Consider the following 141507-nt stretch of genomic DNA (forward strand, 5'->3'; position numbering starts at 1 on the left):
AGGTCTGTGGAGAAGATTGCAGCACACTGTGAAATATGAACTATGAATAATATCTACATCTGTAATGATGTAATCAAAATAGGCTCCATGTAGTTCAAGTTCTGTTACTGTACTTATGAAGCAAACTGCACACACAGAGTTGGCAAACATTGAGTTTACTTGCATTTAGGCAAAATGATATAAACACTTATCATGAGCCAATATAGCACATTTAACTGCTTTTATTTAGCAGGGATTACACAATACACAAAATTAGTCACAAAAAATTTAATCAAATCTTGCAACATGTTGCTAAGAAGAACCAGGACAACCAGGTCAAAGCCATACTGAAGTATAACCTTCATTAACATAAATCACAAAGAAAACATATTTAAATAAAAATTGTATACTTGTCTTGAACTTTTTTAAATCTTTAGTCCTGTGTATCAAAACTTATTTATTGGCTGATAAAAAGGAATCACATCATGGTTGTTACAAGGAACAAGTGATGAAAAACTCATTTTCATGTTTGTTTTCTTCTATACTGAAGAAGAAATACAAGTTTCTGTGGTAAATATTAAAAGAGCATCCATGTTCAATAAATATTTGTGTCACCTTTAAAGACCAATAAAAAAAATATCAAACTTAGAGAAACATAAAGTCAGGGCTGGAACAAACAACATAGAGTGCCCTTCACTGCTGTGGACAGGAAATGTACCGTGACTTGGAGCATGAGGTCATTTTCTACCTCGGGTGCTGCAGTGATTTGGTTTGTCACTCAGGTGGATCCTTAGATGAAAATTCAGTCCTGATTTCCAACTGAATCTTTCCCCACAGGAGCTACAAATATATGGTTTCTCACCTGTGTGGATCCTTCTGTGACTTTTCATAGTCGACAAGTCTCTAAACTCTTTCCTACAGACGTTGCAAGAATACGCTTTCTCACCGGTGTGGATTCTCAAATGAGTTTCTAGTCCTGATTTCTTACCAAATCTTTTCCCACATGTGCTACAGAAATACGGCTTCTCGCCTGTGTGGATTCTCACGTGACTTTCAAATCCGGATTTCTTATTAAATCTTTTCCCACAGGTGATGCAAAAATATGGCTTCTCGCCTGTGTGGATCCTTACGTGAGTTTCCAATCCTGATTTCCAAATGAATCTTTTCCCACAGGTGCTACAAGAATGTGGCTTCTCACTTGTGTGAACTCTCATGTGTCTCGTCAGGTTGGATTTACACTGAAAAGTTTTTCCACAAGTGTCACAGCTTACAGATTTTTTACTTGTATCAGTTTCACTCCGAGACTTATCTGTTCGGTTTTTGTGACGTCTCCTTTTCTTCAGCTCCGCATTTCTAGTTGATCCCGAGTCCACATGCTGGTTTTCTTCCTGTTCCTCAAGCTCTGGTTCAGGAAAGTTAAGAGCAAGGAGCTGGTCATCGTTTGGTTCTGATTCACTGAGGTCACTTTCCTCAAAACTAGAAGTCACCATAAAACTATTGATCTCCTGCTTCAGTACAATCTCCTCCAGCTCCTGACTGGTGCAGAGTTCCTCCTGTTCCTCTTTAATCTGTGGAGGATCTGGGTCCTCCTGGTCCAGACTTGAGTTCCTCTCCTGCTGATTGGCGACAAACTCCTCCTCCTTACAGGCAGTTTGCTGGTGGAGGTCTAAACGAACAATAAAAAAAATGTAATTATAGAAAAACACTTCTGAGAAGATAAAGTTTTAGTTAAAGTCTGTAATGAGGGCATGTTGCTCACATTTGCAGGTGAAATTAAAAGTGTGTAAAAATGAAGTTATTTGTGCACTCTGATGCAAATGAGAACTTGAGTTCTGACATTTTTCAGCAACATTAAGAGTAAAAAAAACCTTTCAAACAAAAAAGAACTCACTTATTACTGACTGACTGATGATCTATTTTGGAGTTGATCTCGAAACTGATCTACATCTTGATATTTTTCAAAATAATCTTCACTATTGGGGGTGGCTGTAGCTCAGGCGGTAGAGCAGATCATCTACTGATCGGTTCGATTCCCGGCTTCACCTAGTCTGCATTTCAAATATCCTTGGGCAAGATACTAACTCCAAGTTGCCTCAAGTTGCTCTTTGATCTGTGGAATGTGTGTCTGAATGTTGGTAGAAAGCACTAAGAAAAATGTGCTTGTGCGAATGGGAGTGAGTGGGTGAATGCACAAGTTTTGTAAAGCGCTTTGAGTGCTCAAGATTGAGTAGAAAAGCGCTATATAAGAACCAGTCCATTTAAAACTCCCTGTCATGTTTTCACGAATACACATTAAATAGATCTGACTGATACAAACTGTAGGTTTAATATTAATGTTAACACTTCAGAAAAGCGATTACAGTTTTACCGCTGGTCTGTAAATCTTTCTCAGGTTTCCAGATGTTATGCAGCTGTCTGAGCCGCTCTTCCCCGCTCCAGACGACGATGCCTTCATCCTCGTGTTTCACTACGAGCTGTTCTCCCTCTTGACTGATGCAGAGTTCCTCCTGTTCCTCTTTGATCTGTGGGGGATCTGTGTCCTCCTGGTCCAGATTGAAGTTCCTCTCCTGCTTCCAGACCTGCTGGCCAGCCAGATCTTCCTCCTCCTTACACTTCATGTTGATGTGGGACTTGAGGAACAAAGTAAAAAGAAAAAGATTAGACAGGTAAAGGTGCAGCCTCAGTCAGCAGGGCTGTACACTGTGAGCATGTTGCTCACATATGTGAGAGAGGTTTGTACAAATGTTTCAGAAGCACCATGTGACTCCCTCTCTTTGTTGGAAAGTCTTATTAATTCACTTTATAACTATTACTTTGAAGATAAATTTCTACCATCACAAAAATATTATGACCTCTTTAAAAACAAACAACGGCAACTACATGACTTAAATTCCATGTTTAGATGAAGGTAATGGTCAATGCCTTTTGACAGGGGAAAAACCTCCACACAGAAGAATCTTACTTGGCTGAATCATAAATTATTCACCATGATTAAAACTGCAGATGAGCAATAATCTGCATTTTATTTTAGCCAAAGAGGAATGTTTCTGTTTGTCTGTGATCTGACTTTTTCTGCTGGGTCCAAATTTCATTTTATCCTGTGTAAGTTTGTTTCTCTTCCTGTTAACTAGCAAAGTCAAAATCACCTTGATTAATTTAACTTTAATTCAATTATAAATGTAATCATTTTATTGAACAATTAATTTCATTTCAATGAAAAACAATTACTTAAAAGAAAGAGATTAAGTTGGAGAGAGACATGTGGCCATCTTTTAGTGAGTTAGACCCTGATTAAGGGGTATTTTTAAAAGTAAAGCCCATCTCTCAAAGTCCCTGCCGGCCTGCCTCCACCTCGGGAAGTCTGTGGGTGCAGACGGAGGTGAGGAGCACCACAGGCGGCAGAGAACTGTCTGTAGCCCCGGAGTGAGGCGTCGTGAACCGAAGCAGACAGCGAACTGTGGCACAGTGCAGAAAACCGAAGCTTTCCCTCCCTGTTTGGTTTTGATGTGTCTCATGAAAGTCTATTGTTAAAAGTTGACCTTTAAAAAAAACGGACGCACTTGTTTGATTAGCTGCTCTCTGATTTTAGCCTGTTAGCTTACAGACTGAGCTCAGATCGTTCCTGTGTTAGTTCATTGAGAACATCACAGTTTTACATACCTGCTGCGTGACTTCATCTCGGGTCTCCGGCTGATATACAGCAGTCTGAGCCAGTGGCGGATCTCATCATCCTGGACGACTGTTTTTAATGTTTTTAACCACGGAGATTTCTTCTGCATCATCAGTCTCTCATTGTTAAACTCTCCCAGAAACTGAAGACAGTTGTGCCATTTCCGCGCTTCTTCTTCTTCTATTGAGTAGACGGCAGACTACACATGTCCAAGGGTAATACTGTCCTCCTCAGGCCATTGGCATCAAGTCAAAGCCTTAAAGTCTGGTACTTTGCGCATGGTCATTTTTTACGAACAGCAGAATCACAAGACAAAGCGTGCCAATGTTTATACTTTTCACTGTGACTGCCAAATAGATGAAAAAGTAGATGTTAAAAAACAACTTATAGTTTTGTCATTGGGCTGGTAGAAAGCTATGAGTTTCTGTCCCTTTGTCTGACCTTAGAGACTTATTTTAAAAGGAAACATTACAATCCTTTAAAGCAAGTATTTTCACCTCTGTTCCCCCCTCTGTACTTAGCTTTTTTGTTGTCATGTCAGTAATTGTCCAGTTGATGGCTCCCTTGGATCACAAGCCTGTCTCATGAGTCCAAGTGAATATATTCTTAATAAACAGCTTTGAAGAATTTGTGACCAACTTTGTTTAATTCGGAACATCATCATCATGAGTCAAACTCACTCTTGGATCTACAAAATATTTAACAAAAACAAACATCACTGAATCATAAGGTATTTGCTCCAACTCTTAGTCCAGAAACACATGAGTGAACTAGATCAGCTGCTCCTCCAGTTCAGCTGTGGATTTATATCATTATTTATATTTGTAAAGTGGATATGCAGTTTTTCAGTACTAATATAAGCATTTTATATCATTGCTTTATTGACAGATGTTTGGTGTTCAAGGTCAGGCATCAGTTTGAAAAAAACAAACAAACACACTGAGTTGAACTTGAACTTCCTACTGACAAAAACTAAAATTGGTGCAAAAATAACCAGAAACATATAAGAAGCATCCTGGAGGTGCTGCAGACAAGATAGGACCAATAACATGTCAACAGGAAATCCTTTTTACTAATTTGTTTATTTCTTTTTAGATTTTTACTCTCCATTTTAAGCCATGATGTTTGCTGATACTGTGTTCCTACTGTTTGTTCTCATTAATAGTTCTGTTTTTAACATTCTGTGCTGAAGCTGGAGGAAATGTTTCTACAGTGTCAGATGATACAGCTCCAAACTAAATAAGTGACTAACTAACGATGCTTTAATACACTTTACTATAAATTATGATATAGTGCACTTTCTTAAAATTTCTTATTGCTCTGTAATTAATTGTTTTCTTTATAAATGTACAAATGAGAATAAAATCTGTGTGATAAAGGAAGGTCTGTAGACTTCTCTGTTAAGATCAGTGAAGAGAAACAACAACATACAAATACCTAAGAAAAATATTCAGTAAACATTTAGAAGATAGAGAAGTTTATGTTGTCATGTGGAGAAATTTTTCAAATAAAAATATCCATAAGCATTGATAGTCTCCATGGCTGAACAGACACAGGAAAGAGCTCCACCTATAAAACGTAAAAACATCAAGACAACATGTTGAAGATGTCGAGGTACTGCCCATAATGTTTGACTGACATCTGATTTATGTGCAGCACATAAATACCACAATAATGATGGAGAGAAACTAAAAGGGAACTAAAATACAGATTTAAACTTACAACAATATGAAAGACTTCAGTCTATTTCACTTTAATCAACTCAGCAGTGGCTCCATAATCACAGTAAACCAACAGTCCAGCATAGAGCGGCTGAGTGAATGTGGTCTGGACTCTGTGGAGGAGAGTCATGGTTTCAGAGACGCTGTAGAAGGACAAAATACCTGCTCTGTGATCCAGGTACACTCCTACTCTGGAGGAACGAGGACCTGAGACACGAGTTTCAATGTTGTTGTACCGAAATGTAAAACTGTTGTTGTTACAATCTAATGACCAAGATTTGTCATTCCATCCAAATCTACATTCATTACCATATCCTTCTCTGCTGATATTCTTGTATGCGACTGCTACATAAACTCCTCCCCCTCTCCACTCCACCTCCCAGTAACAGCGTCCAGTCAGACTCTCTCTACTCAGGACCTGAGACAACCAAGTGAATCTGTCTGGATGATCAGAATAAGACTGTTGTTGTTCCATAAATGTTGCTTTTCTGTTCCCCTCTGATAATAACAGATGTTTGTACGCTGTGTTTGGATCCAGTGTGATTTCACATGAATATTTTAAGAATCCAGCTCTGGTCTTTGGCTCTGGTTGTGACAGTAAAACATCCACTTCAGTGACTGTCAGTGAGATGTTTGTCCATTCCTCTCTCAGAATGTCCTGTAGTTTATCTCTGACCTCTGACACAGCTGCTGTCACATCCTCAAAGTAGCTCAGAGGACGGATATTGATGCTGGATGAGTCTGTAGACTCACTGAGTGCTGACAGTGAGGGGTAGTTGTGTAGAAACTGGATGTGATCCTCTGTGTGTGAGAGCTGCTTCAGCTCAGCATCTTTCCTCTTCAGCTCAGTGATCTCCTGCTCCAGCTTCTCCTGAAGCTCTTTGACTCGACTCACTTCAGTTTCCCGCTGGGATCTGATCTGCTGCTTCACATCAGAGCTTCTTTTCTGGATGAGATGGATCAGCTCAGTGAAGATCTTCTCACTGTGCTCCACTGTTTGATCAGCAGACTGATTGATGGCCTCCACCTCCTGTTGAAGCAGCTTCACATCTTTCTCTCTGTCCTGGATTCTCTGCTGGATGTTTTGTCGACTCACCTCCAGCTCTCTCTGCCTCTCAGTCCTTTCTGCTGCAGCTGAGACTGTGTCGTGGCCTTTATGTTCATCCACAGAGCAGAGATAACAGATACTCTGCTGATCAGTACGGCAGAACATCTTCATCACCTCATCATGACGAGAGCAGATGTTCTCCTGGAGCTTCTTGGAGGGCTCCACCAGCTTGTGTTTCTTGAATGTAGGTGAATCATAATGAGTCTGAAGGTGTTTCTCACAGTAAGATGCCAGACAGAATAAACAGGACTTGAAGGCTTTCATTTTTCTTCCAGTGCAGACATCACAGGCCACATCTTCAGGTCCAGCATAGCAGTGATCAGCAGGAGCAGCTTGGAGTCCAGTCTTCTTCAGCTGCTCCACTAAAACTGCTAACATGGTGCTTTTCACCAGGACAGGCCTCGCTGTGAAAGTCTGTCTGCACTGAGGGCAGCTGTAGATTTTCTTCTTTTCCTCTTCATCCCAGAAGCTTTCAATACACTTCATGCAGTAGCTGTGTCCACAGGGAAGAGTCACCGGATTCTTCAGTAGATCCAAACAGATCGAACAAGAGAAGGTTTCTCGGTCCAGCTGAACACTTTTCTGCGCCATTTCACCCAACAGTGTCAGTGACTGTGTGAGTTTCACTTCCTCAGAACTGAAACTGCTCTGATCTAAACAACATAGGTTTCTGTAGCGAATGGGATCTGTCAGCTCTTATACGTCACCACATGTTGGTTGCACCCATCTTCAAACTGCAGATCAGAAGGGGAGGGAACAAGGGAACATGTGGACAGAGAGGAGGTGCTGAGTTAGAGAGCAGGAAGAGGGAGGGTTATCAGACACTAATTCAATCCTGGAACATGTGAGCCTGTGAGTTTTTCATTTAAAAATAGCACTGCTCAGCCTTTAAAGTTGTTAAATAACCTTAACATTTAAAAGACAATCTTTTTATGTAAATTAGTTTAAATTATCATTTTAGTCATTACAGGATATCAAATACTGCAGCTGAACTAAGAAATTGTTGTAGAAAAAAGCAATAAAAGGTCGTTCCCCCTCTGTCCCCTCCTGGTCACCTGTGCCTCAATTTTATGAGATGAGATGGATCAGCTCAGTGAAGATCTTCTCACTGTGCTCACTGTTTTATCAGCAGACTGATTTTATTCCACAACCTAGACATCCACATTACTCACACTCTCATAACACATACATATAGGGCCTTGGGATCGGGCATGTTATACGGTGTCCAGAGGACAGTCTTTGTATTCAACCTCACCTCTGGCGCCGGTGCCCACCTCTCAGTTTTAAATGCATGTAGACATTGAGGGTTCTCAGGAGGGGCCGTGCTGTACAGTACATGTACAGTGTCCATTTGTGTCTGTATCCAGGTTGGATGAGCGCCGAGTATTTGTATATGTGTGCATGAGGGTGGGAATGCATGTTTAGGTCTGTGTGCGCCTATTCGTCTGTGTCTATATGTCAGCTCGGGTCTTACACTCCACCCCCTTGGAACATCTCAGGCCCTCCAAGGTATGGAGGCCTATTTCCCCTCACCACACTCCCTGCTGTTGGCTGATGCCCTCAGACATCGGTGCATACTTGGTGTCCAGGGCTGGGCGCTCAGGTTTGTACCAGCTCACTCCCCGGTACGGCTGCTTGGTGGGGCCTGGTGCCTGTGGCTCGGTCGGGCCCCTTGCGGGGGCGATTCACTCTGGCACAGCTGGCTGCCTGCAGAGCCCGCGTGTACGTCACTGCAGCCCCCTCTGTCTTCTGCTCTGTGGCTGTTGGGTGACCCCTCATCTGGGGCTCTCCTCAGCTCTTCCCAGGAAGGTGGCACGGTTGCCCCTCCGGTGGTCCTCTTTGGGCGCTCGCACTCTGGGGGCCTCTGGATGTCTGGGGCCTGGATCTCCTCCATGCCTGCTTCATGCCCTGGGGGACGAGGCTGTGGCTCCCCACACCAGCAGATCGTTACATGGAGAAGCCTTTTGAATAGACGAGCACTCATCCACACAGGTGTTCACACACACAAGCTACACCTTTCTTGGCTGCTACCTCAAACCACATTATGCGATGTCAATCTTGCGTGCTGCACAATCACATTCAGTATTTAATATTTACTGTTATTTACACTTAGCTAGATTATTGCAATGGTGTTGTGTTTAGAGATGGACCGATCCGATATCACGTATCGGTATCGGTCCGATACTGACCTAAATTACTGGATCGGATATCGGAGAAATATAAAAAATGTAATCTGATCCATTAAATATCACGAAAGCACCTCGCAAAACTTGCAACACGCCGTAACTCACCTCAGAACGTTAGCACGTCGGAGCAGTATGCATCACGTGATAGAGCGGCTGTGGCATGCGGGACCTGTTGGTGGTCTGGATAGCATGTGGAGCTTCGCTAGCAACCTGGCATTTCATCTCCCATAAAGTTATCCCCGAGAGAAGTAAAGCAAGTGTGTAAGTCCATCTCTGAATGTTTGTAAAGCATTCCTGCGTTAAGCTTAACAAGCGACTGCCTCTTCTTGCTGCTACTTCAATCATGAAACTGCTTAATGATCAGCTGATCGGCTTTTCTGTCGCGAGTCCGTCTGTCTTGTTTGTTTTTGGCCCACTTTGCACCAGAAAGAGGAAACCAGCGGCTGAACAACAGCAGCACGTTTAAGCTTGATAAGCTATTGTTAGAATGTATTTAATATTACTTTCTACACCAGAATCTTTTTCTACGTAGCTGACGCTGGTAACTGTGCAGGGGCGGATCTTGTAAAGTTTAGCCAGTGGGGCCGATAGGGCATTAACAGGGAAAAGGGGGCACAAAGACATAGTTTTCTTTCTTATTCTCATTTAAAATGTCTAGCTTTTAATAAATAATTATCTGACACCCAAAGTTTTAATTTGATGTAAAAGGAATAGAAGTCCATTACTGTATATAGTGACTATTAAGTCTAATATATATACCCTAGTAAGCTATAGTACTTTTTCCTTTGGGAAGGTACCATCTGTGCAGTCTGCAATTTTGTTGAAGAAAGATGTTGAATCTATTTAATATTTCTTGAAAAATAATTGATTTCTGTGCATTTTTTTTCACACTGCATCAAATTAAGGTTGATTACGTCGATTAAGCATCATGAGGTGGAGCGTGAGGGGTGGTTCCCTATTTTTTATTTATTTATTTTTGTTGCTGGGAGTTGGAACCCTATTAGTTAGGTTGCTTAATATTTACGCTAAGTACTCTTTAAAATACCAGAATAGGGAGGATGGTGTAGGTTTAAGTTTATTAGATTGATCAGTATTGCTGAACTATGAAATATTTTTTTTTTGCATACAGGTATAACAGAATAGCTTTAGTGTAGTTGTTGTTTTAAACTTGAGTATGAACTTATACAAAATGCAGCAAGATATTTAAAAAAACAGTTTTGTTGATTAAAAAACACTATATCGGATTCATATCGGTATCGGCAGATATCCAAATTTATGATATCGGTATCGGTATCGGACATAAAAAAGTGGTATCGTGCCATCTCTAGTTGTGTTATTATGTTGCTCTCTTTTTTTGCTTGTTTTCTCTTATTTTCTTCTCTCAGCAGGTGACCTGGGAGATATTTTTTAAGTGCCCTTTCTCACTGTCCCTCTTCCCCTTTTCTTCCTTCCTTCCTTCCTTCCTTCCTATCCCCCAGTCATGTCTGTCCTATCTGTAACAACTGAAAATAAATTAAAATAAATAAATAATAACAAAGGTTGATCAAATGGACCAATATGGCAAGGCCGTGATGGTCCATTTGGTAAATTAAGTTAGTTGGGCATCTTGTTTGGCCTTCAGACAATAATTCTGATGGCTAAAAAACGAAACGGGACAACAACAAGAAAAGAAAGAAAGAAAGAAAAAAGTAATAAAAATGTATCTAAAACATATTTTAAGATGAATCTTTTTATGACTGAGTAAAAAAAAATGCTAAAATTCGAGTGCAGTGTTGAGTAAAATGGTTTTATTAAAATTTAATTGACCCTTTGAAATTATTTGTTGGAAGTCTTAAATCCCACTGAACAGGGGAAGAGAAAGAGACAGAGACACAAAGATAGCAACACAGAGGTAAATAAACATGGAGACAAGACACTGAGAATAAGACAGAAGGGGAAATGCCCAAAGTCTCATATCTCTGACAAGTTAAGTCACTTTTATTCATAAAAAAACCCAGAACTTAAATATAATTATAAACCACACATAAACATAATCATAGAACAATTAAAAGTATAACATACCAAAAACACATCAAATGGAGAGTGAAGCAAATATTATTAATAACAACAAATGCACATATTAATAATATAAACCAAAATCCTTCAATAAAAAGGCTACAAACAGAAACAACAATTTGAAACAGCAATAAGAAAACAGTGAAAGTGACTACAGATATAGACCTTCCTAGGGAGGCCTGAAGTGCAAACATACCCTCTACACTCCCTTCATAAAACAGGGGACCATGATTACCACCATAGTTGGCCGGTCTGAAGGCACTGACCTCAACTTCCATACAATGTTTGAGCAGGACAACCAGGACAGACCCACAACATACAGAGCCTTAAGTGACCGCAGGCAAATCTCATCCACCCCACCACCACAGTGATGGGCAAGTCTCCCTGCCCACTGTACAAAATGTGCTTCACAGACGTTGTTTCATGTTGTAAAGATTGTGCCTTAAAAAAATAGCCACAAGAAGTTTTAAAGAAATCTTTATTTCACTTTTAAGACACATAACCAACACCAACATACGAATCAACAGGATGAGCACATGCTGAAATTCAGTCTTCATGAAAATCAAGATTAAATCACAAAATGTTTGGTCTCATGTGTGTTTCTTTCCAGCTTTGACTCTGTGGAGTAAAACCTCTCCACTAAACAAAAAAATAAAACATCTCAGCAACTTTTTTGTCACCTCCACAGCTCAACACGATACAAATATCACATCAAATGAATGTAAATACGTGTTTCATCTTCATTACAGGTTTTAATGGAATATGCAACAAACAGAATTAGGGCTGTGACATATCATATGATCTGCAATAATACTGGTATAAATGTTTACAAAAAAGTGTGTTTAGAGGAACATCATGTGTTTGCATTCACCCCAATGAGTCAACCCCAGTCATGTCTCACAGCCAGAGCCATATGTCGGGCTCCAGTCACAGTTTGGTAGCTGAATGTTCGCAAAATATGCAAGAAAACTTTTCCCACTGAAAGTGAAAAAAGCAAACCTGTTACAACACTTTAAGCAAAAACACACTTGAGTACAACCGGGCTGTGAAGGCACGTGAGCAGGAGATACTAGCAGCAGTGATGTGCGACCCAAAGGTAAACAAATGATTCAACCATGCATCACTGGAGCACTCGCGAGTTACATTTCATATAACAGCAAGAGCAGTCAGTGGATGGAAATTACTGATGTGCTACACGGTGGAAAAGCAGGAGGTTAAAAAGCTCGACCCAAGATGAAACAAACCAGGTAGAATTTCTTTTCCTTATATGACAGAATTGTGCAGGCTCCGCATTACAAGGTTATTTTGGATATTAAGCTAGAGTGTAAGCACTTGTAATACACTTTTCTTAAAACTTCCAGGAAAAACACCCCTGAGGATACTTATGTGCTCATATTTCATGTATGCCGTGTCACTAACATTGCACTATAATGTTGTTCATAGAGTATTTAAAGGTAGAATGGGAGGCAGAGCCTTCAGCTTTTAAGATTAGACTTAAAACTTTCCTTGTTGCAGATGGGGGTCCCTCCCTGAGCCTGGTTCTGCTGGAGGTTTCTTCCTGTTAAAAAGGAGTTTTTCCTTCCCACTGTCGCCAAAACGCTTGCTAATAGGGGGTCATATGACTGTTTGGGTTTTCTCTGTTTTCATTGTATTATTGTTGGGTCTTTACCTTACAATATCAAGCACCTTGAGGTGGCCACATTTTCACACTTTGAATTAGCTAAGCTGTCATCAGTGACAGCAGCTCACTGGAAGAGAAAGATGGAAAATCCTTCATTTACTTACACATATAAATGCTGCTGCCTGCCGAGCTGATAAAATATACATTATTTTTTTTAAATGTAAGTTTCTCGAAATATTATTTTGAGGCTATATCTCCCACCCCTACATACAATAAACAATACAGAGTTTTTTAAGGAAGGAGGTCATCTGATCTGCTCTGATCTGGCTTCTCAGTGGACTGCTTCATCTGACAGTTCTCCCACTTTTAACTAGTGTGAATCCTCATGTGTCTTTGTAACTGTATCCTCTGACTGAAGCTTTTCCCACAGGTGCTACATGAATGAGGCTTCTCACCTGTGTGAATTCTCATGTGAGTTTTCAAGTTTATCATCTGACTGAATCCCCTCCCACAGGTGCCGCAGGAGTGCAGCTTCTCGCCTGTGTAACTTCTCTGGTGTCTCTCCAGTGTTGGTTTCTGACTGAAGCTTTTCCCGCAGGTGCTACAAGAATAAGGCTTCTCACCTGTGTGAACTGTCATGTGCTTTTTGAACGTTGATTGGTCTCTAAATTCTTTTCCGCAGATGCCACAAGAATACGGCTTCTCACCTGTGTGGATTCTCATGTGAGTTTTCAAGTTTATCATCAGGCTGAATCTTTTTCCGCAGGTGCTGCAAGAATGTGGCTTCTCACCTGTGTGAACCCTCATATGTCTCGTTAGTTTGGATCTGTACTCAAAGGTTTTTCCACAAATCTCACATTTCACAAACTTTTTACTTGTGTCAGTTTTACGCTGACTCTCTGACACAGGAAAGTTGTCTTGCTGATCTCTGCTCTCTGGTTCAGGAGAGCTGGAAGAAAGGAGATGTTCACTGTCCAGCTCTGGCTCACTTTCCTCATAAGTAGGAGCCACCATGAAGATAATAATGCCTTCAGTCTCCTGCTTCACTACAAGCTGATCTACGTCCTGACTGGTGCAAGGTTCCTCCTCTTCCTCTTTTATCTGTGGAAGCTCCGGATCCTCCTGGTCGAGGCTGAAGTTTCTCTCCTGGTCCCCAAAAACCAGTTCCTCCTCACATTCATGCTGTTGTGGGAAAGCTGAGGTGACAAATGGACAAAATTACTTGTCTTAGATAAATATAGAAGTATAACAAGAATGACTACTCGGCAGTGGTGTCTACAGCTGTCCATTTCCAACTCTACAACAGAGTTTAATCAAAATATCATCCGAAATATCATCATATCATTTACCCAGACCTGGAAACTGTTAAAATAAGATTTCATGCACTCACTTCTAACACGTTAGTAAATTTCTATGCACCAATCACAGTTTGTCCACCAATTACTGTTGGAAAGATGTTTATGTAAATGATAAGACAAACATCAGACAGAAGGGGAAATTTAAAAGTAGGATTAAAATATGGGGATAAAAAGCAGCGAAGCTCTCAGAAAACCTCGACTAACAATCAGCTGAGTTTATTTAAACACTGGCCTTGAAGAACTCTGATGTGTTTCCAAAATATCTTTATTGAATGAATTAAAGTCATATTAATTTTTAGGTAAGACCATTACGGTTTTACATACCCCTGCTGTGTAAGTTCATTTCAGGTTTCCAGATGTTATCCAGCTGTCTGAGCTGCTCTTCTTCAGTCCAGATGAGGCCTTCATCCTCCTGTTTGAGTACAATCTTTTCTACGTCATCACTGATGCAGAGTTCCTCCTCTTCCTCTTTGATCTGTGGAGGATCTGGGCCCTCCTGGTCCAGACTGGAGTTCCTCTCCTGGTTGGAGACCTGCTGGTCATACAGGCCCTCCTCTTCCTCACACTTCATGTTAGGGGGAGATCTTGAGGAACAAAGGGTCACTGAGGAAAAAGGTTAATAATGTGATGACAGGAAAACACATCTGAGCAAATATAGTCCACTCTGAGCATGTCCTCATATGGGAGTGAAATTTAAACTGTACAAACGTGAACAATGAAAGTGTAAGTTACTCTCGAGCTCTGATACTCTTATTAGGAAAGTTCAGAGTACAAATCATTCAGGTAGCTGCTGCCAGCTTCACGCTGCAAGTAAATGTTTGTCATTGTTGTAGATTAAACTGAAAATCTCACAGTGCCATAGCAGATAAGTACCAGTCAGGTTTCACAGCCAGTCATTGCACAGAATCAACCCAACTAAAGTCATCAGTGATCTGAAGATTATTAGGGACTCAGAGTTTCAGTCTTAGTTCTATTTGATCTCATTGCTGCCTTTGAAACTGTTGATCATGACATTTTAAATCAAAGGTTTCATCATTTAGTTGGTTTAACTGGACAGTTCTCAATTGGCTCTCGACCTTTGACCCAGTTAAACCTCTCAGGTCATCAGGTTCAGATCTGTTAACTGTTCCCAAAATCAGATGTAAGTGTGCTAAGAGTGTGTTCAGTTACTGTGCTCCTGTTCTTTGGAGCATGCAGCCATAGTTTGCCTGCTGTGGCTGCATTCAAAACTAACAACTATGTTTCCATGCTTTGTGAATAACACTGACATCTGTGAGATTTGAGCTGATTTAGTTCGAGTTAAGACTGTTTATTAGAACATTACAAAGTTATTTTAAAAACTTCATCATTTTCTTGAACCCAAATATAATTCAGTTGAAAAATATACATTTTAACATGAGGTGAGGATGGTGGGGGAGGCACGATGGTCTTGTAGGGTTAGACCCTGATTAAGGGGTATTTTTGAAAGTAAAGCCCATCTCTCAAAGTCCCTGCCGGCCTGCCTCCACCTCGGGAAGCCTGTGGGTGCAGACGGAGGTGAGGAGCACCACAGGCGGCAGAGGACTGTCTGTAGCCCCGGAGTGAGGGTCAGAGAGCCGAAGCAGACAGCGAACTGTGGCACAGTGCAGAAAACAGAAGCTTTCCCTCCCTGCCTCCTTTATCTTAATCTTCTAAATAAATCTTCTATAAAGGCACTTTCTCTCGGTCTCAAGGTTTGTTTAATGCTAAAAGTTTACCGTAAAAAAGAGACGCACTTGTGTGATTAGCCGCTCCCTGATTTCAGTATGTTAGCCTACAAGCTGAGCTCTGATCAGGTCCTACATGAGTTGTATTCTTGTGTTAGTCCACTGAGACCATCGCAGTTTTACCTGTTATGCGTAACTTTATCTCGGGTTTCCGGCTGATATCCAGCAGTCTCTGCTGAAGGTTGATCTCATACTGGACGATCAGACGTTCTGTTAACCTCAGAGCAGATTTCTTCTGCAGCAGTCAGCCGGTCTCTCCACTATTGCTTCTAAACGAACAATAAAAAAAATGTAATTATAGAAAAACACTTCTGAGAAGATAAAGTTTTAGTTAAAGTCTGTAATGAGGGCATGTTGCTCACATTTGCAGGTGAAATTAAAAGTGTGTAAAAATGAAGTTATTTGTGCACTCTGATGCAAATGAGAACTTGAGTTCTGACATTTTTCAGCAACATTAAGAGTAAAAAAAACCTTTCAAACAAAAAAGAACTCACTTATTACTGACTGACTGATGATCTATTTTGGAGTTGATCTCGAAACTGATCTACATCTTGATATTTTTCAAAATAATCTTCACTATTGGGGGTGGCTGTAGCTCAGGCGGTAGAGCAGATCATCTACTGATCGGTTCGATTCCCGGCTTCACCTAGTCTGCATTTCAAATATCCTTGGGCAAGATACTAACTCCAAGTTGCCTCAAGTTGCTCTTTGATCTGTGGAATGTGTGTCTGAATGTTGGTAGAAAGCACTAAGAAAAATGTGCTTGTGCGAATGGGAGTGAGTGGGTGAATGCACAAGTTTTGTAAAGCGCTTTGAGTGCTCAAGATTGAGTAGAAAAGCGCTATATAAGAACCAGTCCATTTAAACTCCCTGTCATGTTTTCACGAATACACATTAAATAGATCTGACTGATACAAACTGTAGGTTTAATATTAATGTTAACACTTCAGAAAAGCCATTACAGTTTTACCGCTGGTCTGTAAATCTTTCTCAGGTTTCCAGATGTTATGCAGCTGTCTGAGCCGCTCTTCCCCGCTCCAGACGACGATGCCTTCATCCTCGTGTTTCACTACAAGCTGTTCTCCCTCTTGACTGATGCAGAGTTCCTCCTGTTCCTCTTTGATCTGTGGGGGATCTGTGTCCTCCTGGTCCAGATTGAAGTTCCTCTCCTGCTTCCAGACCTGCTGGCCAGCCAGATCTTTCTCCTCCTTACACTTCATGTTGATGTGGGACTTGAGGAACAAAGTAAAAAGAAAAAGATTAGACAGGTAAAGGTGCAGCCTCAGTCAGCAGGGCTGTACACTGTGAGCATGTTGCTCACATATGTGAGAGAGGTTTGTACAAATGTTTCAGAAGCACCATGTGACTCCCTCTCTTTGTTGGAAAGTCTTATTAATTCACTTTATAACTATTACTTTGAAGATCAATTTCTACCATCACAAAAATATTATGACCTCTTTAAAAACAAACAACGGCAACTACATGACTTAAATTCCATGTTTAGATGAAGGTAATGGTCAATGCCTTTTGACAGGGGAAAAACCTCCACACAGAAGAATCTTACTTGGCTGAATCATAAATTATTCACCATGATTAAAACTGCAGATGAGCAATAATCTGCATTTTATTTTAGCCAAAGAGGAATGTTTCTGTTTGTCTGTGATCTGACTTTTTCTGCTGGGTCCAAATTTCATTTTATCCTGTGTAAGTTTGTTTCTCTTCCTGTTAACTAGCAAAGTCAAAATCACCTTGATTAATTTAACTTTAATTCAATTATAAATGTAATCATTTTATTGAACAATTAATTTCATTTCAATGAAAAACAATTACTTAAAAGAAAGAGATTAAGTTGGAGAGAGACATGTGGCCATCTTTTAGTGAGTTAGACCCTGATTAAGGGCTATTTTTAAAAGTAAAGCCCATCTCTCAAAGTCCCTGCCGGCCTGCCTCCACCTCGGGAAGTCTGTGGGTGCAGACGGAGGTGAGGAGCACCACAGGCGGCAGAGAACTGTCTGTAGCCCCGGAGTGAGGCGTCGTGAACCGAAGCAGACAGCGAACTGTGGCACAGTGCAGAAAACCGAAGCTTTCCCTCCCTGTTTGGTTTTGATGTGTCTCATGAAAGTCTATTGTTAAAAGTTTACCTTTAAAAAAAACGGACGCACTTGTTTGATTAGCTGCTCTCTGATTTTAGCCTGTTAGCTTACAGACTGAGCTCAGATCGTTCCTGTGTTAGTTCATTGAGAACATCACAGTTTTACATACCTGCTGCGTGACTTCATCTCGGGTCTCCGGCTGATATACAGCAGTCTGAGCCAGTGGCGGATCTCATCATCCTGGACGACTGTTTTTAATGTTTTTAACCACGGAGATTTCTTCTGCATCATCAGTCTCTCATTGTTAAACTCTCCCAGAAACTGAAGACAGTTGTGCCATTTCCGCGCTTCTTCTTCTTCTATTGAGTAGACGGCAGACTACACATGTCCAAGGGTAATACTGTCCTCCTCAGGCCATTGGCATCAAGTCAAAGCCTTAAAGTCTGGTACTTTGCGCATGGTCATTTTTTACGAACAGCAGAATCACAAGACAAAGCGTGCCAATGTTTATACTTTTCACTGTGACTGCCAAATAGATGAAAAAGTAGATGTTAAAAAACAACTTATAGTTTTGTCATTGGGCTGGTAGAAAGCTATGAGTTTCTGTCCCTTTGTCTGACCTTAGAGACTTATTTTAAAAGGAAACATTACAATCCTTTAAAGCAAGTATTTTCACCTCTGTTCCCCCCTCTGTACTTAGCTTTTTTGTTGTCATGTCAGTAATTGTCCAGTTGATGGCTCCCTTGGATCACAAGCCTGTCTCATGAGTCCAAGTGAATATATTCTTAATAAACAGCTTTGAAGAATTTGTGACCAACTTTGTTTAATTCGGAACATCATCATCATGAGTCAAACTCACTCTTGGATCTACAAAATATTTAACAAAAACAAACATCACTGAATCATAAGGTATTTGCTCCAACTCTTAGTCCAGAAACACATGAGTGAACTAGATCAGCTGCTCCTCCAGTTCAGCTGTGGATTTATATCATTATTTATATTTGTAAAGTGGATATGCAGTTTTTCAGTACTAATATAAGCATTTTATATCATTGCTTTATTGACAGATGTTTGGTGTTCAAGGTCAGGCATCAGTTTGAAAAAACAAACAAACAAACACACTGAGTTGAACTTGAACTTCCTACTGACAAAAACTAAAATTGGTGCAAAAATAACCAGAAACATATAAGAAGCATCCTGGAGGTGCTGCAGACAAGATAGGACCAATAACATGTCAACAGGAAATCCTTTTTACTAATTTGTTTATTTCTTTTTAGATTTTTACTCTCCATTTTAAGCCATGATGTTTGCTGATACTGTGTTCCTACTGTTTGTTCTCATTAATAGTTCTGTTTTTAACATTCTGTGCTGAAGCTGGAGGAAATGTTTCTACAGTGTCAGATGATACAGCTCCAAACTAAATAAGTGACTAACTAACGATGCTTTAATACACTTTACTATAAATTATGATATAGTGCACTTTCTTAAAATTTCTTATTGCTCTGTAATTAATTGTTTTCTTTATAAATGTACAAATGAGAATAAAATCTGTGTGATAAAGGAAGGTCTGTAGACTTCTCTGTTAAGATCAGTGAAGAGAAACAACAACATACAAATACCTAAGAAAAATATTCAGTAAACATTTAGAAGATAGAGAAGTTTATGTTGTCATGTGGAGAAATTTTTCAAATAAAAATATCCATAAGCATTGATAGTCTCCATGGCTGAACAGACACAGGAAAGAGCTCCACCTATAAAACGTAAAAACATCAAGACAACATGTTGAAGATGTCGAGGTACTGCCCATAATGTTTGACTGACATCTGATTTATGTGCAGCACATAAATACCACAATAATGATGGAGAGAAACTAAAAGGGAACTAAAATACAGATTTAAACTTACAACAATATGAAAGACTTCAGTCTATTTCACTTTAATCAACTCAGCAGTGGCTCCATAATAAAGCCTCAGTCCAGCATAGAGCGGCTGAGTGAATGTGGTCTGGACTCTGTGGAGGAGAGTCATGGTTTCAGAGACGCTGTAGAAGGACAAAATACCTGCTCTGTGATCCAGGTACACTCCTACTCTGGAGGAACGAGGACCTGAGACAGGAGTTTCAATGTTGTTGTACCAAAATGTAAAACTGTTGTTGTAACAATCTAATGACCAAGATTTGTCATTACATCCAAATTGGGATTCATATCCTTCTCTGCTGATATTCTTGTATGCGACTGCTACATAAACTCCTCCCCCTCTCCACTCCACCTCCCAGTAACAACGTCCAGTCAGACTCTCTCTACTCAGGACCTGTTTATACGAAGTGAATCTGTCTGGATGATCAGAATAAGACTGTTGTTGTTCCATAAATGTTGCTTTTCTGTTCCCCTCTGATAATAACAGCAGTTTGTACGCTGTGTTTGGATCCAGTGTGATTTCACATGAATATTTTAAGAATCCAGCTCTGGTCTTTGGCTCTGGTTGTGACAGTAAAACATCCACTTCAGTGACTGTCAGTGAGATGTTTGTCCGTTCCTCTCTCAGAATGTCCTGTAGTTTATCTCTGACCTCTGACACAGCTGCTGTCACATCCTCAAAGTAGCTCAGAGGACGGATATTGATGCTGGATGAGTCTGTAGACTCACTGAGTGCTGACAGTGAGGGGTAGTTGTGTAGAAACTGGATGTGATCCTCTGTGTGTGAGAGCTGCTTCAGCTCAGCATCTTTCCTCTTCAGCTCAGTGATCTCCTGCTCCAGCTTCTCCTGAAGCTCTTTGACTCGACTCACTTCAGTTTCCTGCTGGGATCTGATCTGCTGCTTCACATCAGAGCTTCTTTTCTGGATGAGATGGATCAGCTCAGTGAAGATCTTCTCACTGTGCTCCACTGTTTGATCAGCAGACTGATTGATGGCCTCCACCTCCTGTTGAAGCAGCTTCACATCTTTCTCTCTGTCCTGGATTCTCTGCTGGATGTTTTGTCGACTCACCTCCAGCTCTCTCTGCCTCTCAGTCCTTTCTGCTGCAGCTGAGACTGTGTCGTGGCCTTTATGTTCATCCACAGAGCAGAGATAACAGATACTCTGCTGATCAGTACGGCAGAACATCTTCATCACCTCATCATGACGAGAGCAGATGTTCTCCTGGAGCTTCTTGGAGGGCTCCACCAGCTTGTGTTTCTTTAACTGAGCTGCTACATAATGAGGCTGAAGGTGTTTCTCACAGTAAGAGACCAAACACACAAAACAGGACTTGAAGGCTTTCATTTTTCTTCCAGTGCAGACATCACAGGCCACATCTTCAGGTCCAGCATAGCAGTGATCAGCAGGAGCAGCTTGGAGTCCAGTCTTCTTCAGCTCCTCCACTAAAACTGCTAACATGGTGTTTTTCACCAGGACAGGCCTCGCTGTGAAAGTCTGTCTGCACTGAGGGCAGCTGTAGATTTTCTTCTTTTCCTCTTCATCCCAGAAGCTTTCAATACAGTTCATGCAGTAGCTGTGTCCACAGGGAAGAGCCACCGGATTCTTCAGTAGATCCAAACAGATCGAACAAGAGAAGGTTTCTCGGTCCAGCTGAACACTTTTCTGCGCCATTTCACCCAACAGTGTCAGTGACTGTGTGAGTTTCACTTCCTCAGAACTGAAACTGCTCTGATCTAAACAACATAGGTTTCTGTAGCGAATGGGATCTGTCAGCTCTTATACGTCACCACATGTTGGTTGCACCCATCTTCAAACTGCAGATCAGAAGGGGAGGGAACAAGAGAACATGTGGACAGAGAGGAGGTGCTGAGTTAGAGAGCAGGAAGAGGGAGGGTTATCAGACACTAATTCAATCCTGGAACATGTGAGCCTGTGAGTTTTTCATTTAAAAATAGCACTGCTCAGCCTTTAAAGTTGTTAAATAACCTTAACATTTAAAAGACAATCTTTTTATGTAAATTAGTTTAAATTATCATTTTAGTCATTACAGGATATCAAATACTGCAGCTGAACTAAGAAATTGTTGTAGAAAAAAGCAATAAAAGGTCGTTCCCCCTCTGTCCCCTCCTGGTCACCTGTGCCTCAATTTTATGAGATGAGATGGATCAGCTCAGTGAAGATCTTCTCACTGTGCTCACTGTTTTATCAGCAGACTGATTTTATTCCACAACCTAGACATCCACATTACTCACACTCTCATAACACATACATATAGGGCCTTGGGATCGGGCATGTTATACGGTGTCCAGAGGACAGTCTTTGTATTCAACCTCACCTCTGGCGCCGGTGCCCACCTCTCAGTTTTAAATGCATGTAGACATTGAGGGTTCTCAGGAGGGGCCGTGCTGTACAGTACATGTACAGTGTCCATTTGTGTCTGTATCCAGGTTGGATGAGCGCCGAGTATTTGTATATGTGTGCATGAGGGTGGGAATGCATGTTTAGGTCTGTGTGCGCCTATTCGTCTGTGTCTATATGTCAGCTCGGGTCTTAGACTCCACCCCCTTGGAACATCTCAGGCCCTCCAAGGTATGGAGGCTTATTTCCCCTCACCACACTCCCTGCTGGTGGCTGATGCCCTCAGACATCGGTGCATACTTGGTGTCCAGGGCTGGGCGCTCAGGTTTGTACCAGCTCACTCCCCGGTACGGCTGCTTGGTGGGGCCTGGTGCCTGTGGCTCGGTCGGGCCCCTTGCGGGGGCGATTCACTCTGGCACAGCTGGCTGCCTGCAGAGCCCGCGTGTACGTCACTGCAGCCCCCTCTGTCTTCTGCTCTGTGGCTGTTGGGTGACCCCTCATCTGGGGCTCTCCTCAGCTCTTCCCAGGAAGGTGGCACGGTTGCCCCTCCGGTGGTCCTCTTTGGGCGCTCGCACTCTGGGGGCCTCTGGATGTCTGGGGCCTGGATCTCCTCCATGCCTGCTTCATGCCCTGGGGGACGAGGCTGTGGCTCCCCACACCAGCAGATCGTTACATGGAGAAGCCTTTTGAATAGACGAGCACTCATCCACACAGGTGTTCACACACACAAGCTACACCTTTCTTGGCTGCTACCTCAAACCACATTATGCGATGTCAATCTTGCGTGCTGCACAATCACATTCAGTATTTAATATTTACTGTTATTTACACTTAGCTAGATTATTGCAATGGTGTTGTGTTATTATGTTGCTCTCTTTTTTGCTTGTTTTCTCTTATTTTCTTCTCTCAACAGGTGACCTGGGAGATATTTTTTAAGTGCCCTTTCTCACTGTCCCTCTTCCCCTTTTCTTCCTTCCTATCCCCCAGTCATGTCTGTCCTATCTGTAACAACTGAAAATAAATTAAAATAAATAAATAATAACAAAGGTTGATCAAATGGACCAATATGGCAAGGCCGTGATGGTCCATTTGGTAAATTAAGTTAGTTGGGCATCTTTTTTGGCCTTCAGACAATAATTCTGATGGCTAAAAAACGAAACGGGACAACAACAAGAAAAGAAAGAAAGAAAGAAAAAAGTAATAAAAATGTATCTAAAACATATTTTAAGATGAATCTTTTTATGACTGAGTAAAAAAAAATGCTAAAATTCGAGTGCAGTGTGGAGTAAAATGGTTTTATTAAAATTTAATTGACCCTTTGAAATTATTTGTTGGAAGTCTTAAATCCCACTGAACAGGGGAAGAGAAAGAGACAGAGACACAAAGATAGCAACACAGAGGTAAATAAACATGGAGACAAGACACTGAGAATAAGACAGAAGGGGAAATGCCCAAAGTCTCATATCTCTGACAAGTTAAGTCACTTTTATTCATAAAAAAACCCAGAACTTAAATATAATTATAAACCACACATAAACATAATCATAGAACAATTAAAAGTAAAACATACCAAAAACACATCAAATGGAGAGTGAAGCAAATATTATTAATAACAACAAATGCACATATTAATAATATAAACCAAAATCCTTCAATAAAAAGGCTACAAACAGAAACAACAATTTGAAACAGCAATAAGAAAACAGTGAAAGTGACTACAGATATAGACCTTCCTAGGGAGGCCTGAAGTGCAAACATACCCTCTACACTCCCTTCATAAAACAGGGGACCATGATTACCACCATAGTTGGCCGGTCTGAAGGCACTGACCTCAACTTCCATACAATGTTTGAGCAGGACAACCAGGACAGACCCACAACATACAGAGCCTTAAGTGACCGCAGGCAAATCTCATCCACCCCACCACCACAGTGATGGGCAAGTCTCCCTGCCCACTGTACAAAATGTGCTTCACAGACGTTGTTTCATGTTGTAAAGATTGTGCCTTAAAAAAATAGCCACAAGAAGTTTTAAAGAAATCTTTATTTCACTTTTAAGACACATAACCAACACCAACATACGAATCAACAGGATGAGCACATGCTGAAATTCAGTCTTCATGAAAATCAAGATTAAATCACAAAATGTTTGGTCTCATGTGTGTTTCTTTCCAGCTTTGACTCTGTGGAGTAAAACCTCTCCACTAAACAACAAAATAAAACATCTCAGCAACTTTTTTGTCACCTCCACAGCTCAACACGATACAAATATCACATCAAATGAATGTAAATACGTGTTTCATCTTCATTACAGGTTTTAATGGAATATGCAACAAACAGAATTAGGGCTGTGACATATCATATGATCTGCAATAATACTGGTATAAATGTTTACAAAAAAGTGTGTTTAGAGGAACATCATGTGTTTGCATTCACCCCAATGAGTCAACCCCAGTCATGTCTCACAGCCAGAGCCATATGTCTGGCTCCAGTCACAGTTTGGTAGCTGAATGTTCGCAAAATATGCAAGAAAACTTTTCCCACTGAAAGTGAAAAAAGCAAACCTGTTACAACACTTTAAGCAAAAACACACTTGAGTACAACCGGGCTGTGAAGGCACGTGAGCAGGAGATACTAGCAGCAGTGATGTGCGACCCAAAGGTAAACAAATGATTCAACCATGCATCACTGGAGCACTCGCGAGTTACATTTCATATAACAGCAAGAGCAGTCAGTGGATGGAAATTACTGATGTGCTACACGGTGGAAAAGCAGGAGGTTAAAAAGCTCGACCCAAGATGAAACAAACCAGGTAGAATTTCTTTTCCTTATATGACAGAATTGTGCAGGCTCCGCATTACAAGGTTATTTTGGATATTAAGCTAGAGTGTAAGCACTTGTAATACACTTTTCTTAAAACTTCCAGGAAAAACACCCCTGAGGATACTTATGTGCTCATATTTCATGTATGCCGTGTCACTAACATTGCACTATAATGTTGTTCATAGAGTATTTAAAGGTAGAATGGGAGGCAGAGCCTTCAGCTTTTAAGATTAGACTTAAAACTTTCCTTGTTGCAGATGGGGGTCCCTCCCTGAGCCTGGTTCTGCTGGAGGTTTCTTCCTGTTAAAAAGGAGTTTTTCCTTCCCACTGTCGCCAAAACGCTTGCTAATAGGGGGTCATATGACTGTTTGGGTTTTCTCTGTTTTCATTGTATTATTGTTGGGTCTTTACCTTACAATATCAAGCACCTTGAGGTGGCCACATTTTCACACTTTGAATTAGCTAAGCTGTCATCAGTGACAGCAGCTCACTGGAAGAGAAAGATGGAAAATCCATCATTTACTTACACATATAAATGCTGCTGCCTGCCGAGCTGATAAAATGTACATTATTTTTTTTTAAATGTAAGTTTCTCGAAATATTATTTTGAGGCTATATCTCCCACCCCTACATACAATAAACAATACAGAGTTTTTTAAGGAAGGAGGTCATCTGATCTGCTCTGATCTGGCTTCTCAGTGGACTGCTTCATCTGACAGTTCTCCCACTTTTAACTAGTGTGAATCCTCATGTGTCTTTGTAACTGTATCCTCTGAATGAAGCTTTTCCCACAGGTGCTACATGAATGAGGCTTCTCACCTGTGTGAATTCTCATGTGAGTTTTCAAGTTTATCATCTGACTGAATCCCCTCCCACAGGTGCCGCAGGAGTGCAGCTTCTCGCCTGTGTGGCTTCTCTGGTGTCTCTCCAGTGTTGGTTTCTGACTGAAGCTTTTCCCGCAGGTGCTACAAGAATAAGGCTTCTCACCTGTGTGAACTGTCATGTGCTTTTTGAACGTTGATTGGTCTCTAAATTCTTTTCCGCAGATGCCACAAGAATACGGCTTCTCACCTGTGTGGATTCTCATGTGAGTTTTCAAGTTTATCATCAGGCTGAATCTTTTTCCGCAGGTGCTGCAAGAATGTGGCTTCTCACCTGTGTGAACCCTCATATGTCTCGTTAGTTTGGATCTGTACTCAAAGGTTTTTCCACAAATCTCACATTTCACAAACTTTTTACTTGTGTCAGTTTTACGCTGACTCTCTGACACAGGAAAGTTGTCTTGCTGATCTCTGCTCTCTGGTTCAGGAGAGCTGGAAGAAAGGAGATGTTCACTGTCCAGCTCTGGCTCACTTTCCTCATAAGTAGGAGCCACCATGAAGATAATAATGCCTTCAGTCTCCTGCTTCACTACAAGCTGATCTACGTCCTGACTGGTGCAAGGTTCCTCCTCTTCCTCTTTTATGTGTGGAAGCTCCGGATCCTCCTGGTCGAGGCTGAAGTTTCTCTCCTGGTCCCCAAAAACCAGTTCCTCCTCACATTCATGCTGTTGTGGGAAAGCTGAGGTGACAAATGGACAAAATTACTTGTCTTAGATAAATATAGAAGTATAACAAGAATGACTACTCGGCAGTGGTGTCTACAGCTGTCCATTTCCAACTCTACAACAGAGTTTAATCAAAATATCATCCGAAATATCATCATATCATTTACCCAGACCTGGAAACTGTTAAAATAAGATTTCATGCACTCACTTCTAACACGTTAGTAAATTTCTATGCACCAATCACAGTTTGTCCACCAATTACTGTTGGAAACATGTTTATGTAAATGATAAGACAAACATCAGACAGAAGGGGAAATTTAAAAGTAGGATTAAAATATGGGGATAAAAAGCAGCGAAGCTCTCAGAAAACCTCGACTAACAATCAGCTGAGTTTATTTAAACACTGGCCTTGAAGAACTCTGATGTGTTTCCAAAATATCTTTATTGAATGAATTAAAGTCATATTAATTTTTAGGTAAGACCATTACGGTTTTACATACCCCTGCTGTGTAAGTTCATTTCAGGTTTCCAGATGTTATCCAGCTGTCTGAGCTGCTCTTCTTCAGTCCAGATGAGGCCTTCATCCTCCTGTTTGAGTACAATCTTTTCTACGTCATCGCTGATGCAGAGTTCCTCCTCTTCCTCTTTGATCTGTGGAGGATCTGGGCCCTCCTGGTCCAGACTGGAGTTCCTCTCCTGGTTGGAGACCTGCTGGTCATACAGGCCCTCCTCTTCCTCACACTTCATGTTAGGGGGAGATCTTGAGGAACAAAGGGTCACTGAGGAAAAAGGTTAATAATGTGATGACAGGAAAACACATCTGAGCAAATATAGTCCACTCTGAGCATGTCCTCATATGTGAGTGAAATTTACAACTAACTGTACAAATGTGAAAAATGAAAGTGTAAGTTACTCTCGAGCTCTGATACTCTTATTAGGAAAGTTCAGAGTACAAATCATTCAGGTAGCTGCTGCCAGCTTCACGCTGCAAGTAAATGTTTGTCATTGTTGTAGATTAAACTGAAAATCTCACAGTGCCATAGCAGATAAGTACCAGTCAGGTTTCACAGCCAGTCATTGCACAGAATCAACCCAACTAAAGTCATCAGTGATCTGAAGATTATTAGGGACTCAGAGTTTCAGTCTTAGTTCTATTTGATCTCATTGCTGCCTTTGATACTGTTGATCATGACATTTTAAATCAAAGGTTTCATCATTTAGTTGGTTTAACTGGACAGTTCTCAATTGGCTCTCGACCTTTGACCCAGTTAAACCTCTCAGGTCATCAGGTTCAGATCTGTTAACTGTTCCCAAAATCAGATGTAAGTGTGCTAAGAGTGTGTTCAGTTACTGTGCTCCTGTTCTTTGGAGCATGCAGCCATAGTTTGCCTGCTGTGGCTGCATTCAAAACTAACAACTATGTTTCCATGCTTTGTGAATAACACTGACATCTGTGAGATTTGAGCTGATTTAGTTCGAGTTAAGACTGTTTATTAGAACATTACAAAGTTATTTTAAAAACTTCATCATTTTCTTGAACCCAAATATAATTCAGTTGAAAAATATACATTTTAACATGAGGTGAGGATGGTGGGGGAGGCACGATGGTCTTGTAGGGTTAGACCCTGATTAAGGGGTATTTTTGAAAGTAAAGCCCATCTCTCAAAGTCCCTGCCGGCCTGCCTCCACCTCGGGAAGTCTGTGGGTGCAGACGGAGGTGAGGAGCACCACAGGCGGCAGAGGACTGTCTGTAGCCCCGGAGTGAGGGTCAGAGAGCCGAAGCAGACAGCGAACTGTGGCACAGTGCAGAAAACAGAAGCTTTCCCTCCCTGCCTCTTTTATCTTAATCTCCTAAATAAATCTTCTATAAAGGCACTTTCTCTCGGTCTCAAGGTTTGTTTAATGCTAAAAGTTCACCGTAAAAAAGAGACGCACTTGTGTGATTAGCCGCTCCCTGATTTCAGTATGTTAGCCTACAAGCTGAGCTCTGATCAGGTCCTACATGAGTTGTATTCTTGTGTTAGTCCACTGAGACCATCGCAGTTTTACCTGTTATGCGTAACTTTATCTCGGGTTTCCGGCTGATATCCAGCAGTCTCTGCTGAAGGTTGATCTCATACTGGACGATCAGACGTTCTGTTAACCTCAGAGCAGATTTCTTCTGCAGCAGTCAGCCGGTCTCTCCACTATTGCTTCTAAACGAACAATAAAAAAAATGTAATTATAGAAAAACACTTCTGAGAAGATAAAGTTTTAGTTAAAGTCTGTAATGAGGGCATGTTGCTCACATTTGCAGGTGAAATTAAAAGTGTGTAAAAATGAAGTTATTTGTGCACTCTGATGCAAATGAGAACTTGAGTTCTGACATTTTTCAGCAACATTAAGAGTAAAAAAAACCTTTCAAACAAAAAAGAACTCACTTATTACTGACTGACTGATGATCTATTTTGGAGTTGATCTCGAAACTGATCTACATCTTGATATTTTTCAAAATAATCTTCACTATTGGGGGTGGCTGTAGCTCAGGCGGTAGAGCAGATCATCTACTGATCGGTTCGATTCCCGGCTTCACCTAGTCTGCATTTCAAATATCCTTGGGCAAGATACTAACTCCAAGTTGCCTCAAGTTGCTCTTTGATCTGTGGAATGTGTGTCTGAATGTTGGTAGAAAGCACTAAGAAAAATGTGCTTGTGCGAATGGGAGTGAGTGGGTGAATGCACAAGTTTTGTAAAGCGCTTTGAGTGCTCAAGATTGAGTAGAAAAGCGCTATATAAGAACCAGTCCATTTAAAACTCCCTGTCATGTTTTCACGAATACACATTAAATAGATCTGACTGATACAAACTGTAGGTTTAATATTAATGTTAACACTTCAGAAAAGCGATTACAGTTTTACCGCTGGTCTGTAAATCTTTCTCAGGTTTCCAGATGTTATGCAGCTGTCTGAGCCGCTCTTCCCCGCTCCAGACGACGATGCCTTCATCCTCGTGTTTCACTACAAGCTGTTCTCCCTCTTGACTGATGCAGAGTTCCTCCTGTTCCTCTTTGATCTGTGGGGGATCTGTGTCCTCCTGGTCCAGATTGAAGTTCCTCTCCTGCTTCCAGACCTGCTGGCCAGCCAGATCTTCCTCCTCCTTACACTTCATGTTGATGTGGGACTTGAGGAACAAAGTAAAAAGAAAAAGATTAGACAGGTAAAGGTGCAGCCTCAGTCAGCAGGGCTGTACACTGTGAGCATGTTGCTCACATATGTGAGAGAGGTTTGTACAAATGTTTCAGAAGCACCATGTGACTCCCTCTCTTTGTTGGAAAGTCTTATTAATTCACTTTATAACTATTACTTTGAAGATAAATTTCTACCATCACAAAAATATTATGACCTCTTTAAAAACAAACAACGGCAACTACATGACTTAAATTCCATGTTTAGATGAAGGTAATGGTCAATGCCTTTTGACAGGGGAAAAACCTCCACACAGAAGAATCTTACTTGGCTGAATCATAAATTATTCACCATGATTAAAACTGCAGATGAGCAATAATCTGCATTTTATTTTAGCCAAAGAGGAATGTTTCTGTTTGTCTGTGATCTGACTTTTTCTGCTGGGTCCAAATTTCATTTTATCCTGTGTAAGTTTGTTTCTCTTCCTGTTAACTAGCAAAGTCAAAATCACCTTGATTCATTTAACTTTAATTCAATTATAAATGTAATCATTTTATTGAACAATTAATTTCATTTCAATGAAAAACAATTACTTAAAAGAAAGAGATTCAGTTGGAGAGAGACATGTGGCCATCTTTTAGTGAGTTAGACCCTGATTAAGGGGTATTTTTAAAAGTAAAGCCCATCTCTCAAAGTCCCTGCCGGCCTGCCTCCACCTCGGGAAGTCTGTGGGTGCAGACGGAGGTGAGGAGCACCACAGGCGGCAGAGAACTGTCTGTAGCCCCGGAGTGAGGCGTCGTGAACCGAAGCAGACAGCGAACTGTGGCACAGTGCAGAAAACCGAAGCTTTCCCTCCCTGTTTGGTTTTGATGTGTCTCATGAAAGTCTATTGTTAAAAGTTTACCTTTAAAAAAAACGGACGCACTTGTTTGATTAGCTGCTCTCTGATTTTAGCCTGTTAGCTTACAGACTGAGCTCAGATCGTTCCTGTGTTAGTTCATTGAGAACATCACAGTTTTACATACCTGCTGCGTGACTTCATCTCGGGTCTCCGGCTGATATACAGCAGTCTGAGCCAGTGGCGGATCTCATCATCCTGGACGACTGTTTTTAATGTTTTTAACCACGGAGATTTCTTCTGCATCATCAGTCTCTCATTGTTAAACTCTCCCAGAAACTGAAGACAGTTGTGCCATTTCCGCGCTTCTTCTTCTTCTATTGAGTAGACGGCAGACTACACATGTCCAAGGGTAATACTGTCCTCCTCAGGCCATTGGCATCAAGTCAAAGCCTTAAAGTCTGGTACTTTGCGCATGGTCATTTTTTACGAACAGCAGAATCACAAGACAAAGCGTGCCAATGTTTATACTTTTCACTGTGACTGCCAAATAGATGAAAAAGTAGATGTTAAAAAACAACTTATAGTTTTGTCATTGGGCTGGTAGAAAGCTATGAGTTTCTGTCCCTTTGTCTGACCTTAGAGACTTATTTTAAAAGGAAACATTACAATCCTTTAAAGCAAGTATTTTCACCTCTGTTCCCCCCTCTGTACTTAGCTTTTTTGTTGTCATGTCAGTAATTGTCCAGTTGATGGCTCCCTTGGATCACAAGCCTGTCTCATGAGTCCAAGTGAATATATTCTTAATAAACAGCTTTGAAGAATTTGTGACCAACTTTGTTTAATTCGGAACATCATCATCATGAGTCAAACTCACTCTTGGATCTACAAAATATTTAACAAAAACAAACATCACTGAATCATAAGGTATTTGCTCCAACTCTTAGTCCAGAAACACATGAGTGAACTAGATCAGCTGCTCCTCCAGTTCAGCTGTGGATTTATATCATTATTTATATTTGTAAAGTGGATATGCAGTTTTTCAGTACTAATATAAGCATTTTATATCATTGCTTTATTGACAGATGTTTGGTGTTCAAGGTCAGGCATCAGTTTGAAAAAAACAAACAAACACACTGAGTTGAACTTGAACTTCCTACTGACAAAAACTAAAATTGGTGCAAAAATAACCAGAAACATATAAGAAGCATCCTGGAGGTGCTGCAGACAAGATAGGACCAATAACATGTCAACAGGAAATCCTTTTTACTAATTTGTTTATTTCTTTTTAGATTTTTACTCTCCATTTTAAGCCATGATGTTTGCTGATACTGTGTTCCTACTGTTTGTTCTCATTAATAGTTCTGTTTTTAACATTCTGTGCTGAAGCTGGAGGAAATGTTTCTACAGTGTCAGATGATACAGCTCCAAACTAAATAAGTGACTAACTAACGATGCTTTAATACACTTTACTATAAATTATGATATAGTGCACTTTCTTAAAATTTCTTATTGCTCTGTAATTAATTGTTTTCTTTATAAATGTACAAATGAGAATAAAATCTGTGTGATAAAGGAAGGTCTGTAGACTTCTCTGTTAAGATCAGTGAAGAGAAACAACAACATACAAATACCTAAGAAAAATATTCAGTAAACATTTAGAAGATAGAGAAGTTTATGTTGTCATGTGGAGAAATTTTTCAAATAAAAATATCCATAAGCATTGATAGTCTCCATGGCTGAACAGACACAGGAAAGAGCTCCACCTATAAAACGTAAAAACATCAAGACAACATGTTGAAGATGTCGAGGTACTGCCCATAATGTTTGACTGACATCTGATTTATGTGCAGCACATAAATACCACAATAATGATGGAGAGAAACTAAAAGGGAACTAAAATACAGATTTAAACTTACAACAATATGAAAGACTTCAGTCTATTTCACTTTAATCAACTCAGCAGTGTCTCCATAATCATAACAAAGCCAAAGTCCAGCATAGAGCGGCTGAGTGAATGTGGTCTGGACTCTGTGGAGGAGAGTCATGGTTTCAGAGACGCTGTAGAAGGACAAAATACCTGCTCTGTGATCCAGGTACACTCCTACTCTGGAGGAACGAGGACCTGAGACAGGAGTTTGGATGTTGTTGTACCAAAATGTAAAACTGTTGTTGCAACAATCTAATGACCAAGATTTGTCATTACATCCAAATCTACATTCATTACCTCCTTTTCTGCTGATATTCTTGTATGCGACTGCTACATCAACTCCTCCCCCTCTCCACTCCACCTCCCAGTAACAACGTCCAGTCAGACTCTCTCTACTCAGGACCTGACGCCATCTAGTGAATCTGTCTGGATGATCAGAATAAGACTGTTGTTGTTTCATAAATGTTGCTTTTCTGTTCCCCTCTGATAATAACAGCTGTTTGTTTGCTGTGTTTGGATCCAGTGTGATTTCACATGAATATTTTAAGAATCCAGCTCTGGTCTTTGGCTCTGGTTGTGACAGTGAAACATCCACTTCAGTGACTGTCAGTGAGATGTTTGTCCGTTCCTCTCTCAGAATGTCCTGTAGTTTATCTCTGACCTCTGACACAGCTGCTGTCACATCCTCAAAGTAGCTCAGAGGACGGATATTGATGCTGGATGAGTCTGTAGACTCACTGAGCGCTGACAGTGAGGGGTAGTTGTGTAGAAACTGGATGTGATCCTCTGTGTGTGAGAGCTGCTTCAGCTCAGCATCTTTCCTCTTCAGCTCAGTGATCTCCTGCTCCAGCTTCTCCTGAAGCTCTTTGACTCGACTCACTTCAGTTTCCTGCTGGGATCTGATCTGCTGCTTCACATCAGAGCTTCTTTTCTGGATGAGATGGATCAGCTCAGTGAAGATCTTCTCACTGTGCTCCACTGTTTGATCAGCAGACTGATTGATGGCCTCCACCTCCTGTTGAAGCAGCTTCACATCTTTCTCTCTGTCCTGGATTCTCTGCTGGATGTTTTGTCGACTCACCTCCAGCTCTCTCTGCCTCTCAGTCCTTTCTGCTGCAGCTGAGACTGTGTCGTGGCCTTTATGTTCATCCACAGAGCAGAGATAACAGATACTCTGCTGATCAGTACGGCAGAACATCTTCATCACCTCATCATGACGAGAGCAGATCTTCTCCTGGAGCTTCTTGGAGGGCTCCACCAGCTTGTGTTTCTTTAATGGAGCAACATCATAATGAGGCTGAAGGTGTTTCTCACAGTAAGATGCCAGACAGACTAAACAGGACTTGAAGGCTTTCATTTTTCTTCCAGTGCAGACATCACAGGCCACATCTTCAGGTCCAGCATAGCAGTGATCAGCAGGAGCAGCTTGGACTCCAGTCTTCTTCAGCTCCTCCACTAAAACTGCTAACATGGTGCTTTTCACCAGGACAGGCCTCGCTGTGAAAGTCTGTCTGCACTGAGGGCAGCTGTAGATTTTCTTCTTTTCCTCTTCATCCCAGAAGCTTTCAATACACTTCATGCAGTAGCTGTGTCCACAGGGAAGAGCCACCGGATTCTTCAGTAGATCCAAACAGATCGAACAAGAGAAGGTTTCTCGGTCCAGCTGAACACTTTTCTGCGCCATTTCACCCAACAGTGTCAGTGACTGTGTGAGTTTCACTTCCTCAGAACTGAAACTGCTCTGATCTAAACAACATAGGTTTCTGTAGCGAATGGGATCTGTCAGCTCTTATACGTCACCACATGTTGGTTGCACCCATCTTCAAACTGCAGATCAGAAGGGGAGGGAACAAGGGAACATGTGGACAGAGAGGAGGTGCTGAGTTAGAGAGCAGGAAGAGGGAGGGTTATCAGACACTAATTCAATCCTGGAACATGTGAGCCTGTGAGTTTTTCATTTAAAAATAGCACTGCTCAGCCTTTAAAGTTGTTAAATAAACGTAACATTTAAAAGACAATCTTTTTATGTAAATTAGTTTAAATTATCATTTTAGTCATTACAGGATATCAAATACTGCAGCTGAACTAAGAAATTGTTGTAGAAAAAAGCAATAAAAGGTCGTTCCCCCTCTGTCCCCTCCTGGTCACCTGTGCCTCAATTTTATGAGATGAGATGGATCAGCTCAGTGAAGATCTTCTCACTGTGCTCACTGTTTTATCAGCAGACTGATTTTATTCCACAACCTAGACATCCACATTACTCACACTCTCATAACACATACATATAGGGCCTTGGGATCGGGCATGTTATACGGTGTCCAGAGGACAGTCTTTGTATTCAACCTCACCTCTGGCGCTGGTGCCTATGGAGCGCCAGGACTGCCATAATGAATTAATTAAATACACCATTAAATAATGAATTAAATGTGGCAATAATTAATTAAAATTGGAATTAATTAATTAAATAAATAGTTATGACACATGTAATTAATTAATTATTGACACATTTAATTAATTATTTAATGATATATTTATTTATTTCATTTTGGCAGTCCTGGCGCCTGGCTCTTATCTTGAAATAATTTTATCTGTCAGCCTCACCCATCAAACTCAGGGGGCGGGGTTAACGCTGATCAAGTCAAAACCATTGCTTAGGCCTGGTGGCCATTGTTTCTAGCACACAACAACCGGCATGTGGAAGCTAACAGAACTGAACTTTGAAAAACCCTGTTTGTGTGTCACCAAATACCGTTTTAATATTTTTTTAGCCGAGAATGTAGTGGTTTAATCTTCATGTGTCTGGTCGGTTTGTCAAGATACAGCCTCTTTGCAAAAGTGCTTCGATGATTTCGGAGACGTCTGCCCAGTCTCACGGCAAAGCGTGGGATAGACCCGCTCGCCTCGCAAGCAATCCCACCGACAAAGCGCAGGCCCCGGTACACAGCTGTAGTAACCCCCGCTGACTTCTTTTACTGAGGTTATATTTATCGGTGTTTTATTTCCTGATGTTCTTATGTGTCCTACGTGTTTCAGTCGCCAATTCTGAATTATAACTAACATTAAAAACATGTTTAAGGAGGAGAGAGAGCAAATAAATCTGTTTAACATCTGATCTTTGGGTTTTTGTTCAGTAATCAGCGTGACCTGTGTATAAACGCATAAAAGAGATAACGTTGGTGTTTCTGTCATGTAGTAACTGCTGGCTTTAACTGTACAAAGGTTGTTCGACACTATGAAACACATACAGACTTCATGATGTTCGGCTAATATTTTTATTGTGAATATTAATCATGAGGGTAAACGGCCCTGTACACCACGGAGCGAGGTCAGCATATCCACGATATGCAGAGTTTCCCAGCTGACTAACTGCCAACTATTCCAGAGACGTGAAAATATACAGCATAAAGAAAAGTGTAAGAGACCCAGCAGCAGATTAGAATAACAGTTATACATTTAATAAATCACCAAATGAATCCAAGAAACGAGCAAACCTGTTCCGACAATTTGAGTTTGTGTTCCCTCAGCTGCAGACTCGCTGCTGTTTAAATGTTTGAAAAGGAAGATTAGATATAAACAAACGTCAAACGTAGACTCATTCTGCCTTCACATTTGATATGAGGCCACACAGTAAAAAACTGTCAATTTTACACTTAGAGAGTTGATTTTAACTCTGTTTCAGATAACATTTGGTCCCACTCAAAATTAGGGTAAAATTTACTCTATGGCCAGTGTTAACTTTTTAGTGTTAATTCTACTCAGTTTAGTGTCAAAATTAACAACAAAATGTGTAAAAATATTTAACACTGAGGGTTATTCACACTGTTTAGAGTAATATGATTTCACTTTATAGAGTTATTTTTAGTCCAAGTTCACTCTAATGTGTAATAATATTTCATTTTCATTATTTTTTCATATTTATCATATGATGCTATATTTCTAAATGGCTGTGATCTATCCTATATTATGAAAATAACTACAAACATACAGGTTACAGTAACAGCATTTATTAGCATAACAAACTCTTACAAATGACAGTAAGTAATGACAGTTGTCATTCACTCCATACGACAATTGTATGTCAAAAGGCCTGGGATAATGCAGGCTGTCAACATGAAAGACAACTAAATCTTGCTTTGTCCTGGTCAACTCATAAGCATGGAAATGTTCTTGAAAGGCTACTGTACATAATGGCAAAATGAGAAGTACCAGTTTCTCATGTATTATCAGAACTGACTCAATCTGGTAAAACACAGGCATTTCAGACACTACTTTGCCACAAATAACCAAATGCGGGCGGTAAACAATACCATTCTGTTTAGCCCAGTTCACTTTCATAACTTGAACTCTATTGGGCAGTTGCATTGCTATTGCAATTCCAGAACCTCCTTTTACCATATCTAAAGACACCATTTTTCCTGGACCAATGTCTAACCGACTAAAGGTTGTTGAAGATTGCCAAATGTATGCCATATAATTCTGGTGTTTTTTTGGCCAGCGTTTTGGTGATATTTTTGAATGATTTGAGCAGTTTCTTGAAAAAATTGTGCTTACCTTCATAGCGCATGCACCAACTATGAAGTACAGGCCCTATTTTTTGGATGCAGCGAGGATAATGGATAAGAAAATGGTGCTTTGGTAAAAGTTTTTTCTGGGGATACAACATCTTGAACAGTTTGTGGTGTTCCACAATCAAATGTTTTAAATATACACACATACCTTGAGATAACATAGGAGAAAATACAATGTTAACTATCTGTAGTAATAAAAGTAGTAGGCCCCGATGTTGGTCAGTAGAGGTTACCAAATCTCCAAACATGAGGGGAACATTCCTCAGTAAGCACCATGTCTGAATAGCATTCAGTCCCAGATCATTAGACTCTCCACCTAAATTCACAGCTACTGGCCTATTGTTTTTCTCCATGAATCCATAATCAAAACTTTGTATTCTCAAATTCACTTCTCCCAATGTAAGATGTTGTTCTTTTAAATACAAAAACAATAACTTCAGTTTGTACTGGGCCACTCCTTCCAAAACATCATGCATCACATCAACTGAGAAGTTCTCAGTTGATGTGAAAATATGTCAGTGAATTCAATAAGCATGAACTCTTTACACCAAAAACATAAGGAAGCAATGGATTATTAGACATTTCCTGACAGTGAGCAGTGTGGTTGTCTTTGGTGCGCAACACTATTTTGGGGGAATCTTCAGAGAATTCTGTTTGAAAGTCATCTTTATCAGCTAAACAAAACCTGCAACAGTACCTTGCACTGAAAGACTCCACCAGACCAAACAAGCTATGTAAGCCTAAATTATCACCAGTGACCTGTACCACACTACCACGAACATAACCACCGAATAGTGGAATCTCAATACCATCGCTCTCTAACACTTTAATGTCTCGAACAATAGGAACAAGAATTTCACTAAAACCATAACGTTTCAGATCTTGTGCATGAAATAAGGCACAAAGGTGTATGTTGGCCAAAAAAGAATTCCATTTGGGAGAGAAGTTTCTTAAGGTAAAATATACTGCACCCAACTTGTGAATACCTCGCTTGGAACCAAGAGGATTTGCAACCTCAAAGTCATCATAGAACATTTGGATCTGAACTGTGTGCTTTTCTGTTGAAAAAAAGAGGGCGTGTCTTCAATAGAGATCCATCACAAATATCTCTGCGTCTTGAATCACAAGTGTCTGATTTTTTCAACATTTCTCCAACATGCTGACTCTTAAATATTGATTCCAATGTTGATAAAACTGGAACATACATGAATTTATCTTGAACAACTGCCTGATCATATGTTCCAGTCTTTTTATTTCGCCTTGTGTCAAATCTTGAGCCAATTACACATTCAACTGGTTCTACAGTTTCCCACTTGTCTGATAAATATTTTGACCTCTTGTACTCAGAATTAAGAACTGAGAAAGGATTCTCTAACTCATCAAAACATGCTTCAACTTTCTTGCACATTTCTGTTTCTCTTTCATTACTAAATACATGCTTAATGACTGTTTCTTTAGCATGTTGTTGGATATCTTGAACAATCTCTTCCATGGAATTCACTACAGAATTCACTACACTTTGGCCTACACCTGCTGCCTTTAGATCAGAAATAACAGCTGCACAACTATTTACAAGGTCTGCTGAAGATAATTCCGACTCAGCCTCTAAATCAGGGGTGTCAAACTCAAATACACAGTGGGCCAATATTCAAAACTGGAACAAAGTCGCGGGCTAACATTAATATTTATTGAAAAAAAAAAAATCTTCCTCTAGATATATAAATGAATCTTTTTTTATGGACAAACAAGTTTTGCTGAAAACCTGAATATGGAACAAGCAAAGCTTAATACTAAACAATATATATATTAACTGTATAATACCAGTAGGCCAGCTCTAATAGTAATTTGGTATGGCTTCGCGGGCCAAATGTAATCAGGCTGCGGGCCAAATCTGGCCCGCGGGCCAGAGTTTGACACCTATGCTCTAAATGTTCAGGCACCACATCAACATTAGCAGTAGTACTTGTGTCCGTAACACTTTGAACTGCAAATTAGACTAACAATGTTCACTACCCACAGCTTTTGCCTCATAGTTTATATGGCATGGCCTTTTAGGTTGTCTTCCTTCAGTGGTTGCTGCTTCTTCAGGAGGTTCACACATTGTGAAGTTTAGAATGATTGTATCATCCGATGGAGAAGATGATGATGACAGAGATACACCTGTGCATTAAGGAACATGACCAAAGCAGAAGCATTAAATTTAACTGTTAATGCTTCAATCTCAACCTTTAAATTTCATATAAACATATACGTATGTGAGTGATTACCAAGTTCTTCATTGCTCAGCATGACTCGGAAGGTTACAGGTGACCCCTTCACTATTTCTTCAAACACCTCTGCGTCTACTTCTGTGTCAGACTGGTCAAACACCTTCATATCTAGCTGTCTGCCTTCTGGTATGTTAAATTTTAGGCACGCTGAAGTAAGGTAAGAGAAAAGAAATGTTACAGAAATTGTTAAAAAAAAAAAAAAGGCCATGCATTTTCTTATCAAATGGTAGAGTAAGGCTATGTCTTCACAAAATATTGATGAGATGAAGCTTAAGAATATAGGTAATTCTCATTCATTGTTGAAGTAGAAACAATTATCAACTTAGGTAGTTGACTTAGAATATAATTAAGCTTGTTTATTGACCAGGTAAACGTTGTTATCTTGTTTTATCCTGATATTCTAACCTTCTTTCATGAAAGCATCAAATGTCAGGGCCCTATTTCAGGAAGCCGGTTTAGAAAACTCAGAGTGAAAAATGATACTCAGGGTTGAGTAACCCCGAACTGTCCAACTCGGAATATTCGGTTTCAGAAAGGCTGATAACAATTAGTTCAATCAACGCGGAGTTGCTTTAACCCCAAGTCAAGCGCGCGCACGAGGATACATAAAGCCCTGATTAGTGGAGCACAGATTAAGCGAGTCACCATGGAGACGGAGGGAAAGAAGGCGCGGTCAATGTATTTTACAGCGCTTGAGGCCGAAATTCTGATGGCAGCATATGCCGATAACATGCAAATTTTGCGGAAAAAAAGTAACACAGCCTCAGCTGCAAAACAAAGGGAGCATGCATGGCAAAACATAGCCGACAGAGTCAATGCGTGAGTGTTACTTTAAACATTGATCTAGGGATTTCCACCCATTTAACACGTTATTTTATTTTATTTTTTATTTTATACATTTTATTTTGTGACGTGATGTGAGCGCAGGTGCAACCCAACAGGCCCCAAACGTTCCTGGCAGCAAGTAAAAATGAAATATAAAAATATAGTCCAAACAGGTAAGGTGTAATTGTATTATGAGCCATAGTGCTTGGTCTGTAAATCAATTGCAGTTAGAGGCTACATTAATTTTCTTTCTGTAAGCACTTATTGAAATTATCTGAGCACATTACAAGTACATATTTGCTTACTCTGTATGCTCAAATGTGGCCCGTTATAGCCAACAGAAAAAAAGCAGAGGCCTGAAAAACAGGTGGGGGTCCTCCACCACCACCACTCACAGAGGCTGAGCAGTTGGCCCTCAGCCAAAACAGTGGGCGCCCTGTGGCTGAAGGCATCTCTGCGGGGACATCCTCTGAGTCAATAACCCCGCAAGACACAAGTGCCTACATAAGAGGTAAATTCAAAATAATACATGATGTGCATACATCCTTTCTTCACAGTCACCTTTGCAGTGCTACTCATTCATTTGATAAACTCTTTACCATAATGGATTATTTTGTAGTGAAGTTATTTTCCTACTGATTTTGCCTTCCCTCAGTCTTGGTTGTCTTTGAGAGCATAATGACAATGAAGTGTAAGGTGATTGGTATATGTTTGTTAATTGCCATTTGGTCCCTTGTAAGTTATAAGTGACCTGTATAAACCTCATATTCTATCAGTTGATGGTGATGGTGTACTGCATCTGGTGCAGCCTCCTGTTGAGCCAGACCAACATGCAGTTATGAGTACTCTTAATACTCCACAGATTATATGAGTTTACAGTAGAACAGCAATGTTGTTAATTTCTTTACTACAGGAAAATAATGAAGAAACATTGACAGCTGTTACAGAGGAGGAAGCAACAGAGACACTTTATGAGGTTTACATCTTACAATGGAAAATATAACAATTGAATAAAATGTGGTACTATAATAAAACCATGGACTTTCTATGTCTCTAACAGAGTGATGATGGAAATGAAGAGGAAGAGGGTCCAGCCACGTCTCCAACAAACCTTTCCTCAGTAAGATGTTCAGCACTGATTTACAACCAACCTAAGTAGGCATGTACTATGAATGTCAATGCTATTTTCTGTTTCAATAGCTCCCTGTAAAGCAGCTGTACAAGACCCATTTGATCAAGAAAATAAAAAAATGTGACTTGGAAATGGAACACTTCAAGCAGCAGATCCAAAAGACCAAGATTGAGATTTTACTGCTAGAACATCAGTTAAGGGTGGGTGAAGTGGTCAGAGATGGACGAATTATTTCAGTGTTATATACTTATACATAATAATATACTTATTAATACTTTGTGTACAGGAAATACAGGCGACCAATAAAGCCAGTTGAACAAAAAATCTGTTTATTCTTCTTTCAACATGTTGAGATGATGGGTCAAAGGAAATGATTGTGACATATGGTGTCTCTGACTGCTCTTCCATCTTGTATGTCCGTGGGAGGGTCAGGATGTTCATGGTTTGGATCACTGTTGATGTTTGGTTCAGAAGGACAGTGTTCTCCTCTAATTGTGGCAATGTTGTGAAGAATCACACATGCCACAATAATGTCACATGCCCTTTCTGGGGTGACCCTGAGTCTTTGAAGGCACTGGAACCGGGCCTTAAGCATTCCGATAGTCATTTCAACTCTGGCTCTTGTCCTGCAATGAGCCAGATTATATCGCTGCTGTGGGCCCGGTTCAGGGTCAGGGTAAGGGGTAAGCAAATAGGGTAAACATGGATACCCCCTATCACCAAGCAAGCAGCCAGTGAACTCTCCTAAGACAGAAGGATACACTTCAGTTCAAATGTCCCTGTAGCAATTGGTCTTTATATATTTTAAAGTATTTTCAACTCACCATGTCCAAATTTTGTGCTCAGTGTACATTCACGAAAGATTCGTGAGTCATGAACAGAGCCTGGCCACTTGGCTTCCACATTTGTCATAATGTTGGCAGCATCACATATGATCTTCACAGTGCAGAGAACACAAATTAGCATCCATTACTATAATGAAATAATTTGTTAGTTTGAAATGCTACAGGGAACTATGTACCTGTACATTAATGCTGTGGAAAGACTTCCTGTTCATAGTCTCCTTCATTTACTGAAGGAGCAATGATTGGAATGTGAGTGCCATCTATACAGCCAATCACGCCTGGGAACCCTGAAAATAAATGTAAAATTTAAGTAGTAGTTCAAGTATCACCACATCATGAATTGAGTTTTGTTCATCCTGATACCTGCAATTTTGTGGAATCCCTCTTTGATAAATCTTGTGGGTCTGTGACCGGGGAACACCACAGACGAGTACAGGAGACGTTTCAGTGCAACTGTAACATTCCTGACTGCCCGACAGACGGTAGCCTTGGAAACGTGCTCAGCATCACCAATATTATACAGAAAGCTCCCGTTTGCAAAAAAACGAAGTGCAATACAAATAATATGTACAGAACTGAGAGGATGTCCGCGATGTGTCACATGAGCAATATTAGGCCTGAGGATGTTATTCAAATGAATTATAGATTGTGCTGAAAAACGGTAACGTTCACACAGAAAATCATCAGGAAATGATCAAATGTCCAAACGCGCTCTAATCACTCTCTCCCGGCGGAGAGCTCTGCGGAGAATTTGGGCTTCAACATCTACTGGCTCTTCGAGGTAGGGGCACGCCATGTCCGACACTTCCTACTGTCAGGTTTCCGACAAAGAGGCGGAGACAGTCAGGGTTAGTTGTGGTAAACCTGCTAGGGGGCAGGTTAGCTTCACGGAGTGTGTCGTCATAGTGACTCACTCAGGATTCATCTGAACTCGCTTTGTGAAACCGAAAACCCAGAGTTTTCGTTAACTCAGGGTATACTTACTCAGAGTTTGCACTAAACCGGCTTTCTGAAATAGGGCCCAGGTCAGACAGCCTAACATACTTCTGCTCCCCACCAAACAAAACACGCAGCAACATATTCTGTTCACAAAACAAAAGAGAAAAAAATAATAAAGGAAAGAGTTTAAAACTGTGGATGTACTTTAGAGCTTTAGTTTTTATACAAAATAGAAGCAGTTAAAAGTCAATATTACTTAACAGCTACAGCATGAAGAAATAAGTAACAGATTAACTGCTAATAAAGATCCTTTATCAACCAGTGTTACTGCAAATGGACCAAGTGTGACTAACATCTAATATTGTTTAATAACTTTAGTCTACTTATCAAGTATTGGTCGCTCTTACTGCAATTCGCTTTATTTCTGTGAACAATTACTGTATATTAACATATCATTAACATTGCTGTCAATTAATTTATATAAAATAATCTGAATTAATTCTAAATTAGTGTAAGCCTTTGGCATTTGCTTAAAAGAATATAAATCAGTAGAGTAAACTTTATTGTAATGTTACCCACTTTTTCTGATAGTTCCTTCGAAGCTAATTAGCGATTATTAGCTTACTAATAAACGGTAATTTAGTTGCTAAAACTATCCCATTAGACATGTGACAATAATATTATCTAAGCTGCACTTAGAAGAAATACATAGTTAACATGTTTTAGGTTAATCTTAACTCAGTGAGAATATAACGAACATTTGAACTTTTAGCAATGGTTAGCATGTAGCTACTCGACAATATCATTAAACCTATGGGTAAATGCTGCTAACTCGACATCAGTGTAACTATAAAGAGCTATTTAGTTTAAAAATACTTACTAAACAATGTTACCAGTATGGGAATGTTAACTTAACTTACCTGACTGTGGTAGCTCTCAGACCGCACACTGGACTGGTACTAATCAACACTGTGTGGAGTTATGTCTTCACTCCGTGTCTACAGAACTTTACACTGACTTTTAACTCTGACGTTAGAGCTGGTTTACTCCTCACAGAGTTGTATATACTCTCTCTAGGTTAAAATAGGTTTACACTGAAATATTGACACTCCATTTTTTACTGTGCAGCACGTATAGTGGCTGTGTCCTGTTTTAAGATCATACATGTAAAATTGTTGTCTGACCTCCGTCTGCATGCAGGTAAACTGAGGGTCTGTTGAGCTGATCGCTGGTTTCGTGAGAAAAATGTCAGCTCGTTCTTTATGTTACAGAAGCACAGAGACACAAGACCAGGCGGAAAGAGACGATCGTTCGGTGAAAATGAGAATCTGCGAATGCAACATGTGGAACACGGAGAGTGGAATATGTAAACAAACCGGTTAACGTAACCCCCTCGGTGCACTCTGCATGCTAACTGTTAGCAGAGCTAGTGAAATCTCTGAAAACATCTGAGCACTTTTGCAAACATGTTCTATGTTGACAACCTGACCAGACATGTGAAGATTACGGCGCGACATTCGCAGCTAAAACACTGTTAAAAGTGTAGTTGGTGACAGAAAAACGGGATATTTTAAAACTACACCACCACCATTGCTGCCTGTGATTTGAAATGCATTCTGGGATACCTGGCTGCCCCAAGTCTACACAAGCAATCGATTATCTAGGATCGACCTGTTTTGACTTACTTTGCACGGCAACCAATCAAATGTTAGAGAAGCTGCATGGGCAGCGTTAACCCCGCCCCCTGAGTTTGATGGGTGAGGCTGACAGATAAAATTATTTCAAGATGAGAGCCAGACGCCAGGACTGCCAAAATGAAATAAATAAATATAGCATTAAATAATTAATTAAATGTGTCAATAATTAATTAAATGTGTCAATAATTAATTAAAATGTGAAATATATAAATAATTAATTAAATGTGTCAATAACTAATTAATTACATGTGTCATAACTATTTATTTAAGTAATTAATTCCAATTTTAATTAATTATTGCCACATTTAATTAATTATTTAATGATGTATTTAATTAATTCATTATGGCAGTCCTGGCGTTCCATAGTGCCCACCACCCAGTTTTAAATGCATGTAGACATTGAGGGTTCTCAGGAGGGGCCGTGCTGTACAGTACATGTACAGTGTCCATTTTTTATTTATTTATTTATTTATTAACCTTTATTTAACCAGGAAGATCCCATTGAGATTAAAAACCTCTTTTTCAAGGGAGACCTGGCCAAGATAGGCAGCAGCAGATGTCTCACAGTTACAGAAATTACTCAAACACAGGCAGCAACAACACACATGCAACAATAAGTGAAAGAATACAAATAAAATAAAAAATAAAATTCAATAAAATTCAAATAAAATAAAAAGTCAGTTAAAATGACAATCAATCTAATTGAAACAGTTGCATGTTATGGACTTGGCCTCAAGGATTCGTAGTTTAGATTTAAAATCACTTAATGAAATGAATTCAGTCATTTTCCATTCCTTCTGCAGTTTGTTCCAGGCCAAGGGTGCTAAATGGACAAAAGCTCTTTTACCAAGTTCAGTTCGGGCAAATGGAACAGAAAGCAACAAGTAACCATGCGGACGAAGAGAATACCGACCAGCATGTTTCATTACAAGCAGGGAACATATATAAGAAGGCAGCAACCCAAGTATCGCCTTATATATAAAACTGTATAAATGAGAGTTCCTCCGACTTACCAAAGCAGGCCATCCTACCTGAGAGTATAACTCACAGTGGTGAGTCTGAAATTTACGGTTAGTGATGAACCTCAGAGAAGCACGATACACAGAATCAACCATTCGAAGACATTGAGCAGAAGCATTCATATATAGAATATCACCATAATCCAGCACAGGCAAGAATGTTGCAGCAACAAGCCGCTTCTTTGTATTAAAAGAGAAACACAACTTATTTTGAAAATAAAATCTCAGTTTTAACTTCAGGTTTTTCACAAGATTCTCTACATGTGGTTTGAAGGTAAGCGAGTCATCAATTAAGATTCCCAGATATTTATAGGTGTGAACCAACTCTATTTTATTACCTTCAAGAGTGGTTACTGATGGGATTGTTTGGGCTCGTCTCCTTGATTTAGAAAACAACATGAGCTTTGTTTTGTCTGCGTTGAGAACAAGTTTAAGCTGATGTAATGAGTGCTGGACAGCAGAAAAGGCTTTCTGCAAGGAGTCGATGGCTTGGACAAGAGTTGAACCACAGCTGTAAATAACTGTATCATCAGCATAGAAGTGCAAGTTTGCATCTGGCACATGTAGACTAAGATTGTTTACGTAAATGATAAATAGAAGGGGACCTAATACAGAACCCTGTGGCACTCCGTTGTGCACTGTAACAAAGTCAGAACATAGACCGTCAGATTTAATGCCCTGAGTCCTGTTACTGAGGTAGTTTGAGAACCATGCCACTGCTCTCTCAGAGAGTCCTGACTGGAAGAGTCTAAGTTTTAAAATACAATGATCAACAGTGTCAAATGCTTTTGACAAATCAATAAAAAGGGATGCACAGTGTTGTTTTTTATCAAGTGCAATAGTAATATCATTTACCACTCTAATTGCAGCTGTGATAGTACTGTGATTCTTCCTAAAGCCTGATTGATATTCAGATAAAATGGCATTGATGTGCAAAAACTCCTTTAACTGCTCACACACAAGAGCTTCAAGAACTTTAGCCAGCACAGATAGATTAGATATTGGTCTGTAATTAGTTAACACTGCTGGGTCGCCCCCTTTTAATAGAGGAACAACAAAAGCTGATTTCCATACTGAGGGAATTTTATTCGTATCCAGTGTGAGGTTGAAAAGTGTTGTGAGAGGCTCTGCTACAAAATCAGCTGCCAGTTTCAAGAAGTAAGGATCTAGTAAGTCTGGCCCTGGAGATTTTCTAGGATCTAACAGTTTAAGAGCTTTACAGACCTCCTGCACAGAGAAAGGAACAAAGTTAAATGGCTGACCAGTGTACACCGGAAGGTTTGTGCCAGATTTTACAGAGACTGGGTTCAGAGAGTCAAACAAAGAGCCAGAAGATATAAAGTGCTTGTTAAAACAATTCATAATCTCCTTCCTATCATAAACAGGAACAGAATCCTTAAAAACATAGGTGGGTAGAGCGTGGGAGCTTTTACTCACTGAAAGAGACTTAATGATTTTCCAGAACTTCTGTGGATTATTTAGGTTCTCAGTGGTGACAGACAGATAATATTCTGTTTTAGCTTTCTTAATAGAGGAAGTACATCTGTTTCTTAGTTGTCTGAAAAGAAGCCAATCACTGGGGTAGCCTGTTTTCCTCGCTTTGGCCCAAGCCAGATTACGCTCATGAATGATATCTGCCAGCTCTTGGGAGAACCAGGGGTTTTCACGACCTTTTATCCTATATCTTCTTAATGGAGCATGTTTATTCACAATTTGCATAAACCCATCCTTAAAGAATGCCCACGCTAATTCTACATCAGGGATCAATCCTATTTTCTTCCAGTCATAATTTGACAAATCATGATAAAATGCTTGCTCATTAAAATGTTTAAGAGTTCTTTTAAAAATAATACCATGTTGTGACTTGGCCACTTTAGTATTTCTAATAGCAGCAACAACACAGTGGTCACTTAAGTCGTTACAAAAGACACCCAAAGATGAAAATTTATGAGGAACATTTGTCAAAATCAAGTCAATCAAGGTAGACTTTTCGGGGCTTTTGAGATTCGGCCGAGTGGGTAAATTGACCAGCTGGGTAAGACTGATAGAATCACAGAAAGATTTAAAATCATCTGAAACAGTTTTGAGCCAATCCCAGTTAAAGTCACCAGCTAGAACAAGCGCCCCATAATTTAGTCTGGACAGCAAAAGGTTTAAAGAACGCAGAGCTTCTGTGGAGGCAGAAGGGGGTCGATAGCAACAAGCAACTGTTATGCAAAGACCCTTTGCAACATTCACATTCAGAGCCAAAAATTCCAATTGTTTGCAAATTGATTCTGATAGAACTATTGTAGCATCAAATTTTGACTTAACATAAGCAGCAACACCACCACCTTTCTTAAACCTATCGGTGCGATAGATATTGTAGCCAGCCATGCTAACATGTTCATCAGATATATATTTAGACAACCAAGTTTCAGAAATGAGGACAATATCTGCATCTGTTGATTGAACCCAGATCTTGATCATATCCATCTTGGGTAACAAACTGCGCACATTAAGATGAACTATCTTCAGCCCAGGTGAGGATTTAAATTCAGATGGTGTCTGGCTACATTGCAGCTCAGGGCCTGGGTTAGGTTGCACATTACCAGATAAGAGCAGTAGTAAGACGATCAGAAGTCTCTGCTTTGTACTTATTGATTTTGACGTGTGAAATGTTGACACAAAGCAGGATTTTTCGTAACTAATTTTGTAATTGTACAAAGTAAGAAGGTTTTGAAGATGAGGTAAATCTTTCTGTAGTTCAAAATGATTAATGTCCTGTTCCAAATACATTGGAAATTGTACAGGATGTATAGCAGCAGTGACGCATGTAGATCTGGGAACCATGTCTCGCAGAATGGGGTCACTGTTAAATGTTCTCATCTTAGAAAAATTGAGAGTCCAAAAGTCCCCCACGGCCAATAAGCAAAGTAAAGTTATTAAAAAAGCCATTATCCAAAACACAATGATTGTTGATGCTGAATTAAATAGGCTGCACAAACCTAGGATGGCAAGTAAGGCTCCAGCCAAAAGTTCGGGTCCTGGTGGCTTGCTAGCAGAGGGCTTCTGCTAGCACATTCACCAATGTGGTGTAGAAGGCTTCAATCAACAGCACAGCGCCCAATGTATTGCAGATAAGCTTTTCGAGCAGCACAGGCCTTGGTGTGGTGCTGATGTCTTGCACTAGCAACACAGATGCAGTTTGTTCAGCCGGCAGCAAAGGCCCTGGTGTGCTGCAGACGGCCCCAGCCAGCAGCACAGGCCCTGGGGTGTTGCCTATGGGTCCAGACGGCAGAACAGGCCCTGGTGTGCTGCAGATGGCCCCAGCCAGCAGTACAGGCCCTGGTGTGGTGCCTATGGGTCCAGCCGACAGTGCAGGCCCTGGTGAGGCTCAGTTGGTTTATGCTAGCAGCACAGGCCCTGATGTGGTGCCTATGGGTCCAGCCGACAGTGCAGGCCCTGGTGAGGCTCAGTTGGTTTATGCTAGCAGCACAGGCCCTGGTGTGGTGCAGACAACCTCTGGTAGTAGCAGAGGTCCCCCCCAAAAAAGACCACTTTCCAAGAATTTACAGAATAGTTTAAAATACTCTTTGTGTCTGTATCCAGGTTGGATGAGCGCCGAGTATTTGTATATGTGTGCATGAGGGTGGGAATGCATGTTTAGGTCTGTGTGCGCCTATTCGTCTGTGTCTATATGTCAGCTCGGGTCTTACACTCCACCCCCTTGGAACATCTCAGGCCCTCCAAGGTATGGAGGCTTATTTCCCCTCACCACACTCCCTGCTGGTGGCTGATGCCCTCAGACATCGGTGCGTTCTTGGTGTCCAGGGCTGGACGCTCAGGTCTGTACCAGCTCACTCCCCGGTACGGCTGCTTGGTGGGGCCTGGTGCCCGTGGCTCGGTCGGGCCCCTTGCGGGGGCTCGATTCACTCTGGCACAGCTGACTGCCGGCAGAGCCCGCGTGTACGTCACTGCCGCCCCCTCTGGCTTCTGCTCTGTGGCTGTTGGGTGACCCCTCATCTGGGGTTCTCCTCAGCTCTTCCCAGGAAGGTGGCACGGTTGCCCCTCCGGTGGTCCTCTTTGGGCGCTCGCACTCTGGGGGCCTCTGGATGTCTGGGGCCTGGATCTCCTCCATGCCTGCTTCATGCCCTGGGGGACGGGGCTGTGGCTCCCCACACCAGCAGATCGTTACATGGAGAAGCCTTTTGAATAGACGAGCACTCAGCCACACAGGTGTTCACACACACAAGCTACACCTTTCTTGGCTGCTACCTCAAACCACATTATGCGATGTCAATCTTGCGTGCTGCACAATCACATTCAGTATTTAATATTTACTGTTATTTACACTTAGCTAGATTATTGCAATGGTGTTGTGTTATTATGTTGCTCTCTTTTTTGCTTGTTTTCTCTTATTTTCTTCTCTCAACAGGTGACCTGGGAGATATTTTTTAAGTGCCCTTTCTCACTGTCCCTCTTCCCCTTTTCTTCCTTCCTTCCTTCCTTCCTTCCTATCCCCCAGTCATGTCTGTCCTATCTGTAACAACTGAAAATAAATTAAAATAAATAAATAATAACAAAGGTTGATCAAATGGACCAATATGGCAAGGCCGTGATGGTCCATTTGGTAAATTAAGTTAGTTGGGCATCTTTTTTGGCCTTCAGACAATAATTCTGATGGCTAAAAAACAAAACGGGACAACAACAAGAAAAGAAAGAAAGAAAGAAAAAAGTAATAAAAATGTATCTAAAACATATTTTAAGATGAATCTTTTTATGACTGAGTAAAAAAAAATGCTAAAATTCGAGTGCAGTGTTGAGTAAAATGGTTTTATTAAAATTTAATTGACCCTTTGAAATTATTTGTTGGAAGTCTTAAATCCCACTGAACAGGGGAAGAGAAAGAGACAGAGACACAAAGATAGCAACACAGAGGTAAATAAACATGGAGACAAGACACTGAGAATAAGACAGAAGGGGAAATGCCCAAAGTCTCATATCTCTGACAAGTTAAGTCACTTTTATTCATAAAAAAACCCAGAACTTAAATATAATTATAAACCACACATAAACATAATCATAGAACAATTAAAAGTATAACATACCAAAAACACATCAAATGGAGAGTGAAGCAAATATTATTAATAACAACAAATGCACATATTAATAATATAAACCAAAATCCTTCAATAAAAAGGCTACAAACAGAAACAACAATTTGAAACAGCAATAAGAAAACAGTGAAAGTGACTACAGATATAGACCTTCCTAGGGAGGCCTGAAGTGCAAACATACCCTCTACACTCCCTTCATAAAACAGGGGACCATGATTACCACCATAGTTGGCCGGTCTGAAGGCACTGACCTCAACTTCCATACAATGTTTGAGCAGGACAACCAGGACAGACCCACAACATACAGAGCCTTAAGTGACCGCAGGCAAATCTCATCCACCCCACCACCACAGTGATGGGCAAGTCTCCCTGCCCACTGTACAAAATGTGCTTCACAGACGTTGTTTCATGTTGTAAAGATTGTGCCTTAAAAAAATAGCCACAAGAAGTTTTAAAGAAATCTTTATTTCACTTTTAAGACACATAACCAACACCAACATACGAATCAACAGGATGAGCACATGCTGAAATTCAGTCTTCATGAAAATCAAGATTAAATCACAAAATGTTTGGTCTCATGTGTGTTTCTTTCCAGCTTTGACTCTGTGGAGTAAAACCTCTCCACTAAACAAAAAAATAAAACATCTCAGCAACTTTTTTGTCACCTCCACAGCTCAACACGATACAAATATCACATCAAATGAATGTAAATACGTGTTTCATCTTCATTACAGGTTTTAATGGAATATGCAACAAACAGAATTAGGGCTGTGACATATCATATGATCTGCAATAATACTGGTATAAATGTTTACAAAAAAGTGTGTTTAGAGGAACATCATGTGTTTGCATTCACCCCAATGAGTCAACCCCAGTCATGTCTCACAGCCAGAGCCATATGTCGGGCTCCAGTCACAGTTTGGTAGCTGAATGTTCGCAAAATATGCAAGAAAACTTTTCCCACTGAAAGTGAAAAAAGCAAACCTGTTACAACACTTTAAGCAAAAACACACTTGAGTACAACCGGGCTGTGAAGGCACGTGAGCAGGAGATACTAGCAGCAGTGATGTGCGACCCAAAGGTAAACAAATGATTCAACCATGCATCACTGGAGCACTCGCGAGTTACATTTCATATAACAGCAAGAGCAGTCAGTGGATGGAAATTACTGATGTGCTACACGGTGGAAAAGCAGGAGGTTAAAAAGCTCGACCCAAGATGAAACAAACCAGGTAGAATTTCTTTTCCTTATATGACAGAATTGTGCAGGCTCCTTAAGCATTACAAGGTTATTTTGGATATTAAGCTAGAGTGTAAGCACTTGTAATACACTTTTCTTAAAACTTCCAGGAAAAACACCCCTGAGGATACTTATGTGCTCATATTTCATGTATGCCGTGTCACTAACATTGCACTATAATGTTGTTCATAGAGTATTTAAAGGTAGAATGGGAGGCAGAGCCTTCAGCTTTTAAGATTAGACTTAAAACTTTCCTTGTTGCAGATGGGGGTCCCTCCCTGAGCCTGGTTCTGCTGGAGGTTTCTTCCTGTTAAAAAGGAGTTTTTCCTTCCCACTGTCGCCAAAACGCTTGCTAATAGGGGGTCATATGACTGTTTGGGTTTTCTCTGTTTTCATTGTATTATTGTTGGGTCTTTACCTTACAATATCAAGCACCTTGAGGTGGCCACATTTTCATACTTTGAATTAGCTAAGCTGTCATCAGTGACAGCAGCTCACTGGAAGAGAAAGATGGAAAATCCATCATTTACTTACACATATAAATGCTGCTGCCTGCCGAGCTGATAAAATGTACATTATTTTTTTTAAATGTAAGTTTCTCGAAATATTATTTTGAGGCTATATCTCCCACCCCTACATACAATAAACAATACAGAGTTTTTTAAGGAAGGAGGTCATCTGATCTGCTCTGATCTGGCTTCTCAGTGGACTGCTTCATCTGACAGTTCTCCCACTTTTAACTAGTGTGAATCCTCATGTGTCTTTGTAACTGTATCCTCTGAATGAAGCTTCTCACCTGTGTGGTGTGGAGCAGGGAAATTATTTTACTGCTATTGTTAAATAATCATCATTATTACCATTGCATTAATAATATAATCTGGAGTTTATATTGCATTCAGGGGTTGAACAGTGTGTGTCTTTCAGAAAGGCTAAAAGTAACAGGACCGGAAACAGGCTTGGAGAGTTTTGCAGAAGTGAAAGTTATTTTGAGCAGCAGGCTAAGACGAGGCTTTAACAATGTAACAGATAGCTTTAAGAAGGCCTTAAGCAGTTATGACTATTTTATACACAATGCATATCTGTGCTTATTGAAGAGTTGGAGCTCGGTCAATTAATTGGGGGTCGGAAGCTTTGTTCGGCGCGATGTCCGGACAATCTATTGTGCAAGTGACTTGGAGCCATAGAAGGAATTGCAATACATGCTTACAAAACACTTATATATCAGATCATTTTATATTAAGCTTTTAAGTAGAGGTTCTTGGTTAAGACATTTATTTAGTAGAAGACATACATATAGTCTCAGTGAGCCTCTGGTCTGGTGAAAGGTCAGAAGTGCAACAGGGGAATTGAGAAAGAGCATGTGGGGTCAACACACACACACACACGAGTTAGATTTATTTAGAGGAGAGATTAGTCATGTCTCGGCAAGAAAGAGGAACAATTCACTTTAAGACAAGAACGGAAAGTACCAGCCATGAAAATAGAAGATGATCTTCTAGGTTAAAAGTCATTGTGGTGTTGATCTAATCTATGTATAAAATGTATCTGTGACGCATGAAGGGGCGTCAGTAAACAAGCCCTGATGCTATAAAATATCTGTTTATGCTTTGATTAAGTCGGAGATCACTTGCTGTCGGCGTACAGAGTGTTCTTCCCGCACGTGTGTATTCATTAAAATCATTGTTTGACCAAGAGCTCCTGGACCATGGGTGGTTTGTACTCTCCCTGCTCAATTTTGAATCTTAACATTTAGGGGGCTTCGTCCGGTGGTTGAGGAGGGAGGATTGGAGGTGTAGACGGTGATGTATGGTCCGTTGTGGTCAGACAGGCAGGCGTGACCCGGCAACCAAACTGAGGGGACAGGCGCCTTTAAAAAGAGGTAGGCACAGGCCTGTTGATTTTATCCGAAGTGTGCTGAATTGGATGATAAAATTAAATGTCTATTCAGTAAAAGTTGCCGGTAAATGTCTGCTTTGATTTTGATGAGAATCTCATGACAGTACTGAGGATTTAAAAGCAGTTGGACTGCTGGTAATGATTGAATGCGGTTGGACCGCTAAAAGGATTTAATACGGTTGGACCGTGGTAAGCAGTTGGACTGCTCAATGATTTTAGTATGTTAGGGAATTTGGTTATTTTTTGGTTATAAGGTTGGACCTGCTTCAGTCTTACACTTTGTTGGGTGTTTTACTGTTGTTCCAAAGTATTATAAATTATCTTAGAACGGAACCGTGGGGGTTCTAGGAAGCGCAGAGCCCGGAGGTTACGCTCCCTCCTTGTCGTGGACGCGCGACATTGACCTCTCGGCGAAGAGGGTTAGTTCAGTGTGGCTTAACTGTGGGGTACAGGGCATCCTGGAATAAGCTAGTGGTTGGACCACTCTACCGTTTGGAACGGTAGTCTGCGCTTTTTTGGTCAGCAGAAGTTGGACTTTGGGCGTGTAACTTTAACTTAAAACTTCGGGGTAAGCCTTGGCTGTGAAATGCCAAAAATAGAGCTTCAGGCAAAGTTTGGGTTGGTTGACGCTTTTAAATTGTGTTAGGGACTTTAGAGATGAGGCCAGAAACTGTTGGACAGATACTGGTTAATTGGTCGCAAAAAACTCAGGGAGTTTATCCGCTGGGCGGTTATTTTAAATTTGTCGAAATTGTGTAGGCGCTAAAGCTGACAGATCTGACAGTGGTTGTAAATATAAGACGTCGTTGTAATATAGAATAAGAAAATTTGGTGTGAGAGATCTCTGTGTGTCGAGTCAGTAATGCACTGACTGCCTGCTGCTATTTTTAGATGTGTGTGTGTGAGTGTGAAAATGCAAATTAGTAAGCAGTGAACTGTTTAAGCCACAGTTGGTTTTACAAATACTGCTGCAAACATTGTTGAGTGTGTGTTTCAAATGCCATTTATGTTTATTAGAGGACTATAAATAAAGTTTTGAGTTGCCGTAGGGGATGTATAGTAATTGACTGAAGTTGGATGTAGATATATAAATATATTGAGTGCACTGTGTATACTTAAGATTAACATATTACTTTCAGTAGTAACTTCTCTCCAGCAATAGTTGCTGGTGGGTTTTATTTTTTCAATTTCTTGTGTGTGCGGTGAGAATTAATGGAGGTTTCAATTTTTTGTTTGTTTGTTTTTTACTTGCTCTTTTTGATTATGACAAGCATGTCTAAAATACTCTTAGGAAAGTGTGTTTTGAGTTATATTCCTCAACTCTGGTCACACTTTAAGTGTGTGAATGCGGTGACTAGAAGGTTTTGAATGATGAATAAAGGTGTGAGAGGTATTTCTTGGGTGATGTAAAGTAGGATGTTTTAGGATGTTTTAAAGTTTGAAAGTGTTTTTAATTTAAGAGATGCATGAGTGATGTTATAAGAGTTTAGTTTATTTAAAAGGTGTGTGTGTGACAGGAAGTTACATGCGCATAAAAGGAAGTGACTGTGACGAGTGAGCACCCAGAGAGAGAAACAGATGAGTTAAACTTTAGGCAGATAAAGCGAATGGAGGTTTTGAGAAAAGAAATGAAAAGGATATTAATTGTATGTTTTAGTGTGTCAACACAGATTACAGATAAATAAAGGTGGACTTCTCTCAACCTGGAATTCTGAGTACGGCGCCAAAACCACTAGAGTAGCATAATTGGGAGAAAACAGGCCAGATTTTGGCTTAAAATTTTACAGCTTGACCTCGCACTTGTCCCCATCCTGAGAAGAAGCTCAAAGGACAGTTAATCTCCTGATGAAGACCGACAGAACATCGTGGACTTCAAGAATTAACAGCAGCCAAAAGACAGTGCAACTGACTCGTTAACACTGAAACCAAACTGACGGGACCAGCAGCAGCATGGAAAAGCACACGGTGCAACATGTACTGTAAATTACAGGCGGGGCAGTTGAACAGTGGGATAATGAGCTGTGGAAAGCACTGGACATTGATTGTCAGATTTGCCATGCTTGGAGTAATCTTGAAAGAGATGACTGAGAGGATCAACAGAAAAGAAGAAACCACGTGATGAAACATGCACGGTGGACAGCAGGCTGGTAAGAACAGTGTGACATGACTGTTTAAAGGCACTGAATGTGGTATTTTGCCAGGCTGGGACTTGATCCAAAAGGAAAATACTGAAGAGAAACAGAGAAGAAACAGACTGTGTTTGCTGGAATTCAAGACAACAAAAGGACACTGAGAGAAGAGGACAGTGACCAGTGAGAGGCGAAGCCGGACGAGTTCGACTGTGAGAATACAGGGTGTAATTGGATTGAAATGAAAGCCTGAACTCATGATGGTTTAGAGATGTCCACCGTCACAAACAAAGAGGTAAACAAGAATAGAAAACACACATAGACAAAGTGTTACATGTGAAATTATTTCTGGAAAGAATCAGAAGTGAGATAGTTTTGAATTAAGAAATCAGGGAAAAGATGTATGAATTAAACCTGACTATAACATATAGAGGCAATGAAGAAAGCAGCTTACACTCACTGAACAAAATACATAGGAAAAGCAATGAAGACCTGCTTACACGTATATACATGACATAAGTTGGGATTTCTGACCAGAGAGAGGGAAACGGGTAGTTTAAGTACTTATGATAATAATGAAAATGTCTTAGTTGTGTTTCTTTAGGGGCGAAAGAGACCTGGATCAATTCTCCCCATGCAGCGGTCGGAAGAAACCTGTAGGTTAACTTGACTGGACATGCCAAGGCAAGTTTCTGGTTGAATTGTTCACAGCGCCATGTCTCCATAAACCTGACAAGTGGGCTGAGGAGCAGGAATGCTGTTAATAAGGTGGGAACTTAAAATTTGGGTTAGCAAATTTGGGAAAGACAACTGACGGCTTGAGTGGAGAATTGTGCAGGAGTCTGACACACTGCAAAAGCAACATATGCAAATTCACATACACAAACAGAAAATGCATTAACCTTATAAAGACAAGACAAGCTCATGGAGTTTAATGCATAGACACTGATTAAACCTGGCTAAGAACACAAACATATGCAATGAAGAACAGCTTGCTATTTTGTATGAATGATACAATGGTGTGAATGTTTAATAAAATGCATTTGAGTTTGTAATTGAGGAATAGAAGAAGCCATATGACAAAGGGAGTGAGTTATGTAAACAAAAAGTGATTAAAGTAGTTTTAAAAGAGTGACTTAGGAGTGCTCTCTCGTACTGAGTGATCAAAACCAGTGATCACTGTAGAAAGAAATAAAATGATTTAATGAGTTGGGAATGTTTAAACATATGTTTCTGTTGTTACAGCAACTCATTGAGAGATGACTCAGTATGCAAATTAGTTGGAGTGAGTGGTGACGAAGGAACTTCCTGTGTGTGTGTGTGACTGAGGAAGTGACTTTCAGAAGAGGAAGCATAGCAGAGAAGAGAAGTACAGATTTGGGTAGGAAATTTATAGTTTAGTGATATGTTGTTGTAAGGGGGTTATGTTTTATGCTGAATTGAAGTATGTTACAGAGCATAAGGGGGTGATTTTTGTGTGCAAATTGTGTGGTTTTAATGAAACTTTCGGTGTATTGAGGAGGCGAAATTATGTGGTGGCAAAACTTTTGTGCGTTTAAGGTTGTTGAGGTTGTTGTGGTGATGGGTTGATTTTGTCAGTTAGGTTCGGGTTGTTGTTGTTGTTGTTTTTAATAGAGGGAGTTTTAGGAAACATGGACATGTCTAAAAATTGGGCCCATTATTTTGTAACAGTGCACTTAAAGAAAACCTGTCAGGTGATTTTGTTTTGTTTTTATGAGCTAACAATCAGCTCTATTTTTTCATTTCTGTTTTAAGCAGGCCTGCAACAGTGAATAACGGCGCTGAAAATTCTCGGGAAGAGCAAATATAAGGCGGCTTTCCAGATTACAATTGGCTGAGGAGAAAGCTACCTGTAAAAAGGATTTTATGCGAGTCAATCCATTCCAAAAGCATAAAGAAATATTTTCCTATGGAAAATAAAAAATGACTGAGCTCATTTTGCTGAGGGTGGAGAATCTGACGCGGGACGCTCCACTATTAGCAAAAATATGGAGTGAATGTGTGAGTGAATGTGAGGATGAATACATGTGGACAAACAATTTGCTTTTACCAGAGAAAATTTCTGTTTTGTTTTGTTGACTGGGGTTAGATTATGGGATTATAGTATATTGTTGGGAGAATGCCAAATGTTAAAGGGGAAACATTTTGATGTAACTCAGTTACCATTAATTGTAGAAACACATGACTGATAATTGTTCTGTTTTAAGTTTATTTTTATGATATAGATTGGAACATGAGTGGGGAAAACTGAGCATTTTTAAGTTTTGTATAGTATCTTGACACATGAAATGTATCAAGATAAAGGGGGGTTTAGGGTTTATTAATTTAATTGTTTAATAATTTAGGATCATTTTAGGACTTTTGGGGTTTTTGATCATTTGGATATGGTAAAACTGAAACTGTTATTTTTATGTTAAGGTTAAAGGATTAAAGAACTGAATCCTGTTTAGAAGATACAATGCCGGTTTTTCAAAGCTGTGCACAAATCTTAGAGGGAAATTGTGGGACATGTTGACAAAAGATATCCTTGGGGGAAAATTAGTGAGGGTTGAAGGAGGAGAACAGGTTTGATTTCTTTTGATTTCTAGAAGTAGTGGTTATAATGTAGGCTTACACAGACAGATATTACACAGAAACACACATGACAGTATTGATTCCAGGCATAAGGCCTAAAATTCATTTAGCTTTTAACTGAACTTAAAAGAAGGACCAAAGAGGAAGGAAAGCATATATTTTGGTTAAGTCTGATAAATTAGAATTAGAAGGTATGGTTACATTAAAAGGAGCAAATGAAATTAAAAGGCTATACCAAAACGGGTTATAACATAGGAAGTGTGAGGTTAAAATGAAGTTAACACATAGGAGTTGTTTCAAGGCAGCATTTAGCTATGATGAAATGTATACAGGAGTAATTGCTTATATGCTTAAACTTAATTGATTAAAGTGGTTGTTTTCTTTTGGATCTTTTAGAGTAGAGGAACTTGCAGCAGCGACAATTTGTGCACAGGATGTTGATGATCAGATAAGGGAAAAATAGAGCGAGCAACCGGACGTGAAAGCAGGGCTTAAAGAATTTTAAAGTGATGAGGAACGTTGAAGAATATATATAAATACAAGTCAATAAGTTAAGAACATAATTAGGATCAGGCTTTTGATTACAGAGTCACAAAAAGGATAAGTTAGGGAGATGCAGGAAAAGGTGTTTTGTTTCCTTTGCAGAAGATCTCGGCGACCACAGGAGGGGCGAGGATCCTGGAGATCTCGAGGCCGGCTGAACCACCAGAGAGGGTCTGAGCGAGGACACAATGTATTGCGACCTCTGGTGTTCCAGAGGTCGAGAGAGGGAGTGTGGAGAAGGGAAATTATTTTACTGCTATTGTTAAATAATCATCATTATTACCATTGCATTAATAATATAATCTGGAGTTTATATTGCATTCAGGGGTTGAACAGTGTGTGTCTTTCAGAAAGGCTAAAAGTAACAGGACAGGAAACAGGCTTGGAGAGTTTTGCAGAAGTGAAAGTTATTTTGAGCAGCAGGCTAAGACGAGGCTTTAACAATGTAACAGATAGCTTTAAGAAGGCCTTAAGCAGTTATGACTATTTTATACACAATGCATATCTGTGCTTATTGAAGAGTTGGAGCTCGGTCAATTAATTGGGGGTCGGAAGCTTTGTTCGGCGCGATGTCCGGACAATCTATTGTGCAAGTGACTTGGAGCCATAGAAGGAATTGCAATACATGCTTACAAAACACTTATATATCAGATCATTTTATATTAAGCTTTTAAGTAGAGGTTCTTGGTTAAGACATTTATTTAGTAGAAGACATACATATAGTCTCAGTGAGCCTCTGGTCTGGTGAAAGGTCAGAAGTGCAACAGGGGAATTGAGAAAGAGCATGTGGGGTCAACACACACACACACACACACATGAGTTAGATTTATTTAGAGGAGAGATTAGTCATGTCTCGGCAAGAAAGAGGAACAATTCACTTTAAGACAAGAACGGAAAGTACCAGCCATGAAAATAGAAGATGATCTTCTAGGTTAAAAGTCATTGTGGTGTTGATCTAATCTATGTATAAAATGTATCTGTGACGCATGAAGGGGCGTCAGTAAATCAAACCCTGATGCTATAAAATATCTGTTTATGCTTTGATTAAGTCGGAGATCACTTGCTGTCGGCGTACAGAGTGTTCTTCCCGCACGTGTGTATTCATTAAAATCATTGTTTGACCAAGAGCTCCTGGACCATGGGTGGTTTGTACTCTCCCTCCTCAATTTTGAACCTTAACAGTGGATTCTCATGTGAGTTTTCAAGTTTATCATCAGGCTGAATCTTTTTCCGCAGGTGCTGCAAGAATGTGGCTTCTCACCTGTGTGAACCCTCATATGTCTCGTTAGTTTGGATCTGTACTCAAAGGTTTTTCCACAAATCTCACATTTCACAAACTTTTTACTTGTGTCAGTTTTACGCTGACTCTCTGACACAGGAAAGTTGTCTTGCTGATCTCTGCTCTCTGGTTCAGGAGAGCTGGAAGAAAGGAGATGTTCACTGTCCAGCTCTGGCTCACTTTCCTCATAAGTAGGAGCCACCATGAAGATAATAATGCCTTCAGTCTCCTGCTTCACTACAAGCTGATCTACGTCCTGACTGGTGCAAGGTTCCTCCTCTTCCTCTTTTATCTGTGGAAGCTCCGGATCCTCCTGGTCGAGGCTGAAGTTTCTCTCCTGGTCCCCAAAAACCAGTTCCTCCTCACATTCATGCTGTTGTGGGAAAGCTGAGGTGACAAATGGACAAAATTACTTGTCTTAGATAAATATAGAAGTATAACAAGAATGACTACTCGGCAGTGGTGTCTACAGCTGTCCATTTCCAACTCTACAACAGAGTTTAATCAAAATATCATCAGAAATATCATCATATCATTTACCCAGACCTGGAAACTGTTAAAATAAGATTTCATGCACTCACTTCTAACACGTTAGTAAATTTCTATGCACCAATCACAGTTTGTCCACCAATTACTGTTGGAAAGATGTTTATGTAAATGATAAGACAAACATCAGACAGAAGGGGAAATTTAAAAGTAGGATTAAAATATGGGGATAAAAAGCAGCGAAGCTCTCAGAAAACCTCGACTAACAATCAGCTGAGTTTATTTAAACACTGGCCTTGAAGAACTCTGATGTGTTTCCAAAATATCTTTATTGAATGAATTAAAGTCATATTAATTTTTAGGTAAGACCATTACGGTTTTACATACCCCTGCTGTGTAAGTTCATTTCAGGTTTCCAGATGTTATCCAGCTGTCTGAGCTGCTCTTCTTCAGTCCAGATGAGGCCTTCATCCTCCTGTTTGAGTACAATCTTTTCTACGTCATCACTGATGCAGAGTTCCTCCTCTTCCTCTTTGATCTGTGGAGGATCTGGGCCCTCCTGGTCCAGACTGGAGTTCCTCTCCTGGTTGGAGACCTGCTGGTCATACAGGCCCTCCTCTTCCTCACACTTCATGTTAGGGGGAGATCTTGAGGAACAAAGGGTCACTGAGGAAAAAGGTTAATAATGTGATGACAGGAAAACACATCTGAGCAAATATAGTCCACTCTGAGCATGTCCTCATATGGGAGTGAAATTTACAACTAACTGTACAAATGTGAAAAATGAAAGTGTAAGTTACTCTCGAGCTCTGATACTCTTATTAGGAAAGTTCAGAGTACAAATCATTCCGGTAGCTGCTGCCAGCTTCACGCTGCAAGTAAATGTTTGTCATTGTTGTAGATTAAACTGAAAATCTCACAGTGCCATAGCAGATAAGTACCAGTCAGGTTTCACAGCCAGTCATTGCACAGAATCAACCCAACTAAAGTCATCAGTGATCTGAAGATTATTAGGGACTCAGAGTTTCAGTCTTAGTTCTATTTGATCTCATTGCTGCCTTTGATACTGTTGATCATGACATTTTAAATCAAAGGTTTCATCATTTAGTTGGTTTAACTGGACAGTTCTCAATTGGCTCTCGACCTTTGACCCAGTTAAACCTCTCAGGTCATCAGGTTCAGATCTGTTAACTGTTCCCAAAATCAGATGTAAGTGTGCTAAGAGTGTGTTCAGTTACTGTGCTCCTGTTCTTTGGAGCATGCAGCCATAGTTTGCCTGCTGTGGCTGCATTCAAAACTAACAACTATGTTTCCATGCTTTGTGAATAACACTGACATCTGTGAGATTTGAGCTGATTTAGTTCGAGTTAAGACTGTTTATTAGAACATTACAAAGTTATTTTAAAAACTTCATCATTTTCTTGAACCCAAATATAATTCAGTTGAAAAATATACATTTTAAAATGAGGTGAGGATGGTGGGGGAGGCACGATGGTCTTGTAGGGTTAGACCCTGATTAAAGGGTAGTTTTAAAAGTAAAGCCCATCTCTCAAAGTCCCTGCCGGCCTGCCTCCACCTCGGGAAGCCTGTGGGTGCAGACGGACGTGAGGAGCACCACAGGCGGCAGAGGACTGTCTGTAGCCCCGGAGTGAGGGTCAGAGAGCCGAAGCAGACAGCGAACTGTGGCACAGTGCAGAAAACAGAAGCTTTCCCTCCCTGCCTCCTTTATCTTAATCTCCTAAATAAATCTTCTATAAAGGCACTTTCTCTCGGTCTCAAGGTTTGTTTAATGCTAAAAGTTTACCGTAAAAAAGAGACGCACTTGTGTGATTAGCCGCTCCCTGATTTCAGTATGTTAGCCTACAAGCTGAGCTCTGATCAGGTCCTACATGAGTTGTATTCTTGTGTTAGTCCACTGAGACCATCGCAGTTTTACCTGTTATGCGTAACTTTATCTCGGGTTTCCGGCTGATATCCAGCAGTCTCTGCTGAAGGTTGATCTCATACTGGACGATCAGACGTTCTGTTAACCTCAGAGCAGATTTCTTCTGCAGCAGTCAGCCGGTCTCTCCACTATTGCTTCTAAACGAACAATAAAAAAAATGTAATTATAGAAAAACACTTCTGAGAAGATAAAGTTTTAGTTAAAGTCTGTAATGAGGGCATGTTGCTCACATTTGCAGGTGAAATTAAAAGTGTGTAAAAATGAAGTTATTTGTGCACTCTGATGCAAATGAGAACTTGAGTTCTGACATTTTTCAGCAACATTAAGAGTAAAAAAAACCTTTCAAACAAAAAAGAACTCACTTATTACTGACTGACTGATGATCTATTTTGGAGTTGATCTCGAAACTGATCTACATCTTGATATTTTTCAAAATAATCTTCACTATTGGGGGTGGCTGTAGCTCAGGCGGTAGAGCAGATCATCTACTGATCGGTTCGATTCCCGGCTTCACCTAGTCTGCATTTCAAATATCCTTGGGCAAGATACTAACTCCAAGTTGCCTCAAGTTGCTCTTTGATCTGTGGAATGTGTGTCTGAATGTTGGTAGAAAGCACTAAGAAAAATGTGCTTGTGCGAATGGGAGTGAGTGGGTGAATGCACAAGTTTTGTAAAGCGCTTTGAGTGCTCAAGATTGAGTAGAAAAGCGCTATATAAGAACCAGTCCATTTAAAACTCCCTGTCATGTTTTCACGAATACACATTAAATAGATCTGACTTTTTTTTAAATTTTATTCTTTATTACTTTTCCATCAACCAAAAAAAACCAAAAAACTGAGTATATAATAATGATTTATGTACATCGTAAATGATTAATGTTAGGAGGACACAGAGATATATTATATATACTCTCCCATGAAAATCATTCATATATTATTTCAGAAAAATATATGCAACCCAAAATAACCCCCCAACAACAAAAGAAAAAAAAAAAAAAGAAAAAAAAAAAGACCCTGAAGCAAAGGTTTACAGATAGTGCTCCAGAGAGAAAAAAAATCAAGCAAGTATAACATTCCAGGGTTTCGGGCTGAAGTTTAATCCAAGGATATCGTGTTAGTTAGAGAGGCATCCAGATTAGTGGTTGCAATGATAAGCTGCGTCCTCTTCCGTTTCCAATCCATTTAATTTCACGTCCCTTCTCCTGTCCTTCTATTTAGCAGACCAGCAATCGCAGGTTCCCCAGGTTTTCTTTAGCAGCTGTGACGTTACTTCTCCATACAGGTTAAATAGATAGAATCATTTCTGTACATTATCGATCATTTCCTGACCTTCCAAAAATAACAAAAAATTTCCCCACATTTTTTTGAAGGAAGCATGTTTACCCTTTATCATAGACGTAAGTTTCTCCAGAGCAAGGGTTTTTGACAATGTCGATAACCAAATTCTCACGTGTGGTCTACTAGTGGATCTCCATGATTTGGCTATACTGTATTTCGCCTGTAGCAGGCAGAAGGTTGTGGTTTTTTGGTTAGCTTTGCTCAGCTGGATTTCAGCGGGGAAAATTCCTAGGATGCATAATTTAGGACATGGATCCAATTTGACACTTATAATATGTGCAATTATTTCTAAAACTTCCTTCCAAAACTTTTGAATTTCTGAGCATTCCCATAGGCAGTGCATCAGTGTGCCTTTTTCCCCACATTTAACACATATGTCCGGAGTTTTGGGGTCAAATTTATTTAATAATGTTGGGGTAATATATGTTCTCATTAACCATTTGTACTGGATTAGTTTAAATTGAGTGTTTATAGATTATGTTTGAGCTTTCAAGCAAGCTTTTTGCCATTCCTCTGTAGTTATACTACACTCTAAGTCTTGACACCATGCGCGTCTTTCTTTTTCTGAGGATATTTGAGAGCCGTCTCTAAGGTTATTGTAGAAGCGAGAAATTAAACCCTTCTTCAGCTGATGGTTTATTGCTATATCCTCTAATGAGTTTAGGGTGGGCGGTGTTAGAGATTTTTGAGTTTTTGAAATGAAGCTTCTGATTTGAAGAAATTTAAAGAAATGTTTGGTTGGAATGTCAAATTTCTGAGTCAAGCCATTGAAACATATTAAGGTGTCCTTGTCAAATAGATCTGCAACTTTGCACAGGCCTCTGTCGGCCCATATTTTAAAGCCCAAATCTTTCCAACCGGGTTTAAAGGCCTTATTGCCCCAGATAGGTGAGAATTGGGATAGTGCTGGCATTTCATTTTTAAACTCGAGTGCCTCGAACCGCACACGAATAGTATTTTTAACAAAGAGGTTTGATGTATCTTTCATCAGATCTTTATATTTTGCAGAGTACAGATAAGTGCTGAGTGGTAAGGGGGTAGTACTTGACCTTTCTAAATTTACCCAGGGTAGGGTAGTTGTTGAGAACCAGCATGAGGCCGCAGAGAGTTGGGCAGCCCAGTAGTACCATTTGAGGTTTGGAACACAGAGACCTCCTCTGTCATACGGAAGATATAGTAGCGAAAGACGCAGTCTAGCTCGTCTGTTATTCCAAATGAATTTACTGAATATTGTTTTTGTCTTTGTGAAGAAGTCATCTGGAGGGTTGAGAGGAATGACTCGGAAGAGATATAGAAATTTTGGAAGGATGTTCATTTTGAGAATATTTACACGTCCAATCATCGAGATTGGTAGCATAGACCATCTATTGATTAAGCCAACAACAGAGTTGATAGTAGGAGAATAATTTGCGTTTACCAAATCGTTAATTTTTGGAGTGATTTTTATACCTAGATAAGTGAGACTGTCTCTGGCAATTTGAAACGTTGTTTGAATAGGTGGTTTAGTTCTTTCAGAATGATTAAAAAAAGAGGATGGCCGATTTGGATTCATTAATTTTATAACCGGAGATATTGCCAAAGAAGTTAATTGTTTTAAGTAGCTGAGGAATTGAACTCTTTAATTTAGACAGCATTAAAATAATATCATCTGCAAATAATCCAATTTTAGACTCAATATTATTTGTTCTAATGCCAGAGATGTTTTGGTTGTTCCTTATCGCAATAGCCAGTGGTTCTATTGCTAGGACGAAAAGAAGAGGTGAGAGGGGACAGCCTTGACGTGTACCTCTACCTAGATAGAATGGTCTAGATATAATATTGTTGGTTCTAACTGAGGCTATAGGTTTATTATATAATATTTTAACCCAGGTCATGAAGTAATTGCCAAAGCCGAATTGAGATAGTACCTTATAGAGATAATTATGTTCGACCCTATCGAAAGCTTTTTCTGCGTCTAAGGAAAGCAGAGCCATGTCTAGTTGTTCTGAGTTTGTGTAAAGTACATTCAGTACTCTGCGAATCCCATGCTGCGTTTGTCGGCCTTTTACAAACCCATTTTGGTCATTATCAACAAGAAGATGAAGGTACCGTTCAAGTCTGTTTGCCAGTACTTTGCTTATTATCTTGGCATCAGAGTTTATTAGTGAAATTGGTCTATAAGATTCACATTTTGTAGGCGGTTTCCCAGGCTTAGGGAATACCGTTATAAGTGCATTTCGCAAGGAGGGGGGAAGCTCTTTTGAATCATAGCTTTCCACCAGCATGTCGTACAGAGGGAATATTAATTTATCTTTAAATATTTTGAAAAGGTCTAGTGGAATTCCATCTGGGCCGGGAGTTTTTCCCATTTTTAATTTATCGATTGCATTGGAGAGTTCATTCATCGATAACTGAGAGTCTAATTCGCATCGGGCTTCTTCAGAAAGTAAAGGGGTACTTATTGAGTCAAAGAAGGATTCTAGTGATTCTCGAGTCGTATCTCCTGTTGAAGTATATAGTTGTGAATAGTAGTGTTCAAAGAGTTCACTTATTCTATGAGGATCTGTGATATTTTCGTCTGCAGTTCTAATTTCATTTATTGTTTGTTCGTTCAGTAGCGTTTTTATACGCCATGCCAAAAGTTTTCCTGCCTTTTCCCCTTGGTCATAGTAGGTCTGTCTCAGTCTAAATAGTCCGGCTGAGGCTTTCTCAGTAGTTAATTTATCGTATTTTGCTCTTAATCTTAAAAGTTTTTGTTGGTTTTCTTTAGAGTCATTCAGGTTTATCTCAAGTTCCACTTCTTTTATTTGACCTTCGAGGTCCAACATCTCAGTATAGTTTTTATTTGCTTTGTTTTTGGTGTAGCCTATCATCTGTCCACCAATAAAGACCTTAAAAGCTTCCCATCTTACTGAGGCTGTAGTTTCGGATTTGTTGAAGTAGAAATAGTCATCAATATTTTTGCCTACATATTCCAAAATATTTTGATTGTGCAGCCAGTGTGGTCTTAAACGCCAAATAGGGTTACGTCTAAAAGCTGCTGTGACTGAGAAGTTAAGCGTGGTTATTGAGTGGTCAGATATAAGCACACTTTTATATGAGCAGCTGTTAATTCTGGAGATAAGAAAGTTTGAGATAAGAAAATAATCTATGCGACTGCGGCTATTATGACTGGCTGAGTAGCAAGAATATTCTCTCCCTGTTGGATTTTTTAATCTCCATATATCTTTAAGATTCAATTCAAACATAAAGTGTTGTATGACTTGTCTAGATTTTGGATGGGAAGAGTCTAAGCCTGATGATCTATCAAGCCTGGGCTCTAGGGTACAATTAAAGTCCCCCCCAACAATTATCTCACCGTGAAGGTCTGTAATAGAGAGAAATAGATTATTATAAAAGTTGGAGTCGTCAATATTGGGGCCATATACATTAACTAATATTAAATCTTGATTCAGCACGGAGCATTGTAGAATAATGAATCTCCCTGCGGGGTCCAATATGGTTTTTTTTAATACACATGGGTACTGATTTATGAATGAGTGTTGCCACTCCTCTAGCATGTGTTGAGAAGTGGCTAAAGAAAACCTGACCTGGCCATCTCCTCCTTATCCGGTCAGTTTCATTCACGAGTAAGTGTGTTTCTTGAATGAAGACTATCTTTGGGTGATATTGTTTTATTCTATCCATTACTCTTTTCAGTTTAATATATTTTCTAAGGCCTCTTACATTCCAGGAAATTAGATCAATATTTGAATAACTACTCATACAGTTTGTACCTTTAGTAATCTGGGTTTGACTACATCTCGTCTCTCCTGTCGAGACTCACAAGTTGTTATTTCAAGAGCACTGCACTTTAAAAACAATCTCTTATAAACCAGAAAACAAAAGAAAAAAAAAAAACAACCCAGAGATCTTCCATCGGTGTAGATCTCAAAACCTTCCCCCCCAAAGTCATAGCGGATTGGTTATGCATCAGATCCGTGTGAAGGAGCTGATAGAGCGTCCTCATGATTGAAGTTACAAACTTAGGTCCGACCGTATTAACTAAAGAAGTGGCCATACAAATGTAACTGAATGAAAAGATTTAGACATAGCATACCTAAGGCCATCTATATCATACCTGTACACCAGCAGCCGTTATATGTCCGGTTTGGAGTTGTTCATCAGAGTTGCATATATTTGATGTAGCGTTTCTGAGTGGGCGTGAAGTTTATCCCTCGTTTTGTTGCCGGACTTTTCGCATGAAATCTTCCACCGCCGCTGGTGTGTGGAAGAGGAGCCTGTTGTCATGGTGGAGAATCCTCATTTTTGCTGGAAAGATCAGTCCGAAGTTTATATGCATTTCACGGAGTTGTTGTTTTACCTGGTTGTATTGTTTCCGTTGTTTCTGGACTTCCGTTGACAGATCAGGAAAAAACATAATGTGATGTCCGTTGTGCGTTATTTTTCCCTTCAGACGTGCCGCTCTCATCACCCTCATCTTGTCTTGATAATTCAAAAATTACATGATGATCACACGGGGTGGGCCATTTGGAGTATTTCGCCCTTGTAGTCTGTGTGCTCGTTCAATGATAGGTGGGGATGGGAGCGCGTCTCGTCCCAAAACATCAATTAAGAAAGTTTGCAAGAATATTGTAATTTCTCCTTGTTCAGTATTCTCAGTCAATCCGACGAGTCTCAGATTAGATCTCCGGCTTCTATTTTCGAGGTCATCCACCTTTAACTGTAGTTCCTGAATTTTCTTATGAAGGGAAGTCTCTTTACTTACGAGGGAAGAGACGTCGTCTTCAACTTTACTGATGCGAGTTTCTGCGGAGGTGAGCCTCTCCGAAAACACTCCAATCGCCTCTTTTATTTCTTGGTTTGATATTTTAACTTCTTGCAGTTGAGCAGTGAAATGTACTTTCAACGACTGAATTGCGGCCAAAACACTCGCCTCGGTCTGTTGAGCACTAGCACTAGCGCCTTCCATTTTCTCGGTTTCAGGTTCGTTGTTAGGGTCATCGTCTGATCCATCCTTTCCGGCTGTTTTAGGCTTGGACCTATGTTTGGTCGGCATCTTGGTTGTTTAGATCAGAACAGAAGCTTAAGTCGGTGAGGCAGCCGCTAAAAGATTGGATTTTAACCGCTGTTGGGCGTAGGCAAAGGACGTTGAGGTCGGAGCTCGAAGTCTCACTGCCACTCAGGTGGACGCCATAACCAATCTCCCTTAAATAGATCTGACTGATACAAACTGTAGGTTTAATATTAATGTTAACACTTCAGAAAAGCGATTACAGTTTTACCGCTGGTCTGTAAATCTTTCTCAGGTTTCCAGATGTTATGCAGCTGTCTGAGCCGCTCTTCCCCGCTCCAGACGACGATGCCTTCATCCTCGTGTTTCACTACAAGCTGTTCTCCCTCTTGACTGATGCAGAGTTCCTCCTGTTCCTCTTTGATCTGTGGGGGATCTGTGTCCTCCTGGTCCAGATTGAAGTTCCTCTCCTGCTTCCAGACCTGCTGGCCAGCCAGATCTTCCTCCTCCTTACACTTCATGTTGATGTGGGACTTGAGGAACAAAGTAAAAAGAAAAAGATTAGACAGGTAAAGGTGCAGCCTCAGTCAGCAGGGCTGTACACTGTGAGCATGTTGCTCACATATGTGAGAGAGGTTTGTACAAATGTTTCAGAAGCACCATGTGACTCCCTCTCTTTGTTGGAAAGTCTTATTAATTCACTTTATAACTATTACTTTGAAGATAAATTTCTACCATCACAAAAATATTATGACCTCTTTAAAAACAAACAACGGCAACTACATGACTTAAATTCCATGTTTAGATGAAGGTAATGGTCAATGCCTTTTGACAGGGGAAAAACCTCCACACAGAAGAATCTTACTTGGCTGAATCATAAATTATTCACCATGATTAAAACTGCAGATGAGCAATAATCTGCATTTTATTTTAGCCAAAGAGGAATGTTTCTGTTTGTCTGTGATCTGACTTTTTCTGCTGGGTCCAAATTTCATTTTATCCTGTGTAAGTTTGTTTCTCTTCCTGTTAACTAGCAAAGTCAAAATCACCTTGATTCATTTAACTTTAATTCAATTATAAATGTAATCATTTTATTGAACAATTAATTTCATTTCAATGAAAAACAATTACTTAAAAGAAAGAGATTAAGTTGGAGAGAGACATGTGGCCATCTTTTAGTGAGTTAGACCCTGATTAAGGGCTATTTTTAAAAGTAAAGCCCATCTCTCAAAGTCCCTGCTGGCCTGCCTCCACCTCGGGAAGTCTGTGGGTGCAGACGGAGGTGAGGAGCACCACAGGCGGCAGAGAACTGTCTGTAGCCCCGGAGTGAGGCGTCGTGAACCGAAGCAGACAGCGAACTGTGGCACAGTGCAGAAAACCGAAGCTTTCCCTCCCTGTTTGGTTTTGATGTGTCTCATGAAAGTCTATTGTTAAAAGTTTACCTTTAAAAAAACGGACGCACTTGTTTGATTAGCTGCTCTCTGATTTTAGCCTGTTAGCTTACAGACTGAGCTCAGATCGTTCCTGTGTTAGTTCATTGAGAACATCACAGTTTTACATACCTGCTGCGTGACTTCATCTCGGGTCTCCGGCTGATATACAGCAGTCTGAGCCAGTGGCGGATCTCATCATCCTGGACGACTGTTTTTAATGTTTTTAACCACGGAGATTTCTTCTGCATCATCAGTCTCTCATTGTTAAACTCTCCCAGAAACTGAAGACAGTTGTGCCATTTCCGCGCTTCTTGTTCTTCTATTGAGTAGACGGCAGACTACACATGTCCAAGGGTAATACTGTCCTCCTCAGGCCATTGGCATCAAGTCAAAGCCTTAAAGTCTGGTACTTTGCGCATGGTCATTTTTTACGAACAGCAGAATCACAAGACAAAGCGTGCCAATGTTTATACTTTTCACTGTGACTGCCAAATAGATGAAAAAGTAGATGTTAAAAAACAACTTATAGTTTTGTCATTGGGCTGGTAGAAAGCTATGAGTTTCTGTCCCTTTGTCTGACCTTAGAGACTTATTTTAAAAGGAAACATTACAATCCTTTAAAGCAAGTATTTTCACCTCTGTTCCCCCCTCTGTACTTAGCTTTTTTGTTGTCATGTCAGTAATTGTCCAGTTGATGGCTCCCTTGGATCACAAGCCTGTCTCATGAGTCCAAGTGAATATATTCTTAATAAACAGCTTTGAAGAATTTGTGACCAACTTTGTTTAATTCGGAACATCATCATCATGAGTCAAACTCACTCTTGGATCTACAAAATATTTAACAAAAACAAACATCACTGAATCATAAGGTATTTGCTCCAACTCTTAGTCCAGAAACACATGAGTGAACTAGATCAGCTGCTCCTCCAGTTCAGCTGTGGATTTATATCATTATTTATATTTGTAAAGTGGATATGCAGTTTTTCAGTACTAATATAAGCATTTTATATCATTGCTTTATTGACAGATGTTTGGTGTTCAAGGTCAGGCATCAGTTTGAAAAAAACAAACAAACACACTGAGTTGAACTTGAACTTCCTACTGACAAAAACTAAAATTGGTGCAAAAATAACCAGAAACATATAAGAAGCATCCTGGAGGTGCTGCAGACAAGATAGGACCAATAACATGTCAACAGGAAATCCTTTTTACTAATTTGTTTATTTCTTTTTAGATTTTTACTCTCCATTTTAAGCCATGATGTTTGCTGATACTGTGTTCCTACTGTTTGTTCTCATTAATAGTTCTGTTTTTAACATTCTGTGCTGAAGCTGGAGGAAATGTTTCTACAGTGTCAGATGATACAGCTCCAAACTAAATAAGTGACTAACTAACGATGCTTTAATACACTTTACTATAAATTATGATATAGTGCACTTTCTTAAAATTTCTTATTGCTCTGTAATTAATTGTTTTCTTTATAAATGTACAAATGAGAATAAAATCTGTGTGATAAAGGAAGGTCTGTAGACTTCTCTGTTAAGATCAGTGAAGAGAAACAACAACATACAAATACCTAAGAAAAATATTCAGTAAACATTTAGAAGATAGAGAAGTTTATGTTGTCATGTGGAGAAATTTTTCAAATAAAAATATCCATAAGCATTGATAGTCTCCATGGCTGAACAGACACAGGAAAGAGCTCCACCTATAAAACGTAAAAACATCAAGACAACATGTTGAAGATGTCGAGGTACTGCCCATAATGTTTGACTGACATCTGATTTATGTGCAGCACATAAATACCACAATAATGATGGAGAGAAACTAAAAGGGAACTAAAATACAGATTTAAACTTACAACAATATGAAAGACTTCAGTCTATTTCACTTTAATCAACTCAGCAGTGGCTCCATAATCATAGTTAAACCAGAGTCCAGCATAGAGCGGCTGAGTGAATGTGGTCTGGACTCTGTGGAGGAGAGTCATGGTTTCAGAGACGCTGTAGAAGGACAAAATACCTGCTCTGTGATCCAGGTACACTCCTACTCTGGAGGAACGAGGACCTGAGACACGAGTTTGGATGTTGTTGTACGAAAATGTAAAACTGTTGTTGTTACAATCTAATGACCAAGATTTGTCATTAAGTCCAAATAAACAACCCCATCCTTCTCTGCTGATATTCTTGTATGCGACTGCTACATAAACTCTCCCTCTCCACTCCACCTCCCAGTAACAACGTCCAGTCAGACTCTCTCTACTCAGGACCTGCAACCATACAGTGAATCTGTCTGGATGATCAGAATAAGACTGTTGTTGATTCATTACTGTTGCTTTTCTGTTCCCCTCTGATAATAACAGCTGTTTGTTTGCTGTGTTTGGATCCAGTGTGATTTCACATGAATATTTTAAGAATCCAGCTCTGGTCTTTGGCTCTGGTTGTGACAGTGAAACATCCACTTCAGTGACTGTCAGTGAGATGTTTGTCCGTTCCTCTCTCAGAATGTCCTGTAGTTTATCTCTGACCTCTGACACAGCTGCTGTCACATCCTCAAAGTAGCTCAGAGGACGGATATTGATGCTGGATGAGTCTGTAGACTCACTGAGCGCTGACAGTGAGGGGTAGTTGTGTAGAAACTGGATGTGATCCTCTGTGTGTGAGAGCTGCTTCAGCTCAGCATCTTTCCTCTTCAGCTCAGTGATCTCCTGCTCCAGCTTCTCCTGAAGCTCTTTGACTCGACTCACTTCAGTTTCCTGCTGGGATCTGATCTGCTGCTTCACATCAGAGCTTCTTTTCTGGATGAGATGGATCAGCTCAGTGAAGATCTTCTCACTGTGCTCCACTGTTTGATCAGCAGACTGATTGATGGCCTCCACCTCCTGTTGAAGCAGCTTCACATCTTTCTCTCTGTCCTGGATTCTCTGCTGGATGTTTTGTCGACTCACCTCCAGCTCTCTCTGCCTCTCAGTCCTTTCTGCTGCAGCTGAGACTGTGTCGTGGCCTTTATGTTCATCCACAGAGCAGAGATAACAGATACTCTGCTGATCAGTACGGCAGAACATCTTCATCACCTCATCATGACGAGAGCAGATGTTCTCCTGGAGCTTCTTGGAGGGCTCCACCAGCTTGTGTTTCTTTAATGGAGCAACATCATAATGAGGCTGAAGGTGTTTCTCACAGTAAGATGCCAGACAGACTAAACAGGACTTGAAGGCTTTTATTTTTCTTCCAGTGCAGACATCACAGGCCACATCTTCAGGTCCAACATAGCAGTGATCAGCAGGAGCAGCTTGGAGTCCAGTCTTCTTCAGCTGCTCCACTAAAACTGCTAACATGGTGCTTTTCACCAGGACAGGCCTCGGTGTGAAAGTCTGTCTGCACTGAGGGCAGCTGTAGATTTTCTTCTTTTCCTCTTCATCCCAGAAGCTTTCAATACACTTCATGCAGTAGCTGTGTCCACAGGGAAGAGTCACCGGATCCTTCAGTAGATCCAAACAGATCGAACAAGAGAAAGTTTCTCGGTCTAGCTGAACTCCTTTCTGCGCCATTTCTCCTCTCAGTGTCAGTGACTGTGTAAGTTTCACTTCCTTAATATAGAAACTGGTCTGATCTGAACAACAAGTGTTGCTGCTGTGAATGGGGCCTGCCAGCTCTAACACACGTTGGTTACACCCATCTTCATAATGTAGATCTAAAGGGGAGGGAACACAGAACGATATGGACAGACAGGAGGTGCTGAGCTAGAGAGCAGGAAGAAGAGGAAGGGCTTTCATGCTGTGATTCATTCCAGAAAGCAGGAAGAGGCTCTGTGTTTAATTGTTTTTTGTTCAAACCTTTAACTAAATAATATAAATGTCAATAACTGGATGCCTCTCTATTCTTTTTGTTAATCTGCTAAATGAATAGTTTGTTTCTTTTAACAATTCAAATAGCAGAAATGAACAGCTGACAGCTTGTCAGACTCAGACTGTAAACCATAGAGACAGTTTATATATACATTTAGTCAGGGCAGTGCAGAGATGTTTAAAGGGGCGGGTGCTCACAGTTAAAAAGGGCACATAGAAGCAGGCTGAAGAACAACAACCCACATTCATCAAGAATCTAATATGGAATCACATCACACTACATCACTGTCATCAGGTGGGCACAATGCAAAGCAAACGTAGCCCATTTTTTACCTGATGGGGTACAATGTTGCTGTTTGGGGGGTTGCTTCTGCTCTTGCTGCTGATAGTGCTGGAGGGCAGGGCTGTGTTGATCTGAGACTGTAGAGATTAAACAGTCCACAGGAGAGAGGGTAGCTGATTAAACAAGTGTTATGAGATAATAATAAAACGCAAAGATTGGTCACGGCGCTTGGAACCATAAGGCAACAAAACTGGGAAATAAACTAAGCTCTGCCTGTGAATCACTCTTTGCCTCTCTTCTTCCTTCCATCTCTTCATCTCATCTATCACATTCCACTTGCTGTCCATCTGAGAACGAGGCACAGTTTGCTATTGAATCCATCTATTATTTAATTATACATTTTAACAACTCTTGCACCTAATCCATAATAAAGCAATGATAGAAAAATGTTATAGAACCAAAACTTTGTGTTTATTATGTCTGTGAAGGTTCTCAGTCATCCAGGTACACTCCTACTCTGGAGGAACGAGGACCTGAGACACGAGTTTCAATGTTGTTGTACCGAAATGTAAAACTGTTGTTGTAACAATTTAATGACCAAGATTTGTCATTACATCCAAAAACACATTCACCTCCTTCTCTGCTGATATTCTTGTATGCGACTGCTACATAAACTCCTGCCCCTCTCCATTTCCCTCTCCCTCTCCACTCCACCTCCCAGTAACAACGTCCAGTCAGACTCTCTCTACTCAGGACCTGCAACCTGTTAGTGAATCTGTCTGGATGATCAGAATAAGACTGAAGTGGCCCGAGCGAGCCCCAGGCTCCAGGTCCCGATAAGCGGCCGCCAAGGAGTGAGCCGGCGTGTACCTGGACGCCCATCCCCAGACACAAAGAACCACCAACGCACCGATGTCTGAGGGAGTCCGCCACTGGCAGGGGAAGTGGTGGGGGGGGAGATAGGCCTCCAAACCTTGGAGGGCCTGAGATGTCCCCAGAGAGGTGGCGTCTGATACCCAGCCTGACATATAGACACAGACATACAGGCACACACAGATACAAACATCCATTCCCACCCTCATGCTCTCATATGCACTTACTCCACACTCAACCGACGTGGAGACAGACATAAAGAGACGCTGTACACACGATCACGCTCCCCAAGCGTACTCTACGAACCGGGTCTAGGTACCCTTGCCCCTGGAGGGGGGAACTGCACCCAGACCCAGGTGGTGTTACCCTTTTCCCTGCGGTGGGGGGAGGCAGACCGTCCCGACTCCGCAGCAGCAGGGAGGCCCCACACTCCAGACCGCAGCCGGACGGCCAACTCCTCCTCCTAGCCCCCCCGCTCCAGCAGGCCGCAGAGAACGGGGGTGAGAGAAGACTCCAAACCTCCCTCCACCCGCTCATTGTAGTGTTGATGCATGTGTGTTCTAAGGTGCAATTAAAACCCAGAAGGGCATGGAGCTACCTGCCAGAGAGCAGCAGGTAAGCGCATAGTCCCACCTGCTAGCCCTCAATGTCTACGTGTATTTAAAATTGAGAGGTGGGCAACGACGCCAGGGGTGAGGTTCAAGGTTCAAGGTTCTTTATTTGTCACATGCATAGTTATACAAGTATAACACACAGTGAAATGTAGCCTGACACGCTCCTCGACATGTGCAAAAATGGGGGGGGGGGGGGGGGGGGGGGTGTAGAGGAAGAACATATATATATATATACACACACACACACACACACACACACACACACACATACACTATATACACTGGGTGAATGTGCAGTAGTAGCAGCAAGCAGGTGAATTCTGTACATTAATATGAATAGACATCTGACTATTTTACAGGAGACAATATAAACATATTTAAATTTAAAGGAATTTGAAATGTACGTTGTGCCTTGGTTTAGAGTGTCTGGTTTAGAGGTTGTACACCCTGATGGTAATTTGGATTCTGTGTATCGTGCCCACCCCCAAGATCCTATATGTATGCGTAATGAGAGTGTGAGTAATGTGAATGTCTAAGTTGTGGGATAAAATTGAGGCAGAGGCAGCCAGAAGGGGACGGGGGGGGGAGCCTCCTCTGCACCCTGGTGACACACCCCTACTCCAAGGCCCTGCATGTGTGGGTGGTTGTGGTGGAGCGGGAAGAGGGAGGCAGCTGGAGATGGGGAGGGAAGGAAGGGAGTGGCAAGTGACCCCTCCCTGGGGCCAGCTCCCCCGCTGACCCCAGTAGGCACCCCCATACTCCGCGACCCGCCAGGGAAAGGGGGCCCAGGCCCATCCAGACCGGGGCCCAGTGCAGCAGCACCGCCCGGCCCCACAGAGCCCGGGACAGTCCACCCAACCCCACCACAGAGAAAACTGCACCCACCCCACCATCCACTCATCTTCCAGACTACATAAGACAATAGACGCCCAGGCTGAGATCTTCCTCCACCTCTCCTGTATCTCCCTCTCCTGCAGAGAGAGTTCCTGAAGAGAGGAAAGCTCCTGCAAGGTGTGACAATCTCCTCCACCAGTTGAAGAGCCCCCCAGGTGGCTCGACGCACCGGCGGCACCCTGCGCCAGGGCCAGGCCCCCATGCACCCACCCGCCCACCACCCCGGCAACAGACCAACCAGGACCCAAGCCCCTGAGGCCCGGCCAGGGCCCCAGCCCAGAGACGGAGCGCCCCCAGAACCTCACACCCATCCCGGACCCACCCAGGGGCAGACAGGCTACCAGGTCAGTAACCCACGTCCGTCAGCACAGACCCTCCCCTAGCCCCGCTGCACGCAGCCACGAGGAAACTGTCACCTAAGAGCCAACAGAGCCCCCAACCGGACATGACCGCTACCCCGGGTTGAGCCCCCCAAGAAAGATGCCTCCGGGGAACCCCCCGACGCCCTAAGCCTGTCCCTACCCCCACACCAATCACAGCAGTGAAGGCGGGACCAAACTATGACCCCCTACCCCCACTAGGTGATGGAGCTGATCAAAGGAGCCCAGAGCAATTGATCTGATGTGGTGGCAGAGGCTGTATCAAGACTAATGTAATCTAATAGATAATTTCTATATTGGTTAGAATTAAGATTATTTTTATTTTTCCACTTCATGAGGACTGTTTTCTTGGCTATGCATAGGGCAGTGAAAACCATATGGGCTATATTCTTTTCTGAAGTGACATTATCTAAGCTGCCCAACAAACACACTAAGGGGGAAGTTGGAATGTTACATTTCAGACACTTTGATAAGTCCTCACATATCTCGCGCCAAAACCTCTGAACTGGTGGACAGAACCAAAGAGCGTGGATGTAATTGTCCGGTGAATTAGTTTGGCAGTGTGAGCAGTTGTTGGTAGACGTAAAGCCCATCTTGAACACAGAGGCGGAGCCAGACATTTGAAACACCCGGGGCTTAGCCCAAAAGGGTAGTATGCATGTGGGATTTTGGTTTTTTTTGGGAGGGGGGGGGGGGGTAAAAATGACTGAAAGATTAATAGGCTCTGTTTTGAGTTTTGTTCAAAAAAGAATGACTTCATATAGGGAAAAATATATATCACATGTGCAGGACACCTTAAACTAGTTTTTAAGCAGCAAGGCAGAACAAAATCAGGGCTGTATCAAGACATGAGGACTAAACCCCAATTCAACCAGACCCAGAACTGATCCAGAATTAAAACAGGACTACAACAGTTCAAAATCAGGACTACTTAGGATTTAACCAAGACAGAACCAGAATCAGAACTAGATGATAGTAGCACTAAAAATCATCATAGACCTGCACTACACTTATTTTTTAATTCTACCAATGTACAATATTTAGATTGAGAAAAGTTTATATAATTATTTAGCCTTGTTGTGCAAACAAGCCTGCATAACTTAATAAATATAGAATTTGAAAAATAACAAACCTAAAAAGAAACACTAGGTACGAGATACATGAGGACCTGTGATACGGTGATACTTTTGGTAAACAACCATTTGACTAACATGTGTGTCTCACCTGCTCTTGTTCCACCTCTGTTCTGTCCTCGTTCTCCATCTCCCTCTCTCTCCCTCTCTGTTCCTCTCTCTCCCTCTCTGTTCCTCTCTCTCCCTCTCTGTTCCTCTCTCTCTCTTTGTGCTGACAATCATCAAATATACAGATATTTACAAACTCTTCAGAAAACACAAACACTTTTTAAATTGTAACATCAAATCAGACTAAATGTTTATTTTTTTAGATTGATAAATATAAAAAACATATTTGTTAACTTTAAGAGTAAAGAGAGAAACTATCTGTATTTCTTAATTTTAAATGGCACCAAATTGTATTCAAACTTGAGCCACACTTATGGAGCTCCACAGTTCTTTTCCTGGTGTTTTGGTTGACATCTCTTGATGTTCCCATGTCACAGAAACAGGCTCTGTGTTTTGCCTTATATGCATCCACAGCTGTGCCACCAATTTACTCACATGGACTCTACTAACCTATCAGAAGCTTCTTCAGCTCAGAATGGAATCGTCTGCAGTTTTCTTATTAATTAACAAACTTAGTGTACATGTACTCCTAAATTTGATCAAAGTGATAAAAAATAGACAGCTCTGTCTCTCTTTATTCTGAAATTTAACTAATTCAAAAGATATTTCAATATTTATCTAAAACAAAAGTTTACTCTAAATTGATGTTGTACAGTAAAAATGTTTTATGTTTTCTCCCTAAAGTGTATGTAAATATCTGGTTACAAATGTGAATATCCTGCTGTGTACTCAAATCCCTCTTGTTTTGCATAGAAATATACTGAACAACATACAAAGCATAATATATAAAATAACATTTACCTGAGTTTTTTCTTTGAAAGAACCCTCTAATGTCCATTCTTATATTTCAGTACATAACTGAAACCGATTTAGTCGGGGAGGGTAAGAACTGAAAATATGAAATAAACACACGTAAGCTAAGATTCTCTAAAAAAATAGCATTTGTTCGGCTTTTCATTTCGCCATTTGTTGATTCACTTGAAGAGCAAGTAACGTAATATTGGTCAAGTGATCAGTTTGATATCAATCTTTCGTGATTCACCGTCATATTTACATTATTTGTACGGTACGAATGATTTGCTTTGGTACCTGCTCAAACTTAAGCTCTCCTTAGTATGGCTGGCTCCGTTTCTCCAACAGTGCACTCACAGGCAGCAGCTGCCCCGCCCCCTCGCTCAGTCGCTTAGTGCCTGAGCTCGGATCATACCAATATCAGGGGGGATTCACGCACAGTCGTAAATTCCCACAGTGTGCACTATGTGCTTCGAATATTGTGTGTACTTTTTGTTTTATACAGTTGTCAGCCAGGCATCTAACTATGAAAAAAATTACACTCCAAAAGACCCCGGGCTTCTGACAAAACAACCCGGGCTTAAGCCCAGTAAGCCTCCCCCACGCTCCGCCCCTGCTTGAACATCCGATGACCTGTATAGTGCACTCTATGTAATATTTTGTATTGAATTAATTGAAGACTGGGATTTCTGATTAGATGAAAGGTTTGTAAGCAAGTCTGAGACCAGAAGTTTTGGTCTAAGTTAGCTGATAAATCCGCTTCCCATTTTGCAATAGGAAGTGATATTGATTCATCTGTTTTAGAAAGCATTCTGTATATTTTGGAAAGTAATTTGGGGGTTTTAAGAGTAAGAAATTGAACCACACTTGGTGGTGTTTGTAGTTCAACTTGACCCGGTTTAAATTTCTTTTTTACTATGGATTTAATTTGTTGATATTCTAAAAATCTTTTCTTGTTGATCCCATATTGTGTAACTAGTCCGTCAAATGAAATAAATTCTGTTCCTTCTAGTATATGTTCTAAATATTTGATTCCTTTACCACTCCAATCTGAAAAGTTTATCATATTATTGTTTTGTAATATGTCAGGGTTGTTCCAGATAGGTGTACGTTTGCATGGGATTAATGAAGACTCCGTGAATTTTAGAAACTCCCACCATGCTGTCAGAGAAGAGCTGATGTTGACGCTTTTAAAGCATTCATGTCGTTGGATGTTTGAGCTGATAAATGGTAGATCTGAAATCTCTAGATTATTGCAAAGTGCTTGTTCTACATCTAGCCAAGGTTCATCTAAGACGGTATGTTTTAGCCATCCTGAGATAAACTGAAGCCTGTTGGCTAAGAAGTAGTGCTGAAAGTTAGGTAGTTCTAATCCTCCTTTATCCTTGGTCTTTTGTAGTGTTTTTAAGCTTATACGTGGGGGTTTATTTTTCCAAAGCAATTTGGACATACATGAATCTAGAGATCTGAACCAATCTTGTGGCGGTTTAGTTGGGATCATTGAGAATAAATCATTTATTTTTGGTAAGACCATCATTTTTATAGCGGCAACCCTTCCCATGAGTGATATGGGTAGACATTTCCACCTAGCCAGATCACCTTCTACCTTCTTTAAAAGTGGGATGTGGTTTAATTTAGTTAGATCTGCAAGCTTGGGAGAAACATTAATACCTAAATATTTTATATTTCCCGATTGCAGTGGTGTTGAAGAGGAATTATGGAGGGAGCAATTAATCGGTAGGACTGTAGATTTTGACCAGTTAATTGAGTAATCTGATATTCTTGCAAAAGAGTTTATCAATTCAATCACCACAGAGATATTGGTTTGTGAATTTTGGAGAAAGAGTAACACATCATCCGCATAAAGGCTGATTTTATGTTCCATGTTCTTGCATTTTATGCCCTTAATTACTGAATTCTGTCTAATTGCTGCTGCTAGTGGTTCAATAAAAATTGCAAACAGTGAAGGGGAGAGTGGGCATCCCTGCCTGGTGCCCCTCAAGAGACAGAAGCTGGAGGATGTCTGGTCATTTGTTCTGACACAAGCTGTTGGGGAATTATATAATATTTTTAACCAGTTTATGAAAGAGGATCCAAAACCAAATTTGTGTAAAGTTGCAAATAGAAATTTCCAGTTAACTCTGTCAAATGCTTTTTCTGTGTCTAAAGAGAATATTGTAGTTTCTAGGTTTTTACTGTATGAGTAGTCTATCAAATTAAGTAATCTACGTGTATTTGTTGATGAGTGCCTACCTTTTATGAAACCAGTTTGGTCAGGATGAATTAAGAGGGGGGTTATTTTCTCCAGTCTTTTTGAGAGAGCTTTGCAGATTATTTTAAGGTCTACATTTATAAGGGATATTGGACGATAGCTTGAGGGATATACAGGGTCTTTGCCTGGTTTTAGCAGGAGATTAATGTTTGCAGAATTCATATTTGATGGAAGTCTGCCCTTTTCTTTGATTTCCAACAACGTTCTGTAGAAAACTGGTGCTAGAATCGACCAGAATTCTTTGTAGAATTCTGCAGGAAAGCCGTCTGGACCTGGAGCCTTATTATTGGGCATACTTATCAGGGCTTCCTGGAGTTCACCTGGTGTCAGTGGTGAATCCAGTGCCATTGCTTGAGTGTCTAATAATTTTGGAAGAGTTATGTTGTCCAAAAACTGATCAATTTCTTTTTTAGATGGGTTTATTTGTGGTGAATACAACGTGTTATAGAAATCCCTGAAAATGTTGTTTATTTGTATCGGTTCATATATTGTGTTCCCAGATGAATCTTGAACAGCACATATAGTTGTTTTTTCTTTATTTATTTTTAGCTGGTTTGCTAGAAATTGACCGGATTTATTACCATGTTCATAATTTTGTAAGCGTAGTCTTTGTACTAAGAATTTTGTTTTTTTAACATTTAATTCTAGTTTTGTTTTGCGTATTTTGTTCAATGTTTCCTGATCTTGGTGGGACGCGTAGGCTTCTTCTAGTGATTTGATGTTTTTTTCTAATTCCTGAATATTTTTGTTTTCTTTTTTCTTTTTATGTGATGAGAAAGAAATTATTTTACCTCTCATCACAGCTTTCCCTGCTTCCCATAGAACAGAAGCTGATGTTTCGGGAGTGTCATTATAGTCTAAATATGAAGTCCACTCTTTTTTAAAATATTTAATAAAGTCTTCATCTTTAAGTAGTGATGTACTACTTGGCGTAGTATTATTCTTGTGCATTAGTTTTAAAGATACAGGAGCATGATCGCTGACAGCTATAGGGTGAATCTCAGTGTCTGAAATGTCACTCAGCAGTGAGCTGCTGACCAAAAAATAATCCAGATGAGAGTAGGAGTGATGGACATGTGAGAAAAAAGTATATTCCTTACTGGTGGGGTGAAGGGAGCGCCATGCATCGCAAAGACCAAAGTCGCTCATATACTGTTTGATTATATTTGTGGACTGCCAATTACGCTGAGTTCCCGCTGTATTGAGCCTATCCATGTCTTCATTTAGTCCAAGGTTGAGGTCGCCTCCAAGAACAAGTGTGCCATCTAAGTGTTAAGAGAGTGCACTGAAAAAACGTGAAAGAATGAGGGATCATCAACATTTGGACCATATACACTTGCAATACATAGCTTTTTATCACGTATAGATAGTTTAATGATTAAGAATCTGCCCTCTGGATCTATAACTGTATCGAGTACTGTGAAATTAATATTTTTATGTATTAAAATTGCTACTCCCCTTTGTCTAGAATTATAACAAGCTGAGAACATATTAGGAAACTCAGGTGTTTTAAGTTCGTTCGAACCTCTAAGAGGTCTGTGGATCTCTTGTAAAAGGACAACATCTGCCTGTAGTTTTTTGAGTTGGTTAAATATTTTTAACCTCTTTTCTCTGGAGCCAGCTCCATTTATATTCCATGTAATGAACCTCAGTGTACCCATAGATGTTTGTGTATAGGGATGTATGCTGTGTGCGTCGCTTAGACAGGTGGAGAGAATACGTCACTTGTTCATAAATAAAAAGAAGGAGAGAGAGAAAAAATGTGTGGCGAGATGCTCCCTGAGTCTGACTATGTGTTTGCATAGTTACTAATATGAGTAGGCTTGGCTTAAGTGTGTGTATCCTAAACGACTGTGTGCGCTGTCTGACTGAAGTAAATGTGCTGCCGTTGAGCGCATGGTGTGTATGTGTCGAAATAAAGGGTGTTGTTTGTGGATGAGTGTCGAAGCAGGTGATCGAGGCAGTGAAAGGAATAAAGAAAGAAACCAAGGACAGGGGTGAGCAGCATAAAAGCAAGAGGGGGAAAAGAGAGAGAGAAAAAAAACGAGAAGAAAAAAACAAAAAACAAAACGTAAACATTCCAATTAAATCACTGACGGAGAGTGACGGTGTTAATTCTGCTATGAAAGCACACTTTAAGATGCGATTTGATACTAGTAAGTTAAACAGATGTTAATGCAAGTTAGTGTGAGTGGATAGGGAAATGGTGTAGCTGATTCTTATCTGGTGTGAGGTTAATACAGCCACGGAGTGATGTTGGGGTCGCGGTGGAGCTGTCCGTCCACGTACAGCCGGTCCACAGCGATGACAGCGCGGGAGCCCTTCTGGATGAAGCCGCGTCGGATTGGGAAGAGGACCCTGCGTCGTTCCAAGATCTCTTTGGGGAACTGGTCGTTCACGCTGAAGTCCGTTCCTTTTAATTCCCTGCCGCGGCTTTTCACCTGTTGTTTTTGTTTGAAGTGGCCGAATTTGGCCACGATAGGACGTGGTCTCCCGGCCGTAGCCCGAATGGGGCCGAGGCGATGTACCCGATCGAAGACGATGTTCTTCACAGTGTCCTCCGGCAGCTTCAGGTGGATTTTGATGAAGCTTTTTACCGTGGTCTCCGCGTCCTCTCCAGCGGCTTCTGGAATACCAGAAAATACCAGATTATCACGCATGCTACGAGCTTGTAGATCAATAACTGTTTCTTTTATTTTTTTATTTTCTCTATTGAGCTGGGTAACATTTTCTGTGAGACATTTCACCGACTCCCTTAGCGTGGCATTTTCGGCAGCAAGCGTTTCCACCTGCTGCTGGCTGTACTCCAGGGATTCTCGCAAGCATTTAAATTCTCGGTGAAGAATCTCCACCAAGGACAGCCTTGCGTCGAAACTGGACAATCGCTTGTCGATTGACTCCAGTATGTCGGCAATATCTTTGCCGGCTGGCGATGTTGAGCCGGGGGAATCTGCCGGGCGTTGTCTTTTCGACGACGGCGTCTCAGCTTTGGCCGGGGAAGCTGCACACTGGGCCTTCTTCATCACGAGATCCTGAAAGCACTGATCAATATAATCTTGGAGAGTCTCTAAACTCTCCCCGTTGTTCTCCAGGGTGTTGGAGATTATTTAGACAAATATTGTTAGTTATAAGACAATTGATAAGTGTATTTGGTAATAGGGGGAGACCGGGGATAGTTGTAACGTGGGTCAGTTGTAACACTTCCAATTTCTCCAATCAGGGCTAAGTTTCAAATGATGTGACTCATCCTGTGCATGCCCAATTCAGTTCTGCTATCACATGTGAAAAATCAGCACATTTTGTCAAACACAGACAATTTAACATCAAAAAAAGTAAGTTTTTCTACTTTATTTCAATTTCTAATAGCATTATCTGCTTTGCAGTTAAACTCATCAAACTTAAATTATGTTATTTGTATGTCTATGGGGATATATTCTGTGTAAGTCTTTAGTGCTAATGTTTTAGCCGTTGGCTGTAATGTTAGCTAGTTCATGGCTATAGGAGTCTGGGTCAGTTGTAACAGCAACAGTCTGGGTTAGTTGTAACAATAATGCAGATGTTACAACTTACCACACTTTTACTTTAACTTATATTAAACAAGTTGGGGCAACGACATCAGCAGAGAGAGGTTCACTGGTCGCTTTTGTATATGCGGTTAATGCCATTGGCAACACAATTCCTCCACTGTTTGTGTTCCCACACATACATTATGCAGACCACTGTGTCAGAGATGGACCAGTAGGAAGTACTGGTAGTGGAAATAAATCAGGATGGGTGCAAGAAACAGATTTCCTCATCTTTCTGAAGCACTTTGCAAACCACACCAAGGTAAGCCATGATAAAAAGTAATGGAATTGCGATGCTGGTGAACAACTACATTTTTTCAGCTTCATTGTTATGTTCAAAATTGGTGCAAGAGTTGTCGGTTATAATGCCCACTGAGCCAGTGAGGCCAAACTCAAGGAAGACCAACCAAAATTAATGAAATATTCAGTTGCAGAAAATTCCATAATTTGTCTTTTTTGGGGGGTTGGAATATGTTCAAAAGCTGGATTTCTGCATTCTGTCACACACACACACAATTACATAAATGGCTCTAAGTGCATTCATGTGTTGAATAAACAAAGATTACATGTTAATGTTTTGTTAGTACCCTTATTTCATTGTGTTACATTTCACCCCAGGATATGTTACAACTAACCCAGACTAGGGGGTTAATTGTAACATTTCACTCTTCGTGTTTGAGACCATACCATGCAATGAGTAATTGTGCTGCAGAGAAAATAGCTGCACTATTTAATAGCAGAGACATGTAAATACTTTGCATTACATTTTGAATCCACTACCTTAAAAGAGCTCCAATTTACAGACAGAAATGTCAAAAATGTTACAACTATCCCCGGTCTCCCCTACTGAAGCTTAAATGAATTTGTTCAAATCTAAACTACCATTTGCTTTAATTTTCCGCCAACAATCTCCGGCGTCTGACGTCAGTTACAACATGAGTCGCTTACCTTGTCCGTCACTTGTCCTTTTTTCAGACTAAAATCAAATTAACAAACTAAAATCAAAGCATTCTTTGATTTTAGTCTGTTAGCCCACAAGCTGAGTTTTTATCAGAGTCCTGCATGAGTCAGTGTTATTTCACTGACACCATCACAGTTTTACACACCTGTTCTGTATGACTTTGTCTCAGGTTTGCGGTGATATCCAGCACTCTGAGCTGATGGCAGATCTGGTCAGTCCACAGTAGCTTCAACCACTAAATTATCTCTAACACATCACCAAACCAAAGTCTTCCAGCTAAGAGTACATCAAAGGTGAAAAGCGAGCCTAGAATGTCATCATTTCTGCTCTCCTCTTTCTTCTTCTACTTCTGGACCGCACACATCTGTCGCTGCCCTACTCAGGTCGATCTAATGAAAATCAGCCAGAAATAATAATCAGAAATCCAAATGTAGAATTTATAGTTCCCCATTGATGCAATTTGGTTATTAAATTTAAGAAGCAGTCTGTAATGCTCACCCCAGCATAGTTGAAGCAGATCATCAAAGCATGCTGAACACTTTCTACCATTCCACATGTGCATTTTCTATCCAGGTACTCAACAGCACCAAACCATAATTGTGAATCCATGGCTTTGATCTGGTGAAAATCACCCTACCCCTACTGTTCATCTTTACACACAACAGATGGTGTTTCTGTATCTTATGACTGAATGAAAAGTAATGACAACCGTTATTTTCAATCTTCCATTGCTTCTACCTGTTGTTTCTCTGTATTATTGTCGGATCTTTACCTTCAAATAAAGTGCCTTCAATATAAACTGCCTTGAGGTAACTTGTTGTAATTTGGTGTTTTATTAAGAAAATTGAACTATTGTGGCAGAAAAGTTGGATGCAAACCAAGACTAAAAGTCCTCAGGCAGGAGTCATAGCTGGGCTTTAGCATCTGGGTCACCCACTTTACCCAGGGAGCTAAACCAGCATCTCCAACAGGTGATTTGTTTGTCTGGCAGTTTCAGGCTGGGAAAGCTTGTTAAACTTTAACAAAACATTATTTGGCACCAACGTGAATGATTTGGGTCATGTTTATCACGTCTGAGTCAGGGAGCAAAGGTCACCTCCTTTATGCAGGATTTCACCTTATGCCAACAGGGGAAAAAAATCACGAGTTCTTAAACAAGCTGTAGGTCATGTTACTACACACATTTCAATATGTAAGCATTTCATCATGTTTTAGAGTCTCAGAGTTATTTCAGCCTCATCTTCACATATTTTCACAAATATTCACATTATCTCCGAGATCCAGTTGTGAAATTTTTCCCCTCAGTGTAACCGATTGCAACACAACAAATGACTGACCAGTGATTAGTGTTTTACAGTGATTACGACAGAAAGCCTGTTTCTGCCACTGGTGCCAAGCATTTGCTCTTTTCAGCTTGTTCAATTGTGGAGGTTTTTACATTCTTTACCTTACAATATAAAGCACCTTGAGGCAACTGTTGTTTTTTGGCACTATATAAATATGAATTGAACTGGTAGCAACTTTATGAATGAGAAAATGAAAACAAGTGTCAGTCAGCTGGTTCATGTCCAGCAGGTGGGGAGGAATCAGTGAGTCTGTTACTCCAGTTACTTACTCAGAGGTAAAGTTAAAGAAAACGAGTTTCCTTCATCTCACTAAACCTGCCCACTAAACATGACCCTGAATGAACCCATATGTAAAGGACTGTAGGTTTTAAGCAGGCTCACGTAATGGCAACACAATAGATGAGGAAAGTGGGGGAACTCTGACGACATCTAGTGGACATCTTGAAGATGACGGGTCTGAACAGAGAGCAATGCAGGTCTGTGGAGAAGATTGCAGCACACTGTGAAATATGAACTATGAATAATATCTACATCTGTAATGATGTAATCAAAATAGGCTCCATGTAGTTTAAGTTCTGTTACTGTACTTATGAAGCAAACTGCACACACAGAGTTGGCAAACATTGAGTTTACTTGCATTTAGGCAAAATGATATAAACACTTATCATGAGCCAATATAGCACATTTAACTGCTTTTATTTAGCAGGGATTACACAATACACAAAATAAGTCACAAAAAATTTAATCAAATCTTGCAACATGTTGCTAAGAAGAACCAGGACAACCAGGTCAAAGCCATACTGAAGTATAACCTTCATTAACATAAATCACAAAGAAAACATATTTAAATAAAAATTGTATACTTGTCTTGAACTTTTTTAAATCTTTAGTCCTGTGTATCAAAACTTATTTATTGGCTGATAAAAAGGAATCACATCATGGTTGTTACAAGGAACAAGTGATGAAAAACTCATTTTCATGTTTGTTTTCTTCTATACTGAAGAAGAAATACAAGTTTCTGTGGTAAATATTAAAAGAGCATCCATGTTCAATAAATATTTGTGTCACCTTTAAAGACCAATAAAAAATATCAAACTTAGAGAAACATAAAGTCAGGGCTGGAACAAACAACATAGAGTGCCCTTCACTGCTGTGGACAGGAAATGTACCGTGACTTGGAGCATGAGGTCATTTTCTACCTCGGGTGCTGCAGTGATTTGGTTTGTCACTCAGGTGGATCCTTAGATGAAAATTCAGTCCTGATTTCCAACTGAATCTTTCCCCACAGGAGCTACAAATATATGGTTTCTCACCTGTGTGGATCCTTCTGTGACTTTTCATAGTCGACAAGTCTCTAAACTCTTTCCTACAGACGTTGCAAGAATACGCTTTCTCACCGGTGTGGATTCTCAAATGAGTTTCTAGTCCTGATTTCTTACCAAATCTTTTCCCACAGGTGCTACAGAAATACGGCTTCTCGCCTGTGTGGATTCTCACGTGACTTTCAAATCCGGATTTCTTATTAAATCTTTTCCCACAGGTGATGCAAAAATATGGCTTCTCGCCTGTGTGGATCCTTACGTGAGTTTCCAATCCTGATTTCCAAATGAATCTTTTCCCACAGGTGCTACAAGAATGTGGCTTCTCACTTGTGTGAACTCTCATGTGTCTCGTCAGGTTGGATTTACACTGAAAAGTTTTTCCACAAGTGTCACAGCTTACAGATTTTTTACTTGTATCAGTTTCACTCCGAGACTTATCTGTTCGGTTTTTGTGACGTCTCCTTTTCTTCAGCTCCGCATTTCTAGTTGATCCCGAGTCCACATGCTGGTTTTCTTCCTGTTCCTCAAGCTCTGGTTCAGGAAAGTTAAGAGCAAGGAGCTGGTCATCGTTTGGTTCTGATTCACTGAGGTCACTTTCCTCAAAACTAGAAGTCACCATAAAACTATTGATCTCCTGCTTCAGTACAATCTCCTCCAGCTCCTGACTGGTGCAGAGTTCCTCCTGTTCCTCTTTAATCTGTGGAGGATCTGGGTCCTCCTGGTCCAGACTTGAGTTCCTCTCCTGCTGATTGGCGACAAACTCCTCCTCCTTACAGGCAGTTTGCTGGTGGAGGTCTAAACGAACAATAAAAAAAATGTAATTATAGAAAAACACTTCTGAGAAGATAAAGTTTTAGTTAAAGTCTGTAATGAGGGCATGTTGCTCACATTTGCAGGTGAAATTAAAAGTGTGTAAAAATGAAGTTATTTGTGCACTCTGATGCAAATGAGAACTTGAGTTCTGACATTTTTCAGCAACATTAAGAGTAAAAAAAACCTTTCAAACAAAAAAGAACTCACTTATTACTGACTGACTGATGATCTATTTTGGAGTTGATCTCGAAACTGATCTACATCTTGATATTTTTCAAAATAATCTTCACTATTGGGGGTGGCTGTAGCTCAGGCGGTAGAGCAGATCATCTACTGATCGGTTCGATTCCCGGCTTCACCTAGTCTGCATTTCAAATATCCTTGGGCAAGATACTAACTCCAAGTTGCCTCAAGTTGCTCTTTGATCTGTGGAATGTGTGTCTGAATGTTGGTAGAAAGCACTAAGAAAAATGTGCTTGTGCGAATGGGAGTGAGTGGGTGAATGCACAAGTTTTGTAAAGCGCTTTGAGTGCTCAAGATTGAGTAGAAAAGCGCTATATAAGAACCAGTCCATTTAAAACTCCCTGTCATGTTTTCACGAATACACATTAAATAGATCTGACTGATACAAACTGTAGGTTTAATATTAATGTTAACACTTCAGAAAAGCGATTACAGTTTTACCGCTGGTCTGTAAATCTTTCTCAGGTTTCCAGATGTTATGCAGCTGTCTGAGCCGCTCTTCCCCGCTCCAGACGACGATGCCTTCATCCTCGTGTTTCACTACAAGCTGTTCTCCCTCTTGACTGATGCAGAGTTCCTCCTGTTCCTCTTTGATCTGTGGGGGATCTGTGTCCTCCTGGTCCAGATTGAAGTTCCTCTCCTGCTTCCAGACCTGCTGGCCAGCCAGATCTTCCTCCTCCTTACACTTCATGTTGATGTGGGACTTGAGGAACAAAGTAAAAAGAAAAAGATTAGACAGGTAAAGGTGCAGCCTCAGTCAGCAGGGCTGTACACTGTGAGCATGTTGCTCACATATGTGAGAGAGGTTTGTACAAATGTTTCAGAAGCACCATGTGACTCCCTCTCTTTGTTGGAAAGTCTTATTAATTCACTTTATAACTATTACTTTGAAGATAAATTTCTACCATCACAAAAATATTATGACCTCTTTAAAAACAAACAACGGCAACTACATGACTTAAATTCCATGTTTAGATGAAGGTAATGGTCAATGCCTTTTGACAGGGGAAAAACCTCCACACAGAAGAATCTTACTTGGCTGAATCATAAATTATTCACCATGATTAAAACTGCAGATGAGCAATAATCTGCATTTTATTTTAGCCAAAGAGGAATGTTTCTGTTTGTCTGTGATCTGACTTTTTCTGCTGGGTCCAAATTTCATTTTATCCTGTGTAAGTTTGTTTCTCTTCCTGTTAACTAGCAAAGTCAAAATCACCTTGATTCATTTAACTTTAATTAAATTATAAATGTAATCATTTTATTGAACAATTAATTTCATTTCAATGAAAAACAATTACTTAAAAGAAAGAGATTAAGTTGGAGAGAGACATGTGGCCATCTTTTAGTGAGTTAGACCCTGATTAAGGGCTATTTTTAAAAGTAAAGCCCATCTCTCAAAGTCCCTGCCGGCCTGCCTCCACCTCGGGAAGCCTGTGGGTGCAGACGGAGGTGAGGAGCACCACAGGCGGCAGAGAACTGTCTGTAGCCCCGGAGTGAGGCGTCGTGAACCGAAGCAGACAGCGAACTGTGGCACAGTGCAGAAAACCGAAGCTTTCCCTCCCTGTTTGGTTTTGATGTGTCTCATGAAAGTCTATTGTTAAAAGTTTACCTTTAAAAAAAACGGACGCACTTGTTTGATTAGCTGCTCTCTGATTTTAGCCTGTTAGCTTACAGACTGAGCTCAGATCGTTCCTGTGTTAGTTCATTGAGAACATCACAGTTTTACATACCTGCTGCGTGACTTCATCTCGGGTCTCCGGCTGATATACAGCAGTCTGAGCCAGTGGCGGATCTCATCATCCTGGACGACTGTTTTTAATGTTTTTAACCACGGAGATTTCTTCTGCATCATCAGTCTCTCATTGTTAAACTCTCCCAGAAACTGAAGACAGTTGTGCCATTTCCGCGCTTCTTGTTCTTCTATTGAGTAGACGGCAGACTACACATGTCCAAGGGTAATACTGTCCTCCTCAGGCCATTGGCATCAAGTCAAAGCCTTAAAGTCTGGTACTTTGCGCATGGTCATTTTTTACGAACAGCAGAATCACAAGACAAAGCGTGCCAATGTTTATACTTTTCACTGTGACTGCCAAATAGATGAAAAAGTAGATGTTAAAAAACAACTTATAGTTTTGTCATTGGGCTGGTAGAAAGCTATGAGTTTCTGTCCCTTTGTCTGACCTTAGAGACTTATTTTAAAAGGAAACATTACAATCCTTTAAAGCAAGTATTTTCACCTCTGTTCCCCCCTCTGTACTTAGCTTTTTTGTTGTCATGTCAGTAATTGTCCAGTTGATGGCTCCCTTGGATCACAAGCCTGTCTCATGAGTCCAAGTGAATATATTCTTAATAAACAGCTTTGAAGAATTTGTGACCAACTTTGTTTAATTCGGAACATCATCATCATGAGTCAAACTCACTCTTGGATCTACAAAATATTTAACAAAAACAAACATCACTGAATCATAAGGTATTTGCTCCAACTCTTAGTCCAGAAACACATGAGTGAACTAGATCAGCTGCTCCTCCAGTTCAGCTGTGGATTTATATCATTATTTATATTTGTAAAGTGGATATGCAGTTTTTCAGTACTAATATAAGCATTTTATATCATTGCTTTATTGACAGATGTTTGGTGTTCAAGGTCAGGCATCAGTTTGAAAAAAAAAAACAAACAAACACACTGAGTTGAACTTGAACTTCCTACTGACAAAAACTAAAATTGGTGCAAAAATAACCAGAAACATATAAGAAGCATCCTGGAGGTGCTGCAGACAAGATAGGACCAATAACATGTCAACAGGAAATCCTTTTTACTAATTTGTTTATTTCTTTTTAGATTTTTACTCTCCATTTTAAGCCATGATGTTTGCTGATACTGTGTTCCTACTGTTTGTTCTCATTAATAGTTCTGTTTTTAACATTCTGTGCTGAAGCTGGAGGAAATGTTTCTACAGTGTCAGATGATACAGCTCCAAACTAAATAAGTGACTAACTAACGATGCTTTAATACACTTTACTATAAATTATGATATAGTGCACTTTCTTAAAATTTCTTATTGCTCTGTAATTAATTGTTTTCTTTATAAATGTACAAATGAGAATAAAATCTGTGTGATAAAGGAAGGTCTGTAGACTTCTCTGTTAAGATCAGTGAAGAGAAACAACAACATACAAATACCTAAGAAAAATATTCAGTAAACATTTAGAAGATAGAGAAGTTTATGTTGTCATGTGGAGAAATTTTTCAAATAAAAATATCCATAAGCATTGATAGTCTCCATGGCTGAACAGACACAGGAAAGAGCTCCACCTATAAAACGTAAAAACATCAAGACAACATGTTGAAGATGTCGAGGTACTGCCCATAATGTTTGACTGACATCTGATTTATGTGCAGCACATAAATACCACAATAATGATGGAGAGAAACTAAAAGGGAACTAAAATACAGATTTAAACTTACAACAATATGAAAGACTTCAGTCTATTTCACTTTAATCAACTCAGCAGTGTCTCCATAACAGTAAAGACTCAGTCCAGCATAGAGCGGCTGAGTGAATGTGGTCTGGACTCTGTGGAGGAGAGTCATGGTTTCAGAGACGCTGTAGAAGGACAAAATACCTGCTCTGTGATCCAGGTACACTCCTACTCTGGAGGAACGAGGACCTGAGACACGAGTTTGGATGTTGTTGTACCGAAATGTAAAACTGTTGTTGTCACAATATAATGACCAAGATTTGTCATTACGTCCAAAAACACATTCACCTCCTTCTCTGCTGATATTCTTGTATGCGACTGCTACATAAACTCTCCCTCTCCACTCCACCTCCCAGTAACAACGTCCAGTCAGACTCTCTCTACTCAGGACCTGAGACCATTCATTGAATCTGTCTGGATGATCAGAATAAGACTGTTGTTGTTTCATAAATGTTGCTTTTCTGTTCCCCTCTGATAATAACAGCTTTTTGTACGCTGTGTTTGGATCCAGTGTGATTTCACATGAATATTTTAAGAATCCAGCTCTGGTCTTTGGCTCTGGTTGTGACAGTAAAACATCCACTTCAGTGACTGTCAGTGAGATGTTTGTCCATTGCTCTCTCAGAATGTCCTGTAGTTTATCTCTGACCTCTGACACAGCTGCTGTCACATCCTCAAAGTAGCTCAGAGGACGGATATTGATGCTGGATGAGTCTGTAGACTCACTGAGTGCTGACAGTGAGGGGTAGTTGTGTAGAAACTGGATGTGATCCTCTGTGTGTGAGAGCTGCTTCAGCTCAGCATCTTTCCTCTTCAGCTCAGTGATCTCCTGCTCCAGCTTCTCCTGAAGCTCTTTGACTCGACTCACTTCAGTTTCCTGCTGGGATCTGATCTGCTGCTTCACATCAGAGCTTCTTTTCTGGATGAGATGGATCAGCTCAGTGAAGATCTTCTCACTGTGCTCCACTGTTTGATCAGCAGACTGATTGATGGCCTCCACCTCCTGTTGAAGCAGCTTCACATCTTTCTCTCTGTCCTGGATTCTCTGCTGGATGTTTTGTCGACTCACCTCCAGCTCTCTCTGCCTCTCAGTCCTTTCTGCTGCAGCTGAGACTGTGTCGTGGCCTTTATGTTCATCCACAGAGCAGAGATAACAGATACTCTGCTGATCAGTACGGCAGAACATCTTCATCACCTCATCATGACGAGAGCAGATGTTCTCCTGGAGCTTCTTGGAGGGCTCCACCAGCTTGTGTTTGTCAAATGCAGGACATTCATAATGAAGCTTAACATGTTTCTCACAGTAAGAGACCAAACACACCAGACAGGACTTGAAGGCTTTCATTTTTCTTCCAGTGCAGACATCACAGGCCACATCTTCAGGTCCAGCATAGCAGTGATCAGCAGGAGCAGCTTGGAGTCCAGTCTTCTTCAGCTCCTCCACTAAAACAGCTAACATGGTGTTTTTCACCAGGACAGGCCTCGCTGTGAAAGTCCTCCGGCACTGAGGGCAGCTGTAGATTTTCTTCTTTTCCTCTTCATCCCAGAAGCTTTCAATACACTTCATGCAGTAGCTGTGTCCACAGGGAAGAGCCACCGGATTCTTCAGTAGATCCAAACAGATCGAACAAGAGAAGGTTTCTCGGTCCAGCTGAACACTTTTCTGCGCCATTTCACCCAACAGTGTCAGTGACTGTGTGAGTTTCACTTCCTCAGAACTGAAACTGCTCTGATCTAAACAACATAGGTTTCTGTAGCGAATGGGATCTGTCAGCTCTTATACGTCACCACATGTTGGTTGCACCCATCTTCAAACTGCAGATCAGAAGGGGAGGGAACAAGGGAACATGTGGACAGAGAGGAGGTGCTGAGTTAGAGAGCAGGAAGAGGGAGGGTTATCAGACACTAATTCAATCCTGGAACATGTGAGCCTGTGAGTTTTTCATTTAAAAATAGCACTGCTCAGCCTTTAAAGTTGTTAAATAAACTTAACATTTAAAAGACAATCTTTTTATGTAAATTAGTTTAAATGATCATTTTAGTCATTACAGGATATCAAATACTGCAGCTGAACTAAGAAATTGTTGTAGAAAAAAGCAATAAAAGGTCGTTCCCCCTCTGTCCCCTCCTGGTCACCTGTGCCTCAATTTTATGAGATGAGATGGATCAGCTCAGTGAAGATCTTCTCACTGTGCTCACTGTTTTATCAGCAGACTGATTTTATTCCACAACCTAGACATCCACATTACTCACACTCTCATAACACATACATATAGGGCCTTGGGATCGGGCATGTTATACGGTGTCCAGAGGACAGTCTTTGTATTCAACCTCACCTCTGGCGCCGGTGCCCACCTCTCAGTTTTAAATGCATGTAGACATTGAGGGTTCTCAGGAGGGGCCGTGCTGTACAGTACATGTACAGTGTCCATTTGTGTCTGTATCCAGGTTGGATGAGCGCCGAGTATTTGTATATGTGTGCATGAGGGTGGGAATGCATGTTTAGGTCTGTGTGCGCCTATTCGTCTGTGTCTATATGTCAGCTCGGGTCTTACACTCCACCCCCTTGGAACATCTCAGGCCCTCCAAGGTATGGAGGCTTATTTCCCCTCACCACACTCCCTGCTGGTGGCTGATGCCCTCAGACATCGGTGCGTTCTTGGTGTCCAGGGCTGGACGCTCAGGTCTGTACCAGCTCACTCCCCGGTACGGCTGCTTGGTGGGGCCTGGTGCCTGTGGCTCGGTCGGGCCCCTTGCGGGGGCTCGATTCACTCTGGCACAGCTGACTGCCGGCAGAGCCCGCGTGTACGTCACTGCTGCCCCCTCTGGCTTCTGCTCTGTGGCTGTTGGGTGACCCCTCATCTGGGGTTCTCCTCAGCTCTTCCCAGGAAGGTGGCACGGTTGCCCCTCCGGTGGTCCTCTTTGGGCGCTCGCACTCTGGGGGCCTCTGGATGTCTGGGGCCTGGATCTCCTCCATGCCTGCTTCATGCCCTGGGGGACGGGGCTGTGGCTCCCCACACCAGCAGATCGTTACATGGAGAAGCCTTTTGAATAGACGAGCACTCATCCACACAGGTGTTCACACACACAAGCTACACCTTTCTTGGCTGCTACCTCAAACCACATTATGCGATGTCAATCTTGCGTGCTGCACAATCACATTCAGTATTTAATATTTACTGTTATTTACACTTAGCTAGATTATTGCAATGGTGTTGTGTCATTATGTTGCTCTCTTTTTTGCTTGTTGTCTCTTATTTTCTTCTCTCAACAGGTGACCTGGGAGATATTTTTTAAGTGCCCTTTCTCACTGTCCCTCTTCCCCTTTTCTTCCTTCCTTCCTTCCTTCCTTCCTATCCCCCAGTCATGTCTGTCCTATCTGTAACAACTGAAAATAAATTAAAATAAATAAATAATAACAAAGGTTGATCAAATGGACCAATATGGCAAGGCCGTGATGGTCCATTTGGTAAATTAAGTTAGTTGGGCATCTTTTTTGGCCTTCAGACAATAATTCTGATGGCTAAAAAACGAAACGGGACAACAACAAGAAAAGAAAGAAAGAAAGAAAAAAGTAATAAAAATGTATCTAAAACATCTTTTAAGATGAATCTTTTTATGACTGAGTAAAAAAAAATGCTAAAATTCGAGTGCAGTGTTGAGTAAAATGGTTTTATTAAAATTTAATTGACCCTTTGAAATTATTTGTTGGAAGTCTTAAATCCCACTGAACAGGGGAAGAGAAAGAGACAGAGACACAAAGATAGCAACACAGAGGTAAATAAACATGGAGACAAGACACTGAGAATAAGACAGAAGGGGAAATGCCCAAAGTCTCATATCTCTGACAAGTTAAGTCACTTTTATTCATAAAAAAACCCAGAACTTAAATATAATTATAAACCACACATAAACATAATCATAGAACAATTAAAAGTAAAACATACCAAAAACACATCAAATGGAGAGTGAAGCAAATATTATTAATAACAACAAATGCACATATTAATAATATAAACCAAAATCCTTCAATAAAAAGGCTACAAACAGAAACAACAATTTGAAACAGCAATAAGAAAACAGTGAAAGTGACTACAGATATAGACCTTCCTAGGGAGGCCTGAAGTGCAAACATACCCTCTACACTCCCTTCATAAAACAGGGGACCATGATTACCACCATAGTTGGCCGGTCTGAAGGCACTGACCTCAACTTCCATACAATGTTTGAGCAGGACAACCAGGACAGACCCACAACATACAGAGCCTTAAGTGACCGCAGGCAAATCTCATCCACCCCACCACCACAGTGATGGGCAAGTCTCCCTGCCCACTGTACAAAATGTGCTTCACAGACGTTGTTTCATGTTGTAAAGATTGTGCCTTAAAAAAATAGCCACAAGAAGTTTTAAAGAAATCTTTATTTCACTTTTAAGACACATAACCAACACCAACATACGAATCAACAGGATGAGCACATGCTGAAATTCAGTCTTCATGAAAATCAAGATTAAATCACAAAATGTTTGGTCTCATGTGTGTTTCTTTCCAGCTTTGACTCTGTGGAGTAAAACCTCTCCACTAAACAAAAAAATAAAACATCTCAGCAACTTTTTTGTCACCTCCACAGCTCAACACGATACAAATATCACATCAAATGAATGTAAATACGTGTTTCATCTTCATTACAGGTTTTAATGGAATATGCAACAAACAGAATTAGGGCTGTGACATATCATATGATCTGCAATAATACTGGTATAAATGTTTACAAAAAAGTGTGTTTAGAGGAACATCATGTGTTTGCATTCACCCCAATGAGTCAACCCCAGTCATGTCTCACAGCCAGAGCCATATGTCGGGCTCCAGTCACAGTTTGGTAGCTGAATGTTCGCAAAATATGCAAGAAAACTTTTCCCACTGAAAGTGAAAAAAGCAAACCTGTTACAACACTTTAAGCAAAAACACACTTGAGTACAACCGGGCTGTGAAGGCACGTGAGCAGGAGATACTAGCAGCAGTGATGTGCGACCCAAAGGTAAACAAATGATTCAACCATGCATCACTGGAGCACTCGCGAGTTACATTTCATATAACAGCAAGAGCAGTCAGTGGATGGAAATTACTGATGTGCTACACGGTGGAAAAGCAGGAGGTTAAAAAGCTCGACCCAAGATGAAACAAACCAGGTAGAATTTCTTTTCCTTATATGCAGAGGTGGAAAGAGTACTAAAATATTTTACTCAAGTAAAAGTACTATTACTTTGCTGAAATTTTACTCAAGTACAAGTAAAATTACCTGTCTAAAAATGTACTCAAGTAAAAGTAAAAAGTAGCTCATTTAAAATGTACTCAGAGTAAAAGTTACATAGTTACTTTTCTGTCAGCAGGAGGACAGCCGCTTCTGAGTAGTGCAAAAAAGGACAGTGGGATATAAATCTCAAAGTAGTTCTTTTTTAGTGAAAAGAAAAACTTTACAAATTAAAGTGCAGTGGCAGTTAAACTGCAAGTCTATACATGAAAATGGATAATGGTCACCAAACCAATCAACCAAACCAAACCGTCAGGTATCACAGTGTTTTCAATACAAAACCATATCATTCTTTCACATGAGAATGTGTTCTAAACTGTCAAATAAGAGAACAAGTACTGAACTGAACGGCAGCTGCTTTAAAAATGTTTTTTAATTTTTTAAACTTGGCCCTGCCCTACTGTACCTCTAGATTAAAGTTCCTTTGTATCCATCCTAGAGTGTTACTCTCTGAACTTCCTGTTAATTTTGAGGAGCAGTTGATTTTCAGAGTTAGTAGAGTTCATCCTTGCTCACTTTGCAGTGAACAGTAGTCCAGCACAGCTAAAGAGACGCTCGAAGGCAGCTGAGGCAGGCAGGCCAGTGTTAAGTTTGAGAGAAAGTTTTTTGATGTCCCTAATAAGACATCAATGCATTACATAGCTACCGCTGGTAAATTATACCAATATACCTCGTGGGGTTTTTTTTATTGGACAGTAACAGGCTAGTTAACGGGAGGTTGCAAGTGCTAATTAACAAGTAACAGAAGTCAGCTGTCTTTGACTAATCTAAGGTAAGTGAGCGCTCTGTTATTCTTTTGCCTGCAGTGTGAACATATGTGGGTTAAGTAAGAAAGTAGCCGCTTCTGTCTTTAATTTAACTATTTTTTTAAATAAATTCTTATTATTAACAAACAGGAAAAACGTAGGTAAACACATTTTCTTTTGGCAATTTACCAACCCAGTAAAAAAAATGTAAGTTGCGTGGACAACAACGTGCCCGATTACAGCAAGTTGCTAGTACCAACCAACGTTATCTGTGTTCTTCACAGATGTCTTAACTTAATGTGATTAATTTGAACACAGCCTTTTTGCTACCATAACGGTACGAGTTGTATTTAACTTACCTCCACATGCTTGCGCAGGTTTGATGTGGAATTTTTAAAAGCTGCTAACTCGGTCTCTCTGGGCAAACACAGCTTACACTGCATAATAAAGCTGTTGCCTTTCTTGCACTTGAAGCCGAAATGGTCCCTTAAATACGGCCAGGGGTTCACATCCGTTTCTTCGAGTTCAGGGTCAGCAGAATTCGACGGGGCTTCTTTTTTCACTGGATCCATAACACCGATGTCAGACTCCATCTTTAACGTGACCTTAGCGCCAATTTGTTCTACTACCCATCATTCCCTGCAGTATTTCCGAAGTGCAATGGTTTTTTTAATTTACTCAGTAACGGGTGTGATTGAAAACGTAGCGAACTACAATACTTTTTAAAAAATATACTTAAGTAAAAGTAAAATTACAGACTTGAAAAATGACTTTAAAAAGTACAAATACACAAAAAAACTACTCAATTACAGTAACGCAAGTAAATGTAATTCGTTACTTTCCACCTCTGCTTATATGACAGAATTGTGCAGGCTCCGCATTACAAGGTTATTTTGGATATTAAGCTAGAGTGTAAGCACTTGTAATACACTTTTCTTAAAACTTCCAAGAAAAACACCACTGAGGATACTTATGTGCTCATATTTCATGTATGCCGTGTCACTAACATTGCACTATAATGTTGTTCATAGAGTATTTAAAGGTAGAATGGGAGGCAGAGCCTTCAGCTTTTAAGATTAGACTTAAAACTTTCCTTGTTGCAGATGGGGGTCCCTCCCTGAGCCTGGTTCTGCTGGAGGTTTCTTCCTGTTAAAAAGGAGTTTTTCCTTCCCACTGTCGCCAAAACGCTTGCTAATAGGGGGTCATATGACTGTTTGGGTTTTCTCTGTTTTCATTGTATTATTGTTGGGTCTTTACCTTACAATATCAAGCACCTTGAGGTGGCCACATTTTCACACTTTGAATTAGCTAAGCTGTCATCAGTGACAGCAGCTCACTGGAAGAGAAAGATGGAAAATCCATCATTTACTTACACATATAAATGCTGCTGCCTGCCGAGCTGATAAAATGTACATTATTTTTTTTAAATGTAAGTTTCTTGAAATATTATTTTGAGGCTATATCTCCCACCCCTACATACAATAAACAATACAGAGTTTTTTAAGGAAGGAGGTCATCTGATCTGCTCTGATCTGGCTTCTCAGTGGACTGCTTCATCTGACAGTTCTCCCACTTTTAACTAGTGTGAATCCTCATGTGTCTTTGTAACTGTATCCTCTGAATGAAGCTTTTCCCACAGGTGCTACATGAATGAGGCTTCTCACCTGTGTGAATTCTCATGTGAGTTTTCAAGTTTATCATCTGACTGAATCCCCTCCCACAGGTGCCGCAGGAGTGCAGCTTCTCGCCTGTGTAACTTCTCTGGTGTCTCTCCAGTGTTGGTTTCTGACTGAAGCTTTTCCCGCAGGTGCTACAAGAATAAGGCTTCTCACCTGTGTGAACTGTCATGTGCTTTTTGAACGTTGATTGGTCTCTAAATTCTTTTCCGCAGATGCCACAAGAATACGGCTTCTCACCTGTGTGGATTCTCATGTGAGTTTTCAAGTTTATCATCAGGCTGAATCTTTTTCCGCAGGTGCTGCAAGAATGTGGCTTCTCACCTGTGTGAACCCTCATATGTCTCGTTAGTTTGGATCTGTACTCAAAGGTTTTTCCACAAATCTCACATTTCACAAACTTTTTACTTGTGTCAGTTTTACGCTGACTCTCTGACACAGGAAAGTTGTCTTGCTGATCTCTGCTCTCTGGTTCAGGAGAGCTGGAAGAAAGGAGACGTTCACTGTCCAGCTCTGGCTCACTTTCCTCATAAGTAGGAGCCACCATGAAGATAATAATGCCTTCAGTCTCCTGCTTCACTACAAGCTGATCTACGTCCTGACTGGTGCAAGGTTCCTCCTGTTCCTCTTTTATCTGTGGAAGCTCCGGATCCTCCTGGTCGAGGCTGAAGTTTCTCTCCTGGTCCCCAAAAACCAGTTCCTCCTCACATTCATGCTGTTGTGGGAAAGCTGAGGTGACAAATGGACAAAATTACTTGTCTTAGATAAATATAGAAGTATAACAAGAATGACTACTCGGCAGTGGTGTCTACAGCTGTCCATTTCCAACTCTACAACAGAGTTTAATCAAAATATCATCAGAAATATCATCATATCATTTACCCAGACCTGGAAACTGTTAAAATAAGATTTCATGCACTCACTTCTAACACGTTAGTAAATTTCTATGCACCAATCACAGTTTGTCCACCAATTACTGTTGGAAAGATGTTTATGTAAATGATAAGACAAACATCAGACAGAAGGGGAAATTTAAAAGTAGGATTAAAATATGGGGATAAAAAGCAGCGAAGCTCTCAGAAAACCTCGACTAACAATCAGCTGAGTTTATTTAAACACTGGCCTTGAAGAACTCTGATGTGTTTCCAAAATATCTTTATTGAATGAATTAAAGTCATATTAATTTTTAGGTAAGACCATTATGGTTTTACATACCCCTGCTGTGTAAGTTCATTTCAGGTTTCCAGATGTTATCCAGCTGTCTGAGCTGCTCTTCTTCAGTCCAGATGAGGCCTTCATCCTCCTGTTTGAGTACAATCTTTTCTACGTCATCGCTGATGCAGAGTTCCTCCTCTTCCTCTTTGATCTGTGGAGGATCTGGGCCCTCCTGGTCCAGACTGGAGTTCCTCTCCTGGTTGGAGACCTGCTGGTCATACAGGCCCTCCTCTTCCTCACACTTCATGTTAGGGGGAGATCTTGAGGAACAAAGGGTCACTGAGGAAAAAGGTTAATAATGTGATGACAGGAAAACACATCTGAGCAAATATAGTCCACTCTGAGCATGCCCTCATATGGGAGTGAAATTTAAACTGTACAAATGTGAAAAATGAAAGTGTAAGTTACTCTCGAGCTCTGATACTCTTATTAGGAAAGTTCAGAGTACAAATCATTCAGGTAGCTGCTGCCAGCTTCACGCTGCAAGTAAATGTTTGTCATTGTTGTAGATTAAACTGAAAATCTCACAGTGCCATAGCAGATAAGTACCAGTCAGGTTTCACAGCCAGTCATTGCACAGAATCAACCCAACTAAAGTCATCAGTGATCTGAAGATTATTAGGGACTCAGAGTTTCAGTCTTAGTTCTATTTGATCTCATTGCTGCCTTTGATACTGTTGATCATGACATTTTAAATCAAAGGTTTCATCATTTAGTTGGTTTAACTGGACAGTTCTCAATTGGCTCTCGACCTTTGACCCAGTTAAACCTCTCAGGTCATCAGGTTCAGATCTGTTAACTGTTCCCAAAATCAGATGTAAGTGTGCTAAGAGTGTGTTCAGTTACTGTGCTCCTGTTCTTTGGAGCATGCAGCCATAGTTTGCCTGCTGTGGCTGCATTCAAAACTAACAACTATGTTTCCATGCTTTGTGAATAACACTGACATCTGTGAGATTTGAGCTGATTTAGTTCGAGTTAAGACTGTTTATTAGAACATTACAAAGTTATTTTAAAAACTTCATCATTTTCTTGAACCCAAATATAATTCAGTTGAAAAATATACATTTTAACATGAGGTGAGGATGGTGGGGGAGGCACGATGGTCTTGTAGGGTTAGACCCTGATTAAGGGGTATTTTTGAAAGTAAAGCCCATCTCTCAAAGTCCCTGCCGGCCTGCCTCCACCTCGGGAAGTCTGTGGGTGCAGACGGAGGTGAGGAGCACCACAGGCGGCAGAGAACTGTCTGTAGCCCCGGAGTGAGGCGTCGTGAACCGAAGCAGACAGCGAACTGTGGCACAGTGCAGAAAACAGAAGCTTTCCCTCCCTGCCTCTTTTATCTTAATCTTCTAAATAAATCTTCTATAAAGGCACTTTCTCTCGGTCTCAAGGTTTGTTTAATGCTAAAAGTTTACCGTAAAAAAGAGACGCACTTGTGTGATTAGCCGCTCCCTGATTTCAGTATGTTAGCCTACAAGCTGAGCTCTGATCAGGTCCTACATGAGTTGTATTCTTGTGTTAGTCCACTGAGACCATCGCAGTTTTACCTGTTATGCGTAACTTTATCTCGGGTTTCCGGCTGATATCCAGCAGTCTCTGCTGAAGGTTGATCTCATACTGGACGATCAGACGTTCTGTTAACCTCAGAGCAGATTTCTTCTGCAGCAGTCAGCCGGTCTCTCCACTATTGCTTCTAAACGAACAATAAAAAAAATGTAATTATAGAAAAACACTTCTGAGAAGATAAAGTTTTAGTTAAAGTCTGTAATGAGGGCATGTTGCTCACATTTGCAGGTGAAATTAAAAGTGTGTAAAAATGAAGTTATTTGTGCACTCTGATGCAAATGAGAACTTGAGTTCTGACATTTTTCAGCAACATTAAGAGTAAAAAAAACCTTTCAAACAAAAAAGAACTCACTTATTACTGACTGACTGATGATCTATTTTGGAGTTGATCTCGAAACTGATCTACATCTTGATATTTTTCAAAATAATCTTCACTATTGGGGGTGGCTGTAGCTCAGGCGGTAGAGCAGATCATCTACTGATCGGTTCGATTCCCGGCTTCACCTAGTCTGCATTTCAAATATCCTTGGGCAAGATACTAACTCCAAGTTGCCTCAAGTTGCTCTTTGATCTGTGGAATGTGTGTCTGAATGTTGGTAGAAAGCACTAAGAAAAATGTGCTTGTGCGAATGGGAGTGAGTGGGTGAATGCACAAGTTTTGTAAAGCGCTTTGAGTGCTCAAGATTGAGTAGAAAAGCGCTATATAAGAACCAGTCCATTTAAAACTCCCTGTCATGTTTTCACGAATACACATTAAATAGATCTGACTGATACAAACTGTAGGTTTAATATTAATGTTAACACTTCAGAAAAGCGATTACAGTTTTACCGCTGGTCTGTAAATCTTTCTCAGGTTTCCAGATGTTATGCAGCTGTCTGAGCCGCTCTTCCCCGCTCCAGACGACGATGCCTTCATCCTCGTGTTTCACTACAAGCTGTTCTCCCTCTTGACTGATGCAGAGTTCCTCCTGTTCCTCTTTGATCTGTGGGGGATCTGTGTCCTCCTGGTCCAGATTGAAGTTCCTCTCCTGCTTCCAGACCTGCTGGCCAGCCAGATCTTCCTCCTCCTTACACTTCATGTTGATGTGGGACTTGAGGAACAAAGTAAAAAGAAAAAGATTAGACAGGTAAAGGTGCAGCCTCAGTCAGCAGGGCTGTACACTGTGAGCATGTTGCTCACATATGTGAGAGAGGTTTGTACAAATGTTTCAGAAGCACCATGTGACTCCCTCTCTTTGTTGGAAAGTCTTATTAATTCACTTTATAACTATTACTTTGAAGATAAATTTCTACCATCACAAAAATATTATGACCTCTTTAAAAACAAACAACGGCAACTACATGACTTAAATTCCATGTTTAGATGAAGGTAATGGTCAATGCCTTTTGACAGGGGAAAAACCTCCACACAGAAGAATCTTACTTGGCTGAATCATAAATTATTCACCATGATTAAAACTGCAGATGAGCAATAATCTGCATTTTATTTTAGCCAAAGAGGAATGTTTCTGTTTGTCTGTGATCTGACTTTTTCTGCTGGGTCCAAATTTCATTTTATCCTGTGTAAGTTTGTTTCTCTTCCTGTTAACTAGCAAAGTCAAAATCACCTTGATTCATTTAACTTTAATTCAATTATAAATGTAATCATTTTATTGAACAATTAATTTCATTTCAATGAAAAACAATTACTTAAAAGAAAGAGATTAAGTTGGAGAGAGACATGTGGCCATCTTTTAGTGAGTTAGACCCTGATTAAGGGGTATTTTTAAAAGTAAAGCCCATCTCTCAAAGTCCCTGCCGGCCTGCCTCCACCTCGGGAAGTCTGTGGGTGCAGACGGAGGTGAGGAGCACCACAGGCGGCAGAGAACTGTCTGTAGCCCCGGAGTGAGGCGTCGTGAACCGAAGCAGACAGCGAACTGTGGCACAGTGCAGAAAACCGAAGCTTTCCCTCCCTGTTTGGTTTTGATGTGTCTCATGAAAGTCTATTGTTAAAAGTTTACCTTTAAAAAAAACGGACGCACTTGTTTGATTAGCTGCTCTCTGATTTTAGCCTGTTAGCTTACAGACTGAGCTCAGATCGTTCCTGTGTTAGTTCATTGAGAACATCACAGTTTTACATACCTGCTGCGTGACTTCATCTCGGGTCTCCGGCTGATATACAGCAGTCTGAGCCAGTGGCGGATCTCATCATCCTGGACGACTGTTTTTAATGTTTTTAACCACGGAGATTTCTTCTGCATCATCAGTCTCTCATTGTTAAACTCTCCCAGAAACTGAAGACAGTTGTGCCATTTCCGCGCTTCTTCTTCTTCTATTGAGTAGACGGCAGACTACACATGTCCAAGGGTAATACTGTCCTCCTCAGGCCATTGGCATCAAGTCAAAGCCTTAAAGTCTGCTACTTTGCGCATGGTCATTTTTTACGAACAGCAGAATCACAAGACAAAGCGTGCCAATGTTTATACTTTTCACTGTGACTGCCAAATAGATGAAAAAGTAGATGTTAAAAAACAACTTATAGTTTTGTCATTGGGCTGGTAGAAAGCTATGAGTTTCTGTCCCTTTGTCTGACCTTAGAGACTTATTTTAAAAGGAAACATTACAATCCTTTAAAGCAAGTATTTTCACCTCTGTCCCCCCCTCTGTACTTAGCTTTTTTGTTGTCATGTCAGTAATTGTCCAGTTGATGGCTCCCTTGGATCACAAGCCTGTCTCATGAGTCCAAGTGAATATATTCTTAATAAACAGCTTTGAAGAATTTGTGACCAACTTTGTTTCATTCGGAACATCATCATCATGAGTCAAACTCACTCTTGGATCTACAAAATATTTAACAAAAACAAACATCACTGAATCATAAGGTATTTGCTCCAACTCTTAGTCCAGAAACACATGAGTGAACTAGATCAGCTGCTCCTCCAGTTCAGCTGTGGATTTATATCATTATTTATATTTGTAAAGTGGATATGCAGTTTTTCAGTACTAATATAAGCATTTTATATCATTGCTTTATTGACAGATGTTTGGTGTTCAAGGTCAGGCATCAGTTTGAAAAAAACAAACAAACACACTGAGTTGAACTTGAACTTCCTACTGACAAAAACTAAAATTGGTGCAAAAATAACCAGAAACATATAAGAAGCATCCTGGAGGTGCTGCAGACAAGATGGGACCAATAACATGTCAACAGGAAATCCTTTTTACTAATTTGTTTATTTCTTTTTAGATTTTTTACTCTCCATTTTAAGCCATGATGTTTGCTGATACTGTGTTCCTACTGTTTGTTCTCATTAATAGTTCTGTTTTTAACATTCTGTGCTGAAGCTGGAGGAAATGTTTCTACAGTGTCAGATGATACAGCTCCAAACTAAATAAGTGACTAACTAACGATGCTTTAATACACTTTACTATAAATTATGATATAGTGCACTTTCTTAAAATTTCTTATTGCTCTGTAATTAATTGTTTTCTTTATAAATGTACAAATGAGAATAAAATCTGTGTGATAAAGGAAGGTCTGTAGACTTCTCTGTTAAGATCAGTGAAGAGAAACAACAACATACAAATACCTAAGAAAAATATTCAGTAAACATTTAGAAGATAGAGAAGTTTATGTTGTCATGTGGAGAAATTTTTCAAATAAAAATATCCATAAGCATTGATAGTCTCCATGGCTGAACAGACACAGGAAAGAGCTCCACCTATAAAACGTAAAAACATCAAGACAACATGTTGAAGATGTCGAGGTACTGCCCATAATGTTTGACTGACATCTGATTTATGTGCAGCACATAAATACCACAATAATGATGGAGAGAAACTAAAAGGGAACTAAAATACAGATTTAAACTTACAACAATATGAAAGACTTCAGTCTATTTCACTTTAATCAACTCAGCAGTGTCTCCATAATCATAGTAAACCAACAGTCCAGCATAGAGCGGCTGAGTGAATGTGGTCTGGACTCTGTGGAGGAGAGTCATGGTTTCAGAGACGCTGTAGAAGGACAAAATACCTGCTCTGTGATCCAGGTACACTCCTACTCTGGAGGAACGAGGACCTGAGACAGGAGTTTTAATGTTGTTGTACCAAAATGTATATCTGTTGTTGTTACAATATAATGACCAAGATTTGTCATTATATCCAAAGGCACATTCATATCCTTTTCTGCTGATATTCTTGTATGCGACTGCTACATAAACTCCTCCCCCTCTCCACTCCACCTCCCAGTAACAACGTCCAGTCAGACTCTCTCTACTCAGGACCTGACGCCATCCAGTGAATCTGTCTGGATGATCAGAATAAGACTGTTGTTGCTTCATAAATGTTGCTTTTCTGTTCCCCTCTGATAATAACAGCTGTTTGTTTGCTGTGTTTGGATCCAGTGTGATTTCACATGAATATTTTAAGAATCCAGCTCTGGTCTTTGGCTCTGGTTGTGACAGTGAAACATCCACTTCAGTGACTGTCAGTGAGATGTTTGTCCGTTCCTCTCTCAGAATGTCCTGTAGTTTATCTCTGACCTCTGACACAGCTGCTGTCACATCCTCAAAGTAGCTCAGAGGACGGATATTGATGCTGGATGAGTCTGTAGACTCACTGAGCGCTGACAGTGAGGGGTAGTTGTGTAGAAACTGGATGTGATCCTCTGTGTGTGAGAGCTGCTTCAGCTCAGCATCTTTCCTCTTCAGCTCAGTGATCTCCTGCTCCAGCTTCTCCTGAAGCTCTTTGACTCGACTCACTTCAGTTTCCTGCTGGGATCTGATCTGCTGCTTCACATCAGAGCTTCTTTTCTGGATGAGATGGATCAGCTCAGTGAAGATCTTCTCACTGTGCTCCACTGTTTGATCAGCAGACTGATTGATGGCCTCCACCTCCTGTTGAAGCAGCTTCACATCTTTCTCTCTGTCCTGGATTCTCTGCTGGATGTTTTGTCGACTCACCTCCAGCTCTCTCTGCCTCTCAGTCCTTTCTGCTGCAGCTGAGACTGTGTCGTGGCCTTTATGTTCATCCACAGAGCAGAGATAACAGATACTCTGCTGATCAGTACGGCAGAACATCTTCATCACCTCATCATGACGAGAGCAGATGTTCTCCTGGAGCTTCTTGGAGGGCTCCACTAGCTTGTGTTTCTTTAATGAAACTGCAACAATATTATGAGTCTGAAGGTGTTTCTCACAGTAAGATGCCAGACAGACTAAACAGGACTTGAAGGCTTTCATTTTTCTTCCAGTGCAGACATCACAGGCCACATCTTCAGGTCCAGCATAGCAGTGATCAGCAGGAGCAGCTTGGAGTCCAGTCTTCTTCAGCTCCTCCACTAAAACCGCTAACATGGTGTTTTTCACCAGGACAGGCCTCGCTGTGAAAGTCTGTCTGCACTGAGGGCAGCTGTAGATTTTCTTCTTTTCCTCTTCATCCCAGAAGCTTTCAATACAGTTCATGCAGTAGCTGTGTCCACAGGGAAGAGTCACCGGATTCTTCAGTAGATCCAAACAGATCGAACAAGAGAAGGTTTCTCGGTCCAGCTGAACACTTTTCTGCGCCATTTCACCCAACAGTGTCAGTGACTGTGTGAGTTTCACTTCCTCAGAACTGAAACTGCTCTGATCTAAACAACATAGGTTTCTGTAGCGAATGGGATCTGTCAGCTCTTATACGTCACCACATGTTGGTTGCACCCATCTTCAAACTGCAGATCAGAAGGGGAGGGAACAAGGGAACATGTGGACAGAGAGGAGGTGCTGAGTTAGAGAGCAGGAAGAGGGAGGGTTATCAGACACTAATTCAATCCTGGAACATGTGAGCCTGTGAGTTTTTCATTTAAAAATAGCACTGCTCAGCCTTTAAAGTTGTTAAATAAACTTAACATTTAAAAGACAATCTTTTTATGTAAATTAGTTTAAATTATCATTTTAGTCATTACAGGATATCAAATACTGCAGCTGAACTAAGAAATTGTTGTAGAAAAAAGCAATAAAAGGTCGTTCCCCCTCTGTCCCCTCCTGGTCACCTGTGCCTCAATTTTATGAGATGAGATGGATCAGCTCAGTGAAGATCTTCTCACTGTGCTCACTGTTTTATCAGCAGACTGATTTTATTCCACAACCTAGACATCCACATTACTCACACTCTCATAACACATACATATAGGGCCTTGGGATCGGGCATGTTATACGGTGTCCAGAGGACAGTCTTTGTATTCAACCTCACCTCTGGCGCCGGTGCCCACCTCTCAGTTTTAAATGCATGTAGACATTGAGGGTTCTCAGGAGGGGCCGTGCTGTACAGTACATGTACAGTGTCCATTTGTGTCTGTATCCAGGTTGGATGAGCGCCGAGTATTTGTATATGTGTGTGTAACAGGGCAGCCCTTAGCGGCTGGAAACACAATGAGACAGACCAAGGCAAGTGTAGTGGAACAAAGTATTTATTTGCTCTATGGCTCTCCTTACAACAATTAACTTGTCGAGCTTCTTCACAGCACAAAAAAATCCATCCTCTAATGACAACTGGCAGCCTTAAATATGTTCAGCTGTCACAGACTTAACCATTATTCCACTCTCAGGTAAATTCTTAAATCCCAACCTTCCACCACAGTATACAATATATCAATAAGAATAAATAAATACATAAATACATCTTCACATTTACATATTAATAAATATTTCACACTTTATTGTTACACCAAACCCAATATTATAAAAACCCAGAAACCCAAGCACAAAAAGATTCACCACACTCTCTTTACCAATGGTCTCTCCCGGAACCTTTAAATGGTGTCTGGACCCCCGGGGAAACATTTGCCCAAACACCTTGAAGAGGACACAGGTAAGAAAGGTGAGTAATCATTAACTTACAAACACTTATTTGCACCACTTTTATCCCTAGATTTCACACACACATTTGCCTTAGTTTTCCTTCTTGGTAAACCTTAATCACAATCACCATTCTTCTCTCCTGACAGACAACCACCACATTCCTTGACGAGGAGCAGCTGTGCAGGATCTGAAATAAGGCTACCAACTGATTTTAAAATTCCCAATAAATAGACAATAAATATTTAAACTGCTAGTGTGCAAATCCATGCTTAAAGTGCAATGCTCATAAAGTGCTTGATAAGGTGCTTTTAATAAAGTGAAAGGTGTGCTCTAAAGTGCTATACATATAATATAAATAAATGCAGTAAGGGAGTCCTCTTCCTTACATTTCCTCCTCCCTCTCTTAAGCGCGAAGTGCTTCAGTCCTCTGTCATCCTAGATAAACAATCAGCAACCACATTTGACTTCCCCGGCCTATACTGGACCGTAAAGTCATAAGGCTGCAGAGACAGGTACCATCCTGCAATGCGGGCATTCGCATCCCTCATGCGGTTCAACCACTGGAGGGCACGATGATCAGTCTCCAGAGTGAAGTGACGTCCCAGAAGATAATACCTCAAGGCCTCAATAGCCCATTTCATGGCCAAGCACTCTTTCTCCACCGTCGAGTACCTCGTCTCCCTGTCGAGTAGTTTCCGACTCAGAAACACCACAGGCCTTCTTTCACCATCCACCTCTTGCTGAAGGACAGCACCAAGGCCAACTCCCGAAGCATCAGTTTGCAAGATGAATGGCTTGTTGAAGTCTGGACTGTGTAGAACTGGATGTGTGCAAACTGCTTCCTTGAGGTCTCTGAATGCTCGCTCACAGTCTTCCGTCCAACGCACTTTGTTAGGGGCTGAGCCTTTTGTGAGGTTATTAAGTACAGTGGATCGCTCTGCAAAAGAAGGTATGAATTTCCGGTACCAGCCTACTAGACCCAGAAAACCTCTCACCTTCCTTTTTGTTGTCGGAACTGGGAAGGACTGAATTGCTTCAATCTTTCCAACCTGCGGCTTTATCTTCCCAGAGCCAACTACAAAGCCCAAGTACTCCACTTCTCTCTTGGCTATGGAGCACTTCTTGGGATTGATAGTCAGTCCAGCCATTCTGATGGAGTGTAGCACCTTCTGTAGGTGAATGACATGCTCTTCCCAGGACTGGCTGTACACCACCACGTCATCCAGATATGCTGCAGAGAATGCTGACACATCTCTCAGTACATGGTCCATTAATCGCTGGAATGTCGCTGGTGCACCTTGAAGCCCAAATGGCATGACTTTAAATTGGTACATACCAAAAGGAGTTTGAAGGCTGTCAGCTCTCTCGCTTCTGGTGCCAAAGCCACTTGCCAGTATCCTTTACACAAATCAAGTGTTGTAATGTACGTTGCTGATCCAACTCTCTCCAGCAGGTCATCCACCCTGGGCATTGGGTAGGGATCAAACTTGGATACTGCATTCAAATATCTGAAATCAGTACAGAATCTCAGGGTGTCATCTTTCTTTGGTACCAAAACAATCGGGCTGCACCACTCACTACTTGACACCTCAATGATTCCCAGGTCCAACATCAGTTTTATTTCTTTCTGTAGCACTGGCACCAACCGTTCAGGAATTCTGTAACTCTTTTGTCGAACGGGTGCATCCTCCTTCACCCGTATCTTATGCTGAACCAGTGATGTGAAGCCTGGTGTTTCTCGAAAGAGCTGTGGGTCCACGAGTGGTTTTATATCAGCCTGCTCAGTAGGAGACAAATGAGAGAGGTCAACTGAAGCACAAACTTGAATGTTAGTTGGAAAGAACTTCTCAGTCACCTCCTCATCCTTAACTGAACGCACCAGTAACTGATAGACTGGCTCTTGTCGGCTGTGGAATTCCTTCAACAAGTTCACGTGAAATGTCTGATATTTTTTAACTCTTTCTGGCATATTCAGCTCATAAGTGACTTTACTCACTTGTCTGACGATCTCGTATGGTCCATGCCATTTTGTCAGCAACTTGTTATCGCTGGTGGGAAGCAATAACAGTACTTTCTGACCTGGAAGGAAGACCCTATCCCTGGCCTTCTGATCATACCAAGTCTTGTGATGTTTTTGTGCAGCTTTCATGTTGTCTTGCATCAATGATGCCATTTTCTCCAACCTCTCTCTCATGGTGATGACGTAGGCTGTGATGTTTTCGCCCTCTGCTTTGGATTCCTCCCAGCAGTCCTTAAGCAGATCCAGGGGGCCTCTCACTTGGCGACCGTATAAAAGTTCAAAAGGCGAGAAGCCAGTGGAAACCTGCGGGACCTCCCGGTAGGCGAACAGAAGGTATGGCAGCCATTGATCCCAGTCAGCACCTGTGTCAGAGACAAACTTTCGCAGCATACTTTTGAGAGTCTGGTTGTATCTCTCCACTAGCCCGTCCGTTTGGGGGTGATACGGGGTGGTCTTAAGTCCCTTTATCCCTAACAGCTTATAAACCTGCTGCAACAACTTGGATAGAAAGTTCGTTCCACAGTCCGTCAGAATTTCTCTTGGTATGCCTACCCTAGAGAAAAGCTGCAGAAGACAATTAGCAATGTGACGAGCTTTAATTGATCTGAGTGGGAAGGCCTCAGGAAACCGTGTTGCATAGTCACATATGACTAATATGTAGCGATGACCTGTGGAGCTCCTCTCTAAAGGGCCCACAATATCCATGCCTAGCCTCTCAAATGGTGTTTCAATAATTGGCAGTGGTTGCAACTGGGCTCGCGCTACTCCTTTGCCTGAGGTCAACTGACATTTTTCACAGGAACGGCAAAACTCAGAAACTTGGACATACATCCCTGGCCAAACAAAACGGCTGCTGATCCTATTCAGTGTTTTGTGAAAAGCCATATGACCTGCCCATGGAATTGAATGACCCAAATCCATAACTTTGTCTCTGAACTGTTGTGGGAGTGCCACAGCTTCGCACTTCCCCTTTCTCTGGTACAAGATGCCTCCTTTAATCAAGTAAACAGTGTCTGCAAGACAGCTTACCTGACCTTGACTAGCCCCCTCTACCTCTGTTACCTTCTCAAACCAGGGTTTTAGAGTAGGGTCGCTTCTTTGGAGTGCACCTAAATCTGAGGGAACATCAAACTCAAGTTGGTTATTTGGCTTAGGGAACAATGCTGTACCTTTTTCCCCTGAGCCTTTGAACTTTTCTCTTCTTTTCTGAGCCCTAGACTTCCTAATCTTCCCTGGCTCCGTTTCGAGAGACTCCTCAAAAAAGGGCAGTTCTTGCATCCTTTCCTTTGCACTTTGTGCTCTTGTGACTACATGACAGGGTTTAAATGGTTCAACTGTCATATCTAGAGGAAGTGAGCTTCCAGATTCATCACCTAAGCCTTGAATGTCTTTCTCAGCACTCACTTGAGGGTCATAATCTGACTGGTGTATTAGATCAAAAAGAGTGGGGATGTCATTACCAAGTATCACTGAATATGGCAAACTGGGAACAACAGCTACCACTAACAAGTAGGTTTGACCTCCTACTGTCAGGTAAACCTCAGCAGTGGGGTACCTGTGTTCGTCTCCATGCACACAACTTATTGTAGCCCCAACCCCACTTAGCTTTTCTCCTGAAATTATGCTAGAGTGTACAAGAGTCTGAAAGCACCCAGAGTCAAGCAAAGCTTCCTCTTTACGCCCATTAATTAAAACAGGGACAGTACAAGCTTTCTTTCCTACTGGCTCTGTGGCTGGTCTTGGAACTGCACATAAAAGAGATGGTTTTGACTTAAGTGCAGGGCAAAATTGTTGTGTATGGCCAAAGTTATGACAGTGATAACATTTAATATCCTGAACTGAAGACTTAAAGGATTTCTTCACATTGTGAGGTCTATGGGAAGGGAGCTGCCTAGAACTAGAAAGATTTCTAGCCTGAACTTGACCAGAACCCTGTTCACCCCCAATGGACTTACTTGGTTGGGCGTAGTGGGTCTCCCGGCTGAAGTAGGTGCTCTTGCTTCCTTTTCTGGCTGAAGTGAAAACCTCTGAGAGGCTAGCTGCTTCCTTTGCAGTCTTCGGGTCATGCTCACGTATCCAAATCTCCAGCTCTGGATTAACCATTCTCAGAAACTGCTCCAGAATTATCTGCTCAGATATTTCTTCTACAGTTGATTTTTCAGGTTTAATCCATCTTGAAAACAGGTCTTTCAATCTTACATAAAGTTCACGTGGCGTCTCACCTGGCTCAACTTTCAGAGATCTGAAGCGGCGTCTGTAGGTGTCAGCAGTGATCTCATATTTTGCCAGAATTGCCTCTTTCACCTTATCATAATTCTCAGAGTCTGTTAAATCCATAAGAATGTAGGCTGTGCGGGCTTTACCTGCCAACAGGGGAACCAGACGAATAGCCCACTCATCTCTGGGCCATCGACACACGTTTGCCATTCTTTCAAACGTAGTCAGAAAATGTTCAATGTCATCTTCTGGTGACAGAGGGAAAAGTTTTGGTTCAATTAAAGACCTGGACCCACTGGCCACTGGAATGTCTTCACCATTGAATCCAAGTTCTTGTTCTTCAGATGTTGTAGGGGGCGCTGGCGCCTCTGGTGGGTCAGGCTTATCAGTTACAGCGTTAACTTGTAGCTGGATTTGCTGAAATTGATGCTGCATGCCTTTCCACCTTTGCTCCTGACGTGACAAATCCTTCTCCCACTTTTGGTCTCTGGCTGCTTGAGACCGCATAAGAGATTTCACCAACCCTGTTAACTCCTCCAATTTGTCCTCAGGGCTTGTTGCTGCCATGGCCTCTAGCTCAGATGAAGCTCCAACTCCTTCATCAGGCTGCTCCTCTTGGCCTGGCTTTCTTCCACCTCTTGTCATCATCTTCTCACTGTGGCATGAGTGACACACTTCTGACACCACTTGTAACAGGGCAGCCCTTAGCGGCTGGAAACACAGTGAGACAGACCAAGGCAAGTGTAGTGGAACAAAGTATTTATTTGCTCTATGGCTCTCCTTACAACAATTAACTTGTCGAGCTTCTTCACAGCACAAAAAATCCATCCTCTAATGACAACTGGCAGCCTTAAATATGTTCAGCTGTCACAGACTTAACCATTATTCCACTCTCAGGTAAATTCTTAAATCCCAACCTTCCACCACAGTATACAATATATCAATAAGAATAAATAAATACATAAATACATCTTCACATTTACATATTAATAAATATTTCACACTTTAATGTTACACCAAACCCAATATTATAAAAACCCAGAAACCCAAGCACAAAAAGATTCACCACACTCTCTTTACCAATGGTCTCTCCCGGAACCTTTAAATGGTGTCTGGACCCCCGGGGAAACATTTGCCCAAACACCTTGAAGAGGACACAGGCAAGAAAGGTGAGTAATCATTAACTTACAAACACTTATTTGCACCACTTTTATCCCTAGATTTCACACACACATTTGCCTTAGTTTTCCTTATTGGTAAACCTTAATCACAATCTCAATCACCATTCTTCTCTCCTGACAGACAACCACCACATTCCTTGATGAGGAGCAGCTGTGCAGGATCTGAAATAAGGCTACCAACTGATTTTAAAATTCCCAATAAATAGACAATAAATATTTAAACTGCTTGTGTGCAAATCCATGCTTAAAGTGCAATGCTCATAAAGTGCTTGATAAGGTGCTTTTAATAAAGTGAAAGGTGTGCTCTAAAGTGCTATACATATAATATAAATAAATGCAGTAAGGGAGTCCTCTTCCTTACAGTGTGCGTGAGGGTGGGAATGCATGTTTAGGTCTGTGTGCGCCTATTCGTCTGTGTCTATATGTCAGCTCGGGTCTTACACTCCACCCCCTTGGAACATCTCAGGCCCTCCAAGGTATGGAGGCTTATTTCCCCTCACCACACTCCCTGCTGGTGGCTGATGCCCTCAGACATCGGTGCGTTCTTGGTGTCCAGGCCTGGGCGCTCAGGTTTGTACCAGCTTACTCCCCGGTACGGCTGCTTGGTGGGGCCTGGTGCCTGTGGCTCGGTCGGGCCCCTTGCGGGGGCTCGATTCACTCTGGTACAGCTGACTGCCGGCAGAGCCCGCGTGTACGTCACTGCCGCCCCCTCTGGCTTCTGCTCTGTGGCTGTTGGGTGACCCCTCATCTGGGGCTCTCCTCAGCTCTTCCCAGGAAGGTGGCACGGTTGCCCCTCCGGTGGTCCTCTTTGGGCGCTCGCACTCTGGGGGCCTCTGGATGTCTGGGGCCTGGATCTCCTCCATGCCTGCTTCATGCCCTGGGGGACGGGGCTGTGGCTCCCCACACCTTCTAGCAGATCGTTACATGGAGAAGCCTTTTGAATAGACGAGCACTCATCCACACAGGTGTTCACACACACAAGCTACACCTTTCTTGGCTGCTACCTCAAACCACATTATGCGATGTCAATCTTGCGTGCTGCACAATCACATTCAGTATTTAATATTTACTGTTATTTACACTTAGCTAGATTATTGCAATGGTGTTGTGTTATTATGTTGCTCTCTTTTTTGCTTGTTTTCTCTTATTTTCTTCTCTCAACAGGTGACCTGGGAGATATTTTTTAAGTGCCCTTTCTCACTGTCCCTCTTCCCCTTTTCTTTCTTTCTTTCTTTCCCCCAGTCATGTCTGTCCTATCTGTAACAACTGAAAATAAATTAAAATAAATAAATAATAACAAAGGTTGATCAAATGGACCAATATGGCAAGGCCGTGATGGTCCATTTGGTAAATTAAGTTAGTTGGGCATCTTTTTTGGCCTTCAGACAATAATTCTGATGGCTAAAAAACAAGAAAGAAAGAAAGAAAAGTAATAAAAATGTATCTAAAACATATTTTAAGATGAATCTTTTTATGACTGAGTAAAAAAAAAAAATGCTAAAATTCGAGTGCAGTGTTGAGTAAAATGGTTTTATTAAAATTTAATTGACCCTTTGAAATTATTTGTTGGAAGTCTTAAATCCCACTGAACAGGGGAAGAGAAAGAGACAGAGACACAAAGATAGCAACACAGAGGTAAATAAACATGGAGACAAGACACTGAGAATAAGACAGAAGGGGAAATGCCCAAAGTCTCATATCTCTGATAAGTTAAGTCACTTTTATTCATAAAAAAAACCCAGAACTTAAATATAATTATAAACCACACATAAACATAATCATAGAACAATTAAAAGTAAAACATACCAAAAACACATCAAATGGAGAGTGAAGCAAATATTATTAATAACAACAAATGCACATATTAATAATATAAACCAAAATCCTTCAATAAAAAGGCTACAAACAGAAACAACAATTTGAAACAGCAATAAGAAAACAGTGAAAGTGACTACAGATATAGACCTTCCTAGGGAGGCCTGAAGTGCAAACATACCCTCTACACTCCCTTCATAAAACAGGGGACCATGATTACCACCATAGTTGGCCGGTCTGAAGGCACTGACCTCAACTTCCATACAATGTTTGAGCAGGACAACCAGGACAGACCCACAACATACAGAGCCTTAAGTGACCGCAGGCAAATCTCATCCACCCCACCACCACAGTGATGGGCAAGTCTCCCTGCCCACTGTACAAAATGTGCTTCACAGACGTTGTTTCATGTTGTAAAGATTGTGCCTTAAAAAAATAGCCACAAGAAGTTTTAAAGAAATCTTTATTTCACTTTTAAGACACATAACCAACACCAACATACGAATCAACAGGATGAGCACATGCTGAAATTCAGTCTTCATGAAAATCAAGATTAAATCACAAAATGTTTGGTCTCATGTGTGTTTCTTTCCAGCTTTGACTCTGTGGAGTAAAACCTCTCCACTAAACAAAAAAATAAAACATCTCAGCAACTTTTTTGTCACCTCCACAGCTCAACACGATACAAATATCACATCAAATGAATGTAAATACGTGTTTCCTCTTCATTACAGGTTTTAATGGAATATGCAACAAACAGAATTAGGGCTGTGACATATCATATGATCTGCAATAATACTGGTATAAATGTTTACAAAAAAGTGTGTTTAGAGGAACATCATGTGTTTGCATTCACCCCAATGAGTCAACCCCAGTCATGTCTCACAGCCAGAGCCATATGTCGGGCTCCAGTCACAGTTTGGTAGCTGAATGTTCGCAAAATATGCAAGAAAACTTTTCCCACTGAAAGTGAAAAAAGCAAACCTGTTACAACACTTTAAGCAAAAACACACTTGAGTACAACCGGGCTGTGAAGGCACGTGAGCAGGAGATACTAGCAGCAGTGATGTGCGACCCAAAGGTAAACAAATGATTCAACCATGCATCACTGGAGCACTCGCGAGTTACATTTCATATAACAGCAAGAGCAGTCAGTGGATGGAAATTACTGATGTGCTACACGGTGGAAAAGCAGGAGGTTAAAAAGCTCGACCCAAGATGAAACAAACCAGGTAGAATTTCTTTTCCTTATATGCAGAGGTGGAAAGAGTACTAAAATATTTTACTCAAGTAAAAGTACTATTACTTTGCTGAAATTTTACTCAAGTACAAGTAAAATTACCTGTCTAAAAATGTACTCAAGTAAAAGTAAAAAGTAGCTCATTTAAAATGTACTCAGAGTAAAAGTTACATAGTTACTTTTCTGTCAGCAGGAGGACAGCCGCTTCTGAGTAGTGCAAAAAAGGACAGTGGGATATAAATCTCAAAGTAGTTCTTTTTTAGTGAAAAGAAAAACTTTACAAATTAAAGTGCAGTGGCAGTTAAACTGCAAGTCTATACATGAAAATGGATAATGGTCACCAAACCAATCAACCAAACCAAACCGTCAGGTATCACAGTGTTTTCAATACAAAACCATATCATTCTTTCACATGAGAATGTGTTCTAAACTGTCAAATAAGAGAACAAGTACTGAACTGAACGGCAGCTGCTTTAAAAATGTTTTTGAATTTTTTAAACTTGGCCCTGCCCTACTGTACCTCTAGATTAAAGTTCCTTTGTATCCATCCTAGAGTGTTACTCTCTGAACTTCCTGTTAATTTTGAGGAGCAGTTGATTTTCAGAGTTAGTAGAGTTCATCCTTGCTCACTTTGCAGTGAACAGTAGTCCAGCACAGCTAAAGAGACGCTCGAAGGCAGCTGAGGCAGGCAGGCCAGTGTTAAGTTTGAGAGAAAGTTTTTTGATGTCCCTAATAAGACATCAATGCATTACATAGCTACCGCTGGTAAATTATACCAATATACCTCGTGGGGTTTTTTTATTGGACAGTAACAGGCTAGTTAACGGGAGGTTGCAAGTGCTAATTAACAAGTAACAGAAGTCAGCTGTCTTTGACTAATCTAAGGTAAGTGAGCGCTCTGTTATTCTTTTGCCTGCAGTGTGAACATATGTGGGTTAAGTAAGAAAGTAGCCGCTTCTGTCTTTAATTTAACTATTTTTTTAAATAAATTCTTATTATTAACAAACAGGAAAAACGTAGGTAAACACATTTTCTTTTGGCAATTTACCAACCCAGTAAAAAAAATGTAAGTTGCGTGGACAACAACGTGCCCGATTACAGCAAGTTGCTAGTACCAACCAACGTTATCTGTGTTCTTCACAGATGTCTTAACTTAATGTGATTAATTTGAACACAGCCTTTTTGCTACCATAACGGTACGAGTTGTATTTAACTTACCTCCACATGCTTGCGCAGGTTTGATGTGGAATTTTTAAAAGCTGCTAACTCGGTCTCTCTGGGCAAACACAGCTTACACTGCATAATAAAGCTGTTGCCTTTCTTGCACTTGAAGCCGAAATGGTCCCTTAAATACGGCCAGGGGTTCACATCCGTTTCTTCGAGTTCAGGGTCAGCAGAATTCGACGGGGCTTCTTTTTTCACTGGATCCATAACACCGATGTCAGACTCCATCTTTAACGTGACCTTAGCGCCAATTTGTTCTACTACCCATCATTCCCTGCAGTATTTCCGAAGTGCAATGGTTTTTTTAATTTACTCAGTAACGGGTGTGATTGAAAACGTAGCGAACTACAATACTTTTTAAAAAATATACTTAAGTAAAAGTAAAATTACAGACTTGAAAAATGACTTTAAAAAGTACAAATACACAAAAAAACTACTCAATTACAGTAACGCAAGTAAATGTAATTCGTTACTTTCCACCTCTGCTTATATGACAGAATTGTGCAGGCTCCGCATTACAAGGTTATTTTGGATATTAAGCTAGAGTGTAAGCACTTGTAATACACTTTTCTTAAAACTTCCAGGAAAAACACCCCTGAGGATACTTATGTGCTCATATTTCATGTATGCCGTGTCACTAACATTGCACTATAATGTTGTTCATAGAGTATTTAAAGGTAGAATGGGAGGCAGAGCCTTCAGCTTTTAAGATTAGACTTAAAACTTTCCTTGTTGCAGATGGGGGTCCCTCCCTGAGCCTGGTTCTGCTGGAGGTTTCTTCCTGTTAAAAAGGAGTTTTTCCTTCCCACTGTCGCCAAAACGCTTGCTAATAGGGGGTCATATGACTGTTTGGGTTTTCTCTGTTTTCATTGTATTATTGTTGGGTCTTTACCTTACAATATCAAGCACCTTGAGGTGGCCACATTTTCACACTTTGAATTAGCTAAGCTGTCATCAGTGACAGCAGCTCACTGGAAGAGAAAGATGGAAAATCCATCATTTACTTACACATATAAATGCTGCTGCCTGCCGAGCTGATAAAATGTACATTATTTTTTTTAAATGTAAGTTTCTTGAAATATTATTTTGAGGCTATATCTCCCACCCCTACATACAATAAACAATACAGAGTTTTTTAAGGAAGGAGGTCATCTGATCTGCTCTGATCTGGCTTCTCAGTGGACTGCTTCATCTGACAGTTCTCCCACTTTTAACTAGTGTGAACCCTCATATGTCTCGTTAGTTTGGATCTGTACTCAAAGGTTTTTCCACAAATCTCACATTTCACAAACTTTTTACTTGTGTCAGTTTTACGCTGACTCTCTGACACAGGAAAGTTGTCTTGCTGATCTCTGCTCTCTGGTTCAGGAGAGCTGGAAGAAAGGAGATGTTCACTGTCCAGCTCTGGCTCACTTTCCTCATAAGTAGGAGCCACCATGAAGATAATAATGCCTTCAGTCTCCTGCTTCACTACAAGCTGATCTACGTCCTGACTGGTGCAAGGTTCCTCCTCTTCCTCTTTTATCTGTGGAAGCTCCGGATCCTCCTGGTCGAGGCTGAAGTTTCTCTCCTGGTCCCCAAAAACCAGTTCCTCCTCACATTCATGCTGTTGTGGGAAAGCTGAGGTGACAAATGGACAAAATTACTTGTCTTAGATAAATATAGAAGTATAACAAGAATGACTACTCGGCAGTGGTGTCTACAGCTGTCCATTTCCAACTCTACAACAGAGTTTAATCAAAATATCATCCGAAATATCATCATATCATTTACCCAGACCTGGAAACTGTTAAAATAAGATTTCATGCACTCACTTCTAACACGTTAGTAAATTTCTATGCACCAATCACAGTTTGTCCACCAATTACTGTTGGAAACATGTTTATGTAAATGATAAGACAAACATCAGACAGAAGGGGAAATTTAAAAGTAGGATTAAAATATGGGGATAAAAAGCAGCGAAGCTCTCAGAAAACCTCGACTAACAATCAGCTGAGTTTATTTAAACACTGGCCTTGAAGAACTCTGATGTGTTTCCAAAATATCTTTATTGAATGAATTAAAGTCATATTAATTTTTAGGTAAGACCATTATGGTTTTACATACCCCTGCTGTGTAAGTTCATTTCAGGTTTCCAGATGTTATCCAGCTGTCTGAGCTGCTCTTCTTCAGTCCAGATGAGGCCTTCATCCTCCTGTTTGAGTACAATCTTTTCTACGTCATCGCTGATGCAGAGTTCCTCCTCTTCCTCTTTGATCTGTGGAGGATCTGGGCCCTCCTGGTCCAGACTGGAGTTCCTCTCCTGGTTGGAGACCTGCTGGTCATACAGGCCCTCCTCTTCCTCACACTTCATGTTAGGGGGAGATCTTGAGGAACAAAGGGTCACTGAGGAAAAAGGTTAATAATGTGATGACAGGAAAACACATCTGAGCAAATATAGTCCACTCTGAGCATGTCCTCATATGTGAGTGAAATTTACAACTAACTGTACAAATGTGAAAAATGAAAGTGTAAGTTACTCTCGAGCTCTGATACTCTTATTAGGAAAGTTCAGAGTACAAATCATTCAGGTAGCTGCTGCCAGCTTCACGCTGCAAGTAAATGTTTGTCATTGTTGTAGATTAAACTGAAAATCTCACAGTGCCATAGCAGATAAGTACCAGTCAGGTTTCACAGCCAGTCATTGCACAGAATCAACCCAACTAAAGTCATCAGTGATCTGAAGATTATTAGGGACTCAGAGTTTCAGTCTTAGTTCTATTTGATCTCATTGCTGCCTTTGATACTGTTGATCATGACATTTTAAATCAAAGGTTTCATCATTTAGTTGGTTTAACTGGACAGTTCTCAATTGGCTCTCGACCTTTGACCCAGTTAAACCTCTCAGGTCATCAGGTTCAGATCTGTTAACTGTTCCCAAAATCAGATGTAAGTGTGCTAAGAGTGTGTTCAGTTACTGTGCTCCTGTTCTTTGGAGCATGCAGCCATAGTTTGCCTGCTGTGGCTGCATTCAAAACTAACAACTATGTTTCCATGCTTTGTGAATAACACTGACATCTGTGAGATTTGAGCTGATTTAGTTCGAGTTAAGACTGTTTATTAGAACATTACAAAGTTATTTTAAAAACTTCATCATTTTCTTGAACCCAAATATAATTCAGTTGAAAAATATACATTTTAACATGAGGTGAGGATGGTGGGGGAGGCACGATGGTCTTGTAGGGTTAGACCCTGATTAAGGGGTATTTTTGAAAGTAAAGCCCATCTCTCAAAGTCCCTGCCGGCCTGCCTCCACCTCGGGAAGTCTGTGGGTGCAGACGGAGGTGAGGAGCACCACAGGCGGCAGAGGACTGTCTGTAGCCCCGGAGTGAGGGTCAGAGAGCCGAAGCAGACAGCGAACTGTGGCACAGTGCAGAAAACCGAAGCTTTCCCTCCCTGCCTCTTTTATCTTAATCTTCTAAATAAATCTTCTATAAAGGCACTTTCTCTCGGTCTCAAGGTTTGTTTAATGCTAAAAGTTTACCGTAAAAAAGAGACGCACTTGTGTGATTAGCCGCTCCCTGATTTCAGTATGTTAGCCTACAAGCTGAGCTCTGATCAGGTCCTACATGAGTTGTATTCTTGTGTTAGTCCACTGAGACCATCGCAGTTTTACCTGTTATGCTGATATCTCGGGTTTCCGGCTGATATCCAGCAGTCTCTGCTGAAGGTTGATCTCATACTGGACGATCAGACGTTCTGTTAACCTCAGAGCAGATTTCTTCTGCAGCAGTCAGCCGGTCTCTCCACTATTGCTTCTAAACGAACAATAAAAAAAATGTAATTATAGAAAAACACTTCTGAGAAGATAAAGTTTTAGTTAAAGTCTGTAATGAGGGCATGTTGCTCACATTTGCAGGTGAAATTAAAAGTGTGTAAAAATGAAGTTATTTGTGCACTCTGATGCAAATGAGAACTTGAGTTCTGACATTTTTCAGCAACATTAAGAGTAAAAAAAACCTTTCAAACAAAAAAGAACTCACTTATTACTGACTGACTGATGATCTATTTTGGAGTTGATCTCGAAACTGATCTACATCTTGATATTTTTCAAAATAATCTTCACTATTGGGGGTGGCTGTAGCTCAGGCGGTAGAGCAGATCATCTACTGATCGGTTCGATTCCCGGCTTCACCTAGTCTGCATTTCAAATATCCTTGGGCAAGATACTAACTCCAAGTTGCCTCAAGTTGCTCTTTGATCTGTGGAATGTGTGTCTGAATGTTGGTAGAAAGCACTAAGAAAAATGTGCTTGTGCGAATGGGAGTGAGTGGGTGAATGCACAAGTTTTGTAAAGCGCTTTGAGTGCTCAAGATTGAGTAGAAAAGCGCTATATAAGAACCAGTCCATTTAAAACTCCCTGTCATGTTTTCACGAATACACATTAAATAGATCTGACTGATACAAACTGTAGGTTTAATATTAATGTTAACACTTCAGAAAAGCGATTACAGTTTTACCGCTGGTCTGTAAATCTTTCTCAGGTTTCCAGATGTTATGCAGCTGTCTGAGCCGCTCTTCCCCGCTCCAGACGACGATGCCTTCATCCTCGTGTTTCACTACAAGCTGTTCTCCCTCTTGACTGATGCAGAGTTCCTCCTGTTCCTCTTTGATCTGTGGGGGATCTGTGTCCTCCTGGTCCAGATTGAAGTTCCTCTCCTGCTTCCAGACCTGCTGGCCAGCCAGATCTTCCTCCTCCTTACACTTCATGTTGATGTGGGACTTGAGGAACAAAGTAAAAAGAAAAAGATTAGACAGGTAAAGGTGCAGCCTCAGTCAGCAGGGCTGTACACTGTGAGCATGTTGCTCACATATGTGAGAGAGGTTTGTACAAATGTTTCAGAAGCACCATGTGACTCCCTCTCTTTGTTGGAAAGTCTTATTAATTCACTTTATAACTATTACTTTGAAGATAAATTTCTACCATCACAAAAATATTATGACCTCTTTAAAAACAAACAACGGCAACTACATGACTTAAATTCCATGTTTAGATGAAGGTAATGGTCAATGCCTTTTGACAGGGGAAAAACCTCCACACAGAAGAATCTTACTTGGCTGAATCATAAATTATTCACCATGATTAAAACTGCAGATGAGCAATAATCTGCATTTTATTTTAGCCAAAGAGGAATGTTTCTGTTTGTCTGTGATCTGACTTTTTCTGCTGGGTCCAAATTTCATTTTATCCTGTGTAAGTTTGTTTCTCTTCCTGTTAACTAGCAAAGTCAAAATCACCTTGATTCATTTAACTTTAATTCAATTATAAATGTAATCATTTTATTGAACAATTAATTTCATTTCAATGAAAAACAATTACTTAAAAGAAAGAGATTAAGTTGGAGAGAGACATGTGGCCATCTTTTAGTGAGTTAGACCCTGATTAAGGGCTATTTTTAAAAGTAAAGCCCATCTCTCAAAGTCCCTGCCGGCCTGCCTCCACCTCGGGAAGTCTGTGGGTGCAGACGGAGGTGAGGAGCACCACAGGCGGCAGAGAACTGTCTGTAGCCCCGGAGTGAGGCGTCGTGAACCGAAGCAGACAGCGAACTGTGGCACAGTGCAGAAAACCGAAGCTTTCCCTCCCTGTTTGGTTTTGATGTGTCTCATGAAAGTCTATTGTTAAAAGTTTACCTTTAAAAAAAACGGACGCACTTGTTTGATTAGCTGCTCTCTGATTTTAGCCTGTTAGCTTACAGACTGAGCTCAGATCGTTCCTGTGTTAGTTCATTGAGAACATCACAGTTTTACATACCTGCTGCGTGACTTCATCTCGGGTCTCCGGCTGATATACAGCAGTCTGAGCCAGTGGCGGATCTCATCATCCTGGACGACTGTTTTTAATGTTTTTAACCACGGAGATTTCTTCTGCATCATCAGTCTCTCATTGTTAAACTCTCCCAGAAACTGAAGACAGTTGTGCCATTTCCGCGCTTCTTCTTCTTCTATTGAGTAGACGGCAGACTACACATGTCCAAGGGTAATACTGTCCTCCTCAGGCCATTGGCATCAAGTCAAAGCCTTAAAGTCTGCTACTTTGCGCATGGTCATTTTTTACGAACAGCAGAATCACAAGACAAAGCGTGCCAATGTTTATACTTTTCACTGTGACTGCCAAATAGATGAAAAAGTAGATGTTAAAAAACAACTTATAGTTTTGTCATTGGGCTGGTAGAAAGCTATGAGTTTCTGTCCCTTTGTCTGACCTTAGAGACTTATTTTAAAAGGAAACATTACAATCCTTTAAAGCAAGTATTTTCACCTCTGTTCCCCCCTCTGTACTTAGCTTTTTTGTTGTCATGTCAGTAATTGTCCAGTTGATGGCTCCCTTGGATCACAAGCCTGTCTCATGAGTCCAAGTGAATATATTCTTAATAAACAGCTTTGAAGAATTTGTGACCAACTTTGTTTAATTCGGAACATCATCATCATGAGTCAAACTCACTCTTGGATCTACAAAATATTTAACAAAAACAAACATCACTGAATCATAAGGTATTTGCTCCAACTCTTAGTCCAGAAACACATGAGTGAACTAGATCAGCTGCTCCTCCAGTTCAGCTGTGGATTTATATCATTATTTATATTTGTAAAGTGGATATGCAGTTTTTCAGTACTAATATAAGCATTTTATATCATTGCTTTATTGACAGATGTTTGGTGTTCAAGGTCAGGCATCAGTTTGAAAAAAACAAACAAACACACTGAGTTGAACTTGAACTTCCTACTGACAAAAACTAAAATTGGTGCAAAAATAACCAGAAACATATAAGAAGCATCCTGGAGGTGCTGCAGACAAGATAGGACCAATAACATGTCAACAGGAAATCCTTTTTACTAATTTGTTTATTTCTTTTTAGATTTTTACTCTCCATTTTAAGCCATGATGTTTGCTGATACTGTGTTCCTACTGTTTGTTCTCATTAATAGTTCTGTTTTTAACATTCTGTGCTGAAGCTGGAGGAAATGTTTCTACAGTGTCAGATGATACAGCTCCAAACTAAATAAGTGACTAACTAACGATGCTTTAATACACTTTACTATAAATTATGATATAGTGCACTTTCTTAAAATTTCTTATTGCTCTGTAATTAATTGTTTTCTTTATAAATGTACAAATGAGAATAAAATCTGTGTGATAAAGGAAGGTCTGTAGACTTCTCTGTTAAGATCAGTGAAGAGAAACAACAACATACAAATACCTAAGAAAAATATTCAGTAAACATTTAGAAGATAGAGAAGTTTATGTTGTCATGTGGAGAAATTTTTCAAATAAAAATATCCATAAGCATTGATAGTCTCCATGGCTGAACAGACACAGGAAAGAGCTCCACCTATAAAATGTAAAAACATCAGGACAACATGTTGAAGATGTCGAGGTACTGCCCATAATGTTTGACTGACATCTGATTTATGTGCAGCACATAAATACCACAATAATGATGGAGAGAAACTAAAAGGGAACTAAAATACAGATTTAAACTTACAACAATATGAAAGACTTCAGTCTATTTCACTTTAATCAACTCAGCAGTGTCTCCATAATTACAGTAAAGCCAAAGTCCAGCATAGAGCGGCTGAGTGAATGTGGTCTGGACTCTGTGGAGGAGAGTCATGGTTTCAGAGACGCTGTAGAAGGACAAAATACCTGCTCTGTGATCCAGGTACACTCCTACTCTGGAGGAACGAGGACCTGAGACACGAGTTTCAATGTTGTTGTACCGAAATATAAAACTGTTGTTGTTACAATTTAATGACCAAGATTTGTCATTACATCCAAAAACACATTCATAACATCCTTTTCTGCTGATATTCTTGTATGCGACTGCTACATCAACTCTCCCTCTCCACTCCACCTCCCAGTAACAACGTCCAGTCAGACTCTCTCTACTCAGGACCTGCCACCTGTCAGTGAATCTGTCTGGATGATCAGAATAAGACTGTTTTTGTTTCATAAATGTTGCTTTTCTGTTCCCCTCTGATAATAACAGCTGTTTGTTTGCTGTGTTTGGATCCAGTGTGATTTCACATGAATATTTTAAGAATCCAGCTCTGGTCTTTGGCTCTGGTTGTGACAGTAAAACATCCACTTCAGTGACTGTCAGTGAGATGTTTGTCCGTTCCTCTCTCAGAATGTCCTGTAGTTTATCTCTGACCTCTGACACAGCTGCTGTCACATCCTCAAAGTAGCTCAGAGGACGGATATTGATGCTGGATGAGTCTGTAGACTCACTGAGTGCTGACAGTGAGGGGTAGTTGTGTAGAAACTGGATGTGATCCTCTGTGTGTGAGAGCTGCTTCAGCTCAGCATCTTTCCTCTTCAGCTCAGTGATCTCCTGCTCCAGCTTCTCCTGAAGCTCTTTGACTCGACTCACTTCAGTTTCCTGCTGGGATCTGATCTGCTGCTTCACATCAGAGCTTCTTTTCTGGATGAGATGGATCAGCTCAGTGAAGATCTTCTCACTGTGCTCCACTGTTTGATCAGCAGACTGATTGATGGCCTCCACCTCCTGTTGAAGCAGCTTCACATCTTTCTCTCTGTCCTGGATTCTCTGCTGGATGTTTTGTCGACTCACCTCCAGCTCTCTCTGCCTCTCAGTCCTTTCTGCTGCAGCTGAGACTGTGTCGTGGCCTTTATGTTCATCCACAGGGCAGAGATAACAGATACTCTGCTGATCAGTACGGCAGAACATCTTCATCACCTCATCATGACGAGAGCAGATGTTCTCCTGGAGCTTCTTGGAGGGCTCCACCAGCTTGTGTTTCTTTAATGGAGCCACATCATAATGAGGCTGAAGGTGTTTCTCACAGTAAGATGCCAGACAGAATAAACAGGACTTGAAGGCTTTCATTTTTCTTCCAGTGCAGACATCACAGGCCACATCTTCAGGTCCAGCATAGCAGTGATCAGCAGGAGCAGCTTGGAGTCCAGTCTTCTTCAGCTGCTCCACTAAAACTGCTAACATGGTGTTTTTCACCAGGACAGGCCTCGCTGTGAAAGTCTGTCTGCACTGAGGGCAGCTGTAGATTTTCTTCTTTTCCTCTTCATCCCAGAAGCTTTCAATACACTTCATGCAGTAGCTGTGTCCACAGGGAATAGTCACCGGATCCTTCAGTAGATCCAAACAGATCGAACAAGAGAAGGTTTCTCGGTCCAGCTGAACACTTTTCTGCGCCATTTCTCCTCTCAGTGTCAGTGACTGTGTGAGTTTCACTTCCTTAATATAGAAACTGGTCTGATCTGAACAACAAGTGTTGCTGCTGTGAATGGGGCCTGCCAGCTCTAACACACGTTGGTTACACCCATCTTCATAATGTAGATCTAAAGGGGAGGGAACGCAGAAAGATATGGACAGACAGGAGGTGCTGAGCTAGAGAGCAGGAAGAAGAGGAAGGGTTTTCATGCTGCGATTCATTCCAGAAAGCAGGAAGAGGCTCTGTGTTTAATTGTTTTTCTGTTCAAACCTTTAACTAAATAATATAAATGTCAATAACTGGATGCCTCTCTATTCTTTTTGTTAATCTGCTAAATGAATAGTTTGTTTCTTTTAACAATTCAAATAGCAGAAATGAACAGCTGACAGCTTGTCAGACTCAGACTGTAAACCATAGAGACAGTTTATATATACATTTAGTCAGGGCAGTGCAGAGATGTTTAAAGGGGCGGGTGCTCACAGTTAAAAAGGGCACATAGAAGCAGGCTGAAGAACAACAACCCACATTCATCAAGAATCTAATATGGAATCGCATCACACTACATCACTGTCATCAGGTGGGCACAATGCAAAGCAAATGTAGCCTATTTTTTACCTGATGGGTACAATGTTGCTGTTTGGGGGGTTGCTTCTGCTCTTGCTGCTGATAGTGCTGGAGGGCAGGGCTGTGTTGATCTGAGACTGTAGAGATTAAACAGTCCACAGGAGAGAGGGTAGCTGATTAAACAAGTGTTATGAGATAATAATAAAACGCAAAGATTGGTCACGGCGCTTGGAACCATAAGGCAACAAAACTGGGAAATAAACTAAGCTCTGCCTGTGAATCACTCTTTGCCTCTCTTCTTCCTTCCATCTCCTCATCTCATCTATCACATTCCACTTGCTGTCCATCTGAGAACGAGGCACAGTTTGCTATTGAATTCATCTATTATTTAATTATACATTTTAACAACTCTTGCACCTAATCCCCTTAGGCAGAGCAATGAAATGCACAGCTTTGGAGAACCGATCGATGATGGTCAGAATAACTGTTACCTGAGGATGGTGGGAGACCAGTGATGAAGTCCAGTGCGATATGAGACCAGGGGCATCTAGGAACAGGCAACGGAGGCCAGCAGGAGGTGAAACCTAAACTGGAAAAAACTAACACAACACAGAACTGAAACCTAAAATGGAGATGCAGGGAGACGACACAGAATGATGCAGGAAAAAACACAGATGAACCGGCGAGGAGCACACGAGGACACATAGTATAAATACACACAGGGGGAGACATGGAATGGCAAAGACACAGCTGATCCTAATTGACTACACGAGACAGGGGAAATGTGAACAGAACACACTAACATAAGACATGGACCTTCACAATAAAACAGGAAATGCACAGAGACACGGTACAGACACTAAATAGAGGGGAACACAGAAACCAAACTCTAAGAACTAACTAAGGCTACGTTCACACTGCAGGCGAAAGCGCATTAAATCCGATTTTTTTGACCCTATGCGACCCTATATCCGATCATGCTATGACAGTGTGAACGGCACAAATCCAATATTTTCAAATCTGATCTGGGTCACTTTCACATGTGGTACTGAATACTGAATCTGAATATGCAAATTAGGGGAAATTTACATCAAATTAAATGAGTAATGGCTGATTTGATGACCAAAATCAATGATGGTACTTAGAAACACATGACATTACACATTACATTTTCATGCAGTTAGAAGTTTGAACCTGCAGCTTTATTAAATGAACACCTGGTATCCAACAAGAGTTTAGTTTAAACTTTAGGAACAAAAAAGTAAGAATCAACAGAATTAAACAAAGAACCAACAGCACAGGAAAGTTTAATCTTCATGAAAAACACATGCAGTGACTTCAACGTCCACAATAACACAATGTGTTTGGGCTTATGTGTGTCAGTTTCCAGCTTTAATCTTATGTAACAAGACCTCTTTATAGGTCAATAGAGGAATGAAGTCATTGTTGAACTACAGCTTGTGTGTGTGTCACCTCCACAACCTACAACAATAAAATATGATCTTTGAGTAGTGATATGGGAGTAAAATATACCATACTGATGTGAATAGGAGGTCATCTTTTCCCTCGGCTGTTAGGGTACCTGGGTCGTTGACCCAGTGTTTTGTGTTTGGTTTTTTGAGTCTTGTTTAATCATTATTCTGTTCTCTGTGTATCTTATGTTTCCTAGTTATCAGAATCAGAATACTTTATTAATCCTTCAGGATTAATAAAGTATTCTGATTTACTTTATTAAATCAGAATTCAAGGGCTTACACTCTTGAATTTATTCAGTATTTGTTGTTTAGGTTGTCTTGGTTAGTATTTGGTCCCGTTCATGTCTTTGTCTCGTGTCTTCTCTCGTCCCTTGCTCTCTGTCCTTTTTGCTCTGCTGCAAACAGAAGCAGAGAAAACTGGAGCTTCTGGTCTTGGCCAGATCTCTTTTGAAAAAGACATTTTAAAGTCAATGAGACTTTTTACCAGATAAATAAATAAAGAATATAAAAGTCTTCTACTTTATGATGGAAATGTTCTTTCTGGCTCAAAATGACATCATTTATCTGAATCTGTAGAAGAAGAAACAATCTCGGAAAGTCACTTTACTCTGTGTCTCACTGGATGTTCAAAGTTTTTAACAAAAGAGAAAAAGAGAAGCATTCTTTGATTTTAGTCTGTTAGCCCACAAGCTGAGTTTTTATCAGAGTCCTGCATGAGTCAGTGTTATTTCACTGACACCATCACAGTTTTACACACCTGTTCTGTATGACTTTGTCTCAGGTTTGCGGTGATATCCAGCACTCTGAGCTGATGGCAGATCTGGTCAGTCCACAGTAGCTTCAACCACTAAATTATCTCTAACACATCACCAAACCAAAGTCTTCCTGCTAAGAGTACATCAAAGGTGAAAAGCGAGCCTAGAATGTCATCATTTCTGCTCTCCTCTTTCTTCTTCTTCTACTTCTGGACCGCACACATCATTTTTTTTTTTTTTTGCCTGTCCTGTTTGGCTCTTTTGCATCAGAATTGTTGTCTAAAGGCAAAGAAAGATGCCCAATGGATTTACTTTACCAAATTGACCATCCCAGCCTTGCCGTAATGGTCCATTTGATTCACCTTTTATTGTTTATTTTATTTTCACTTGCTGAATACGGGACAGACTTGACTGGGGGAAAGAAGGGGAGAAAGAAAGAGGGAAAGAGAAACAGCTGAGAAGAGGGACGGGGGAGAAGGGCAAAAAACAAAAACCAACAGAACGGGCAGAGAAAAAAAATTCATATATCAATCACCTGGATCACCTGTTGAGAAAGAAAAAAGAGAACAAGCAGAAGAAAACAAGAGTAATAGAATAAACAACATCACAATGATATATGGGAATATGACAGTAAATACTAAATATTAAACATTATTGTGCAGCACATAAGATCAACAGAACACAGTGTGCTTTGAGGTAGGAGCCAAAAAGGGTGTAGTTTGTGGGTGTGATCACCCGTGTGTACACCTGTGAGCATGGACGCGCTTGTTTTTAAAAGGTTCCTTCATGTAATGATCTGCTAGAGGGTGTGGGGGGGCCACAGCCCCGTCCTCCAGGGCATGAAGCAGGTATGGAGGAGATCAAAACTCCAGACATCCAGAGGCCCCCAGAACACAAGAGACCAAGGAAGACCCACAGAGGGGCAGCCGCGCCACTGTCCCAGTAAGAGCTGAGGAGAGTCCCAGATGAGGGTTCACTCAGCAGCCGCGGAGCAGAAGCCAGGGGGGGTTGCAGTGACGCGCCCGTGAGCTCCGCCGGCAGCCAGCTGTGCCTGAGTGACCGAGCCCCAGGCCGAGAGGTCGGGGGCACCCCACCTCCGAAGTGGCCCGAGCGAGCCCCAGGCTCCAGGTCCCGATAAGCGGCCGCCAAGGAGTGAGCCGGCGTGTACCTGGACGCCCATCCCCAGACACAAAGAACCACCAACGCACCGATGTCTGAGGGAGTCCGCCACTGGCAAGGGAAGTGGTGGTGGGGGGGGGAGATAGGCCTCCAAACCTTGGAGGGCCTGAGATGTCCCCAGAGAGGTGGCGCCTGACACCCAACCTGACATATAGACACAGACATACAGGCACACACAGACACAAACATCCATTCCCACCCTCATGCTCTCATATGCACTTACTCCACACTCAACCAACGTGGAGACAGACATTGAGTTACAGAATATTATATATATATATATATATTTGGGAGAAGCAACCTGTCACTGAACAGACTCTTCTGGTTGTTTACGACCGTGTGCAGAGGATGCCCAGCATTGTCCATAATATCCAGCAGTTTCTTTAGTGTCCTTTTCTCTGCCACTGTCACCAGAGTGTCCAGCTTCATGCCGACCACAGAGCCAGCCTTCCTGATCAGTTTCTCCAGCCTGCATGAGTCCTTCTTTGCTGTGCTGCTCCCCCAGCACACCACAGCATAGAAAAGTACTCCAGCAACCACTGACTGGTAAAACATCCTCAGGAGCTTCCTGCAGATGTTAAAAGACCTCAGCCTCCTGAGGAAGTACAGTCGGCTTTGGGCTTTTTTATACAGGTGCTCTGTGTTGCATGACCAGTCCAGTTTGTTGTCCACCCACAGCCCGAGGTACTTGTACTTGTTGACCACCTCCACCTGTAATCTACTAAATTTTGCCAATACAAACAATAGCAGTAATGAATTAATTCATCAATATAATAATTAATATATATAAATATAAAAACACATTTACAAAAAAAAATTATTCACTGTCTACTTTAGCAGAAGGTTTTTAGCTGAAGATAGTTTAACCAGCTGTTTTGCCAACACCTTCATTTTTATCATTTAGCATCATTTTAGAATATAATACATTACTGTAGATCTCCCTAACAACACCTGGATCAGTTCTTTTATGAAGCCTTCTCTGGCTCCGTGATCTGACTCCGGGGTGAGAGAGGAAGCAATCGAGCCGATGCGCCCCTCCAGTTCTCTGAAGAGGCTGTGGATGCATCGCTCTTGTGGGATACAGTTTTTCAGCAGTACTGCTGTGGCAGAGTCCGCGCAGAGCTGCACCATCTGAGCAGCCATGTGACACATTAGCTGGACAGTGCAGTCATCTGGGCGACCAGCCAGCATGGATCGCACCCGCGACATGTTTAGTTGATCAAAAAAGCCATCTATGAGGGGACCCACAGTGGCTGCGTTAATATTGTCCGAATACATTTTAATGTTTTAAGCTGCAGCAGAGTGAACGACTGTGTCTGTTCTTGTGCTTTCTCCAAACTTGAGGTGACACAGAAGGTTTCTGTTCCTCGGCGGTCACAGCTTCTTCAGACTGTGTGTGATGTTTTCTCTTTTCGGGGATTTCTTGTTCCACAGACTGGCCCCTGAGCTTAAAACTTATATCCTTTTGTTTTTTGTAAAGACCTCATTCCAATCCATTTTATTAAATGAAGTTATTTCTATTAATTTTGTGCTTAATGTTTTGGCTGCTGAAACAGGAAAGTGTATCTCATGTATTCTGTTGACGGTTTGTTCCACTTGTGCGCACCTCTGTATGTATGTTTTCTTGTAAATGTACGACTTTGTATGGATGAAATCTCACTAATAACTATCACAACAGGATGTTCTCGGCATTTTCTACCTAAACAGTTTGGATTGAATGACAACTACTCAACACACGTTCAGTCAAAGCTGTATACACACACACACACACACACACACACACACACACACACACACACACACACACACACATTTGTCCAACAGACAGTGAAAACAAGCAGAAATCAGAGTGTGATTTTTCTTTTAGAATTTTATTAGATTTTCTGATTTTTGTTCAATAATTTAGAGTGTTCTAGTCAGTAATTTACTGACTAGAAACAAGACCCCAATAATCGGACAATTCCCTCTGAGCAAGCACTTGGCGACAGTGGGGAAGAAAAACTCCCTTTTAACGGGGAGAAACTTCCGGCAGAACCAGGCTCAGTGAGGGACGGTCATCTGCCGCAACCGGTCCAGGGGTGTTTAAAATGACTCGATTGGATGTTAAATAAATTGGCTTGTTTGAATTGTTTGTTGTTAGCCAATTTAAGAGTCACTTTGATGCCAGCTAGTCAATGTCAAATTGTTGTTTTTAAAGGGGAAACACCCGCGACTCTCTGTGGGTGATGGCTAACCTCCGACCTATTAATGAGAAGAACCTTCTGATGCGACCTGCTGGCGCCGCTGCCGACATCAGATGTTCTTTAAAGGTTTCGATGATTCTTTGCTCACCTACTTCATGGTCGAGATGAAAGAGAATCGTGACACACTCGGGGTCCTTATACTCTTTAAGGAGAGATTTGTAAATGACCTTGTGTAAGGTTCTGAAGGACTTTGAGGAGGGCTGAAAATCGATATGTTGGACATCAGCCCAGATTTTCTTCAACAAACGGTTTGTAATTTCAGAAACTGTGTCATCTGTATACAGAACGCGTGCCTTTTTAAAAGCACGCCTGACAAGTTCTTCCACACAGACTTCAACTGAAAGCTGCTTCTGAGCTTTGATTTCAGAAGACTCTGGCTCAAGTTTCTGTGTGGACACTACAAAGTGTTTCTTGAAGATGGAGATGAAAAGTTTGTCAACTGTTGGCTCTCCTAATTTCAATAGAGTTAAGGTGTGTTTTGGGTTGGAGAGCGCTTCCTTGCAAAAGTCTTTGAAAATGACCTTTGCAAGATCTTGTAGGGCCTTTGGTGATAAAGTCAAATCTGCTGTTTTTATTTCAGAGCAGATTTGATCTAAAAGGCGCTGGTGGAGGGAGTCTGATGGGCAGGCTGTGGATTTTTTTGCAGCCTGGGAAAGGACAGCCTGAAGGACCACGCTTATGAGCCCTTTTCTCTCTGCTTCACCTCGAGGTGACGCAGAGGGTTTCTGCTCCTCAGAAGCCACGGCTGCTTTTTCAGCCTCTGAGGCTTCTGTGTTTGCCATTTGTGAAGGTTCCACAGACAGCGAGGACTCCAGATTTTTCTCTGGTTGTTCTGTCTGTGGGACCTGCTGATTGCCCTGCTGGCTGCCTGACTGGGTGCACGTGCAGTGTGCAAATCTCCCTAACAACACCTGGATCAGTTCTTTTATGAAGCCTTCTCTGGCTCCGTGATCTGACTCCGGGCAGAGCTGCACCATCTGAGCAGCCATGTGAGACATTAGCTGGACAGTGCAGTCATCTGGGCGACCAACCAGCATGGATCGCACCTGCGACATGTTTAGGTTATCAAAAAAGCCATCTACGAGGGTACCCACAGTGGCTGCGTTAATGTCATCTGAATACATTTTCGTGTTAGTGTTTTCTCTTACTTCGTGTGTCTGGTTCCGATGCATGGACTCAACTGAATGACAGTACCTGTAGCAGCACCCCTATTTATGGGTTTTCGAGGTCTTTGTAATGATGTGCGTCCTGTGACGTGACAGTATTTAGTTGCTTTGAAGTATGCCTATAAGCCCCGCCCACTTCTAAAAAGAATGCCTAGCAACAGCGTCACACAAACGCACCGGCGCTAGCCGCGTGGATGTGAAACGCGGGGAGAGATCACGTGGAGCCTGCACGTCCACTGCTGTCACCGACACGGAATACTTTTAAAACCCTTCCGTTATAGTTTGTGCTGTCACCAGGCTGTCCGTGATGGCGGGTAAGCGACGGGAACGTAAATGTGCGTGTAGCTTCACTCGGCTAGCAGAGTGGTCACGTTAAAGCGAGCTATACGTGAAAGTTTTCAGCCGTGTGGATTTTTAAAATACTTTGTCATTTCTGTCATTCAGCGCAGCTGTTCAGCTCTTTGAAATGCAGATGAAAATAACGCGTTTTTCTCACGGTGGAGCTCACGTTTTTTTAAGCACAGCACCGGAAATGACTTCAGATACCCACGTGTGCCACTACATATATATTATTTATATGATTTGTTTCTGGTTTGTGAATTGAACTTAAGATCAGATGTGATGGAGTTGGAGATGGAGACACTTGTCGAAACCGGAAATGCTGAGACTCTCAAAGCCCTGTACGTATTTCCTGATATATTCTCTTATCTGCAGGTATCTAAAAAAGGCTCTCCCTTGAGCTTCAAAGTCTCTGTGCTGCTGCAACATGTTTTGCATTTAGATGGTACTGTAAGGTTGAAGTGCTTCGGTGGTGATAGTTTTGGAATATGTATCATTTGCGTCAGTTGGATTTGGTGACTGTACTGCAGAAGCTAAATGCCATACCAAATGTTCTTTTCCAGTATTACTGCTTAGTACTGCTTGACTACTAAAAAGAGACAAATGAGATGTTTTTGTACATTAACAGCTAAAAGTTGTCATTTTTCATAAATAAAATGGAAATGCGTATTTCATGTCTCAATGCGTTGCTTTGTGGTTTGTTTGTTTCCAAAAAATGAAGAAAAAAAGCAAGAAAACAGAGTTAATGGGGGAATAATGATCAGGGGTGAAGAACACAAGACTTGTATGTTCGCGGATGATGTTCTTCTTTTTATTACAAATCCTGAATCTAGTTTGTTCCAATTGATGACCTTACTAAAAGCCTACAATCACTACTTTGGCTATAAACTAAATATTCAAAAAACTCAATCCCTTACGTTCAATTATACACCTCGACCGGAAACTGTAAAGAAATTCAGCTTCAAATGGGACTCTACCACAATAAAATACTTGGGAGTAAACCTAACGAAAGACATGTCTAGACTCTATGAAATTAATTATTGCCCCCTCAACAAAGAGATCAAATCTGACCTAACTCGGTGGTCTCTCCTCCCATTGGATATGAGTAATAGAATAGAAATAATTAAAATGAACGTTCTGCCTCGAATCCTCTATCTCTTCCAGTCACTACCCCTGGAGATACCCCAAAAACAATTTGACGAGTGGGACAGATGGATCTCACGGTTCATCTGGAACGGCAGACGACCGAGGGTCCAGTACAAAACGCTGCAACTAAAAAAAGAGAAGGGAGGGAGAGCTTTGCCGTGCTTACAAGATTACTACTACGCCGCACAACTGAAGCCCCTGGTAAACTGGTGCTCCCCAAACTATGAAGCTAAATGGAAAAATATGGAAATTACACAATTAGACTTCCCACTACAGTCACTTTTAGGAAATAAGAACCAAGCTGAAAAATTTTATAAAGATTTGAACCATTTGACCCGGTTCACCCTGAAACTATGGTTCAGGGTAGTGGGGAAACTACAAATAGAAAAACAGGCTAGGACCTTGAATTGGATAGCTTATGACCCGGAGTTTGTGCCTGCCAGGCTGGATGGGACCTTTAAACAGTGGTCTCTGAGAGGAATTACTTCTTTTTGTTCACTAGCAACAAATGGGGGATTCCAAAGCTATGAAACCATCTCAGATACATACGGACTGGCAAAGCATGACTTCTTTAGATACTTGCAGGTTAGAGACTATTACAACAAGACGTTACTAATCAGAGATGAAAACGAATACGACCTAATTCATATCTTCCAAGAGGCATACAAGAGAAAGGACTCTAAAAAGATGGTCTCAAAAATATACGGTAGTATACAAGCCTCTAAAAATCACTCTACGGTGTACATTAAGCAGAAATGGGAGAGGGAATCAGGCTCACTAATTTCAGAGGACAGCTGGTGGGGAATATGTGAGTCTCAGGCTACCACTGCAAATTCAAGGTCCTTAAGAGAGTTTGGTTGGAAGAATGTAGTGAGATTCTTTATCACTCCTAAACTCACAGCTCGGCAAACAGGCTCACAGAGCCAGGGCCTATGTTGGAGAGGTTGTGGAACCCCCATGGCAAACCATTTTCATGTCTTCTGGGCCTGCCCAAGGATCCAGCCATATTGGGGGGAGGTGGCCCTTGAGATATACAAAATAATTGGGATTAAAATAGTCTATTCATTTGATACGTTGTATCTTGGCAAATTGCCTACGGCACTCCCACATAAAGATAATTATTTATTGAAAATACTTTTGGCTGGCTGCAGGAAGGCCATAACCCGAAGATGGCAAAAGGCAGACCCTCCAACTAGGGCCCAATGGCGTGGGGTAGTGGAAGAAATTTTTGGAATGGAAAGACTTACCTTTGCCCTTAGACTCGAGCTTGAGAAATTTAAGAAGCTCTGGGAAAAATGGGTTGTGTACTCCCTTTGTACTGAATAACTGAATATTACCATGATGTAAGAAGATGCTATTACTGGAATTGTGTATGTCTCCTATGCTGACCGTAAGTTTTGTATTCTCATACTGTAAACTGACAAATAAAAAGTTATAAAAAAAACAAAACAGAGTTAATGGGAAAAAAAGGTCTTTTATTTCCTTAAAAAAACATATTCACATTCAACAGCATATTTGGTCAGGTCTTGTTACAGGTTTAGTCAGTGAAAAGTTCAGACAGATACATTTGAAATCTGAAAATACACTGACATTAATGGCCTAAACTACTCCATGTGCTGACAGCACCCCAGCAGCACTTTATGATAGTGACTGAAGTCATTTATAAGGCAAAAACTAATCATGAAAAAAAGTGCTTTGTATTTAAGTCACCACTTATGTACGGACTCAAAAACTTCCCTGTAGCCTCTCGCATGTATGGTTTAATAAATACTGCAGCCAGTTTGAACCTTATTTATCTTAAAGGTTGTCATGCATTTGCTTAAATGTAGGAAATCTTGACTACATTGACTACATGCTTTTTATTTGTTTTTGTTTCTAATGTCTCTGTAAAGCACTTTGAATCACCTCATTGTTGAATTGTGCTATACAAATAAACTTGCCTTGCCTTGCCAACAGTAGTTTCCTGATGGTCACATCGGAAAAAGAGAGCCGGAATAAATACAAAATGCAGATTTTAAATAATGAGCTTATTTACTAAGAGGAACAACATCCTTCCTGGAAATGTATGAAAAACGCTCCATCCCAAGTAACTGCCCCTCAAACCAGTTACTATGTTTGAGGGGCAGTTACTTTTTCACATAGCCCCATCCACAAGCTGCATCCATAAACTCTGCATGTTTACAGAAAGAGAAGGATATCTGCTAAAGCACAAATATCTGGAATAGCCTCAGCCACCCCGTATATATGTCAGTACAGTAAAGTTGCACATTTTGATTTGGAAGTCTGTAGTGGATTGACTTGCTTTTTGAACAGCCTCGTGTGGCCATTAGAGGAACTGCAGTTTCTGGGTGCCAGCTTTATTTTGTAACTATTGATGCTTTGTCTTGTCTGGCTTTTTATGTATTAAACAAATACAATATCTCATATAAAATGGTGTGTTCCAGACTGAGAATCAGCCTGAGGATTGTTCTTTAGATATTTGGAAATCTGGAACACTTAGAAATACATTTATTAGTTTTTACATACAAATGTTACAGTATAAATGGATAAAAAGGGGATATAAAGCTGGAATGTGTCAGGGCTATGAGCTTTCACTCAGAGAGGAAGCCACAAGTACATTGTAGAAAACTCAACAGGAATGTACAGCATACACAAAAAAAAGTCAGGTTCCACCCATGGAACCTTTTGGATGTTTCAAACTTCATACTGTACCATGCTTCACTTCTGGGGGATGATGGTGAAATTGAAGCCATGCTCCTAATCAATCATGAGCTTCTTGAGGGAGTTGAGATAGGCTGGGATGAGGGAGCTGACTGACTCCTCGTCATCGTTGAGGATCTTCTCTCCTCTGCCTTCCGAGCCCACTGAACTGGGTGACCGGACTCGGCCTGGGAGTGCTGTAACCCTGTTAGAACAGACACAGGCCTTAGAGTCAGAACAAGTACTTAGTAGAAGAGGCTAACATGGAGTTATTATTTAATAAACCGCGTAATACACCTGATAATATACTGTTCCAGAGAATACTTAGGGAGGAGTATCCCTTGCCGAAGCTTCCTCTGTTCTTGGTC

At 40.9% G+C, this 141507-nt stretch overlaps 10 protein-coding genes and 2 long non-coding RNA genes across 21 annotated transcripts in view; 1 reads left to right on the forward strand and 11 right to left on the reverse strand.

Moving 5' to 3' along the window:
• Positions 1–465: 465 nt before the first annotated feature.
• On the reverse strand, positions 466–8019 carry LOC308383512 (tripartite motif-containing protein 16-like). Of its 4 annotated transcripts, none has more exons than XM_080861531.1 (4): positions 7734–8019; positions 3640–7212; positions 2348–2609; positions 466–1645 (listed from the first exon to the last, which is right to left on the reverse strand). In XM_080861531.1, exon 2 carries the CDS (start codon positions 7067–7069, stop codon positions 5393–5395), a length of 1677 nt encoding a protein of 558 aa, XP_080717657.1. In that variant the 5' UTR covers positions 7070–7212; positions 7734–8019; the 3' UTR covers positions 466–1645; positions 2348–2609; positions 3640–5392. The 4 variants fall into 4 exon arrangements, with proteins under 4 accessions (XP_080717657.1, XP_080717656.1, XP_080717655.1 ...); XM_080861530.1 differs by having other exon boundaries at positions 7534–8019; XM_080861529.1 differs by having other exon boundaries at positions 3640–8019.
• A 7548-nt stretch (positions 8020–15567) lies between these two features.
• Positions 15568–34502, reverse strand: LOC308383600 (uncharacterized protein). The gene is made up of 5 exons (XM_080861645.1): positions 32133–34502; positions 29079–29340; positions 17706–21230; positions 16414–16675; positions 15568–15712 (listed from the first exon to the last, which is right to left on the reverse strand). The coding sequence occupies exons 1-3, from the start codon at positions 33795–33797 to the stop codon at positions 19462–19464; spliced, it is 3696 nt and encodes a 1231-aa protein (XP_080717771.1). The 5' UTR covers positions 33798–34502; the 3' UTR covers positions 15568–15712; positions 16414–16675; positions 17706–19461.
• LOC308383547 (uncharacterized protein) lies at positions 23839–32098 on the reverse strand. Of its 2 annotated transcripts, XM_080861595.1 has the most exons (5): positions 30371–32094; positions 29079–29340; positions 28231–28376; positions 26682–26960; positions 23839–26195 (listed from the first exon to the last, which is right to left on the reverse strand). In XM_080861595.1, the coding sequence occupies exons 4-5, from the start codon at positions 26926–26928 to the stop codon at positions 25366–25368; spliced, it is 1077 nt and encodes a 358-aa protein (XP_080717721.1). In that variant the 5' UTR covers positions 26929–26960; positions 28231–28376; positions 29079–29340; positions 30371–32094; the 3' UTR covers positions 23839–25365. The 2 variants fall into 2 exon arrangements, with proteins under 2 accessions (XP_080717721.1, XP_080717722.1); XM_080861596.1 differs by lacking the exons at positions 28231–28376; positions 29079–29340 and having other exon boundaries at positions 30371–32098.
• Positions 34503–40124: 5622 nt separating the features above from the next.
• Positions 40125–44462, reverse strand: LOC308383564. The gene is made up of 5 exons (XR_013969164.1): positions 43613–44462; positions 42738–42835; positions 41930–42040; positions 41733–41844; positions 40125–41652 (listed from the first exon to the last, which is right to left on the reverse strand). It is a non-coding gene; the product is annotated as an uncharacterized lncRNA (long non-coding RNA).
• Positions 44463–55071: 10609 nt separating this feature from the next.
• On the forward strand, positions 55072–60231 carry LOC308383571. The gene is made up of 2 exons (XR_013969172.1): positions 55072–56067; positions 56363–60231. It is a non-coding gene; the product is annotated as an uncharacterized lncRNA (long non-coding RNA).
• Positions 60232–60378: 147 nt separating this feature from the next.
• On the reverse strand, positions 60379–74657 carry LOC308383534 (tripartite motif-containing protein 16-like). Its single transcript, XM_080861578.1, has 6 exons — positions 74564–74657; positions 70513–74076; positions 68057–69483; positions 62612–62757; positions 61063–61341; positions 60379–60576 (listed from the first exon to the last, which is right to left on the reverse strand). The coding sequence occupies exon 2, from the start codon at positions 73931–73933 to the stop codon at positions 72266–72268; it is 1668 nt and encodes a 555-aa protein (XP_080717704.1). The 5' UTR covers positions 73934–74076; positions 74564–74657; the 3' UTR covers positions 60379–60576; positions 61063–61341; positions 62612–62757; positions 68057–69483; positions 70513–72265.
• Positions 74658–88391: 13734 nt separating this feature from the next.
• LOC308383539 (uncharacterized protein) lies at positions 88392–92394 on the reverse strand. The gene is made up of 3 exons (XM_080861584.1): positions 91564–92394; positions 90272–90533; positions 88392–89569 (listed from the first exon to the last, which is right to left on the reverse strand). The coding sequence occupies exons 2-3, from the start codon at positions 90519–90521 to the stop codon at positions 88641–88643; spliced, it is 1179 nt and encodes a 392-aa protein (XP_080717710.1). The 5' UTR covers positions 90522–90533; positions 91564–92394; the 3' UTR covers positions 88392–88640.
• Positions 92395–93320: 926 nt separating this feature from the next.
• Positions 93321–110173, reverse strand: LOC308383601 (uncharacterized protein; the record flags this gene model as incomplete). Its single annotated transcript, XM_080861646.1, has 3 exons — positions 107708–110173; positions 104653–104914; positions 93321–95089 (listed from the first exon to the last, which is right to left on the reverse strand). Exons 1-3 carry the CDS (start codon positions 109370–109372, stop codon positions 93321–93323), a joined length of 3696 nt encoding a protein of 1231 aa, XP_080717772.1. The 5' UTR covers positions 109373–110173.
• LOC308383545 (uncharacterized protein) lies at positions 95109–106468 on the reverse strand. Of its 5 annotated transcripts, none has more exons than XM_080861593.1 (6): positions 105945–106451; positions 104653–104914; positions 103805–103950; positions 102261–102539; positions 101034–101774; positions 95109–95128 (listed from the first exon to the last, which is right to left on the reverse strand). In XM_080861593.1, exons 4-6 carry the CDS (start codon positions 102505–102507, stop codon positions 95124–95126), a joined length of 993 nt encoding a protein of 330 aa, XP_080717719.1. In that variant the 5' UTR covers positions 102508–102539; positions 103805–103950; positions 104653–104914; positions 105945–106451; the 3' UTR covers positions 95109–95123. The 5 variants fall into 5 exon arrangements, with proteins under 5 accessions (XP_080717719.1, XP_080717718.1, XP_080717716.1 ...); XM_080861592.1 differs by lacking the exon at positions 95109–95128 and adding an exon at positions 96283–96317 and having other exon boundaries at positions 105945–106452; XM_080861590.1 differs by lacking the exon at positions 95109–95128 and having other exon boundaries at positions 97716–101774; positions 104645–104914; positions 105945–106454.
• Positions 110174–118323: 8150 nt separating the features above from the next.
• On the reverse strand, positions 118324–127696 carry LOC308383551 (uncharacterized protein). 2 transcript variants are annotated; one of them, XM_080861602.1, is made up of 5 exons: positions 126133–127696; positions 124841–125102; positions 123997–124138; positions 122448–122726; positions 118324–121961 (listed from the first exon to the last, which is right to left on the reverse strand). In XM_080861602.1, the coding sequence occupies exons 4-5, from the start codon at positions 122692–122694 to the stop codon at positions 121552–121554; spliced, it is 657 nt and encodes a 218-aa protein (XP_080717728.1). In that variant the 5' UTR covers positions 122695–122726; positions 123997–124138; positions 124841–125102; positions 126133–127696; the 3' UTR covers positions 118324–121551. The 2 variants fall into 2 exon arrangements, with proteins under 2 accessions (XP_080717728.1, XP_080717729.1); XM_080861603.1 differs by having other exon boundaries at positions 124833–125102.
• Positions 127697–127740: 44 nt separating this feature from the next.
• LOC308383519 (tripartite motif-containing protein 16-like) lies at positions 127741–130536 on the reverse strand. The gene has a single exon (XM_080861551.1). The coding sequence runs from the start codon at positions 129554–129556 to the stop codon at positions 127886–127888; it is 1671 nt and encodes a 556-aa protein (XP_080717677.1). The 5' UTR covers positions 129557–130536; the 3' UTR covers positions 127741–127885.
• A 9371-nt stretch (positions 130537–139907) lies between these two features.
• LOC308383552 (uncharacterized protein MYH16) overlaps positions 139908–141507 on the reverse strand; it is a 2934-nt gene continuing 1334 nt past the window's right edge. The window contains exons 2-3 of the mRNA XM_080861604.1: positions 141437–141507; positions 139908–141344 (exon numbers count right to left, since the gene is read on the reverse strand). The exon at positions 141437–141507 is cut by the window's right edge and continues 107 nt beyond it. Coding sequence (XP_080717730.1) covers positions 141205–141344; positions 141437–141507 — 211 coding nt within the window. The 3' untranslated portion in view covers positions 139908–141204. The remainder of the gene's footprint in view (positions 141345–141436) is intronic.

Source organism: Rhamphochromis sp. 'chilingali' (genome assembly GCF_963969265.1).
Source record: "Rhamphochromis sp. 'chilingali' genome assembly, chromosome: 16".
Taxonomy (NCBI): domain Eukaryota; kingdom Metazoa; phylum Chordata; class Actinopteri; order Cichliformes; family Cichlidae; genus Rhamphochromis; species Rhamphochromis sp. 'chilingali'.

Excerpts from the sequence above, each read along its gene's own strand:
- LOC308383512 (XM_080861531.1), bottom strand. The coding sequence starts at position 7,069 with ATGGCGCAGAAAAGTGTTCAGCTGGACCGAGAAACCTTCTCTTGTTCG.
- LOC308383551 (XM_080861602.1), bottom strand. The coding sequence starts at position 122,694 with ATGAAGTGTGAGGAAGAGGAGGGCCTGTATGACCAGCAGGTCTCCAAC. Across the intron at positions 121,962-122,447 it reads AATGAACTTACACAGCAGGG|CTTTCCCACAACAGCATGAA; the intron begins GTATGTAAAACC and ends TTGTCACCTCAG.
- LOC308383534 (XM_080861578.1), bottom strand. The coding sequence starts at position 73,933 with ATGGCGCAGAAAGGAGTTCAGCTAGACCGAGAAACTTTCTCTTGTTCG.
- LOC308383547 (XM_080861596.1), bottom strand. The coding sequence starts at position 26,928 with ATGAAGTGTGAGGAAGAGGAGGGCCTGTATGACCAGCAGGTCTCCAAC. Across the intron at positions 26,196-26,681 it reads AATGAACTTACACAGCAGGG|CTTTCCCACAACAGCATGAA; the intron begins GTATGTAAAACC and ends TTGTCACCTCAG.
- LOC308383545 (XM_080861591.1), bottom strand. The coding sequence starts at position 102,507 with ATGAAGTGTGAGGAAGAGGAGGGCCTGTATGACCAGCAGGTCTCCAAC. Across the intron at positions 101,775-102,260 it reads AATGAACTTACACAGCAGGG|CTTTCCCACAACAGCATGAA; the intron begins GTATGTAAAACC and ends TTGTCACCTCAG.
- LOC308383600 (XM_080861645.1), bottom strand. The coding sequence starts at position 33,797 with ATGGCGCAGAAAAGTGTTCAGCTGGACCGAGAAACCTTCTCTTGTTCG. Across the intron at positions 29,341-32,132 it reads ACACTGCTGAGTTGATTAAA|TCCCACATCAACATGAAGTG; the intron begins GTGAAATAGACT and ends TTGTTCCTCAAG. Across the intron at positions 21,231-29,078 it reads GAAAGATTTACAGACCAGCG|AGCTGACAGATCCCATTCGC; the intron begins GTAAAACTGTAA and ends GTGACGTATAAG.
- LOC308383539 (XM_080861584.1), bottom strand. The coding sequence starts at position 90,521 with ATGAAGTGTAAGGAGGAGGAAGATCTGGCTGGCCAGCAGGTCTGGAAG. Across the intron at positions 89,570-90,271 it reads GAAAGATTTACAGACCAGCG|ACCTCCACCAGCAAACTGCC; the intron begins GTAAAACTGTAA and ends TTGTTCGTTTAG.
- LOC308383519 (XM_080861551.1), bottom strand. The coding sequence starts at position 129,556 with ATGGCGCAGAAAAGTGTTCAGCTGGACCGAGAAACCTTCTCTTGTTCG.